This window comes from Dreissena polymorpha, chromosome 4 (genome assembly GCF_020536995.1).
Source record: "Dreissena polymorpha isolate Duluth1 chromosome 4, UMN_Dpol_1.0, whole genome shotgun sequence".
Lineage (NCBI taxonomy): Eukaryota > Metazoa > Mollusca > Bivalvia > Myida > Dreissenidae > Dreissena > Dreissena polymorpha.
In genome coordinates, this window is record NC_068358.1 from 117,956,933 (window position 1) to 118,087,818 (window position 130,886).

Sequence of the window (130,886 nt, forward strand, 5' to 3'; positions counted from 1 at the left end):
CACCTTCCAATGATGGTGAACAAATGTGCTAAATGATTTTAAAATCTCATAACAAACGACACAGTAATGGCCCTGACAATCTCATTTATGGCTATTTTTGACCTTTGAACTTTAAGTGTGACCTTGACTTTGGAGATATCGATGTAATTCTTTCGCATGACACACCGTCCAATGATGGTGAACAAATGTGACAAATGATTTTAAAATCTCACATTAAATGACATAGTTATGGTCCGGACAAACTCAGTATAGCCATTTTTGACCTTTGAACTAAAAGTGTGACCTTGACCTTGGAGATATCGACGTACTTCTTTCGCATGATACACTGTCTCATGATGGTGAACAAATGTACGGAGTCATTTTAAAATCTAACGATAAATGAATTAGTTATGGTTCAGACAAACTTTCAGTTTAAAATGCACTAAGTAACCCCGTGACCTAGTTTTTGACCCGGCATGACCCATATTCAAACTTGACCTAGACATCATCTAGACACAACTTGTGACCAAGTTTGGTGAAGATTGGATGAAATTTTGGGACAAACCGACATACAGATCGACAAAGTGACTCCTATATAGCCCCCATTACTAATGGTAATGGGAGCCCCCATTACTAATGGTAATGGGGTGTAACAATTTGAACCTAACTAGTTGGATTTTAGCCCAAGGCATGCGACTTACATGGATTTTCCGTTATCGATTTTTTTATTCTTAAATTAAAAATGTGGGACAATCAGCAGTTAACCATTGTGTTGTCATTCGCTAATACATGCATATACAACCTACCATAAAGATAAATGTTTACACACCGCTCTTTACTGTGTATTTATATATCCGATCATCTAATATCATCACAACATAAATTTTAACAATAATTCTGGCCTTTTATGACGTTAATTTGTTAAAAAAATTCATATGATTCATCTCTTGAGATCCAAGTCACATTCAATTGCACACTTTGTGGCTATGGAGATCCATATTAAATCTAATGGCCCAATATGTGACTGTGTCTATGACAGAAAAACTCGCTTTAACAGAAGGTTAAGAACGCAATATTTACTTGAATGTAAAATTCATAAAAGAGCTCCTTGGGCAGAGACAAATTCCCGCCAAACAGGGCCTTGACACCCATCATTCAATCCTTTGATGACATCGAACAAAAACCAATTTAACACTTAATGTCCCGTGACTTTGACCTTTGAATTAGTGACACCAGTTTTAATTGGCCAATTCACATTTAAAGTATCAAACCAATTGGTCCATTAGTTGATGAGATATTGATCGGAAACTTTGTTCACACTTATTACGACAGTGATCTTTGACCTAGCGAACCAAATTTCAATAGGGGTCATTTACTGCCCAAGGCCAATGCAACATGGGACGTATCAAGCCAATCAGTCAATGCGTTGACAAGTTATTGATCGGAAACGATTTTCACACATATTGTGACAGTGACCCCAATTTCAGTGGGGGTTATGTACTGTCCTAGGCATTTGCACATGTTAAGTATCAAGCCAATCAGTCAATTCGTATACGAGTTATTGATCGGAAACGAACTCGTCTATCGATAAACCGACCGACATCCAGCAAAACAATATACCCCCGCTTCTTCGAAAGGGAGCATAATTAATACTAGCTACTTAATAAACAACACAATATCAACAATAACAAATTAGAAGTTGAATATTTATTTATTTCGTTAACGATTTGGAAAGACTAGATTTATCGTAATGTAATAGCTACATATAATAAATGATTTATTTCCAATTCAATGCTACAAAAAAGAAACTTTAAAAAGTAATCATTCAGATTAAAATTGTTTGCGTAGAAACTAAATGTCAGGGATATGCATAGAAGTACATGTACTGATTTCATCATTTTGTCTGTAGTCTGCACTTTTTTCCCCCATCGCTTTTAAAAACACAGACGGTATGAAGATGGTCCAGCATCATATCAATATTCTGAGCTATGAATCTCTGGGTATATAGTTGCTTCAACAAATTCAATATATTATTTTTGCAGATTACACATTTGCTAATACTGTGTAACTTCTGAATTTATCATTAATCTGCACTCATTAACACGACACATTAATCCATTCAACACCAGCAAGTTTATAAACGGTGTGATTAAATAAACCAAATATATCTACAATAAGAAAAAACACACGAATTAACAAACATAAAATAAAATGTTTCTATGTAGGAACATATACTAAGATATTAGTTAACAAAATATAAACATAAACCTATTTTCATACAAAAATAAATAACACAAAAATTTACACTTAAACTGAGAATGCACCAATAACGCATACGTATTTTACCCACATCTTGCATAAAAGTTTTTCATGTCAAATGCAGCAAGGGTAGCTCTAAACTACCCTATGCATTTGCCCTGTCTAGTCAGGAGCTACCCAGTCCCCCAATTAGACCATGAAACATTGCTTTACTACAACTGACAGGGTAGCTCCTGACCAGACTGAAGCCAGCATCTCAAGTAAGAAACATTGCTTTACTACAGCTGACAGGGTAGCTCCTGACCAGACTGAAGCCAGCATCTGGAGTAAGAAACATTGCTTTACTACAGCTGACAGGGTAGCTCCTGACTAGACTGAAGCCAGCATCTGGAGTAAGAAACATTGCTTTACTACAACTGACAGGGTAGGTCCTGACCAGACTGAAGCCAGCATCTGCAGGGTAGGTCCTGACCAGACTGAAGCCAGCATCTGGAGTAAGAAACATTGCTTTACTACAGCTGACAGGGTAGGTCCTGACTAGACTGAAGCCAGCATCTGAAGGGTAGGTCCTGACCAGACTGAAGCCAGCATATGGAGTAAGAACTGGGTAGGTCCTGACCAGACTGAAGCCAGCATCTGGAGTAAGAAACATTGCTTTACTACAGCTGACAGGGTAGCTCCTGACCAGACTGAAGCCAGCATCTGCAGGGTAGCTCCTGACCAGACTGAAGCCAGCATCTGGAGGAAGAAACATTGCTTTACTACAGCTGACAGGGTAGGTCCTGACTAGACTGAAGCCAGCATCTCAAGTAAGAAACATTGCTTTACTACAGCTGACAGGGTAGCTCCTGACTAGACTGAAGCCAGCATCTCAAGTAAGAAACATTGCTTTACTACAGCTGACAGGGTAGGTCCTGACTAGACTGAAGCCAGCATCTCAAGTAAGAAACATTGCTTTACAACAGCAGACAGGGTAGCTCCTGACCAGACTGAAGCCAGCATCTGCAGGGTAGGTCCTGACCAGACTGAAGCCAGCATCTGGAGTAAGAAACATTGCTTTACTACAGCTGACAGGGTAGCTCCTGACCAGACTGAAGCCAGCATCTGGAGTAAGAAACATTGCTTTACTTCAACTGACAGGGTAGGTCCTGACCAGACTGAAGCCAGCATCTGCAGGGTAGGTCCTGACCAGACTGAAGCCAGCATCTGGAGGGTAGCTCCTGACCAGACTGAAGCCAGCATCTCAAGTAAGAAACATTGCTTTACTACAGCTGACAGGGTAGGTCCTGACCAGACTGAAGCCAACATCTGGAGTAAGAAACATTGCTTTACTACAGCTGACAGGGTAGGTCCTGACCAGACTGAAGCCAGCATCTGGAATAAGAAACATTGCTTTACTACAGCTGACAGGGTAGGTCCTGACAAGACTGAAGCCAGCATCTCAAGTAAGAAACATTGCTTTACTACAGCTGACAGGGTAGCTCCTGACCAGACTGAAGCCAGCATCTGGAGTAAGAAACATTGCTTTACTACAGCTGACAGGGTAGCTCCTGACTAGACTGAAGCCAGCATCTGGAGTAAGAAACATTGCTTTACTACAACTGACAGGGTAGGTCCTGACCAGACTGAAGCCAGCATCTGCAGGGTAGGTCCTGACCAGACTGAAGCCAGCATCTGGAGTAAGAAACATTGCTTTACTACAGCTGACAGGGTAGGTCCTGACTAGACTGAAGCCAGCATCTGAAGGGTAGGTCCTGACCAGACTGAAGCCAGCATATGGAGTAAGAACTGGGTAGGTCCTGACCAGACTGAAGCCAGCATCTGGAGTAAGAAACATTGCTTTACTACAGCTGACAGGGTAGCTCCTGACCAGACTGAAGCCAGCATCTGCAGGGTAGCTCCTGACCAGACTGAAGCCAGCATCTGGAGGAAGAAACATTGCTTTACTACAGCTGACAGGGTAGGTCCTGACTAGACTGAAGCCAGCATCTCAAGTAAGAAACATTGCTTTACTACAGCTGACAGGGTAGCTCCTGACTAGACTGAAGCCAGCATCTCAAGTAAGAAACATTGCTTTACTACAGCTGACAGGGTAGGTCCTGACTAGACTGAAGCCAGCATCTCAAGTAAGAAACATTGCTTTACAACAGCAGACAGGGTAGCTCCTGACCAGACTGAAGCCAGCATCTGCAGGGTAGGTCCTGACCAGACTGAAGCCAGCATCTGGAGTAAGAAACATTGCTTTACTACAGCTGACAGGGTAGCTCCTGACCAGACTGAAGCCAGCATCTGGAGTAAGAAACATTGCTTTACTTCAACTGACAGGGTAGGTCCTGACCAGACTGAAGCCAGCATCTGCAGGGTAGGTCCTGACCAGACTGAAGCCAGCATCTGGAGGGTAGCTCCTGACCAGACTGAAGCCAGCATCTCAAGTAAGAAACATTGCTTTACTACAGCTGACAGGGTAGGTCCTGACCAGACTGAAGCCAACATCTGGAGTAAGAAACATTGCTTTACTACAGCTGACAGGGTAGGTCCTGACCAGACTGAAGCCAGCATCTGGAATAAGAAACATTGCTTTACTACAGCTGACAGGGTAGGTCCTGACAAGACTGAAGCCAGCATCTCAAGTAAGAAACATTGCTTTACTACAGCTGACAGGGTAGGTCCTGACAAGACTGAAGCCAGCATCTGGAGTAAGAAACATTTTAGCATGTTGTGGCTCATTTAAGAATTAACACAAAACTAGAGCTGTATTCACCAATAATAAACTTAATCTCCAACTCAAACTCAGTGCATTGGTATTACGGCTCCTTAGCTGAGTCTTTCATGTATGTTTCTCCAAAATACAATGAGAACAAGTTCCCCACAAGCTTCCTATGTACTGAATTCCAATACATAGGTCATTTGAGAAAATAAAACCTTGCAGACCCCTAAAAGCCAGATATTTGCATAAGGTCGTAAATTTGAAGAAATTTTGCATTGAAGATCTTGCAAATTACAAAAAAACAATGTTTGATAAGCCAGGAACATTCAAAACTATCAACAAAAGTTTTGTCAGCAACATCCTGCAGTAATACATAACAGAATGATCCTAAAACCATTAGAAATAAGAATAATGTTGCAGTAACAGCACTTTTATAATGTGCTTTCACATTATCAAAATATTTTGCTATACTTCACTTCTTGTTTTGTTGTTTCTAACTTAACGTTACTTTAAAAACAGTTACAGACTTTTGCTATTTTGAGTTATATTTCAATTTTTGTTTAACAAAATAATTTTAAGTAAATTCAGTACACTGATTGTAATTTACTATCATTCTTAATGTTAATGTTAGTTAGTAACAGTTATTGCTATTAAAATTTACAAGGAATTCCGTTTTTAGTGAAATAAGTATTACATCTGCACCTACTTTTATAGTAAAACACAAAGCATATTTGATTACAGGCTTGTTTGAATATCTGCAATCTGTTAATATGGATTTCACAAGTGTTACATGTAATATTATTATGTCTTGTTCCAAAATCGGTTAAAATTACCACAATCAATTGAATGCCTTCTATAAACAAAAATCAAATAAACAGTACCCTAGCCTAAACATAATAATGACGCAAATGCTAATATCACATATTGATCCATGCATAAATACATCATATAATATATATATATATATATATATATATATATCAACAAAGCTATTGTCAAGCAATATGGTCCCCTACTGGCTCCACCATTGTTGGAAATTCCACCATTTTCAGAATTGTTTCATTATTTTTTTTGGTTGTCATAGCAACCACAATTTTTGACGTAGGAACAAAATGAAATGACGTGCATAATGTCCATATTGCCATCTATCCATGTTGCAAGTTTCATGAAAAAATATTAAGAACTTTAAAAGTTATCGCAGGATCCAGAAAAGTGTGTCGGACTGACTGACAGACAGACTGACAGACAGACGGAGTGCAAACCATAAGTTCCCTCCGGTGAAACCGGTAGGGGACAATAAATAAAACACCAGATTGTATGTACATTTGTACAACATTTACATTTAATTTCTAATGTGACTGACTGGAAATCAACAAGTACACTTCAAGACTCAAATGACGTGGGCAGTCTCTGCTTGTACATGTACGCCAGGGCTTTTGCTGCCAAGCACAGAGATTCCCGCCTGCTGACACCAGTGACCCCTAGCTGCCAGTCAGTGTGACCTATGTGTGGACATGCCTCCTCTATCACCTGACCTACTGTCACGCTAAAACCAGACCAGCGCAGCGGGTAGTCTTTATCTGTCTGGTCCTGGATTTTCAGTATGTATTCAGCTGGTATTGGGGCGGGCTGGGAAAATGTCTGTAGATCAATTCTGTGCACGGGGTCTTGAAGAATTAGACAGCTTAACTCGTACCATCTGCAAGACAATTGTACTATTGGTAGTACAAACACATAAATAGTGACAAAGAAGGTGTTATATTTAAAACAAGAGCACCGCATAACGGGTGCCAACGCTCGGCTGCAGGTGCAGTTTTGAATAAATGAAAGCTTGTCAGATTATTTTTTTTTAGAGGTCACAGTGACCTTGACCTTTGACCTAGTGACCCCAAAATGGGTGTTGCATGTAGAACTCATCAAGGTGCATCCACATATAAAGTTTCAAAGTTGTAGGTGGAAGCACTTTGATTGTAGAGACAATTGTCAAGGTTTTAGCACGACGCGGACGGCGAGCTGGCTATGACAATACCTTGGGTTTTCTCCGAAAACAGCCGACCTAATAATAACTGTTCAACCATAATATTTTCATTCAAACAAACACATATTGAAAGTTGACTAAGACATAACATACGTTTGTTAAAAATAATTTATACAAGAGCTTTATCAGAGACAAAACAGCAGTCCCATACCTGGTTCATGGAGTAAGACCAAAAGACATTCATTAACCTATTTGCGCTCATAAGCAAACTTAAAATTGCTATATGGAATCAGCATAAAGTAGAACAGCCTGCGTGCAAATCACAGGTTGTTCAGGCTTTATGCTGTTTACTGATCATCAGTATCTTAGGTTTGGAAATGATGTCTTTTTAACATCAGGCTGGCAGAACGGTCTTTAATATAATTTGATTTTCTTAGGGACACAAAATGCATCAAAATGCCTATCCAAGCGGTAAGGGGGATTTATTTTTGAAATACTTTTTAGTTATAGCAGGATGCAAATGTTAGTTTTCAATTATTTCTGTCACATATTCACCATATGGCCCTCTATACACATACCAAGTTTCATCAACCAAGCTCAGTAATTTTAAATTATTCTGGCAGGATTCTGATTTTAGTTTTATTCTCTGTAACCGTGGCAACCACAAATTCTCATTTTCTGTTGGACGAAAAACTTAGATAACATACCCAATGTGGCTCTCCATCAACATACTGAGCTTCATCAACCAGGGCATATTCATATGGGTGAAAGGGGATGGAGCCAGTCCAAGAATATCTTAACGGGGATTTAATGAATATTTTAATTTACTTTGTTTTTATGCTCCCCCAAAATTTATTTTGGGGGAGCATATAGTCGCCGCTTCGTCTGTCCGTCCTTCTGTGCACAATTTTTGTTCGGGCTATTTCTCAGCAATTAATGACCAGAATTTAATGAAACTTTATGGGAAGCTTCACTACCAAGAGGAGATGTGCATATTATCAGCGGGTTCTGGTCGGATGATTTTTCACAGAGTTATGTCCCTTTGAAATTTTCTATAAACTGTACATATAGTGCAATCCTTGTCCGGGCTATTTCTCAGCAACTAATGACCGGAATTCAATGAAACTTTATGGGAAGCTTCACTACCAAGAGGATATGTGCATATTATCAGCGGTTTCTGGTCGCATGATTTATTCACAGTTATTAGTTTTTATGAAATTTTCTATAAAAAAATTCTTGTCCCCCCAACTTCTGTGCCCTCAAGACGTTTCCTTTTATCTGAATATATAATGCAATATTGTGACAAAAAAACACTTTGGCGAGCATCACCCATCTCCGACGGTTTCTTGTATTAGTTATTTTTTGTTGGATTTTTTGCTTCTTTCAACAGTATTTCAGTCATACCACAGTCATATTTACCACCCAAACTGGGTTAGTTGGTTCACCAGTACTAAGTGTACTGACATAGCCGGCCCTCAGTTCTTTTACATAGATATCCTTATTCCAAATGGATACATGTAATGCTGTAGCAGCATTTAAAAACCTTGTTTTACTGGAATTCAATTTTTTTAAATCATTATTTATTTGATTACCACAGGATCCAGATTTTAAATGTGCTGTTACTCATAAACATGAAGAGACATTTTAGTCATTGAAGAGAAATTTTAGTAATTTAAATTAACTTCAATACAAACACAATAAAAGTGTGTCAAAACATAAGCACAATTTTAAAGAATATCCACTGATTTTTTGTTCAATTGCATATGAGCAACACAAAATTGTTGTGATCGAGGAGCATTTAAAAATTTAATATTCAAAGGCCAATTTAGTTAAAAAATCAATCAACATGAAACATGGCAATGCTATGAAAGCGAGGAAGGAATTCTTCATAAACAAGAGGCTGACTGATGCCATTTTTAAACAATCATATGAATGCAATGTGTAGCTATTGTTTCTTTATCAGCTTTGATGCAAATTAGGCATAAGTACCCCATAATTCATAAACACATGAAATGCTGAGAAATGCTTGTTTATTCTTTAAATCTCACCTGTCAGGAAGCATTTCCACAATGAATCCCTCAAGGGACACAATTGGCTGGTTGTCGGGTATGCTGGCCGACTGGCGAAGGTTCTGTATCCGTTCCTGGGCCCCTTTAACGCCGGAAGTGAAACCCACCGGCTGTGCTGCAGTCGTCGCGGTGCTTGCCTTTGGAAAGGAATAATGAAGTAAAAAAAGAAATATTATTTTTTAACTATATAGTATATGATGTTTTATGAATTTACGAAGTGTGGACACTTTGTATGGGACCTTTAATTGATCTATAGATATCATTTAAGGGAATTAATGTGAATATTCAAGCGAATTTCAATCAGAAGTTAGAAAGTAGTTGAAGTTAGGGACAATTTAAAGCGAGATTATACGATTTCTATATGTTCTGAATTGTAATATATTGATGAAAATATGTTACAATTAACACAAAATAGGCAAGAAAAATTATAAATTGAAGACAAATTTCATAAAATGTAGCAAAGACAAATTAGCTTACAAGCCGATTGTGACAAAGATATTTCGTAAATATTTTCCTACAATAACCGAAGCATTCGTTGTTTGATTAGGATCAGTAAGAGTTCGTGTGTCGTATGAATAGATATCGTTGCTGGAATTAACAGGAGTGCCAAAGTGTCACAAAATACGCCCTTTTGAAGGTTTTTGACATCATCAGGACACAACTTCTGACTAAATTTGGTGAAAATCAGAGGAAAACTACTTCAATTATATATATAGAGAGAGCGGACAACATGCTTAATGCTTGAAATGCACTTGGTGACCTCATTACCTAGTTTTTGACCCTGCATGACCCATATTTGACCTTGACCTAAATATCATGTACACACAACTTCTGACCAAATTTGGTGAAGATCTGATAAAAACTACTTCAATAAGAGAGCAGACACCATGCTAAATCCTTGAAATACACTTAATTACCCTGTGAACTAGTTTTTGACCCGGCATGACCCATATTCGACATGACCTAGAAATGGTCTAGATAAACTTCTGACCAAATTTGGTGAAGATCGGATGAAAACTTCTTCAGTTAGAGAGCGGAAACCATGCTTAATCCTTGAAATGCACTAAGTGTCCCTGTGACCTAGTTTTTGATCCCACATAACCCATATTTGAGCTTGACCTAGATATTGTCTAGATACAACTTCTGACCAAATTTAGTGAAGATCGGATGAAAACTACTTGAATTAGAGAGCGGACACCATGCTTAATCCTTGAAATGCACTTAGCTTCCCCGTGACCTAGTCTTTGACCGGGCATGACTCATATTCCAACTTGACCTAGATATTGTCTAGATACAACTTCTGACCAAATTTGGTGAAGATCGGATGAAAACTTCTTCACTTAGAGAGCGAAACCATGCTTAATCCTTAAAATGCACTAAGTGACCCCGTGACCAAGTTTTTGACCCGACATGACCCATATTCGAACTTGACCTAGATATTGTCTAGATACATCTTCTGACCAAGTTAACTGAAGAATGGATGAAAACTATTTGAATTTGACTGTACAGACATTTTCGATTTCAGAATTAAATATCTTGCTTATTTTGCTTTTTTCCTCTTAACTTTTATTTTAATTTATATTGAAATATATGTTTAATATTTTTTAACACATTTTATATAAATTCATAAACATTTGACAAAATCGCATAATCTCGCTTTAATGTAAAGTGGAAAATTTTTCAAGTGATCATAGTTCTGATAAATCTCGTCTTAGCCCATGCCTTTACAATCATTTTAAATCATTTTGGTCATTCAACAGTTCTCGTTTGCACAAGGTCCACCAAATGCTTTAAGAGGATTTTAAATTACAAATTAGGGACCATTTTTTGTGTGGTGGAAAAATAGAAAAATTTCTCTACACATTAAGGTTATAAAATTGTTAAAGTTTAAGCGTGATCCACTGAAAAATTGAAAGTTGAAAAAAAAGCTTCAGGCAACAATATAATACATAATAGAACAAGAGGGCCTGAAAGGCCCAAAGTTGCTCACCTGAGATAACAAGATATTATTGGGACAAATTTTCTGACCAGTTTCATGAACATTGGACAATAGATGTGGCCTCTAGAGTGTCAACAAGGTTTTACTATAGCCATATAAGAAAAAATGCCACGCCCCCTGGCAGCCATGTTTTTCAACCAACCTGCATCATTCTTGAACTCTTCCAAGATATTATCGGGATGAATCTTCTGACCAAGTTTCATGAAGATCTGACAGTAAATGTGGCCTCTAGAGTGTTAACAAGATTTTACTATAGCCGTATATAGCCATTTAAGGAAAAATGCCCCGCCCCTTGGCAGCCATGTTTTTCAAGCAAAGGTTACCATTTTTGAACTCATTCAAGATATCAGTGGGACAAATCTTCTGAGCAAGTTTCATGAAGATCGGAAAATAAATGTGGCCTCTAGAGTGTTAACAAGGTTTTACTATTGCCATATAAGGAAAAATGCCCTGCACCCTGGCGGCCATGTTTTTCAACCAACCGGCATCATTTTCGAACTCGTCCAAGATATTATTGGGATGAATCTTCTGACCAAGTTTTATGAAGATCAGACAATAACTGTGGCCTCTAGAGTTTTAACAAGATTTTATTATAGCCATATAAGGAAAAATGCCCCGCCCCTTGGCAGCCATTTTTTTCAAGCAAACGTAACCATTTTTGAACTCATCCAAGATATCATTGAAATATCATTCTAACCAAATTTCACGAAGATTGGACAATAAATGTGGCCTCTAGAGAGTTAACAAGGCAAATGTTGAAGCCACACAGCGCACAACGGAAAATGGACAAAAAGCGATCACAAAAGCTCCCATGAGCACGTTGTGCTCAGGTGAGCTAAAAACACACAAAAGGCAAATTTCTTTAACATTAAGGTCATTCAACCATGAAAGTTTGAACATAATCCACCCAATAGTTAAAATGGTATTTAAAAATACATTCTTCAGGATGATCAGATGAAAAAGTACAATACTAAAATTTCAGCGATTATTTTTCCTACTTAATAAAGTACCGGAAAACGGCACTTTCCCAATTAGAAAAAAGTACAAATTTCCCAATTGCTGTCCAAAAAATTCCCAATTAACAGTTTAAAAAAAACACAAGAGCACTGCCTTGCGGATGCAGACCGCTCATCTATTTTTCTTTTTAAAGGTGTAGAGACCTATCTCAATTTCAATCACAAAGGAGGGAGGAATCGAGTGGAGAGGGGTGTATAGTGTGGGGGGTCATTTATTACATTATCTTCCAAAAATGCAAACAAATGCCAAAAAAAATAATTTTTTTGTTTGGGGGGGGGGGGGAATTCTTGGGTGGGATGGTGGGACGGTATTTCAAAAATAAAATAATAAAAATAAATATTTTTGTGTTTTTTAACCATGTTTGAAAAAAACAAGAGATGTGTTTGTCAGAAACACAATGCCCTCTATTGCGCCGCTATGAAAAATTGTTTTTTTTTTTTGTTTTTTTTTAACTTTGACCTTGAACAATGACCTTGACCTTGAACTTCCACCACTCAAAATGTGCAGCTTTATGAGAACGCCGCTTTGAAATATATTTTTTTGACCTTTGACCTTGAAGGATGACCTTGACCTTAAAGGATGACCTAGAGCTTGAACTTCCACCACTCAAAATGTGCAGCTTCATGATAACGCCGCTTTGAAATATTTTTTTTGACCTTTGACCTTGAAGGATGACCTTGAAGAGTGACCTTGACCATGAACTTTCACCACTCAAAATGTGCAGCTTCATGAGAACGCCACTTTGAAATTATTATTTTTTTACCTTGAAGGATGACCTTGACCTTGAACTTCCACCACTCAAAAAGTGCAGCTTCATGAGAACGCCGCTTTGAATTTTTTTTTTTTTTTTTTTTTTACCTTGAAGGATGACCTTGACCTTGAAGAATGACCTTAACCTTGAATTATGACCACTCAAAATGTGCAGCTTCATGAGATACACATGCATGCCAAATATAAAGTTGCTATCTTCAATATTAAACAAGATGTGTTTGTGAAACACAATTTCCCCCTATATGATGTTTGACCTTAAAGGATGACCATGACCTTGTGAAGGATGACCTTGACCTTGACCTTTCACCACTCAAAATGTGCAGCTCCATGAGATACACATGCATGCCAAATATCAAGTTGCTATTTTTAATATTGCAAAAGTATTCATAAAATAAGCGATTTGGGCCACATATATTTGACCTCTGACCTTGAAGGATGACCTTGACCTTTCACCACTCAAAATGTGCAGCTCCATGAGATGCACATGCATGCCAAATATCAAGTTGCTATCTTCAATATTGCAAAAGTATTTATAAAATAAGCGATTTGGGCCACATATATCTGACCTCTGACCTTGAAGGATGACCTTGACCTTTCACCACTCAAAATGTGCAGCTCTATGAGATACACATGCATGCCAAATATCAAGTTGCTATCTTCAATATTGCAAAAGTATTCATAAAATGAGCAATTTTGGCGACATTTATTTGACCTCTGACCTTGAAGGATGACCTTGACCTTTCACCACTCAAAATGTGCAGCTTCATGAGATACACATGCATGCCAAATATGAAGTTGCTATCTTCAATATAGCAAAAGTTATTGCAAAATGTTAAAGTTGGCGCAAACAGACCAACAGACAGACAGGGCAAAAACAATATGTCCTCCACTATTATAGTGGGGGACATAAAAAGTTATGGGCAATGTTAACCGGGGGCATAAAACAATTTTTTTGGGGGTGGGAGGTTATAGTGTGAGGGTGTGGTGGTCATTTATTATATGATCTTTCATTAAAAAAATAAATAAAGGGGGGATTGAGGGGGGGGGGGGGGCGCGTGGGGGATGGTTTGGGTGGAGTCTATTGTGGTATGTCAGGTAAGAGTTGTTTTGTCAAAGTATTAATTGAAACTAATCATAAATAAAGAAGTTATGGCAATTTTAGCAAAATTTAATAATTTGACCATGAGAGTCAAGGTCATTCAAAGGTCAAGGTAAACTTCAACTTGCCAGGTACAGTACAATGAAATGAGTATGATAGCATGAAAGTATTTGAAGTTTAAAAGCAATAGCCTTGATACTTTAGAAGTAAAGTGGAGCTAAACACAAAATGTAACCATACGTTCAAAGTTACTAAGTCAAAAAAGGGCCATAATTCCGTAAAAATGACAACCAGAGTTATGCAACTTGTCCTTTACTGTCCCCTTATGATAGTTTGTGAGTGTTCCAAGTATGAAAGCAATATCTATGATACTAGGGGTAAAGTGGACCAAAACACAAAACTTAACCAAATTTTCAAGTATAAAGGGCCCATAATTCCGTCAAAATGCCAGTCAGAGTTACATAACTTAGCCTGCACAGTCCCCTTACGATAGTTAGCAAGTGTTGTAAGTATGAAAGCAATAGCTTTGATACTTTAGGAAAAAAGTGGACCTTAACACAAAACTTAACCAAATTTTCAATTTTCTAAGTATAAAAAGGGCACATAATTCTGTCAAATTTCCAGTCAGAGTAACATAACTTAGCCTGCACAGTACCATTATGATAGTTAGTAAGTGTTGCAAGTATGAAAGCAATAGCTTTGATACTTAAGGAATAAAATGGACCTAAACACTAAACTTAACCAAAATTTTCAATTTTCTAAGCAGTAAAAGGGAAAAACAGTGTATTATGTGAAGTGGGAATAAGACATCAATCTGAGGATGGCTTTGTTCAGTGAAATAATCTGATTTACAACACAAAATGATTCAAATACATGGCATGGACTCAGTTTTTAATAAGATAAGTACATGTAACTGAGTACATGCATTCAATAGGATAAGAAACTGTGTCCATGCTTGGCATGGGCACAGTTTTCAAAAGGATGAGAAACTGTGTCCATGCTTGGCATGGACACAGTTTTCAATAGGAAGAGAAACTGCGTCCATGCTTGGCATGGACACAGTTTTCAATAGGAAGAGAAACTGTGTCCATGCTTGGCATGGACACAGTTTTCAAAAGGATGAGAAACTGTGTCCATGCTTGGCATGAACACAGTTTTCAATAAGATGGGAAACTGTGTTCAAAAGGATGAGAAACTGTGTCCATGCTTGGCATGGACACAGTTTTCAATAAGATGGGAAACTGTGTTCAAAAGGATGAGAAACTGTTTTCAATTGGATGAGTTTTCAATAAGCTGTTTTTTAGGCCTGGTATGCTGGTTTACATATGTCAAATAGTTGGTCAATGTATAGAGTATGCACTTTGTATTATGCATTCATTGGCTATAAATATAGGTTCTGTAGTACGCTTACGTGCACATAGTTCAATGTCATTACATTGCATGTGTAGCTTTAAACCTGACTGTCATAGAGCAGTTTGCAAAACCGACGGACAGTTTACATTTGATTTCTAATTGCTTCTGTGTTTGCACCAAGGGGTTCATTTAAGATGCAAATCATTAATGCAGTACATATTTTTATTGTCTGTTATAAATAAGTATATTACCATGTTTGACTTTAAATTTAGGAGCTAAATGAATGTTTTGAGAAATAGTTCATATTTAATAAAATATGTAACATGGGATGTAGTCAGTGTTTAAGTATCAAATGATGCCATGTTGAACAAATATAAAATTGTAGTACATAAATGCCTACTCAAAACTGGCATGAATATGTGATATAAGCATTCTATTAAATGTATGGAAATTGAAACATTTATAAAGAAAACAAAGTGAAATTGAAACAAAAAAATTCAATTACAGCATACATAACTGGTTCCCATTTATAAACAACATTCAAATACAAAATGAATTCCCGTATTTACAGTTAAAACAAAAAAAGGGTGTTGCTACGCAATAAAACCCTATTCTCAAGTTATTGAGTTGAATACAGTTTACATATTTTGAAGTAACTTTGAGATTGATCTTGATCCTCATGGTCATAATCAAAGCCTATGTGTGCATGCAAGACACCAACAAGCTTAATTTCAGCTTAATTTTAGAACAATAAATATATGCCCATATTTAAAAACCATTCCCAATATATTGATAATTAACAGTTTGTATATTACAACAAACATCAATATTTATCAACAAAACTGGTCTATAATGAATACAAAGCTGTGAATAACGTAACTGTGAACTTTCTACACACAATATCTTCATCTAAATTCAAGTTACTTTGCATAAATTTTTTTGCTATTGTAAGTAATAGTGGACTTTACCTATAACCAACTGGTGAAAAATTAAATCACATGCTAGTAATCATATACACAAATTTCCGGTCAATAAATCCATCCAAATTGAATTTTTTACCGGATAACAATTTATGTATTTCCAGTTACAGTAACCTTGACCTTATTGGTTCTAAGTGCTTTCACAAGCTTGATATGCGTGTAATGTATATTAACAACAAGATGTGTTTGTGAAACACAATGTCCCCCTATATGACGTTTGACCTTGAAGGATGACCTTGACCTTGACCCTTTGCCACTCAAAATGTGCAGCTCCATGAGATACACATGCATTTCAAACATAAAATTGCTAGCTTCAATATTGCAGAAGTGACATTACATGAGCAATTTTGACCCATATATTTGACCTTGAAGGATGACCTTGCCCTTGACCTTTCACCACTCAAAATGTGCAGCTCCATGAGATACACATGAATGCCAAATATCAAGTTGCTATCTTGAATAATGAAATACTGCAAAAGTGTACATTTAATGAGCATTTTTGACCCATATATTTGACCTTTGACCTTGAAGGATGACCTTGACCTTTCACCACTCAAAATGTGCAGCTCCATGAGATACATATGCATGCCAAATATCAAGTTGCTATCTTCAATATTGCAAAAGTTATTGCAAATGTTAAAGTTGGCGCAAACCAACAGACCAACCAGACAACCAACAGACCAACCAACCAACAGACAGGGCAAAAACAATATGTCCCCCACTACTATAGTGGGGGACATAAAAAAAGTTAATTGTTATACCTCTATTCAGTTTGAAAGTTATTTAGAATGTGCACATACAAATGTAGATAAACACAAGTTTTAAATTTTCTCACATATGTTGAAAAAAAAAAATTGTTAAGCTCAGTACAATAAGTGTGAAAAATTCCCATAACAATAAATAATGAAAAAAGCATTAAATTACATTATTTAAGCTGTTCTTGTTTTGGATGGAAAATGCATTTTCTGTGAATTTCATTTTTTTTTTGCATAATAACATAAAAACAATTATATTGTCATATAGGATTAAAAAAAATACATTTCATTCAAATAATTTTCTTAAAATTAAACGAAACTCAACTAAAAATAAATGTGAATGCCAATCCATAAGCTCATTAAATATAGATATCATTACATAAACATGGTGCATTTGTAAGTTACAGAAAGCAATGCCACTATTACTGCAGTAAACTTGTTAAGAAATTGAACATTAATGAATGTATATAAAATACATGTACAGGTTAGTTTTTTATATAAGATTTCATCATAAACAAAATTTTGGTATTATTTCTCATGCGTATTTAGGTCATAATTGAATCGGTAAAGGCTGTCGCGACCCAATCAATCATTCAAGAAGGAGACATGGTACTCTGCGATGTGGAGCGTTACCATGATGAATGGCCACAAGTTGCACAAGTCTTAAAAATTGACAGAGACGAATACAAGATCCTGTGGTACAAGGGGTCCATGACAGGGGCATGGACACCAGCAACCAGGCGTGTAAAAGGAGCCAAAGGAAAAACAGAGCCATATGAAGACATTGTGAGTCAATCTGAAATATGGTTTTCAGGTTTCAGATTGACTACGGCTGGCAACCTTACAAAAGTCACAAAAGACAAATTAGAATCATACTTTGATTAGATACTTGATAACACAATTCAATGCATGGAAATCTGTAACTGTATGTTAACAATAACGAATCATTTTCTAAATTAAAGGAATTATTACCAGTACTTTCCTTGTAAAAATGATTTGTACTTGCTAAATGATAAATATAAATTATCTCCCTTTAAAGCTTGTTACTTCCCTTGGATTTGTTTTTTTATATCTTAGACCTTGAAAAATGCCCTTGACCATTCACCACTGAAAATGTGCAGCTCGCGTAGATACAAATGCATGCCAAATATCAAGTTGCTATCTTCACTATTGCAAAAGTTATTGCCAATGTGAAAGTTTTCGGACGGACGGACGGACAGACAGTTTAAATGCTATATGCCACCCTACCATGGGCATAAAAATTACAATTTTTTTAATGATGCCATTAATGACCCACTGACTAATTTTTTTCCATCAAATTATGTATAGTTAAGACTATGAAATCAAAATCTTACACAACATGTATCTGAAATTGTTCACCTTAAAAATTTTTGGTCTATACATGTTTATTATATTACTGTGATTGGTCATTTTCACTGCCTGTTAGAGGTGTTGTAATTATCAAATGAACATACATGATATGCATAAAAAAATTATGTGTAACTTATTTGTTCAATTCATACGTATTCTGATTAATTTACTGTTATCATTGTTTGAATACTTGAGTTGAAAATTGATTGTCTATGGTGCTTATTAAATATTACATGTTATGTTAACATTGATTGGTGTATTTAATTTGCACTTTTATAAATTTTTTCAGATTGTATAGAGGTACATACAGATTTTTTTGTTCATGTATATTACACGCATATCAAGCTTGTGAAAGCATTTAGAACCAATAAGGTCAAGGTTACTGAAACTGGAAATACATAAATGGTTATCCGGTAAAAATATTCAATTTGGATTGACCAGAAATGTGTGTATATGATTAACACGCATGTGAGTGAATTTGTTACAGGTTTGTTATAGGTCAAGTACATGGTTACTAACAATAAAAAAGAATGTTTCTGCTTAAAAGCTTGAATTTAAATGGAGATATTGTGTATGGATAGTATTAATCTGATATTAAGCATGTTGGTGTCCTGCATGCAACTCAATAACTTTAGAGCATGGCGTTGCAACGCCCTTGTTAGTTTTAACTGTAAATAGGGATATTTATTTTGTATTTAAATGTTGTTCAGAAATGTGAATTATGTAATTGCATTTTTTTGCAATGTCTTTTTGTGTATTCTTAATAATATAATAGAATGCATCTATCACATTTTCATGTCAGTTATGAGTATGCATGTACTAAAATTTGATATATTTAAACACAACAAAAATTGTTATTGATAAACTGACTTCACAACAATGTTACATTATACTTTATTATATATGAACAATACTTCAAAGCAATATTTATCTCCTAAATTTAATCTTAAACAAAGTAAATATAGGTTAATTACAAAAAATAAAACTCTCAACCGCTTTAATCATTTTTGTCTTGCATGAAACCCTTGGTCCAAAGACAGAAGCAACAAACACTAATGTTATGATACCAAGGTTAATAGCTTCATTGTCTGGTATGGATTGGAATACATATGTGTCAGGGTCTGGAGGCCTATATCACAAATTAACAGAACTTAAACATTGGCAATCTGGTGACAATCAACTACAATGTATGTAGATATGTTACGAATCATGTTAGCATTCTACAGAACATATGTTACTAGCCCATGAGTGCATAATACAACATGCATACTATATACATTGAACAACTATTTGAAATATGTACACCAACCTACCAGGACTAAAACATCTAAGTGAAAACTGTGTCCATGCCAAGCATGGGCACAGTTTCCCATCTTATTGAAAATTGTGTCCATGCTAAGCATGGACACAGTTTTTCATCCTTTTGAAAACTGTGTCCATGCCAAGCATGGACACAGTTTCTCTTCCTATTGAAAACTGTGTCCATGCCAAGCATGGACACAGTTTCTCATCCTTTTGAAAACTGTGTCCATGCCAAGCATGGACACAGTTTCTCATCCTATTGAAAACTGTGTCCATGCCAAGCATGGACACAGTTTCTCATCCTTTTGAAAACTGTGTCCATGCCAAGCATGGACACAGTTTCTCATCCTTTTGAAAACTGTGTCCATGCCAAGCATGGACACAGTTTCTCATCCTTTTGAATGCATGGACACAGTTTCTCATCCTATTGAATGCATGGACACAGTTTCTCATCCTATTGAAAACTGTGTCCATGCCAAGCATGGACACAGTTTCTCATCCTTTTGAAAACTGTGTCCATGCCAAGCATGGACACAGTTTCTCATCCTATTGAATGCATGTACTCAGTTACATGTACTTATCTTATTAAAAACTGTGTCCATGCCATGTATTTAAATCATTTTGTATTGTAAATCAGATTATTTCACTGAACAAAGCCATTCTCAGATTGATGTCTTATTCCCACTTCACATAATACACTGTTGAAAATAATTCTGTCAAAATGCAAGCCAGAGTTATCTAACTTTGCCTGCCAAGTCCCCTCATGATAGGAAGTAAGTATACCAAGTTTGAATGCAATAGAATTGACACTTTATGAGAAAAGTGAACCTAAACGCAAAACTTCACCGGAGGCCGACCCTGACGCCAAGGTGATGACAAAAGCTCATATTTTTTTTCAAAAAATAGTTGAGCTAAAAATAATATATTTTTTAAATAAAACATTTAATAAGTTTCCCTATGAAGCTCTATGGTTCGAACTTACCGTAAGTAAGTATTGACAACTTGACAACCTTTAGTTATAACTTTTAAAGAATTAGGGAGCAAAAAATACACCAATTTCCCAATATGAATAATTCACGACACTAATTTTCCCCTATTTCATGGTTTTTAGCGCACAAATTTCCCAATTGGACTGGTAGTGGTACTTTTCCAAAATGGGTAAAATTAATGCTTTTAAATGCCTCCCTTAAATTGCATTAAATTAGAAAACCCTAATTAGGGTCCAATGATAAAACAAGCAAATTTGTAGGATTGATATCCCACGCCAAATAAAGTTTGTTTACAAAGGGTGCAAATCCCTTTATATTTTGCATAATTGTAAAAATATATTTAATTGTAGGGTAAATATTATTTTTATTCATTGCATGGTATCTGAGATATAGCCCTGAAAAAATACATCATAAAAAGGAACAAAGGGCAATTACTCTTATTTAAGAACGTGTAGGGTTATGGTTCATGTGCATGGCACTTCTCCATTCACCCATAAAGTTTCATGTTGATATCATATATAGTTTCTGATATATAGCTATGAAATGTTTTGTGACAGACAAACAGACAGAATAATAGACTGACAAACAGACGAAGCCAATTCTATATCCATCCGCCTTTGGCAGGGGATAATAATAAGCTGACAGGCAGCCCAAAATTGTATATAAACAAAAGTCAACGGCTGAGGTCCATAAACAGTTTGGGGCTGCCTGGCTGGTCAGGCACGCTCAGTCCATGTAGGCAGCGATTTTTGCTCAATTGGGAGAAGTAGCAGCTCTGACGCAGATTTTTTTGGGGAAAAATCAAGAAGAAAAAGTGAAATTGGGATTATTGGTGTCATGAAATCTCCAATAATTATGAATATTCTTAATTGCTTGGTAGGCTATAGCACAAACCCATTTCCTTCTAAATATCCATTTACAAGCCTTTTGCTGAAAGGGCCATTGCTCATTTTATTTGTTCACTTGCCGATAATGCACTTTTGATACAAAATTGCCCACATTTCTTTCCTTCTAAAAATTGTTCAGAGGGCAATTTAGTATTTTGCAATTTTTCCTTGAATGGCAAAGTGCTTTTTATGGGTTCTTTATAAAGAAAGATAAAAATCGCTGATAAGAAAATAGTGAAAATTCCATATTAACTTGCTATGGAACTTAATCGGTCATATAGAAAATGGATTAAACTTTTACGTGAATATTGTGTGATATTTATCGTGCCATACCTTTCAATCCACAGTAACAATGACTGAGTTTTGTCACAAATGTGTATAAAAATATTCATGCAATTTTTGTCACTTTAAAGCCTTGCCCATGGCTTAGTTCTAGGGCTCATCACTAATACATAAATAGATAACTGCACATTTAAGTTGTGTCATGTACATAATAAATGCGTCACTCGAAGAATGTGGAAGTAGTTGGCATAAACTTAAAAACTTTTATGAATTTTCCATAAAAAATACTACGTTTAAGTGACAATAAAATCTGATGATCCGGTGTATAACTGTGCAGGGAGAGTGGATTGCAAACTACCTGTACCTCTTCGTATTGATTACAAACTTCATGATTTTATGCAATTTATGAGAACAGACCAATCAACAAGGTGACTCCAATAACCTCTTGTAAAACTTTGTTTGCAGGTTGGGTGGGGTTGGGGTATAAATAAGCATGATACTTATTGTAAGATATTTATTGTATGATATTTATACCTTACTATAATCAAGTCACCTTGAATATAAATACTCTTTGATCATGTGCCCTACCTTTCCGTACACAGTGGCCTTGCCAAAGACTGTCTGGAAGGCCTCCCGTACCGCTCCCACCTTGGTCTCAGCTGTTGAGGTCACCACGATACACACGTCTCCCCCAGACTCTGACATGTAATGGAGTAATGAAAATCACAGACATGCAAGATAAAAACTTGCTCTGAACATCTATAAAAGTGAAATATATGAACAATCATGATCAAGATATAAAGGAAAAATAAAGATATAAGGGAATGTTCACAAGTATCTGGGATTAATCCCAGATGCAATGAAATATTCATGGATATATAAGTGAAATAACCTGGATATCATCAAATGATTTCAAGTATTAAATAAGGCACTGCAGAGTGCTACTGTATATGGTACTTTTGCTAAATTCTGAACACTGTATCATTTCAAACTAGAAATGGCGCGGCAGAGGCCGACGCGTATCCCCACGCCGCATGTTTGACCCAGGGGCGCCCCAGGGTTCGTAATGGCGCCATGCATAGTTGAGATTGATCGTATTATCATTAGAGAAGTTCAGTATCAATAAGAAGTGAATCGGTGTAAAAATGCAGAAGTTAAAGTAAAATGCAATTTTGGGTGGGTGTGGCCTATGTGGGCGGGGCGCCCCAGGGTTGGTAATGGGGCCATGCATCGTTGAGATCGACCGTATTTTCATAAGAGAATTTCAGTATCAATTTGAAGTGAATCGGTGTAGAAATGAAGAAATTATAGTACAGTCCAACCCCTACTTCCGGTCACCCCTCATCGCCGGTCGCCCCGTGTAGGCAGCCGGTGTGTGCCGCGACCGTCGATAAACACTATTTAATGCACCCCTCTTAAGCGGTAACCCTGTTTCTCCGGCCAGCGGAAAGCTATTTTGCATCCCAAATGTTAAATTTCCCCCATATGAGTGGTCTCGCGCGAGTAAGTCAGTCATGTACATTGGCAAAATGCGACCGTTTGATCTTTTTGTTTCCGCATGTGCAAATATCACCTATTATTATGGAAACAAGATTATTAATTTATAATTTATTATTTGTAGTTGTTAAATCATACTATTTCAAGCACAAATTATGACAATTATCGGCCAATTAAAAGTAAAAAAGAACAACGAAACTTTTAGCCGAAATCAACTGATCTACATGTTCTCTGTGCTACAAAGTTTTTATCAAAAAATCAATACACGCACGCTTTTCACGTGACATTGTACATTGGTGCATAATTTTCGCGCGCTTTTGTCGGGACAAAGGAAATATATGAGGACTTTTTTGATGCTAGAATTTGTAAACGTCTCGTTAACATAAAACAATAGGGAGTGTGTTTCGGATTACAAATTATTACGGTATTCTCATTTGGGAATAAAACAAAGCATTATTATTTGTTTTTATATTTACAATTATTTCAATATATTAATTTTGATAAAACCCTTTACGCGGCGAAAAAATGTTTTTATAATTTATGCATGAAAAGCACGATTGCCAGGAGGATTACACCCGGTTGCTATAATTAGTCTCTTATGTAACTGGCCACGATTTTATCGTGGAGGTCACTGTCGGGACCAATTCGTGCCGTAGGTATTACAAAGCCATAAAACTGCAATAAACCAATTAAATTATTGATTGATAGTGACACGGGAGTTATTCAGGCATAACTGATTCACAACTGTTCCCATCTTAAGTGCATTGGGACCATACAACGCGCATTGTGTAAACAATGAATCATGAGAATGATTCTTTTTCATTGACTTGATTCTGATGATATTGATGATGATTAGAAAGATGAATTTTATTTTTTTGAATGAAAATTTTGTTTAATAGCTGATTTTAAAAAGGAAGAAATACAATTATTTGAAGTCTATACATTATTTAGTATATGTACACATATTTACCATTTTGTTTATACAAAAATTGAACAGTTGGCCATGCACTCATCAACTCCAGACTCCCTATGACCCAACCCCCTCTTAAGAGGCCACCCCGCTTAAGCAGCCAATTTGGCCGTTCCCCTTGACTGGCTGCTTAAGAGGGGTTGGACTGTATAGGCAATTTTGGATGGGTGTGGTCTGTGTGGGCAGGGCGCCCCAGGGTTGGTAATGGGGCCATGCATAGTTGAGATTGACCGTATTGTCATTATAGAGGTTCAGTATCAATTTGAAGTGAATCGGTGTAGAAATGAAGAAATTATAGTAAAATGCAATTTTAGGTGGGCGTGGCCTATGTGGGTGGGGTGCCCCAGGGTTGGTAATGGGGCCATGCATAGCTGAGATTGACCATATTGTCATAAGAGAAGTTCAGTATCAATTTGAAGTGAATCAGTGTAAAATGAAAAAAATTATAGTAAAAGGCAATTTTGGGTGGGAGTGGCCTATGTTGGCGGGGCGCCCCAGGGTTGGTAATGGGGCCATGCATAGTTGAGATTAACCGTATTGTCATAAGAGAGGTTCAGTATCAATTTGAAGTGAATCGGTGTAGAAATGAAGAAATTATAGTAAAATGCAATTTTAGGTGGGCGTGGCCTATGTGGGTGGGGTGCCCCAGGGTTGGTAATGGGGCCATGCATAGCTGAGATTGACCATATTGTCATAAGAGAAGTTCAGTATCAATTTTAAGTGAATCGGTGTAGAAATGAAGAAATTATAGTAAAATGCAATTTTGGGTGGGCGTGGCCTATGTGGGCAGGGCACCCCAGGATTGGTAATGGGGCCCTGCATAGTTGAGATTGACCGTATTGTCATAAGAGAGGTTTAGTATCAATTTGAAGACAATCGGTGTAGAAATGAAGAAATTATAGTAAAATAACCTTAAAACAAGGGACAAAATTGTCACAAAACCAGGTTTTCATTGTGAAAAAAAAATCTGATAAAGGGAGAAAACTCAAACTGAACTTTTGAAATGACCAAAAAAATTAACCCCCTTTGTAAGTTTTTTTTTTTTTTTATATCTATTTTTAGTCGTGGCGACCTTGACATTGGAGATATTGACGTGATTCTTTCGTGGGACACACCGTCCCATGATGGTGAACAAATGTGCCAAATGATTTTAAAATCTCACAATGAATGACATAGTTATGGCCAGGACAAGCTCATTTATGGCCATTTTTGACCTTTGAACTCAAAGTGTGACCTTGACCTTGGAGATATCGACGTAATTATTTCGCGCGACACACCGTCCAATGATGGTGAACAAATGTGCCAAATGATTTTAAAATCTGACGATGAACGACATAGTTATGGCTCGGACAAGCTCATTTATGGCCATTTTTGACCTTTGAACTCAAAGTGTGACCTTGACCTTGGAGATATCGACGTAATTATTTCGCGCGACACACCGTCCAATGATGGTGAACAAATGTGCCCAATGATTTTAAAATCTGACAATGAACGACATAGTTATGGCCCGGACAAGCTTCTTCCGCCAGCCCGCCAGCCAGCCAGCCAGCCAGCCCGCCCGCATTCGCCAATCTAATAACCAGTTTTTTCCTTCGGAAAACCTGGTTAAAAATGATTAAAAACTCTGACACGGCCTCACCCAAACCCCCATAACTTTTGACCCAGGGGTCAGATCAAAATTCCAAATAGTGCAGGGTCGCTCATATGCTCATAGCTACCATGTGTCTAAGTTTCAAGGTTCTAGTGCTAATAGTGTAGGAGGAGATAGTGGCCAGGACGGACGGACAGACAGACGGACAACCGGACAGACGACGGAGATAACCACAATATCCCCACGCTTTTCAAAAAGCGTGGGGATAATTAGGACCCTTTCATTTGTTAAATTTCCTTCCCTAAATTTACAAAGATTTCAAGTAAAACTAAGTTAAACAAGATGCCCCTTGGAAAGATGTCAAGCCAATAGTGAATAATTCTTGTTATTATTTAACAAGCTGACTAATAAACATGTTTGACCTTTAGCCTTTAGTGTGACCTTCACCTTTCACAAAGATGTGACATACCTAATCATCCTGGTTCACGCAGTTGCTATATGCTTTTTAAAATGGACAATGAATGATAAAATTGCAGTGTGAACATCTGTTATATAGCCAAATTTAAACATTGACCTTATTGTTCGACCTTGATCTTTTAGGTTAGAAGTCAGTTGATACACATAAAACACAGTCTCAACATATTTAACTTTTTTGTGTGTATCATTTTACAAGTGCATAATGAATGATAAAGTTTAAGTTCCGACAGGCTACTTTATGGACTTATTTAACCCTTAATGTTTAAGTTTGAACTTTACCTTTCGAGTTAGGAAGACAATTTTTATATGCAATATATTGTGTTCATATGTTTGACATTTTTGGTTAATTATTAAAAATGAATGACAAGTTGAAGTACAGAAATGTTGTTTTAAGGCCATGTGTGACCTTGACCTAGTGTGACCTTGTCAATTGAGGCAGGGAGACTGGTGTCACACACAACACATCATCTGATACTATTGAACATTTGTGGAAATTTAAATAAACAAGACTATTGCCAAGCCATAAAAGTCCCCTAACTACGCAGGATCCACCATTTTCAGCAATATTTGTAGTTTATTTGTTGCCAAAGCAACCAGAATTCTTGACGTATGAACAAAATGAAATGACATGCATAATCTCCATATTGCCATCTGTGCGTGTTTCAAGTTTCATGAAAAAATATGAAGAACATTTAAAGTTATTGCAGGATCCACAATTTTCATCAATATTTCTAGTCTATTTGTTGCCAAAGCAACCAGAATTCTTGATGTTTGAACAAAATGAAATGACGTGCATAATCTCCATATTGTCATATGTCCATGTTTCATGTTTTATGAAAAAATATGACGAGCTTTTTAAGTTATCGAAGGATCCAGACAAGTGTGAAAGACTGACAGACACACAGAGCGCAAACCATAAGTCCCTCTCCAGTTTCACCGGTAAGGGACTAAAAATGCTAAATGAATGATAATATAAGTCAGGACAACCTTTGAAGCACAGACATCATAGTGTAAGAAAACATGCACTCACACATGCACAAAATTACACTTTACCATTATGGCTGCTATATTGATCTTACTTGGCTCGACCAATACTAATTAAGAATCTATTCAAACACTTTCATTATTATTTATATAATGGCCACATCAAAATTTCCTTTACCTTCTAACAATTTTAAATGTCATAGATTTCTTCTTACTATGTTACATATAACAAGCTTTAATAAATGTTTTTTATTCTACATTACAAATCACTGTCTTTATCTTACAGTTTTGCGTTCAAACATGTTTGACAAAAACAAATGGAATACCATCAATACAAAATATCATAAAACATGAGGTTAAGAGGTTAATTGCTTTCTGAACATTATCTTATGTAAAGTGAATCATGCCCATATAAGACCTTCGACTTTTTAATGTGACTTTGACCTCTGTATTCATTTTACAAGTTTGACCATAACCCACTCTGCCTCAAGGTCATCATTGTCCAGGAAATAAATAAATTTGTAGTTCAGACAAGCTGTACTATACTTGTAATTGAACTTTGATCTGCCTGTATTATACCTTTATCTTTCAGCTGGAGAAAAATTGTTCAAAACAACAGCATATCTAAACTCGGTAAATATTTGTTTTAAGTTCTTTTTAGTTGCCGGATAAATGATGCAGTTACAACATGAACTGTAGGGACACACAAGTGAATTGCTTATTGTTCAAAGTTCTCAAAATTTGTTTTTATCAAGAGACAATTTAAGACAATTACAAGTGTATAGCATCTGTTTCCCCTATAATAAATTACCTTGGCATAACATTATTTGCAACATCTTTTCCACATAGAGTATTGTCATATATTTTAATTTGAAGTACAATCACCACATGTGTACCCAATAATATATCACTATATGACACAAAAATTTGAGTCAGAACTAATAATTAGTAACAATTATTATTGTCAATGTAACTTTGAAGTGTTAAGCACAGCTTTGATTATATATTTTTTTTACAAAACTAATTAATTTCAACTATTAAAAGTAAGCGCATAACCGTTACGAAAGCAAAAACTTGTTTCTTTATATACACACAATTTTGATTTGTCATAAATACATCCTTTAAGAAGCAGAACAAAGTGAATTAAATGTTATATACCTTACAATTAAAACAACAGGGCCATGTGCCCTAAGGCGCTCACCTGAAGCCCAAGGAACTAAACTATTCTGGGAAGGTTGAGTTCAAAATAATAAAAATACTTCATACAGACGGGCGTACATACTTAACTTGCGCTTTTTAGTTCGATTATTTAGTGTAAAATCTTCAAAAGAGGACGAGTGCTGAGCAGACAGGCGGTAGTACAGACTTAGTGTGCTCTATTATTAAAATACATTTTCACTGGTTTTCCATTCAAAGTTATTTAGAACAATGATACTCTGATTTTCAAGTAATACTGCATTTCACATACCATACATGACGTCTGTATATAAAATTAATTAGAATAATGGTATTTCTGACTTTCACATACCGGTAATACTGTATTTCACATATCATCCATGTCGGCCTACATGACTTTTGTATATCAATCTGTATTTATGATTTAAAATGAAATTTCATACTTCATTTAAGAGTTAATTTTTGTTAATTATTCACATTTGTAAGTGTTGTTTGTTAACAATTCCTCTACGCTTCTACTCTTTATTTACAACCAATGCAAAACTAAAATGCATTTTAATTGTGAAATTTATTCTCAAATACAAGCTGCAATTAATATCATAAGTATCGCAAATAGTTGGTTTTAAGTACATTTGCTCTATCTCTTTAATTCTTGAACAAAGTATATCTGTGATATGATATGTGTACATGTAGACATGATAGTTTTTTGTCAATAAATGTTCAACAGTAAAGTTGGAGAATATTTCAATCTATTTTTTATTGATCAATATAATTGAATTTTTACAACAGTTGTTGCCTAAGCTGTAAAGGATATTTTACCATACATATCTTTACTTTTTCTTCTTGATATCCATAATATACACTGAGACTTTGTGATAGTTATAAGTTAAATAATAGCCATATTGAGTAAGTTCAATCAGGCATCACTGTACTTAAAACTAAGAAATATGAAATATCACGTCCATTAAATTTATATATTGTATAAACCTTTCTTGGAAATATATAAGTACATAATTTTGCTATTTCAAGAGCTTGCTTCAATGTTGTAATCTGTTCTTTTTATGCAGTCAGCATGCTGATTTTTATAAGAAAATAAATGCCAGACAGATGTATTTATGTGTTTATCTCTGTATTGATACCACTGTATAACAATTGCTGTTCCATGCTGTTCACTGCAAAGGGCTGTAAAAAAGGGGTTAGGCATCAAGCAACTGTCAGAGATAATGAGGTACCTTCTGTGGCTAATGGTTATTTCATAGGTCTGCGGCAGGTCTAAATTACATGCAACAAAATGTGTGAAAAGTGGCCAGCACAGGAATTTGGGGCCTGACTCTAAACTGTTATATACAGTTGTTTCTCCCCTAAGTAATTTTCTGTGATATCAATATTACTACTTAAATTTTTTTAGATTATTTAATAAAGGGGTTTCAGATGGCAAAAATACGTTTGTTGCACTTCATCCCCAACCAATCATCAACATAATAATCCTCTGTTATTATGGCCATGTTTTTCAAATGTTCACGACTATTTTCAAACTCGTCCGAGGTATCCACATAACCAATGTTTTGACCAAATTTCATGATGATTAGGCAAAAAATGTGACTTCTAGAGTGTTCACAAGCTTTTTTACTACAGTCCACTCTCGTTATCTCGAAGTCGGCGGAAACAAGAAAAAATATCGAGATAACGAGAGTTCGAGATATCCGATTAGGCGTTTTCAAAGAAAAAATAAATACCTGCTAAGTGGTCTAACTAAAGCCGTCACCGTGTGGCATAATACTCTCGACCTGATATACATGTATACGCGTTTTTACGAGGCACGGTTAATTTTGCTATTTAAATGCTTAAAATGACGTTTTAAGTATTACATAATTGCATGAACACATGCGGTTATAATTTTTCTAAACTGTCGAGTAAACATCTGGTAATGTTGCTATTTATAGTTATGATGCAATTGACGTCCAATCAAGACGAGGGTTTACTATCTGAACATGCGTAAATCACGTTCCGGAATACTGAAGTGTACATGTACATTTTGTAGTTTATAATGCAAAGTTCAATCGATTATTAGTACAGGGTCAAATAAAAACAAGGGACAAAATTGTCACAAAACCAGGTTTTCATTGTGAAAAAAAAATCTGATAAAGGGAGAAAAGTCAAACTGAACTTTTGAAATGAACAAACAAAATTAACCCCCTTTGTAATTTTTTTTTTTTTTAAATCTATTTTTAGTCGTGGCGACCTTGACATTGGAGATATTGACGTGATTCTTTCGTGCGACACACCGTCCCATGATGGTGAACAAATGTGCCAAATGATTTTAAAATCTCACAATGAATGACATAGTTATGGCCAGGACAAGCTCATTTATGGCCATTTTTGACCTTTGAACTCAAAGTGTGACCTTGACCTTGGAGATATCGACGTAATTATTTCGCGCGACACACCGTCCAATCAATGATGGTGAACAAATGTGCCAAATGATTTTAAATTCTGACAATGAACGACATAGTTATGGCCCGGACAAGCTTGTTCCGCCCGCCCGCCAGCCAGCCTGCCAGCCCGCCCGCATTCGCCAATCTAATAACCAGTTTTTTCCTTCGGAAAACCTGGTTAATGAAAAGCCATTTTGAGTCTTGACTTTATTATATATTAAAAACAATTAGTCCTTCGGCCTTCCGTCAGGCAGTGTATTAATTGCAGTTAATTCATGTTAAAGTGACAGTTAAAGTTACAGGCCTTACTCAAGTGTTAATGGCTAACGACATTACACACGTGTGATCATTGATGCAATCAACGGATCAATTTCCTACCGCACAGTATCGGGAGCAGCCGGGCGAAGCGAGACGGTGAAGTATCAAAGAAAAAATTTCTCACCTTTTGCCGACACTGGGACAGTTATTCGCACTTCGAGATAAACCACAGTAAATACATGTAAAATTGGGACTCGGGACAAAATTTTATATCGACATATCGAATTATTCGACATAACGAAAATCGAGATATGCGATGTTTATTTATATAGATAAAGAAGGAAAAAAGTTGGGACATTGAGCTTACTTCGACATATCGAGAATATCGAGATATCCAATGTCGACATAACGAGAGTGGACTGTATATAAATATAAGGAAAAAGACCCCCTCCCTGGCAGCCATGTTTTTTTACCGATCTGAACCATTTTCAAACTCAACCGTCGTATCCAGGAAACAAATGTTCTGACCAAATATCATGAAGATTGGACCAAAAATGTGACTTCTAGAGTGTTCAAATGTTTTCACTATATACATATTGAGAAAACTGCCCCGCCCCCTGGCTGCCATGTTTTTTCACCGATCTGGACATTTTCGAACTCATCCGAGATATCAATAAAACCAATGTTTTGACTAAGTTTCATGATGATTGGGCAAAAATGGTGCCTTCTAGAGTTTTCACAAGGCTTTTATATAGCCATATAAGGAATACTGCCCCGCCACCTGGTGGCCATGTTTTTCAACGGACCGGAACAATTTTTGAACTCAACCAACATATCATTAAGACAAACATTTTGGCAAAATTTACATGAAGATTGGGCATCAAATGTGACTTAAACAGTGTTCACAAGGTTTTTCTATTTTGTTACCTAGTGACCTAGTTTTTGAACCAGCATGACCCAGTTTCGAACTCAGTGGAGGTTTCATCGGGGCAAATCTTCTGACCAAGTTTCATGAAGATCTGATAAGAAATATGGCCTCTAGAGTGTTCACAAGGTAAAATGTTGACGACGCACGACAGACGCACGACTAAAGGCGATCCCAAAAGCTCACCATGAGCTATAAAAGCGCTCCATTGAGGATCCTTTTGTTATAACATGCACTTGTACCTAACCAGTATATGTCTTAAAAAGTTACACTGAATTCATTTCATTCATTTACATTTTATGAAGTCAATGAACAAGTTTCTATCAATAAATGATGACACTAACAGTATAAGTAACTATTAGAGAAGAATTTTCTATAAAATGTCTAAACTAATAATAAGAATATATTATTTTATCAGAGATCAGTAAACATAGCAATACAAGAAGCACATATTTTTGGATTTACAACATACACTTCTTGTTATTTTATATTTAAGCTCAGTTCAATTTTTGATCATATGTTGAAAAAAATTATTAACAATATTTGGCTTGGATATGGATTTTTTTAATCCTGTAATATACAACGAAATAATCCACCTACTTATAACTTCTGTCATGCCTGGATCCAGTGTTGTGATCATGGATTCCACTGAAGACTTTGTTTTTTCCATCACCTTGGAGATCATCCTGTTGCCCGAAAGCCAACTGAACAACCCTCGCTCAGCATTGGGTTTCAGGACTGAGATATCAGTCTCAGGCTCGGTTATAACATTTATGGCACTACTGGCCTCAAATGGACTCTGCTGAGGACCTGAAGATATGAGATGTTATGAGCATTATTTGAACAAAAGTAACTTATAGTTACTGTTAATACATATGTACCGGTAATTGCAACAACTACACTCAACCCATGATAATGATCAATTTTTATTTAATTATAATGTAAATTTTTTATTAAACAAAAAGGATTTAAGCATAACTGTTCGAATTATATTTATAAAAAAATAAAACAAAATAAACACAAACAGTGTTCTCCATAAAAATTTGAGTAGCCAGATATATTTTCAAAGTAGCCAGCAACTAAGAACTAACACGGGCATTTTTTGTGCTGTTTTGAATTGATATTTTGGGGAAAAAGAGTCGGCTACAAGATCATTAGTGACCGATGGAATAGCCAGTTGCCGGTGCTTCTGGAAAACACTGCACAAAGAGATTCAGAAGCAGAAAAGAAATTGTATGAAAAAAGGAGGCTCTTTATTTATGGCAAGGAACCAATACAAGTGAGACACAAAAGGAATGTAATAAACAAGACATGCTAGTATACAACAAACACACACAAATGAAATAAACTGCCTATAAAAAGGCTATGAACTATTAATCCAAAGCATAAGTGATTTTATTCAAAGCAGTTGAAAATATACCGGTAAATTAAGTTTATACTGCAAAAACCGAACTAAGTGTACAAGGATTTTAAGATTTCAAGAACAAATTTCAAGTAGGGATAAAACCCAGGAACTCTTGTCTTGTACCTCAGCAGCTTAACATACATTTTAATCAGTCTTCCACTTAGCCTTTAAGCTGCCTAAACCCCAATTTGAATATTTGACAGATCAGTTGAATCTAAAAGCTTTAGAAATAGCATGACAAGTCAATTAAAATGTGAAATCTTAACTTGTAATCAAAGTGAAAATATTTACATCCACACTGTAAAATAAAATTCCTTAATGTCATGTAGTCCAACAAAAATTGATAAAATGACATGGATCTGTGTCTGCTGATTGGAAAAAGTGACCATTTTGTGTACTTTACCAAAAGTAGAAATAGTATTTATTTAAATCAATATACAATTGATCTTTTGGGTCTCCTTGTTTTATATTTATGACACCATTGTGTATATGACTTATATTAACGTCAACTCTTATGAGCATTAACTAATGTTATTAACAACACAACACGTGCTACTGCTAAGACGTTTAATATAGAAGTGCGACATCAGAAAACAGGGTACAGGGTTAACGTTGGCAGGAGCTGTAGTCTGTTTCACAATATAAATAGTGGTGGCTATAGTCTATTTCATAATAGAACATTTCATAATAGAACACTCCTGAACTTTTATTGTCGGTATGGAAAATTGCATATGAGCAGCCTAGTAGGCTAGTGATAATAACAAGAGCACCGCATAACAGGAGCCACGCTCGGCTACGGGCAGAAGGCTAGTGATAATAACAAGAGCACCGCATAACGGGTGCCACGCTCGGCTACGGATAGAAAGCTAGTGATAATAACAAGAGCACTGCATAACAGGAGCCACGCTCGGCTACGGGTAGAAGGCTAGTGATAATAACAAGAGCACCGCATAACAGGAGCCACGCTCGGCTACGGGTAGAAGGCTAGTGATAATAACAAGAGCACCGCATAACAGGAGCCACGCTCAGCTACGGGTAGAAGGCTAGTGATAATAACAAGAGCACCGCATAACAGGAGCCACGCTCGGCTACGGGTAGAAGGCTAGTGATAATAACAAGAGCACCGCATAACGGGTGCCACGCTCGGTTACATATGAGCAGCCTAGAAGGCTAGTGATAATAACAAGAGCACCGCATAACGGGTGCCACGCTCGGCTACGGGTGCAGTTTTGCAGTAAATGAAAGCTTGTCAGAATTTTTTTTTTTTAAGGTCACAGTGACCTTGACCTTTAACCTAGTGACCCCAAAATGGGTGTGGCATGTAGAATTCATCATGGTGCATCTACCTATGAAGTTTCTAAGTTGTAGGTGGAAGCACTTTGATTTTAGAGCCAATGTTAAGATTTTAGCACGATGCGGACGGCGGATGGCAGACGACACGACGAGCTGGCTATGACAATACCTCGTTTTTTCTCCGAAAATGCCGAGCTAAAAATTACCATGGAGATTGATATATGTTGATTTACCTGGAGCTGTAACCTGCTGAAAACTTGCTGAAGACTGCAGGCCCTGGCTGGAAGATGTTGCTTGTCCACCAACAGGCCCTGGACTCCCAGGGCTGTGGGTGGGACCTGCACCAGTGGATGCCATGGTTACATTTACAGACTGTGGGACATTGGTAGGGGTCGTAGGGGGTGGCGACCCAGCTTTCATAGAAGGCAAGTTCCCGGGTGATGTTATAAAACTTGGCAGTGGTGCTGGGGGTGCAAGTTCTCCATTTGTGCCTGAGCAATTCATGTACTCAACATATACACTTTGTTACATGGAAGCATATTTGCAAGGGAGACGGGCATCTCACCCTGCTTTTTAACACATAATTTTATAAACCTTGATACATATACTTAACAGTGTAGATCTATCAAAAGCGCGCCCTTTCGGTTATAGTACAGAAAGAGCAAGAGAATAACCGAAAGCGCACTGGATAAATGTGTTACCTAAACGATATTACTTAGATAAGCTTCTTTCTGTAAATAAGAATTTTTAAAGCCATGCTAAATAGTTTTTTCCAATTGGGAAAGTGCTGTTTTCTGGTACTTAATAAAGAAGGAGAAATATCGCTGATTTAAACTCTCCTAAAACTGTGGTGATGGCTTTGTTGATTATTAAGTTAATTACTAAAGACTATTAAAGTAAAAATACTAAAAATTGCTTGAGCAAATAGGATGTTAGATAATCATGATTGTAACAAAAGTGATAACATTAAAGTGATAATATTTATACAATGTGTATTTCTGCGCACTCATTTTTATGAGCAATCATTACTGTAAGATGCTTAACAAAAAATCAAATAAGCAGACCAATTTAAGTCTCCATGGATTGCCTTTACGCAATGAGAATAAACATTTAATTTATGTTTACTTAAAAACCATTCCTACCCCCCACCCGAATTCTTAAGTTATTATCTCGAGTAAACATAAGAATGGTACAAATTATCAAAACACAAGCCCTATTTGCAACAACAAAGGTGCCCCTTCATTGCTTTATTACTTTGCTGTATACAAATTACTTTATTATTGACACGCATTTTTATTCCGTAATCAATGTGGCGTGTTGTTTGAGTATTCGACAGTGTTAATTGACATTATATAGCCCGTAACAAGGCATTTATACTTTAAAGTTCATGAAACATGAATGTTTACAAAAGTTTTCAGGTTATTGTTCAGCTGGTTAACTGATTTTTTTAGAAATTTGCATTTGACAGTGCGCTTACTAGTGCTGCAACAATATACCGGTATATCAGTATATATCGCAATACGCAATCCGCATATTGTATTGCGATACGATTTTTATCATACCGGTACAAATTTTTTACAAAAATTCATCCACATTTAGTCCAGAAAAGCCATCTGAAATAATGATATCAAGGAAAACAAAACAAATCGGTGTTTAGTAAAAATAAATTGCTACGTAAATATAGCATTCTAACAAGATGTGTTTGTGAAACACAATGTCCCCCTATATGATGTTTGACATTGTAGGATGACCTTGACCTTGTGAAGGATGACCTTGACCTGACCTTTCACCACTCAAAATGTGCAGCTCCATGAGATACACATGCATGCCAAATATCAAGTTGCTATCTTCAATATTGCAAAAGTATTAATAAAATAAGCGATTTGGGCCACATATATTTGACCTCTGACCTTGAAGGATGACCTTGACCTTGACCTTTCACCACTCAAAATGAGCAGCTCCATGAGATGCACATGCATGCCAAATATCAAGTTGCTATCTTCAATATTGCAAAAGTATTCATAAAATGAGCGATTTTGGCCACATATAATTGACCTCTGACCTTGAAGGATGACCTTGACCTTGACCTTTCACCACTCAAAATGTGCAGCTCCATGAGATACACATGCATGCTAAATATCAAGTTGCTATCTTCAATATTGCAAAAGTATTCATAAAATGAGCGATTTTGGCCACATATATTTGACCTCTGACCTTGAAGGATGACCTTGACCTTTCACCACTCAAAATGTGCAGCTTCATGAGATACACATGCATGCCAAATATGAAGTTGCTATCTTCAATATAGCAAAAGTTATTGCAAAATGTTAAAGTTGGCGCAAACAGACAGACAGACCAACAGACCAACAGACAGACAGGGCAAAAACAATATGTCCCCCACTACTATAGTGGGGGACATAAAAAGTCTATTATACAGAGTAGCATTGTTACATGGGAGTCCGCAAGATCTGCTTTTGCAAGCCATACTGTTAAATTAAAGATGAAGCTCATGGAAATATAAAAAAAACAATAGGGCCTGAAAGGCCCAAAGTCACTCACCTGAGATAACAAGGTATTATTGGGACAAATCTTCTGACCAAGTTTCACGAAGATCGGAAAATAGATGTGGCCTCTAGAGTGTTAACAAAGTTTTACTATAGCCACATAAGGAAAAATGCCCCGCACCCTGGCAGCCATGTTTTTCAACCAACCGGCATCATTTTTGAACTCGTCCAAGATATTATCGGGATGAATCTTCTGACCAAGTTTCATTAAGATCAGACAGTAAATGTGGCCTCTAGAGTGTTAACAAGATTTTACTTTAGCCATATAAGGAAAAATGCACCGCCACTTGGAAGCCATTTTTTGTCAAGCAAACATAATTATTTTTGAACTCATCCAAGATATCATTGAGACCAATCTTCTGACCAAATTTCATGAAGATTTGACACCAAATGTGGCCTTTAGAGTATTAACAAGGTTTTACTATAGTCATACATGTATACGGAAAAATGCCCCGCCCCTTGTGGCCATGTTTTTAAAGCAACTAATACCATTTTCGAAATCATCCAAGATATCATTAGGACAAATCTTCTGACCAAGTGTCATGATGATCGGAAAATAAATGTGACCTCTAGAGTGTTAACAAGGTTTTACTATAGCCATACATGTATAAGGAAAATAGCCCTGCAGCCGTGGTGGCCATGTTTTTCAACCAACCGGCATCATTTTTTAACTCATCCAAGATATTATTAGGATAAATCTTCTGACAAAGTTTCATAAAGATCGGACTATAAATGTGGCCTCTAGAGTGTTTACAAGATTTTACTATAGCCTAACTGTATATTGCCATATAAGGAAAAATGCCCCGCCCCTTGTAGGCCATGTTTTTCATGCAAACCTGACCATTTTCGAACTCATCCAAGATATCATTAAGACAAATCTTCTGACCACATTTCATCAAGATTGGACAATAAATGTGGCCTCTAGAGTGTCAACAAGGTTTCACTATAGCCATATTAGGAAAAATTCCACGCCCCCCATGCAGCCATGTTTTTCAACAAACCGGCATCATTTTCGAACTCACCCAAGATATTATTGGGATGAATCTTCTGACCAAGTTTCATTAAGATTGGACAATAAATGTGGCCTCTAGATTGTTAACAAGATTTGACTATAGCCATATATAGCCATATAAGGAAAAATGCCCCGCCCCTTGGCAGCCATGTTTTTCAAGCAAAGGTTACCATTTTTGAACTCATCCAAGATATCAGTGGGACAAATCTTCTGAGCAAGTTTCATGAAGATCGGAAAATAAATGTGGCCTTTAGAGAGTTAACAAGGTTTGACTATAGCCATATAAGGAACAAGGGACAAAATTGTCACAAAACCAGGTTTTCATTGTGAAAAAAAATCTGATTAAGGGAGACAACTCAAACTGAACTTTTGAAACGAACAAACAAAATTAACCCCCTTTGTAAGTTTGTTTCAAAATAAATCTATTTTAAGTTGTGGTGACCTTGACATTGGAGATATTGACGTGATTCTTTTGTGCGACACACCGTCCCATGATGGTGAACAAATGTGCCAAATAATTGTAAAATCTCACAATGAATGACATAGTAATGGCCTAGACAAGCTCATTTATTGCCAATTTTGACCTTTGAACTCAAAGTGTGACCTTGACCTTGGAGATATCGACGTAATTATTTCGCGCGACACACCGTCCAATGATGGTGAACAAATGTGCCAAATGATTTTAAAATATGACAATGAATGACATAGTTATGGCCCGGACAAGCTTGTTCCGCCCGCCCGCCAGCCAGGACGCCAGCCAGCCAGCCAGCCCGCCCGCACGCATTCGCCAATCTAATAACCAGTTTTTTCCTTCGGAAAACCTGGTTGAAAATGCCCCGCCCCCTGGCGGCCATCTTTTTCAACCAACTGGCATCATTTTCAAACTCGTCCAAGATATTATCGGGATGAATCTTCTGACCAAGTTTCATTAAGATCAGACAATAAATGTTGCCTCTAGAGTGTAAACAAGATTTTACTATAGCCATATATAGCCATATAAGGAAAAATGCCCCTCCTCTTTGCAGCCATGTTTTTCAAGCAAACGTAACCATTTTTGAACTCATCCAAGATATAATTGAAACCAATCTTCTGACCAAATTTCATGAAGATTGGACAATAAATGTGGCCTCTAGAGAGTTAACAAGGTAAATGTTGACGCCGCACAACGGGTGACGGACAAAAAGCGATCACAAAAGCTCACCATGAGCCATGAGCACGTTGTGCTCAGGTGAGCCAAAAAGGAGGTCCCTGTGGTGTAATGGACATGGTGTCCGCCTTGCGACTGAGAGGTCATGGGTTCAATCCCCACCATGGCAGAGTTCTTTAGATCTTCCCCAAAGACACCATATAAACAAGTTCATAGTATATATTATTAGTTTAAAACCAGTTTTCGCGCGCCGAAAAACCAAAACTGGTTGGCTCAAAGAAATTTTGGGCCAGCGCTAGCCCTGACTGGGTCTAGGCCCTGGAAACGAACTCGAGAGCGTTTATATAAGCCTTAGGCTTTCGATGCAATCAAGCTAAAATAAATAGATTTAAACTAAGGCGTGCCTCATACCTGAGCCCGTCTGCTGGGCTGTGAACTGTTTCTCAGCAGTGACAGCCTCTTCCTTGTCTACCAGCTCTGCAGACTCGTCAGATGATTCCTCCATCATCTGCAGGAAAACAAGATTTGGTTCACAATTTGGAACATATGCAGCTGAATGTCCTCCACTATCAAACTCATACTTTCGGCAACTCCTATAAATATGAGGTCGATATTCTTGGACTAACTTTCAACATAAAATATTAGATCAACTACAAGTGGGTCTATAGCAAAATATCAGAAAGCTGCCACTATCCTTTACTCTGATAGTATCGATCCTCCTCAAAGAATTGTACCTTTAATGAAAAACCTTAAAGAAGCCCTTGAAAGTGAATGTTTTTTCAATTTTCAGAAGTTGTAATTCATTTGATGTTATCCATGTCTATTACGACGATCATTCTCATGATTTCTGGTGTTTGTTGGAAAGTGGGTCATGCTTTTTCAAGGGTTATGCTATGATTTTTAATTACATAACACAGTATTATGTTAGTTTGTTAATGGATTATTACAGAGATGTAGATATCTACATCTCTGATAAATAGTAGCTTTATCAAATGTTTTATAGGACACTTTATTTTTAATAAAATGTATAAATATTTTTACAACAACATGAGTAATGACAATCATAAAGATAGTGAAATTTTTCCACAATGTTTAGGTTATTCCTCTTTCAGACAAGACAGATCAAGCAAAGGTGGCGGAGTTTTTATCCTTGTCGAAAGTTCCATCATCGCCACAGAGGAAAAACAACTAAAAACAGATTGCGAGATTATATGGGTAAAATTGCTTTTCGAAAATGTAAACCTTTATACATTGCAGCTTATTACAAACCTTAAGAAGCAGACACCATCAGCGCCATGGAATTTTGAAAATCTTTAGATCTTGCAAGTAAATTAAAAGGAAATCTCTGGATCTTAGGTGACTTCAACTGCCCAAAATTCTCATTGAGTACATAACATGTTCCATCTATTAAACCCAATTGTAATTTTGCTAACCTTTATGATGAATTCATTGATTTACTTTCAGATTTTGGACTGACTCAAATGGTTACTGATAGTACAAGAGGTGACAACATTCTTGATCTTTTTCTCACTACAAATCACACACTAATAAATGATATTTCTTGTCTTCCAGGTATCTCAGACCACCAAATTGTTTCCTTTACAGCCAGTGTTAAACCAAAACAAATGTGTCAAAAACCTAGAACAGTACACTTATATAAGAAAGCAGACTGGAATGGTTTCAAAGAATACATGGAGGATGTATCTAATGATATTTTGTCCAATCATTCAACAGCATCAGTGGAAGTCATCTGGGAGAAATTTTCTAGTGCCATATCCACGGGTATTTCAGATTACGTCCCAACAAAAAGAATAGGTCCAAAAGTCTCCCTACCGTGGATAACACAGCCCATCAAACGTTTATTAAGAAAGAGGGAAAAACTCTACATCAAAATGAAGAAAGAGAAAAACAACAAACTTAAATCTACATTTTCAAATCTAAAACACCTTATCAATAAGACCATCAAATTGTCATATAATAATTACATTGAATATATTTTAGGTATAAAAGACCAAAATGGAGAAACAGATGAATAAAGCTCAAAATTTAACATCAAAAACTTTTCAGCCTAATCAAGAGCACCAAACAAGATGCATGCGGTATTTCAACATTACATGATAAAGTTTCAGGTATAACAAAATCCTCAAATAAAGATAAAGCCAATATCCTGAACCAACAATTTAAATCAGTTTTTAGCCCCATGTCCTCTCTAACTCTATCTCAATCTTGCTTTTCAGCCCTGGATAATTCTGATGTTCATTCTTCTTCAAGTAGCAGATACCCCACCATCCCATAAATTACTATCTCAGTTAACGGCGTTCTGAAGCTCCTTTCCAACCTGAAACCCCACAAAGCTGCAGGTCCAGACAACATCAGGTCACTAGTCCTTCAAAATCTTCGTCATCAAATCTCACCTATAATATCTCTTCTCTTTCAGAAATCTCTTGACACAGGTATCTTACCGAAGATTTGAACCACTGCAAATGTCTTTCCTCTGTTCAAAAAAGGAAATAAAGAAGATCCAGTCAACTATAGACCCATCTCACTAACTTGAATTCTTTGCAAAGTTTTAGAGCATTTTGTAACTTCCAACCTCACACCTCATTTTAACAAACATACCATTTTGTATGACCTTCAACATGGTTTCAGGGAACGTCGATCCTGCAAAACTCAACTTGTCCAACTTGTTGACGAACTGGCTCGCAATCTCGTAAATGGTCATCAAACAGATCTCATACTTTAGAAATCAGCAAAGCTTTCGATAAAGTCAGCCACCTTAAATTACTCTTTAACTTACAGCAACATGGAGTTAACAAATCAAGATTCTCTTGGATCAAGTCTTTTCTCATAGATAGATCGAAAACAGCTGTACTGGAAGGAGAATGTTCAACAGAAGTCCCTGTAACATCGGGCGTGCCACAAGGTTCAGTACTTTGTCCCTTACTCTTTCTTTTATACATAAGTGACCTTCCTAACTTTGTCTCCTCTCAAGTTCGTTTGTTTGCAGATGACAACGCTGTATACTTGGCTATTAACAACTTGCAAGACTGCGCCTCCCTTCAAAATGATTTGGACAAACAGGTAGGTTGAGAAAACCTGTGGGACATGGAGTTCAACCCTAGTAAATGTGTTGTCTTATTATCTCTAAGAAAAAGCATAAATTCATCTTCAATTACAGGCTACATGGGCAAATCCTTGAAGTCATAGACAGTGCTAAATACTTAGGTGTTATTTATTTCAGATGATCTTTCTTGGAACAAACTTATTACCTACATTACAACAAATGCTAAGTAATCTCTTGGTTTCATCCACAGGAATATTCAAACTAAAAATGAAAACATCAGAGAAGTAGCCTATAAGACCTTTGTTAGACCCCAGGTAGAATACGCTTCCTCTGTCTGGAGCCCACATACCAAATATCGATAAGGTAGAAAAAGTACAAAGTCGAGCAGTCCGCTGGGTGAAAAACAACTACTCATCCGACAGAAGTGTCACCAGTATGCAGACTGAGCTTGGCTGGCAGACTTTAACTGACTGATGTGACCTCTACCGATTGACCATGTTTTATAAGATTGTGTACGGCCTGGTAGCCATCTCGCCGCGGTCATATCTTGAGAGGCCCACGAGGATGACTCGTCATATGCATCCACTCTCATTCAGACAAGTCCACACATCAGCCAACTACTTTAAATATTCCTTTTTTCCTTACACTGTAGTGCTTTGGAACGGCCTACCTGCCTCAATTGTACAGCAGTCAGACCTAGAGGGATTTGAGTGTTGCCTAAGCCCTACTCTTTTCCCCAGTCATCCCTGAATGCACAAAACAGTGTTTTTAACAACTTTTAACCTATAAATACGTTTCTTCTTGTTTAACACTATCACACTTTTTCTTCACCTCACTTTCATGCTTTGAAGTCTCCCTTTCAATGCTTTTAAACCACTTTCATCTTGCACTGACACGCGCACCTGCCAGTAATACCTGCAAGGGGAGTCCGGCTGTATTTAAAGAAAGATAGATAGTAAGAATTTCGTTTTTCCATTAAGTTACTTTGATTAGTACAAGCACATGCGCATAGTTACAAATCTTAGCAACCAATCAGAAGGGCCGATAATATGAGACAATTGTACATGAAAGAGATTACTACAGGGAGCTAAGTCTCGACAGTATTTTGTCAAAACATTGCCACTTTAAATGCAGTTTTCGTTATTATGTCCAAGAATACACATTTAACTATAGATTGACATTATCACAAGCGTGTTTTTGTATTTGTTTACTTACGAATTTCGTATGTATTCATTTATTAAGAGGGCCGAAACTACAGTACAGACAGACATGCTACATCTACTGTGAGTCGAATAGAATGGAAGAAAAGACAAACATGTGTCAATCAGCATATTACAATTTCTGACTATGGAAAAAAATATGTGAGACGATGAGATTTATAACATCAAACCGAAACAAAATATTTAAATAATGAATTCCCAAGAAACTGTATTATACCATGTTGTGTTTACGTTTCGCGACTGAACGGAACTCCACGTTTTCATAGCCACGTTTTCAGCCTCGATTTCAATTTCAAACAGGGAAATCCCAAACTTTAGATGGTTGCCTTCGAATCAGCGTAAACAACAATTTCTCAGCTAAAGCAATGACAAAGATCAAAATAATTCATCATTAGATATTTAACCAAAACAAACTTTCTTTTTGGTTACAGTCACGTATAAAGGGATTTTTCCATATTCATTACAAACAGTTGATTTTTAATCGAGCACATTTGCTTACCCAGGGACGTACGCAGGAATTTTTTGACTGGGGGGCGAACCGAGGAGGATGCGTCAGGGGTCTTTCCGCCCGATTTTTTTTTATTTGACACTTTCCAATGTGAATTTTAATGCTTAAACAACTTATTTTGTGATATAAATTTATGGAATTTATTAAATGTATCATAAAGTACATGTATGACTGACATATGACCATAATACCATTTTCTCTTTGAATTCACCCCCCCATCTACAGTTTTGAAGTAAATTCCTTAAGAAAAGTTTACCCTCTACTTCGCATTTTTACTTCCACCATCATCAACACAGATACACCGTCACAGAAAACAGTGCCTTGTGGCTTATCTCCACTGGCGAGCGCAAATCCCCTTGTTTATCATGGACAATAAAACACATCTGCTTTTTTTGAGGAAATGTGTGCAGTTGGCCGTTTCATGAGCAAACGATTTGAAAAAGGCCCATTAAACAAATCCTAACTAAACAAATCCTAACTCAACAGCCAGCTGGGGGGGGGGGGGGCGGGTCCGGGCCTCGGTCTGGTTACGGGCCTGTTACCAATTATATTTCTTATCTAGCGGCCTTCTGCTATCTGTCACGGAGATATTGTTACACGTCTCGGGTGGATTTTACGTGCGCAGCGAGTTGGTTTACAATTGCATGACTGTTTGAACGATCGATCAGTCTGCAATCATCGTCCTTCAATTGTTGTTTTTACCAGAACTTATACATATAACGCATTCACTTGAATAGGCATAATGTTTTAATTCGAAATAGAAATTGAAAATCTCAGATAACAACAAGAACAGCATGTTGTATGTAATTGCCCGACTAATTCACCTGTAGACTATTAAAATATTTGTAATTACCACCCAACTGAGCACTTGTGTGTAGTATTAACCCCTTAACCGATAAGCGCCGGCACAAAATATTGTATTTAGAAGGAGTGCTGTCTCAGAAGAAGGGCGCCACACGATGCACGAAAATTGCACGAGTAATTAATACATCTCGGTAACCAGTCTACACTTTGTAACTTTTACAATTCGATAATATTTCATCAGAAAACAACATGGCCTCCATGTGGAAAATTGTAGGTCGCACGAGAATCAAGTTGAGCGAAAACACAACGGTAAGTATATCTTTTATTTGCTTATACATAAGCCAATACATTTATCAAGAGATTCTTTATTACTCGAATTTTCGCCCATTTTAGTGCAAAATAAGGCGTCTATTTGTGTTCATCAAGGACGTCACCAGTTTTCGTAGTTAAATGGCTCTATAAAATGGTTTTATGTAATCCTTTGCTGAAATAATTCGCGTCTAGACAAAAAATGAACAATCAAACCCCGGCCTGTGCAAAACAATAACGAAATATAAACACTTAAATATTACAAAAAAAACAGCGTTCACATGATAATGATATTGAAATTAGTTGTCCGCTAAGTCCAATCTGTCAGTCCAATCCTGTTTTCCTATCAATTTGGCCACTTAAGAATATCATGAACGGTGGATTGTTAATACACAATAAAAGACACATTTATAACACAATATCTTAACATAATGTGCATAACATACAAGTTTTAACACAAACTCCTATCGGAAACGGTTTGGTTAAAAAATTACATTTGACAGTTTTAGGTCAGAATTACTCTGGCGCTATTTGGCAACTCTGATTGTTTGATCGTTGGCATGTGCAGATTGAGTTTCAGTACGGGACATAACTTAATTTACATAAGGCTGTGTTGAGTAAGTGGCTTTGTGTGTGTGTAAATTTTATAATGAATGCAACTAAATTCAGTAACAAAACAATTGACATGACGCCTTATCTATGATCGCTCCGCCCACTAGAATTGATCCACCAATCAGCGATCGATTAATCGGGCGCACTCGTTAGCAACGACCTGTCCGCCATTTTCTAGACAAGCTACATGTTTAGGTTCACTTTTATTCCAACGAGTTTCTTTTGTTTTCCTCTTTAAACAACGATTAAAAATGGTTAAACGGTGTCAATGGGGATTATGTAACTCGGACAATCGATATCCTGAAAGATTAGTTGGTGACATTGAATTTATATCGTTTCCAAAGCCGAAAAGATATCTTGAGAAGTGTAAGAGATGTTTAAATGCATGCGGTTGTCACCACGAACAACTGAACGTCAACACTGTCAAAGACAATTATAATATATTTTTATCGGATATACTAGCAGGTTTAAATAGTTTATGTTATCGATCTGATTATCACATAATATTTCACGTTTTTAAAAATAGTTTTATCAGTTACTAGGTCATTAATATACAGAAGCGAGGTTCATCTGCATTACTTAAAGAGAAATAAAACCCAGCATGAAGCCTAATTCGTGCTGTGTTTTATTACTCTGTTAGTAATGCACTTAATTGACATGATCATCAGACATGTTATTTGAAGGTGACATATGATATATTATCTTATTAACGGTATCTACACATTTGCAGTCATGTGGTGTCACCAATAAACACTTTTAATCCACACTAGGAGCTTGAATGCCTAGGTCTCATTTTTTAAACGAGTTTCGTTTATTTTGTTCAGATTAAAAAACGGAAATGAAATATGGCAAAAACGGTGTAAAAAGGGTTAATGCAACTCTAACATTTGGTATCCAGAAGATAAGTTAGATGAATTTAATTTATACCATTTCCAATGCGGTCTTGACAAGAGCGAGTGGAAGCTTCAAGAATTACCGAGATCACCTTTATAGAACATTAATTTATTTCACAAACTTGAAATGTCATATTAGCAATAGCTAAGCATTATAAAGTATGTATTATGTCACGTGTGCATGTAAAATAATTGAGAATTGTGGTACCCGATTCGTGTAACTTTACGAAATCCCCGTTAACAATCGCGTTTCTGTGTGTGTCAGAAACAAGTGAAAACCATTTTGTTATTATTTTAATAAAGACATATCGATAAATGCTATTGTAAAAGAGTTATTATTACTGATATTAGTTAACCAATAAATGCGGTAACTTCGGGGAAGTCGGTACCTGCGCGAGCGTCTGATATTGGTAGCCTTATTAATTTAAAATAGCCTGACCGTATTCCATTTCGTACAACGCTAATTTATATCAGACAATGTCCAAACTTACTGTGTTGTTTTTGCGCTTTAAATTATAGTGATTGATAAATGTCCCATAAGCAATGTTTAATATGATTAATATCACTTTTACACGCAATAAAATGTGGGATTGAGGTACCCACCCGGCGTCAGAAAGCGCGTAAAACTTCACCGAATTCCCAGTTATAAAGCGCTATTTCGTGTCAAATGCACGGGTAGGGGGGAATGTTTCGGTAATATTTTGTTAATAACACGGGTAAATACCGGTGAAGTGTTAATTTATTGCAAATACCACCATTACACGTAATAACGGATTCGATTTCGGTAAGCGAGCAAGCGTTTGAGAGCGTGTTTAATGTACCGATTTACCCGTTATAAATAGCTGATGTTCTCTTTAATCGTATATTTTTTGCATTTGCAGAATAACTTAATGGCATCAACCCCTTGACAAGTGTAATATGGTGTTAAACAAGTCCATAAAATCATCCGGAATATCGCGTAAATCTATATGCAGTCTATAGGCAAAGAAGCCATTTTGGTGTTAGCTTGTCTAGGTTTTCTTCCCGCTGAGCCACGTGATTAAGTGGGCGGAGCGATCACTGATAAGGCGTCATGTCAATTCTGTATTCACAAAAATAGAAACATATTAAGACGATAAGAAACACCATTTTTAACATTTTTGGAGACCAAATACTAAGAACATTTGAACAATTTAACAATAAAACTAGAAATGGCGCGGCAGAGGCCGACGGGGTATCCCCACACTGCATGTATGACCCAAGGGCGCCCAATGGTTGGTAATGAGTCAATGCATAGTTCAGATTAACCGTATTGTCATTAGAGAAGTTCAGTATCAATTAGAAGTGAATCGTTGTAGAAATGAAGCAACTATAGTAAAAGACAATTTTGGGTGGGTGTCGCCTATTATGGGTGGGGCGCCCCAGGGTTGGTAAGGGGGCCATACATAGTTGAGACTGACCTTATTGTCATAAGAGATGTTCAGTATCAATTTGAAGTAAATAGGTGTAGAAATGAAGAAATTATAGTAAAAGGCAATTTTGGGTGGGCGTGGCCTATGAGGGCGGGGCGCCCCAGGGTTGGTAATGGCGCTATGCATAGTTGAGATTGACTGTATTGTCATAAAAGAGGTTCAGTATCAATTTGAAGTGAATCGGTGTAGAAATGAAGATTTTATAGTAAAAGGCAATTTTGGGTGGGCGTGGCCTATGTGGGCGGGGCGACCCAGGGTTGGTAATGGGGCCATGCATAGTTGAGATTGACCGTATTGTCATAAGAGAAGTTCAGTATCAATTAGAAGTGAATCGGTGTAGAAATGAAGAAATTATAGTAAAAGACAATTTTGGGTGGGTGTGGCCTAATATGGACGGGGCGGCCCAGGGTTGGTAATGGGGCCTTACATAGTTGAGATTGACTGTATTGTCATAATAGATGTCAGTATCAATTAGAAGTAAATCGGTGTAGAAATGAAGAAATTATAGTAAAAGGCAATTTTGTGTGGGCGGGGCGGCCCAGGGTTGGTAATGGCGCCCTGCATAGTTGAGATTGACCGTATTGTCATAAAAGAGGTTCAGTATCAATTTGGAGTGAATCGGTGTAGGAACGAAGAAATTATAGTAAAATGCAATTTTGGGTAGGCGTGGCCTATGAGGCCGGGGCGCCCCAGGGTTGGTAATGGGGCCATGCATAGCTGAGATTGACCCTATTGTCATAAGAGAGATTCAGTATCAATTTGAAGTGAATCGGTGTGGAAATGATGAAATTATAGTAAAAGGCAATTTTGGGTGGGCGTGGCCTATGTGGGCGGGGTGCCCTAGGGTTGGTAATGGGGCCATGCATAGCTCAGATTGACCGTATTGTCATAAGAGAGGTTCTGTATCAATTTGAAGTGAATCGGTGTAGAAATGAAGAAATTATAGTTAAAGGCAATTTTTGGTGGGCGTGGCCTATGTGGCCGGGGCGCCCCAGTGTTGATAATGGGGCCATGCATAGCTCAGATTGACCGTATTGTCATAAGAGAGGTTCTGTATCAATTTGAAGTGAATCGGTGTAGAAATGAAGAAATTATAGTTAAAGGCAATTTTTGGTGGGCGTGGCCTATGTGGCCGGGGCGCCCCAGTGTTGATAATGGGGCCATGCATAGTTTAGATTGACCTTAGTGTCATAAGAGAGGCTCAGTATCAATTTGAAGTAAATTGATGCAGAAATGAAGAAGTTAATGTAAAATAACATTAAAAAAAGAGTGAAAATCTCTGACCAGGCCCGCCCCAACCCCCATAACTTTTGACCCAGGGGTCAGATCAAAATTCCGTCACTGTCACCGTCGCACACATGCTCATAGCTACCATGTACATGTATGTTAGTTTCAAGGTTCTAGTGCTAATAGTGTAGGAGGAGCTGGTGGCCAGGATGGACGGATGAACAGACGCACATCAATACAATATCCCCACTTTTTCTCCGAAAAACGTGGGGATAATAATTCAAGGAAACTTAATTAAGCAAAAATGACTGCAACAGATTTTGTAAGACTCAGCGCAACGCATAACTCTTTTCTCATGAATGCAAAGTTCACCCAATGTCCACAGAAATCACATTGGCCTCAGCTTAGGAGTTCAATGTTGTCATAATTTAAGGCTTGTGGCAGGTGTTGATTGCAAATGCAGCAGACCTCGTCTTCATTCTCAGGCTCCTAATCTTCAAAGATGCCACTGGTTAACGTAAAATTCTATATTGGCAGATTCTTCTTCTATGCTGGCTTCTTTCCTTATCCCGCAGCTTTTACATCAAGTTTTCTTTGTTGAGCTCGACAATTTCGGTCATATATTGATTGCCGATAATTTCGCGACCATTTGGATTGGGTCTCGCTCCTTTTTTATCTGTGGTTCACATAAACAGCACTCGGATGTCACAGACATTTGCGCCACTTTTTTTTTAAGTAGTCCAGTATGGCCTCTTTCTCCCTCGCATTTCATCTGCTTTCTGAAACAGCATCTCGCCTCTAAATGATTCACAATTGAAAAGTTTCTCTGCTGCAATGGGGCATCTGTTGAGGGGGGAAATCCCAGCCTTTTTAAAGTGCAGAAATGATGTTTAAGGGGCTAGCTGCTTTCATATACAGTACAGTCAACGCTGAACAAACGTCTTTGGCGATCCGCGGCGGCAAGGCGAAATGAGTCGATGCTGCGTCAGTGGTTGCAGCCGCGTCACTATGCAACGGCAAGTTGCAAATCGACGCAAAGCTTTGCATCTGTCCACCGAGGCATGCCGGATCCGTGACATGATGCCGAGTCGATGCGCATCATGAAATAAAAAATATTTTTAAAATTATTAGCTATGTGTAGTTAACAAATTTTGAAAGAACAATTATAATAATAATTAAAATCATAATAAATTTATTGTGCGCGGATTGTATTAGCATATACATGTAAGCATAGTTAATGTGTCTGTCCAGCTGAATTAAGTTTGTTTCCCGCCCGTAGTGTATGTATTTCACACATAAACAAGGCTACATAATTATGTTTTCACACATACAAGTGGTCAAGGCTCCAGCATATGGTGGATTTATAAATTAATTGCATTTTGATTTTGCTATTATAATTAAGCTGAGAAAATTAGCAGTTTAAAGCCACATCAATAATCAAGACAGTGAAGATGGGCACGTCTAACGTATTTGTTGTTTTGTTAATTATCAGCTTATTATATCTTTTGTTTGAATATGCGTATATAAACACGATTTATTTTGTTCATATTATACAGTTAATATCGCTACTAATTACCCGATAATCCCGTATATTCCAGTTTTAAAGCAAATGCTGGTAAATATTTACGACCCACAAACATTCTCCATATTTTCTTGTGTATCAAGTACATTTTGGCATTTGTTACTATTTAAAGAGCTGATGAAATAATATCTAATAGGAGCGTTTTTTTATTTCCACTGAACACGCGATTTACGCCTGACGTGATGTTCATGTATTTATACAACACAAAATACACCCACACTTTCCAAACGACGTTCTACATGTCTGCATAATTTTCGAGCGCTTTTTATGAAACAAAGGATATTTTGGCACTGTTTATTTGACGCTAGAATTTGCCAAAGGTCGCATTATGCATTAAAATTCGGAAGTGTGTTTCGGATTACAAATTTAACAATGATAATTTGATAATCGAACGAAACATTAACAGTTGCGCGTAATTAATTCAATGATAATTTGTTAAAGAGCATTACATGTCATATCGCTTATTAAAACGTGATAATAATAATTATGAAACCAGTGTAAATCTTGGTTTCTACGCTACACATACATGTATGCACATGTAGGTGGATATCTTTTCACTCGATCCGCCGCGCACGCATTCGGCGGATTTACTCCGCCAAAGTACGCGAGGTTAATACAGACTCGGCGTCGTTGCGCGGATCGATGCCAAGTGCCACGGCGATACGCCGCATGAACACGCAATTCGGTCGCCGCGTACTTATAATCTGGCCGTGGCGTAGCAGTGGATTGTGTTTGTGCCGCGTTGGCTGTACTGTATGCCTTGAAAGCGATGCTGGCCACCTCATACTTTGTCACAACCTTTCCCATGTGTTTCTGCATCAAGGTTGCACACTCTGCGTAATAGTAGAGCTTAAACGGCCCGAATACTGCAATATGAAGCGGTTGGAGGATGTGCAAAGTGTAGGCAGGCAGCATGAACAAATTAATGTTCCTTCATTTGGCCTAATTGATGATGTCAGGCGATGTATGGGTTGAACGTACATGTATGTCCTTCAAAGATCAACAGCAACAGCTGGCTCATATTGGACAAATTGCAAATGTGTCTGCATGTATTGCACGTAAGCTGTTTTTGTCAGAGTGGATGGTTTCTTTGAAACAATTCTGCAAAAAAACATGAAACCAACATATGCTGACAGACTTGTCCACTGGCTTTCTACCCAAACTGTATGCCATTTAACTGGTATTCTTCTGTATACAGTACACTCCACGCGTTTTCCCCAATTTCCCTCCATACTCCGCGGGTTTCGACCTGGAGGGAGATTAAGAAAATCCCGCTATACGCGGCGTTTGCATGATTTTGGACGCGGCGGTAAACGATCGGCAAAACTGATAAGCCGACGCGGCGGCCCTCGGCGTTGGCAACGCGGGGGAAACTCCGCGTTTTACGAGATAACGATCAATTTATTTTTGTTTGACTTCCTGATTTTCAAATAAAATTACATTTATTACAAGTTCATACATGTACATGTAATATAATATTTACAATTAAAAAAAAAACAAGATAGATCGATCCCGACGTGGTTGTAGAAGTAGTTGTTGTTGTATAGAAAACTCGTTGATTTACGACACACAAAACGTCGTCTTTGAACTAATACTTACCAATTAATATAAACACAGTTTGCAACATTGTTTTTATTTTGATAATTTAATCAAAAGTTTTCATGTTAGCAGCTGATTTTCTATACTGAACATGTATACAAATGACCAAGGACCCTACAAATCTCGCAAATCTGTGTGAATTGACAGTTTGACGTAATCATAGAAAAGCCGCTTCCTGTCTAAAGGCATAACTTACTCAAGTAAACACGTTCAACGAATGCATAAGGAATGGTTTTAATTGTCGGAACAAAGTCAATTCTCTGCTCGCTAATGCATTGATTTTCTCTTTGTTTGTAGGTTATTCCATTGATTGCTAAAAGGTGGTAACTATTGAGTTGATAATTGCATTTAATATTCACAGTTGTCTTCTTGTTGCGTCGACATTCTAAACAATGTTTACCAGTAATTATGGCCCAAATCGGCAGAGTGACATTCACACATGTTAATCCCTTTTGTCAAAACATCGCAGACAGCAGTCTACACAATAGGTCAGTAGACAAGCTTTGCGTGTTTTCATAACGTCAAACACTTAAAATCCAGTTCCGCCCAGATGTCTTCTTTATTCAGTTTACAGTACAATAAGTGTTAAAATAATTACTCTACTAAAATACCGTAACGATGAAGATTCGGCGTGTTCGATTTGAAATTATTTTAGAGGAAATATCAACTTATTCGCGATATAATTTCGTTAATAAATACCAAAGAAACTTTTAACCGAAATCAACAAAATTCAATGTTCTCTGCGCTACAAAGTTTGTATAAAAAAAAATCAATACACGCACGCTTTGCAGGAGTATACATTGTACCTTGACCTTGTACATTGCAGCATAATTTTCGCGCGCTTTTGTCGGGAAATATACGTGGAACTGTATATTGGAAGCATTTGTAAACGTCGTGTTAACAATTAAAAATCGTAGTGTGTTTCGGATTACTAATTATTATTCTCATTTGGAAATTTTACGGAACATTTATTCTTGTGTCAAATATGTTATGATTTAAATATTAATTTGTCAAATGTATTATATTCATTCATATTGTAGACGTACCTGTGAATTAAAAAACATGATTTTTATACGTATTAATTTTCTATACAATTATATTTTTTATACATGTACTACAGTATTTAAACAATTTATTATAACAATGTTTTTATTTTTTGGCATGCCCAGTAGCACACTGCTAACGCGGCGTTGCGCGGCGATCACTGATAAGAACGGAAAGTGTCTGCATTTACCGACAAGCCTAAAGTAATACACGCCGCGGGAATTAGCGAACGCGGCGTAACGCCGAGCGTTTTATCGAGTTCACCTCGCTCTTCCAACGCCGCGTGAACACTCGCTAGCAGAAAAAAACCGCGGAGGGAGCGCGTTTTTTGGGGAAAACGCGTGGAGTGTACTGTAGCTCAGCGTTTGATACTCCGTAGCCCCATCGCGCCATCACCTCAGTAAATTTAACTTGACCTGGCTCTTCTTCTGTGTAGAGGGTTTTCATCCGAAATTTTCAGGGTTGATATCCCCGCTTATCCTGTCACAAAGCATCTGGTATGGTATACAATACTCCAAGGCCTTCTTATGTATAGATTTTTGTTCAACAGAACCTCGGAAAGTGTCTTTAGCGTGGTTTCAAGGGCATACTTTCTGTTCCTATTATGGTTTCTTGATGGATTTGCAGAGCAGAAAAAAGTGTGTGATCATTTTATAACAGGAGAACAATGGATTTTTATTGTGAATACTTATTTTAAGGGGATCACCGAAAATGACAACAAACATAAGTATAGACGGGCCTCAATTTAAGCGCTAGAGAAATAGTGATGAAGTCAGTCAGCCTAACCAAATAGTGAATGAGTGCCTGTTAAATACAACGAAAAATAACAATTTAAGAGTTATGTACAAATGAAATCGAGATTAAATTTGTATAGGTTAATACAAAATTAATGGTTTATACCTGTTTGTGACGAATTTTAGGCTCTTGATGATCAAGAATCAAATGTTGTGATTACTTGCACTGAATTCGGACTCAAGTGAATATGCAGATATCAAGTTTATTACGTCATAAGAAAGTGGTGGAATAGAGGGAGTGGCCAAATACCGATAGATAGGCAGGATCATATTTTTTTCTCCCCTTCGTCTGCTTCTAAGCTGTAATGGAATAGTGTCTATTGCAATTCATTGATTGTTGTTAAGTTTGTGTGTGAGAATGTGAACCAAGTAACTTGAACTTTTGGGAAATGTGAACCATAAACCCTCAAAGATGTCATCATGAAGAATTTGATCTTGATTAAATGCTTCTGAATTATTTACAAGGAGATAGTATTCATTTCAATGCTGTGCATGGAATATTTGATATATGGCTTAAATTAAAATATCAATACAGAAATTCACCATGTATTGCGCGCAAACACATATAACATGCACCTTGTTGTTGTTTTTAAAGCCAAAATGGAGTGAACGAAATATTTCAAGCAAAAAAGCACTAGTTTATTGGACCGAAAATGGCAGCCATTTTACTATTGTGCAATCAAATTATCCCGGTCATTGGAAAGCTTTATTTTATATTTAAAGTAGAAAATTTAAATGCTGAATAAAAACTAGGTTTCCACGTATAGCGCACTCCCGTGTATAGCGCGCAGGCTGTTTTTTAAATGCAAAAATGGAGAAAAAATATTTAAAGACAATAAAACCACCAAATTGGACCGAAAATGGCCGCCATTTCACTATTGCACAATCCAATAATCCGGGGCATTGGAAAGCTTAATTAAGCATTCAAGATAGGAAGCGTCATTATGATTAGGAGCATGGTTTGCAAAGCACTATACTTTTCTGACAATTTTGTAATTTTCAAGCAAAAGATTAACAGTCCACGCGCATTTCGTGAAAAACGTGAGAAAATAAGAATTAGTGTACATCGTGTGATTTTTCCTCGGGGGAAAGCATGGGCATTACCGGTAAATTTGCATTTAATGTCGCATGGGAGACAGGGATACAGTTGTTGAGGTACACCACTGATGAACGTTCAATATTTATACACACAAAATGCAATTGCATATCTTCACGATCTCAAGTGTCAATAAGTGTCTCATATGTCAATTAGCGTCTAAACAAGTCGTGGCACATATTACTCAATAACATCTGCCAATTACGAAGTGCAAAATGACCCCATTTCACACCTACTGTTACCCGCAAAAAGACCTCGTTCGCACCTACCCTTGCCTGCTCTCCAGAATGTCAACAACAATCCCCATCGGAATTCATCAATAAAGAAGTGTAAAAACACAAACAAAGAAATGTCCACAAGTTTATTCAAACAAATTTATTTTTGACCAAAACTTCTTCTACCGCATTCATATCTACCAGTAGCGACTTCTTGTTGTTTCGACAATGGCCCCTCAGTCTGTACGATTATAGGGTGGTAGTTTTCTGGAAAAAAACATGGCGGCCATTTTGATTATTTACGATTACACAACATATTTTTTACCAATTTAGCAGCCAGGATAGCGTTGTATTAATGTATAGCGCGCATCAGCTTTTTAATTTAAATTTTGGAGGTAAAACACTGCGCGCTATACGTGGAAACCTGCGGTAGCACAATGGAGACAACTAACTATAAGAATTTTACTTGATTAAAAAATGGGTAGTGCATATGGCAAAAAAGTGGAAACTTGTTTTTTTGTGCCCATGGTAGGGTGGCATATAGTAGTTGAACTGTCAGTCAGTATGTGTGTATGTCAGTCTGTTCGTCTGTCCGAAAAAACATTTAATGTTGGCCATAATTTTTGCATTGTTGAAGATAGAAACTTGATATTGGGCATGCATGTGTACCTCATGGAGCTGAACATTTTGAGTGGTGAAAGGTAAAGGTCATCTTTCAAGGTCCAATGATAAATATATGGCGTCTGTCGGTCCGAAAACTTTAACATTGGCCATAACTTTTTCAATATTGAAGCTAGCAACTTGATATTTGGCATGCATATGCATCTTGAGGGGTGAAAGATGAAGGTCATGGTCATCCTTCAAGGTCAAATGTCAAATATATGGGGTCTGCCCGTCCGAAAACTTTAACATTGGCCATAACTTTTTCATTATTGAAGATAGCAACTTGATATTTGGCATGCATTGCATGTGTATCTCATGAAGCTGCACATTTTGAGTGGTAAAAGTTCAAGGTCAAGGTCATCCTTCAAGGTCAAAGGTCAATTATTTTTTTTTAATTCAAAGCAGCATTCTCGTGAAGCTACACATTTTGAGCGGTGGAAGTTCAATGTCAAGGTCATCCTTCAAGGTCAAAGGTAAAAAAAACAACATTTTTTTTTACAAAGCGGCACAATAGCGGGCATTGTGTTTCTGACGAACACATCTCTTGTTTTATAAAAACTTTGTAGCACAGGGGAGACAACTAACTGAAAGATCTTTACTTTTGTTTAAAACAAACTTGTGCATTTTGAAAATTGAATTATCTCAGGTTAAAAATCTGTCATTTTTGCTGTATCTGCAGGGCTACAGAGGTCAGTATTGATCTGTTACATGTACAGTTATTGTGTACACTTTCTCAAATAAAAGGCATGTATTTGGTTGCCTGGGCATTGATTGGTTGATGCAACTACTACGAATCGTGTCTGTTACAAGCAATTATAATGCCAAATGTTGTCCAGATAGAACATATTGGCGCATGTTGACTAAGCAACCATGATGTAATTTCAGAATGTGCTTGGACAACATCAGGTTGTGAAACAGCAAGGGCCTTCTGCACATGTGTTACAATGCACAGCCACTAATTATGATACCAGATTGATTCAGGTATTTCAAAATTGTATGTTTTTTATAAGAAATACTTGGAGTGATTAAGCAACAGCGAGTACTGCTTTGTTCTAGAAGTAATGTGAGCACATAAATTTCAGTAATTTCATTTAAGTTTGAAAGTTTAGTGAACCTTAAGATGGTGTTTTTAACCAGGTTTTTCGAAGAAAAAAACTAGTTATTAGATTGGCGAATGTCAGTGGGCGAACTGGCGGGCGGAACAAGCTTGTCCGAACCATAACTCTGTCGTTCATTATCAGATTATAAAATCGTTTGGCACATTTGTTCACCATCATTAGACAGTGTGTTGCGCGAAAGAATTACTTTGATATCTCCAAGGTCAAGGTCACAATTTGAGTTTGAAGCTAAAAATGGCCATAAATGAGCTTGTCTGGGCAAAAGCGTTGTCGTTCATTGTGAGATTTTAAAATCATTTTGCACATTTGTTCACCATTATTAGACGATGTGTCGGGCGAAAGAATTACATCGATATCTCCAAGGTCAAGGTCATAATGTGTGTTTGAAGGTCAAAAATGGCCATAAATGAGCTTGTCTGGGCCATTACTTCGTCATTCAATGTGAGATTTTAAAATCATTTGGCACATTTGTTCACCATCATTAGACGTTGTGTCGCGCGAAAGAATTACGTCGATATCACCAAGGTCAAGGTCACAATTTGAGTTTGAAGGTAAAAAATTGCCATTAATGAGCTTGTCTGGGCCATTACTATGTCATTTATTATGACATTTTAAAATCATTTGGCACATTTGTTCACCATTATTGGACGGTGTGTCGCACGGAAGAATTACGTCAATATCTTCAAGGTCAAGGTCGCCACAACTAAAAATAAATTGATTTTGAAACAACTATGTAACTATGAATAATCAGTAACAATGAAAATTTTGATTTTTAGTTGTCTCTTATTATCAGACTTTTTTATGCCCCCCTTCGAAGAAGAGGGGGTATATTGTTTTGCACATGTCGGTCGGTCTGTCGGTCGGACCGTTGATCTGTCCACCAGATGATTTCCGGATGATAACTCAAGAAAGCTTAGGCCTAGGATCATGAAACTAAATAGATACATTGATCATGACAGGCAGATGACCGCTATTGATTTTCAGGTCACTAGGTCAAAGGTCAAGGTCACAGTGACTTGAAATAGTAAAATGGTTTCCGGATGATAACTCAAGAATGCTTAAGCCTAGGATCATGAAACTTCATAGGTACATTGATCATGACTGGCAGATGACCCCTATTAATTTTCAGGTCACTAGGTCGAAGGTCAAAGTCACAGTGACTTCAAATAGTAAAATGGTTTCCGGATGATAACTCAAGAATGCTTAAGCCTAGGATCATGAAACTTCATAGGAACATTGATCATGACTGGCAGATGACCCCTATTAATTTTCAGGTCACTTGGTCAAAGGTCAAGGTCACAGTGACTCGAAACAGTAAAATGGTTTCCGAATGATAACTCAAAAATTCTTATGTCTAGGATCATGAAACTTCATGGGAACTTTGATCATGACAGGCAGATGACCCCTATTGATTTTCAGCTCACTAGGTCAAAGGTCAAGGACACAGTGACTCAAAACAGTAAAATGGTTTCTGGATGATAACTCAAGAAAGCTTACACCTAGGATCATGAAACTTCATAGGTACATTGATCATGACTGGCAGATGACCTGTATCAATTTTCAGGTCACTAGGTCAAAGGTCAAGGTCACAGTGACTCAAAACAGTAAAATGGTTTCCGTATGATAACTAAAGAATAATTAGGCCTAGGATCATGAAACTTGATAGGTACATTGATCATGACTGGCAGATGACCCCTATTGATTTTCAGGTCACTAGGTCAAAGGTCAAGGTCACAGTGACAAAAAACGTATTCACACAATGGATTCCACTACAACTGACAGACAGCCCATATGGGGGGCATGCATGTTTTACAAACAGCCCTTGTTTTCTAATTGAAATCTAGGTCAATTTTACACAAGGGGTTAACAATACACATTTTGAAATGTCTCCCTTTATCAGACTTTTTTCAACTGAAAACCTGGTTTTGTGACAATTTTGTCCCTTGTTTCATTAATACAATAACAAAAGTTAAAGCATTCATTGACAAATGGCATGATTTTTAGCTTGGCTGTTTTCATAGCAAGCTCGTCGTGTCCGTCGTCGTGTTGTCCGCGTTGTGCTAAAACCTTAACAGTTTGTTAAGGTTTTTAATATTGGCTCTAAAATCAAAGTGCTTTTACCTACAACTTTGAAACTAAACACATAGCTGCATTTTGATGAGTTCTACACGCCACACCCATTTTGGGGTCTCTAGGTCAAAGAAAGATCAAGGTCACTGTGACCTCTAAAAAAAAAAAAAATCTGACACGCTTTTGCAGCCGAGCGTGGCACCTGTAATGCGGTGCTCTTGTTTAGGTTTATAGTTATTATGCCCCCTTTCGAAGAAGAGGGGGTATATTGCTTTGCTCATGTCGGTCGGTCTGTCGGTCGGTCTGTCCGTCCACCAGGTGGTTGTCATACGATAACTCAAGAACGCTTGGGCCTAGGATCATGAAACTTCATAGGTACATTGATCATGACTCGCAGATGACCCCTATTGATTTTGAGGTCACTAGGTCAAAGGTCAAGGTCACGGTGACTCGAAATAGTAAAGTGGTTTTTTGAATGATAATTCAAGAATGCATACGCGGCCAACAGGGCACACTCTGAACAATATTACTAAAGCAACTGGTCTGTCATCCTAAATCTATAATTATCAGTCCAATGAAACATCATCCTTTTAGTAAAATACAGTGGATCAGTAAAAATATTATCAGAATATGAGATTTTTTGTATATTTTGTATATTAAATATTGTGTTAATGTTTAATTTTGTTGATTAATATAAATATAAGCAGGATAGGGGAGGTAATACATTACAGGGGAAACAAATGCAATAAGTTTAGATTTATTGTTACAGATTTGCCTCCCTTGTAATATATTTAAATTTTACCAAATGTAAGGCTAACTGCATTTTGTTATGCATACTACTACTACGACTACTACTACTACTACGACTACTACTACTACTGCTACTACTGCTGCTGCTGCTGCTGCTGTCTGCTGCTAACTAACTACTACTAATACTACTGTCTACTACTACTACTACTACTACTACTAACTACTACTTACTAATACTACTTCTACGGCTACTAACATACTACTATTACTACTACTTACTACTACTCTACTACACTACTAACTAACTACTACTACTACTACTACTACTACGTACTAACTACTACTACTACTACTACTACTACTACTTACGTAAACTACTCTCTACTTCTGACTACTAGCTACTACGACTACTACTATCTACTACTACTACTAACGACTACGAAATACTACTTAAAACTTCTACTACTACTCTACTATACTACTACTACTACTAACTACTACTACTACTACTACTACTTACTACTTAACTACTTCTACTACTACTACTACTACTACTACTACTACTACTACTACTACTACTACTACTCTACTATTTCTTCTACCACCACCACCACCGTTAATGTTTAATTTTGTTGATTAATATAAAATATAAAGCAGGATAGGGGAGGTAATACACTACAGGGGAAACAATGTGATAAGTTTAGATTTATTGTTACAGATTTGCCTCCCTTGTAATATATTTAAATTTTACCAAATGTAAGGCTAACTGCATTTTTTGTAATGCATACTACTACTACTACTACTACTACTTCTACTACTACTGCTATTACTGCTGCTGCTGCTGCTGCTGCTGCTGCTGCTGCTACTACTACTACTACTACTACTACTACTACTACTACTACTTCTACTGCTACTATACTACTACTACTACTACTACTACTACTACTACTACTACTACTCTACTACTACTACTACTACTACTACTACTACTACTACTACTACTACTACTACTTCTACTACTGCTCTACTACTACTACTACTACTACTACTACTACTACTACTACTACTACTACTACTACTACTATTTTTTCTGCTACCACCACCACCACCTACTACTACTACTACTCTATTACTACTACTACTACTACTACTACTACTACTACTACTACTACTACTACTACTACAACTACTACTACTACTACTACCACCACCACCACCACCACCACCACCACCACCTCCACCACCACCACCACCACCACCACCACCACCACCACCACCATTCACAGTGACAAAAAACGTATTCACACAATGGCTGCTACTACAACTTATAGCCCATATAGGGGGGCATGCATGTTTTACAAACAGCCCTTGTTTAATTTTTAGGTCACCAATTGATTTATTGACAATAAAAAAGTTCTCACTGTGACATGTAATGTAATAAACATATTGTTTACTTGTACTTTTGAATTTCAGAAACGCCAGTACTCTGATGGAAGGAAAGGATTCTTCCAGTCTATTTTCGACAATATGAAAGAAGGATTTGCTAAGGATAAGAAATTAAATGTGAGGAATTAATTGTGGCAAAGGCTCTAAAAGTTAAACAAGATCAACAAGTGATCATCCATAAAGCCATTGTTATACAAATTTTAATGTCTTGCATATTTAAAAAACATAAAACAAGTTTGTTGAATTAATATAATAATTAAATTGTTTTTGTTTTTTTATACCAAACATACACATATAAATTAAATAAATGTTATGTTTTCTCAAAATGTTAAAACGGAAACTGTTATATGTTTTTATTTAGGAAAACATTAAAAAGTTCCAAGAGGAAAAGAAGAAATTGGACAGTTCTGATGCTATCAAGGCTGCTAGACAGAAATTTGTAAGTGAAGATAACACACTAATTAGTTAAAGTGTTTAATTTTCCAGTTTGTGCTCAATGCTGTTTACATTTTGTATACTCCCTTTTAAAGAACTGGGCACGTCATTTTAACATCTTTAGCGGACAGCATCCTAGAGTTTACTTGGTATCATCAGGCAACCTGGTAGTGTTTTAGGACATTCTACTGTATCTATTCCAAGTTATATAACCAATCAGATTACTTGGTGCACCTCTGAATTATGATACACTTTACATGCTGTATATACAGCATTGTTAAATTAGAATTGATGGCTACACTGTACTTGCTGTATATACATTACAACATTGTTAGCATTGTTTGCTCTCTAACTTGCTTCATTGACTTGACTGCTTTGACTCAATCTTATAATCATCAAACTTTAAATATTTCATCCAGACAGTACAATGGGCATATTTAGTGACAAGTTGGCACTCTTGTTCTTATATATTTGTCATTACATTGTTTTACCAGCAATTGTTATATATGTTAAAATCTAAAAAAGAGGACAGTGTTTATTCAATATACCACTTAAGGCAGTAAACTTCTTAGCAACAAGAATTATGGTAAATTGTCTTTATTTATAAGAATATTCAATTTAAGTCATTGATGTAAAGACTTGGTCTACATATCCTGCATATTGCTCATTGAAGTTATTTTTTTGTAGGAGAATATTGAGTCGGAAACGTTGAAAGGGTCAGATGCCTTAAAGAAGAAGCTGTCTGAGGTAATATTTATACATTAATGAATGTTTATTTACAGTAGAACATGTACTGTTTCACATACATGTAGTTGATTTTACTGATGAAGTGTTACACAAATTTACAAACTAAAGAAACATAAAATAAATGTTAGGTCAGGCATCTAGAACCAGTACTTCATTTGGAATCTTTTGTCTGGTTTGTTCAAATTCTTGTGGACATGTACAACTGTATCAATAACATTATTTACGCTACCTGATGTCAATAAGTTTTCTGTATATAATCAATATCAATGAAAAATAAAGTTTCTGACAAGATCTGCAAATATTTTTTTTTACAAATCAAGCAATGTTTTTTAATAAACAAACGAAACAAAAAAGCATCTCAATGATGTGATTTTTTCATCGAATGATAGTGTTTTAAATGTTTTCATTATTCATGTATTGATTGCACTGACTCGGTTGCAGACCTATGAGGAGTTGTCCAAATCTGAGTATGTGAAGAAGAGCATAGAGATCACGAGTGACATTGGTAAGACTGCTGGCAAGGCAGGGGAGGCCATCCTGGAACAGGGCAGGAAAATAGGGGAAAGTGCACCAATGAAAACTGTCTCTCAGGTGAGTCACTTTGTAGCTGTGAAAATTACCTCCCTTTATTTCATTTGTGATTTGTAGTTACAAAATGATTAAAGGCATTATATAAGAATTGATAGAACACATTATTTTACAAGTTGAATTTTCTGGTAAATGTATTTAATATAAACCAGCACATTTGTTGAATGATATCCCCTGCCAAATGAAGTTTGTTTATGGATGAGTGCAAATCCCTTGATATATGGTATAATCCTAAAAATTTTAGTGTAGGTTAATTGTTTGTATGCATTGGAATTCTCCTTTTTATCCCCCGCCATAGCGGAGGGATATTGTTTGGCGTTGTCCGTCCGTCCTTCCGTCCGTCTTTCCGTCTGTCCAGAGCCATATCTTGAAAGTGCTTTGGTGGATTTCATTGAAACTTGGTATGAATATGTATAGGGATAAGAAGATGATGCACGCCAAATGGCATTGTACACCATCCGTTAATAACAGAGTTATGGCCCTTTGTATCTTGAAAAAAATGCTTTTTGTGTGTGTCCGGAGCCATATCTTGGAAGTGCTTTGGCGGATTTCATTGAAACTTGGTATGAGTATATATATGGATAAGACGATGACGCACGCCAAATGGCATTGTACACCATCTGTTAATAACGGAGTTATGGCCCTTTGTATTTTGAAAAAATGCTTTTTTGAGTGTCAAATATAATACTTTTGTGTCCAGAACCATATTGGCGATGGATATCAATTCAACAAATTTGCTTGTTGATATCTATACTCCCATCAAGCCATGCAGTTTCATATTGAAATCATGTAAAATATCTGATATATAGCCCTGAATAGTTACACAATTCAAAAACAACAAAGGGCAATGACTGTAATTTAAGAAAGTGTAGGGTTATGGTTCTTGTGCATCTCATCATTGATATCAATACACCCATGAAGTGTCATTTTAAAGTCTTGTATTGTTTCTGAGATATAGATCTGAAAAGTTACGTCATAAAAAATGAAATGGCAATAACTCTTATTTAAGAAAGTTTATGGTTATGGCTCATGTGCATGGCATTTCTCTTCATTAATATTTAATTTAATATCTTTACACCCATGAAGTTTCGTGTTGATAACTTATATAGTTTTTGAGATACATGTATAGACATGAACAGTTTTGTGACAGATGGATGGACGGACAAACGGACGGACAAAGGCAATTCTGTTTCCCTCTGGGTTTGGCGGGGGATAATATGCTGGTTAAATAAATCTCTGTTGTTAAGGTTGTTTGAGAGCATCAGAGGACATTTGACAGAATGTGTCATATAATTTTTTTAATGGACAAGTTAAGAATGTGTTTTCAAATACGATAATAAACAATGAAAACTAATAATGATATTAAGCTTGTTGATATTATTTAGACAAATTGGGAATGTATTTAATGATAACATAATATGGATACAGTTTGTGTATAGGCAGTGATAGCATCTGTGCCTTAAATATTATAATGGCTCATTTTAGTGTAAAAAGATTGTTAAATGTTGTGTGGATATTTCAGGGAGTTAGTAGGGTGAGGGAGGGAATAGATGGCGCCATAGCTGTAAGGGACCGACCCTATAAGGCACCTGGTAAGCAATCAAACAACCACTCACAGCCATTAGATACATGTACCTCTGTCAAAAAGTAGGGCACTACATCAAGTTGAAAAAAGCGCTCTTAAAGGACTCAAATATGAGTATATTAACAAACAACATTACACATTGTGAAATATATTATGAAATTCAGTTTAAACATTAAAAAAAAAGAAACTTAAGATACTCAAATATTTCTCTAAATGCTATTTTACACATTGACAAGTTTGATGATTGATACTCTCCATTAGAAACATGGCATCAAAGGGCTGCAGTATCCTTAAAGCGAGATTATACGATTTTTGTCAAATATGTATTCATTTATATCAAATGTGTACAAATCTTATTAAACTTATATTTCAATATAAATTAAAATGAAAGTTAAGAAGAACATATGTCGAAAAATGCAAAATAAGCCAGATATTTAATTATGAAATTGAAAATGTCTGTACAGTCAAATTCGCCAGCATGTATATCATGCATGTACGATGTGAATCTAAATTTAGTTAAACGGTTCATTTTGAATTTCTGCAACGATATCTATTCATACGACACACGAACACTAACTAAAAAGACGAATGCTTCGGTTATTGTAGGAAAATATTTACGAAATATTTTCGTCACAATTGGCTCGGGGCGCTTATTGTCTTTGTTGCATTTTATGAAATTCGTCTTCAATGTATAATTTTTATGCTCCCGGTAGGGTGGCATATAGCAGTTGAACTGTCCATCAGTATGTTAGTCCGTCCGAACACTTTGATGGTCATAACTTTTTCAATATTTAACATAGCAACTTGATATTTGGCATGCATTAGCATCTCATTGAGCTGTACATTTTGAGTGGTGAAAGGTGAAGGTCAAGGTCATCCATCAAGGTCAAATGTCTAATATATGGCGTCTGTCTGTCCGTCCGAAAACTTTAACATTGGCCATAACTTTTTCACTATTGATGATAGCAACTTTATATTTGGCATGCAAGTGTATCTCCTGGAGCTGAACATATTGAGTGGTGAAAGGTCAAGGTCATCCTTCAAGGTCAAATGTCTAATATATGGCGTCTGTCCGTCTGTCCAAAAACTTTTACATTCGCCATAACTTTTTAACTATTGATGATAGCAACTTGATATTTGGCATGCATGTGTATCTCCTGGTGCTGAACATTTTTAGTGGTGAAAGGTGAAGGTGAAGGTCATTCTTCAAGGTCAAATGTCAAATATTCGGTCTGTCCGAAAACTTTAACATTGACCATAACTTTTTAAATACAGTCCACTCTCGTTATCTCGAAGTCGGCGGGAACAAGAAAAAATATCGAGATAACGAGGGTTCGAGATATCCGATTATCCGATTCAAAGAAAACATGAGACGAAAATTTACCTTGTTTTTAACACCGAAATACCTGCTAAGTGGTCTAATTAAAGCTGTCACCGTGTGGCATAATACTCTCTACCTGATATATACGCATTTTTACGAGGTACGATTAATTTTGCTATTCAAATGCTTAAAATGACGTTTTAAGTTTTACATAATTGCATGAACACATGCGGTTATAATTTTTCTAAACTGTCGAGTAAACATCCGGTAATGTTGCTATTTAAAGTTATGATGCAATTGACGTCCAAACAAGACGAGGGTTTTTCATCTGAACATGCGTAAATCACGTTCCGGAATACTGAACTGTACATGCACATTTTGTTGTTTGAAATGCTAAGTTCAATCGATTATTAGTACAGGATCAAATAAAAATGAAAAGCCATTTTGAGTCTTGTCTTTATTATCTTTATTAATCAACATCCCCAGATCTACATACAGGCTGTGTATTAATTGCAGTTAACTGATGTTAAAATGACAGTTTAAAATGACAGGCCTTACTCAAGTGTTAAGGGCTAACGACATTACACACGTGTGATCATTGATGCAATTAACGGATCAATTTCCTACCGCACAGTATCTTGAGCAGCCGGGCGAAGCGGGGCGGTGAAGAATCAAAGAAATTTGTTCTCACCTTTTGCCGACACTGGAACAGTTATTCGCACTTCGAGATAAACCACAGTAAATACATGTAAAATCGGGACTCGGGACAAAATTTTATATCGAGATATCAAATTATTCGACATAACGAAAATCAAGATATGCGATGTTTATTTATATAGATAAAGAAGGAAAAAAGTTGGGACATTGAACTTACTTCGACATATCGAGAATATCGAGATATCCGATGTCGAGATAACGAGAGTGGACTGTATTGAAGATAGCAACTTGATATTTGTCGTGCATGTGTATCTCCTGGAGCTGAACATTTTGAGTGGTGAAAGATGAAAATCAAGGTCATTCTTCAAGGTCAAATGTCAAATATTCGGTCTGTCCAAAAACTTTAACATTGGCCATAATTTTTTATGTCCCCCACTATAGTAATGGGGGCCATATTGTTTTTGCCCTGTCTGTCTGTTGGTCTGTCTGTCTGTTTGCGCCAACTTTAACATTTTGCAATAACTTTTGCTATATTGAAGATAGCAACTTCATATTTGGCATGCATGTGTATCTCATGAAGCTGCACATTTTGAGTGGTGAAAGGTCAAGGTCAAGGTCATCCTTCAAGGTCAGAGGTCAATTATATGTGGCCAAAATCGCTCATTTTATGAATACTTTTGCAATATTGAAGATAGCAACTTGATATTTGGCATGCATGTGTATCTCATGGAGCTGCACATTTTGAGTGGTGAAAGGTCAAGGTCATCCTTCAAGGTCAGAGGTCAATTATATGTGGCCAAAATCGCTCATTTTATGAATACTTTTGCAATATTGAAGATAGCAACTAGATATTTGGCATGCATGTGTATCTCATGGAGCTGCACATTTTGAGTGGTGAAAGGTCAAGGTCAAGGTCATCCTTCACAAGGTCAAGGTCATCCTACAATGTCAAACATCATATAGGGGGACATTGTGTTTCACAAACACATCTTGTTTAATATTGAAGATAGCAACTTGATATTTGGCATGCATGTGTATGTCATGGAGCTGCACATTTTGAGTGGTGAAAAGTCAAGGTCATCCTTCAAGGTCAAGGTCAAAGATCAAATTTTGCAATATTGAAGATAGCAACTAGATATTTAAAATGCATGCGTATCTCATGGAGCTGCACATTTTTGAGTGGTGAAAGGTCAAGGTCATCCTTCAAGGTCAAAGGTTGAATAGATGGCTTCAAAGCGGCGCAATAGGGGGCATTGTGTTTCCGACAAACACAACTCTTGTTCTTGCCTATTTTGTGTTATTGTTACATATTTTATCAATATATTACAATTTAACACATAAAAAATCGTATAATCTCGCTTTAAGATTTCATGTCACATTTACCATTTGTAATATGCTGATTAATATGAAAACTATTTAATGTGTCTTTTAGTCGTTTGCTGTTAATGCTTCAAAGCTTTTACAATTGAAACCCTCTAAACTGTATCAACTGTATCCTCTCTAAACAGGAAGCGTCTTTAAACAGGCGTTTGTTTGGTCCTGTTTATTTCCCAGCATAAAACAAACTGTAAACATCACCTTAAAACCGGACTACCTTATATTCAGATTACTGGTCATACTTTTTATTAAAATTGGCCTAATTGGGTCATGTAAAGCATAAACGAACCCCTCAAAACCTATTTTAATTACACCCTAGATATTGTGCAAAAAACTTGAATTGTTGATTAAAGATGGATGCAAGTTACATGGTGCTCAAAATTGCACTAAGTGTAAAATTGCAGATTGTTTTCAGAAGCAATTTATGCTTTTGACATATACCCATTTATAGATGTGCCTATTCTGATTATATATATCACATAACAATCAAACACTTCTTTAACTTTTGTTAATGGAACCAGTATGAGATATTTACTTTATTTTATTTTACATTTCTTTGATTTTATGTATTTGCTTTAAGATTAAGAAAAAAACTGTATGCTGATATAAATAAATATGCCATAATGTAAACTAATAGATAATTGTTTTTCTTGTAGAGAAGCTTTGGCTGAGAACAGAAAAGATTGAAGGAGATAATATCAAAATCCTTCAACCAGATAAGTAAGAGCATGCTGGTTAAAGGTGTATTTAATACAAAAATTGATGCTTAGACAAAAGTGATAAGCTTTAAAATCATTCCCCTCTCATCTGCAACAATAGGCTCATAAGTGATGTGATAACAAAGATGGGAAATGTTTATATTAATTTGCAAACTTATTATACTTCACTTGCGTCACAAAATGTATCCCTGTTGTATAGAAAAACACAGTCACAAATTTTATTTAAAAAAATGTAATTTCACAAAAAAAACACAAATCTGTCATAGTTTTTGCTAATTTGCCAAATAATCAAGAATTTGCGGCCTCACTGAAGCACTATAATCAGATTTTATCATAATTATACCCCCATTACCATTGGTACTGGGGGCTATATAGGAGTCACTTTGTTGGTGTGTCGGTGGGTCTGTCCCAAAAATTTCATCTGATCTTCACCAAACTTTGTCAGAAGTTGTATCTAGATGATGTCTAGGTCTTGTTTGAATATGGGTCATGCCGGGTCAAAAACTAGGTTACGGGGTCACTAAGTGTGTTTTAAATCGAAAGTTTGTCCGAGCATAACTATGTCATTTATCGTTAGATTTTAAAATGACTTGCTACATTTGTTCACCATCATGGAACCGTGTGTCATGCAAAAAAGTATGTCAATATCTCCAAGGTGAAGGTCATTTTTCGAGTTCAAAGGTCAACAGCTTGTCCGGGCCATATCTTTGTCATTTATTGTGAGACTTTAAAATAATTTGGCATATTTGTTCACCATCATTGGACCGTGTGTCATGCGAAAGAATTATGTAGATATCTCCAAGGTCAAGGTCACACTTTGAGTTTAAAGGTAAAAAATGGCTATAAATGAGCTTGTATGTGCCATAACTATGTCATTCATTGTGAGATTTTAAAATCATTTGGCACATTTGTTCACCATCATTAGACAGTGTGTCATGTGAACGAATGATGTTGATATCTCTAAGGTCAAGGTCACACTTTGAGTTCAAAGGTCAAATATGGCCATAAATGAGCTTGTCGGGGCATAACTTTGTCGTTCATTGTGAGATTTTTAAAATCATTTGGCACATTTGTTTACCATCATTGGACAGTGTGTCATGCGAAAGAATTATGTTCAAAGGTCAAAAATACCCATTAAATGATCTTGTCAAGACCATAAATTTGTCATTTGTTGTGAGATTTTGAAATGACTCTGTACATTAATTTTGTTCACAGTCATTGGAAGGTGTGTCATAAGAAAGAATTCAAGAGTTGAAAGGTCAAAATGGCCATAAATGATAATGAAATATTAATTTTTTTAAATCGCCATAAATTAGCTTCTCTTGTTTTGTAAACCACAGAGCTCTTGTTGGTATGCGCGTCTACCTATATGTCCTACATTTGAAGTGTGAAATTTGTTTCGGTCCATAGATGTTTGGCTTAGTTATTGGCCCTGGCCTTGAATTTTGGATTATGACCTTTTTGGAAAAAAAATCATGCAAAGCTTTCAGATATTGACTTTGTTATTGGTATTTGAGTTTACCCACATGACTTACAGATAAAGTGTGAGCTTCGTTTTGGTCCATTGATTTTGTGCTTACTTATGGGCCTTGTTTTCTCTTAAATAGCTGCTGTGGGACTTCAAAGCGCAGTAGGGGGCATTGTGTTTCACAAACAAAGATCTTGTTCTTTTACAATTTCAGTGAAACTATTGGGATCACACTTCACAAAGACTCTAAATGGAAGAGCAGCTGGCAGGATTTCAAAGACAACAATGAATATGTTAACAGTGAGTTTTACCATGAAAATGATATTTTTCTTGTGGTTTAAAAAAATATTTGTACAAAAAACCATGAAATTACTTTCGTATGTTTTCCATTATGATAGGAATGAGGTTGTCATTCTCTTTTAAAATTTATTAAACTTTAACAACTGTACAGTGTGTATGAATGTTATGTATGAATGATGCCAATTCTTTTCAAGCACACTTGAGAAAACTCAAATGCATTGCAACTTGTGAGTACTGCAAGTTTTCATTAATTCTAGAATGACTTCCTTGAAATGACCACTGTCATAAGTTGACGTGTTGCTTTTAAAACTACTTTTTACCTTAAAGGGTAAGTTAAGACTTGAATTTTCAAAGATGATTTAAATGTTGCCATAAAACTGCTTGTCTGGACTGTAACTTTGTCATTACGTAAGCAAAACTAACAATTGCCACAGATTACCCCCATGAAAAATTGGCATGTTGAATGTGGTAACCATCTCCATTTCTCAAAGATAAAGGTCACACGAAGAGGTGGAATGGAACATTTTGCTTAAAAGAACAGCTTGTCTTGTAATGTCTCCCCTACTGGGAACTATATGGTTTGCGCTCTGTGCATCAGTCTGTATGTCTGTCACACTTTTCTGGATCCTGCGATAACATTAAAGGTCTTTCATATTTTTTCATGAAACTTCAAACATGGACAGATGGCAATATAGACATTATGCATGCCATTTTATTGTGTTCCTACCTCAAGAATTTTGGTTGCTATGGCAAGAAATAGACTAGAAGTATTGCTGAAAATGGTGGATCCTGCAATAACTTTCATATTTTTTCATGAAACTTGAAATATGGCAATATGGAGAGGTAAGTTTCTTTTAATGCTTGGCAATAGTCTTGTTAATTATGCAATTTGAATAAGTTACCAGCAATGTTTACCATGAAAAGAATGGAACACCTTTAATATCTGTCAGCTTACCTCAAAGGTTAAGTTCCAACTTAAGGTCAAAGGTTAAAACTAGCCAGAAAACATCTTTTCTGGCCCCAAAATAAAAATAAAAATCTTGCAATTTAAAAATATTTATCACAAATCCTCACCATTTGGAGGTGTGTCACCCATTGGGCAAAGGTCAAGGTCTCACTAAAGGTCAAAGATGTGCATGTTTCGGCTTGTTAGATAATTACAAGCATTATTTACAATCAGTCCTCCCAAAAATTATAATTTATTGGCGGCCATGAGGTCCTATAATCATGCAGCCATTTCCGGCCCAGACTGATTATTTCAGGCCCAAAAAGTAAAAAATGACGACGAAAGACAAAGATGACATTTTTAACAATATTTAATATTATCAGATTAATTAAATGCCCTGCTTGCTTACGAATAGTGATGACGTAGTGTGTAATTGACATTGACGACGCAGCAAAAATCTTCGGATACCGTATATGCACGTACGTTATTTAAGAAATGCAACCAATGAAAAAATGTTTTACATGATTGGAGTATTCATAAATAACTCAGTAAATTCCCACTTTTGCCTTGAAACTTTTCTGGAAATAGCTTATGGAATTCCAAATTTCGCCATAATTTTATAACCGGACACGAGGTCTGGTAATATAAGAATCATTTCCGAATTGTCCAAATTATTATCGGAAAAATCCGAGGACCGACGGTATTTCGGAAAGACTGTACAATTGCCTCACAGTTTGCCAACAGGAAACTATTTTAAGGGGTGTTGCTGCAGTTTTGCTGATTTTTTTCCATTTAATAACTTTTACTCAAAATTTTTATTCAAGTACTACATACAAATACTATATGAAAAATGAAATCAAAACATAGGGTCACCGGACTTGTTTTGATTTTATTCACCATTATATAACATGTACTTTTTCATTAAAACTGAAAAATCTCTAATTGCATAAAAATGATTAATAACCTATGAAATTGGCAACATGTAGATATTATATAAGCTAATATATATCATATAACATTTAATTAAACCACAAACAACCAAAAAAATGGAGAACACAAGTTAAATTTGAAGTAATTATATTTTTATAATTTTTATGTCACCCAAAAAAACATCAGTTTTTTACTATTTCAACCACAAAAATGGAATTTAAAAAAGTTCTATCTAATAACTTTTTGCGAAACTGCTCAAATATGTTCATCTACGTATTGTTATCATAAGACAAAAATAAAAAAAGGGGGTCACCGTACTTTTAACAGAGATTTTTTTGTTTAACTATCCCTACTGTCTGTGTCAGATTTCATACAATACAGCAATAAGGCGAAACCCAAGTACCGGTACATAGACTGTAAGAGATATGCAAAAAATTATATATTGTTTACAATCTTAATTGGGATCACAACGGCTTACTAAAAAACAACAACACTAATACAATATTTAATCACAAACATAAGACCATACAGTATCAAACTCGACCTTAATCATCAATAACAGGGACTTGTTGACAGATTTCGGCATGTTTTAAAGTTTCTGATTAAATACTTGATTAATGTAAACAATAGGACTAAAGAGCTCAAGGAAAAATACTAGAATGAAATAAAAGAAAGAAAAAAAGAATTAAAAAAAGTTAACCGCACCTGGGATCGAACCACTGAGTACCTATTATGAACCTACTCGGTCATTAATTTGTGATGATTCTGGTAACAAAACTATTGGGTTGTGATAATAGCATCGGTGTTGCTATAAATATATCCTCGGTTAAATAAACTGCCGCAACACCCCTTAAAATGAATTGCCATGTGCATGATACCTCCAGACGTGTTTTTGAAGGTGAACCATAATTGGTTAAAATATTTGAATATAATTGAAAAAAAACTGTTCAATAATTTTCGGAAAATAATGATAACAAATATACAAATGTACTTACATTCATAAGAAATCTCGAGACATTTTCCATGGTATTGTTTTGAAAAGGAATCTCTTTCTAGTGTCATTTGTATATGCTTTTTCAGAAATATTCGACTTGAAGGCTAAATATGACGAGAGTGACAATGCTGTCATTAGGGGAACTCGCTTTTTCACGGATAAAATCTCCAGTATATTTGGTAATGATAAGTATTTTTACACTAACATTTCTGTTTAACATACTCTGTTAATTTTACTAATTTATGGATTATTAATATAATAGTGAAATATGTTCATCTGTTATTTATGAACTCAGACGGTTTAAGAGACGTGTACTTAACTTCATAGATGTTGCTATAGATATGTGTTCTTGTGTTTCTTCATTTCGCAATTTGACAAGCATGCTGTTACACAAGTATGTTTTTAAAACTCAAGTGCCTATTTATTTTCTCTGACATTTTAAGATCATTGGTTGATATTCATTTGGTAAGCAGTTTTATCTAGGATTGTTGCATGTTGAGAATGTCGTTTCCAAAATGAGAAATCAGTGTTCACGATGCCTTTTTCAGGTGGTATGTTTTCCAGTACTGAGATGTCTGATGTCTTAACAGAAATCAACAAAATGGACCCCACATTTGAAATAAGTGAATTCGTACAATGGTGCCAGTATTTTGTTATACCAAATATTTTAGAGGTAATTATCAAATGTTCACCCCTCTAATAATTCATCAGTGGTGTGATTTTTCCGCGGATCCGCAGATTTCCGCGGATCGGGTTGTCCCGGATGTCACTTCTGAGATTTGCGTAAATTCGTTTTAAAACATGAGGGGGAGAGGGGCTTCCACCGATTCCGCGGACGTATTTCATAAGCGGCCCGAAATATCCGCGTCCCGCGAAATCTCTCCGCATTTTACACTGGTAGATTCTGCCTAAGCATTTTTAAAACGAGTCATATAATTGGCTGTCGTTTCCCAATCTTCCAATTAAAATCGTGTTCTTAAAATGCGCTCTGTGATTTGTTTGCAAATGGCGCCGTTGTGAAAAGAAAATTAAGATTATTGAAATAACAAATAGCAATCGAATAAACGACTGACATCACCTAGTCTGATAGGAATAATGAAATGTGCTTGTCAAAAAAAAAGACTATGTTTTAGATACAAGCAACACATATTTTGTTAAGAAATGTGTCCACTGAATTTGTGTCACGGAAACCAGTGTTTGCAAATTGGAGTTTAGTCTACTCGCGAAGTAAACCAATTTAGAAGAGTATCGTTCGAACATGGAAATAGACAAACATGATTTGATTTTTATATGTCTGTGGGTCTGTGTATAATCAGATGCATATGCATATTCTGCTTTATTATGTTTGTCACGCTGTTCAGTCAACTGAAATAGCGTTGAACTGAGTGAAGATGTGAAATGCAACATATTGAAAGGTAAACAAATTAAATATATTCATTTAACTCAGTTAATACATCATTAACACCAGAAGAACACTCAAGTGTGTTTGTTTATATTTAGTCTATTAACTATAATTCAATACATTGAAAAACTGCTGCTATTGATAACAATAAATACTTAACTGTTTACTTTGCATCCTCAGTATGTTAAATGTGAAGTTTAACAGGTTTTTATAAAGAAATATTGTTATGAAGTTCAAAAAGTTGTTTATTTTAATGTCTGTTTTTATGTTTGTCATTGCGTTATGCGCGCCATTCGCGTAGTCAAAATCAGTCAACAGAATTTTCCTCCCCTCTGACTTTGCCTCAATCACACCCCTGTTCATTTGATTGTATCATTCAAACAATGACCTCTTATCGGATCTGTGGTTGTTTCTTGTGTTTATTTTAAGATTATTGCAGATTTTTTTACCATGAAAGAATTATTTTGAGATGTTCTGTAATTTTTAAAATAATTTTAGACAATGTTCAGTGTGTTTTTAGCTCTGCGTTTTCGGAGAGAACCCGAGGTATTGTCATAGCCAGCTCGTCGTGTCGTCTGCAGTCCGCGTCGTTTTAAAACCATAACATTGGCTCTAAAATCAAAGTGCTTCCACCTACAACTTTGAAACTTCATATGTAGATGCACCATGATGAGTTCTACACGCCACACCCATTTTGGGGTCACTAGGTCAAAGGTCAAGGTCACTGTGACCTCTAAAAAGGAAAAAAATATTCTGACAAGCTTTCATTTATTCAAAACTGCACCCGTAGCCGAGCGTTGCACCCGTTATGCGGTGCTCTTGTTTATATTTCAATATTATGTGTTACGTGTTGTTCACCAAGAAGACTATGTTTTCAAACCCTTGTTAATGCTTGGATGGATAGCATGTAGGTTTCACAGCTGAATGCTCAAGGTTTTGTAGATGATCTGAAACAAAGCATTTTTGGCTACAACATGTTTTGACAGAATAATGGTCCTTTGTTAAATTGTATGCCCCCTTTGGAAAAGGGAGCATAAAACAGTCACGCTGAGCTTCTGCTCATTTTTGCAAATATTTCTGTCCCCACTATCATGAGATGACGTTTCCCAAGAAAAATCTGTCTCCATTTCTCAAAGGTGAAGGTTAAACAAAGAGGTCATTTGTCAAATGTGAAAAGCAAAAAGCTACACAATGCCAGCATAAGCTATAACTTTGCCACAAATTAATGGATTTTGAAATAATTAGGCACAAATGTAAGCCATCATAAGACAAAGTTTGGCATTTGACACCTGTATCCATACCTGTATCCCTACCTCTAGGGTCAAAATCACGCTTAGAGGATAAATGTCAATTTTGGCCATAAAACATTGTGGCTATGCTTATTTTCTTTTTTTGTTGCATTAAATTTTATTTACTTAAACAGCTTTAAGAGACTAAACACATTATTAATTTGTACAAATGATTCAATTTTACAAATGATTATATTGTACAATATTGTTTATATACAGATGATTTCATTATACAAATGATTCTATAAATCAATGATTATGTAATGCAAATGATTATATCATACAAATGATTCTGTCATACAAATGATTCTATCATAAAAATAGTTCTATCATACAAATGGTTCTATCATACAAATGATTCTGTCATGCATATGATTGTATCATACAAATGTGATACAAATGATTATCATACAAATGATTCTATCATACAAATGATTCTGTCATACAAATGATTGTATTATACAAATGATTCTATCATATAAAATTCTGTAGTACAAACCTTCTATCATACAAAAGATTCTGTAATACAAATAATTATAAAATCATACAAAAGATTCTGCCATACAAATGATTCTATCATACAAATGATTCTGTCATACAAATGATTCTATCATACAAATGATTCTGTAATACAAATGATTATACAAATGATTCTGTAATACAAATGATTCTGTAATTCAAATGATTCTATCATACAAATGATTCTATCATACAAATGATTATATCATACAAATGATTCTATCATACAAATGATTCTGTAATACAAACGATCATGTAATACAAATGATTATGTAATACAAATGATCCTGTAATACACATGATACTGTTTAACAAATGATCCTGTAATACAAATGATTCTGTAATACAAATGATTCTGTAATACAAATGATTTTGTAATGCAAATGATTGTGTTGTACAAATGATCCTGTAATACAAATTATTCTGTAAAATACAAATGATCCTGTAATATGATTATTCCGTCATACAAATGATTCTGTCATTCAAATTATTATGTCATACAAATGATTCTGTCATACAAATGAGTATGTAATACAAATGATTGTTATAAAAATGATTATATAATACAAATGATCATGTAATACAAATGATTCTATCATACACATGATTCTGTCATACAAATGATTCTGTCATACAAATGATTCTGTCATACAAATTATTCTGTCATAAAGATGATTATGTCATACAAATGATTATGTCATACAAATGATTATGTAATACAAATGATTTTATCATACAAATGATTCTGTTATACAAATGATTATATCATACAAATGATTCTATCATAAAAATGATTATATCATACAAATGATTCTGTCATACAAATGATTCTGTAATACAAATGATTCTTATCATACAATCCAATCTGTGATACAAATGATTCTGTAATACAAATGATCCTATCATACAAATGATCCTGTAATACAAATGATTCTGTAATACATATGATTATGTAATACAAATGATCCTGTAATACAAATGATGCTGTAATACAAATGATCCTGTAATACAAATGATGTCATACAAATGATTCTGTCATACAAATGATTTTTTCATACAAATGATTCTGTCATACAAATGATTCTGTCAAACAAATGATTCTGTCATACACATGATTCTATCATACAAATGATTATGTAATACAAATGATTCTGTAATACAAATGATTTTGTAATACAAATGATTCGGTAATACAAATGATTCTATCATCCAAATGATTCTGTCATACTAATGATTCTGTCATACAAATGATTCTGTAATACAAATGATTCTGTAATACAAATGATCATGTACTACAAATGATTCTGTAATACAAATGATTCTATCATACAAATGATCCTGTAATACAATTGATTCTATCATACAATTGATTCTATCATACAAATGATTTTGTAATACAAATGATTCTGTAATACAAATGATTCTATCATACAAATGATTCTGTAATACAAATGATTCTATCATACAAATGATTCTGTAATACAAATGATTCTATCATACAAATGATTCTGTAATACAAATGATTCTGTAATACAAATGATTCTGTCAAACAACTGATTCTTTTACAGGCCTTAAGCAGAGGAGAGGATACAATATTAAAAGACTGGTGTTATGAAGCAGTAAGCAGATAATTTCCATAATACATTTAAAACTTAATTTAGTTCTCTATGTTGTGTTTAAGCATACATATACTCACTAAGAATTTAAATACACTCACAATTACATTGAGTGTTGTTGTATAACATTTGTTATTATAACATGGTCAGTGTCTTCTATAGATAAAGTTGTTTGCTTAGTTGAATTAAAACAATTTGAAAATGTGCCTTTGTAGCTTTATGTAGACAAAGTTTGCAACCGAATACACCAACATGCTCTGGTTCTAACGGGCGACTGACAGTTTGCAACCTCATACATTGACATGCTCTGGTTCTAATGGGCGACTGAGTTTGCAACCAAATAGATTGACATGCTCTGGTTCTAATGGGTGACTGACAGTTTGCAACCTAATACATTGACAAGCTCTGGTTCTAATGGGCGACTGATAGTTTTCAATCTAATACATTGACATGCTCTGGTTCTATTGGGCGACTGATAGTTTGCAACCTAAAACATTAACATGCTCTGGTTCTAACGGGTGACTGACAGTTTGCAACCTAAAACATTGACATTCTCTGGTTCTAATGGGCGACTGACAGTTTGCGACCGAATACATTGACATGCTCTGGTTCTTATGGGCTACTGAAAATTTGCAACTGAATAGATTGACATGCTCTGGTTCTACATGTAATGGGCGACTGATAATTTGCCAACTAATATTCTGACATGCTCTGGTTCTAATGGGCGACTGATAGTTTGCAACCTAATACATTGACATGCTCTGATTGTAATGGGCGACTGATAGTTTTCAACCTAATACATTGACATGCTCTGGTTCTAATGGGTGACTAATAGTTTGCAACCTTATACATTGACATGCTCTTGTTCTTATGGGCGACTGATAGTTTTCAATCTAATACATTGATATGCTCTGGTTCTAATGGGCGACTGATAGTTTGCAACCTCTTACATTGACATGCTCTGGTTCTAATGGGCCTTTGACATGCTCTGGTTCTAATAGGCCTTTGCTATTTCAGCCCTTCAATCAGCTTATGCATCCCATTAAAGAGGGGAAGAAGATAGGATTGCGGTTGGAGAGTCAGATATTAGACATCAGCGGGGTTGATGTGAGCTGAATGCCATTTGGCCATTTTAATTTTTCTTCCCCCCTTCCTTTAATTCAATTTCTGACTTAATCTTGATAAAACTTAGCCAACATTTTACACTTTATCTTAAAAACATTACGGCCATGTTTAAATCTGCTTCTAGTGGTGTCAACAATTTTGGAACTTCGGTAATTTGTTTGACAATTGGTGTATCTTGAATTCAGGTGAGCGCTACAGGGCCATCATGGCCTCAACTATTTGCAACAAAGAGAAAGATCAAATGAAAATAGATATTGCCATTTTTCACTCCATAATTCATTCATGTTCAGGTGGCTGCAGCCAAGATCATGGAGCAAGGTCCAGTGTTGGTGATCTCGTTCGTAGCCCAGCAGATCCTGGTTGAACGCAATACAAAAGGGGAGGTTGTGGCTGGAGATCCAGTAAGTGGGCCATAGAAATGTTACATTTTTCTTTGTGGTCATCTTTTATTAAATTAAACTTATTTAGGTGTGTTTTTTATGCCCCCGGATCGAATGATTGGGGGTATATTGTTTTTGGCCTGTCTGTCTGTCATTGTATGTGTCTTGTCGGTCATTGTATGTCTGTCCCAACTCTTTAACCTTGGTCATAACTTTTGCAATATTGATGATAGCAACTTGATATTTGGCATGCATGTGTATCTCATGGAGCTGCACATTTTGAATGGTGAAAGGTCAAGGTCATCCTTCAAGGTCAAAGATATGGCTTCAAAGCGGCGCAGTAGGGGGCATTGTGTTTCACAAACACAGCTCTTGTTTACATTAACTTTGTTATTCAGGTTTTAACTATGTTAAAATCCTTTTAGAGGGATGGTATGCTTTGCAGACAGGCGGCATCAAACAGGTGTTTTCCAGTCAATTACTTTAGACCTAGCTTGGGATTGTATTTATGGCATGTTTTGTCGAGGTCAATGTCACTGCTTCTTAAAATAGAAAAAGCAAATTTCTCTCAATAACAGAAATTTTAATAAAGATATAGTGATAAGGTAACTGAGATGAAGACCTAGTTTGGGATTGCATTTGGGGACAGTTTGGTTCAAGTTCTCTGTTTCTGAAAGTTAAAAAAAACAAGAACAGGTGGTTTCTGTTCATTTATTCAAATTATTTTTTCATTTACTAGTCTGGATGAAACTTTTGATATACTAGTAGCAAGCTTGCATTCGCAGGTTTTTTTTTGGGTTGTGGAGCCCTTACGTGGGGGATCTTGTACGCGCGATATTCCACTTTGTTGGAAAAATTGTGCGCGTTTTTTCCTTTATGGGGGAAAATGTTAAGAGTCTTTCTTTTACTGTTAAATGGGTTTAAAAAGAGACTGTTATTTTCCCTATAGATCAATGTTTCTGGTTAATTTACATTTAATAAGACAATTTTACAGAGGAATATCCCTGTTTTTCTTCCCGTTAAACATGTCCACTAATGCTTCCATGTCCTCTCTGGGCAAAATTTAGGTATATTAGACAAGGACCATTATTACATTTTTATGTCCCCCACTATAGAAGTGGGGGACATATTGTTTTTGCCCTGTCCGTTGGTTGGTCTGTTGGTCTGTTGGTTGGTCTGTTTGCGCCAACTTTAACATTTTGCAATAACTTTTGCTATATTGAATATAGCAACTTGATATTTGGCATGCATGTGTATCTCATGGAGCTGCACATTTTGAGTGGTGAAAGGTCAAGGTCATCCTTCAAGGTCAGAGGTCAAATATATGTGGCCAAAATCGCTCATTTTATGAATACTTTTGCAATATTGAAGATTGCAACTTGATATTTGGCATGCATTTGTATCTCATGGAGCTGCACATTTTGAGTGGTGAAAGGTCAAGGTCATCCTTCAAGGTCAGAGGTCAAATATATGTGGCCCAAATCGCTTATTTTATGAATACTTTTGCAATATTGAAGATAGCAACTTGATATTTGGCATGCATGTGTATCTCATGGAGCTGCACATTTTGAGTGGTGAAAGGTCAAGGTCATCCTTCACAAGGTCAAGGCCATCCTTCAAGGTCAAACGTCATATAGGGGGACATTGTGTTTCACAAACGCATCTTGTTGTTCTGTAGAAAAGTACTAGTACCGATATTGTAAACCTATCATTAAGATTGCTCTGTCATTTCTCCACAGAATAAAGTGATGCGAACAACATATGTTTGGGCGATGTGTCGTGACACAGAGGAGTTGAACCCCCGAGCAGCATGGCGCCTCCTGGACTTCTCGGCTCAGTCCACAGAACAGTTATTCTAAAGGGTTAACGCCGGTATTCGCTACCTATCATCCAGGGCAGAAGTACAGAGGTCACCTTGGATTTTATATTCCTACTATGTATGAAGGCATTTTGTGTTGACCAGCTGAGATAAACTGTTACTAAACCAATGGCTGTGGTGAAGCCTAATGACTTGAGAGCATGTCATTATCTAGTGGTTAGCTAGTATTTCTCAGGCATATATGGTTGTTCTAGGATTACTTCCTTAATACAAGTGAATGTTAGCATAACAGTTGTTTGATGTGCTCACGAGTATGTACAAGGCCCCCATGGGGTCAGGCATTCAATGGAGGCCATTTTACACTGTACAGGTGTATTTTCCATACATTTAGATATTTTAGTAAATTGAAACAAATCAGAGTTCAAATGATACTTTTCTTAACTAAAACGTTAAAATGACGTAAATGTATTTATTATAAGGTGTAATTTTGTCTTGTTCAGCATTTATAGAGCTACAATTTGTTTCCAATGTCAGTGTATAGTTGAATATTGATGTTAAAGGGAGTAAATCCATACAGTGAATTTATAATTGTAAATCAGATTTGTTTGCCTTCAATTGACACATTAACCAGGTACACTTTTCAATTAATTTAGATATCTGTATACAACAAATTGTGTCGAGTTGTAAATGTAAAAAATAAGAGTTTTTAAATAAATTATTCAGGTCAATCACATTACTTTCTGGTTAATGAGATTTTAGGGGGGGGGGGAGGGGGGGGGGAATGACATCTGTCTGATGAATTGTTGCATATGACAAAAAAATGTCAAAAACAGGTTGGGCTTCATGCAGGGACTTCTTTTGCGTGCTATTAATATCCCCGTACAGAAGTCACATTTTAAATTGTCGAATTTTATAAACATATTAATATGTCAGAGATAAAACTTGCCTTTTTACGAACTGCTGCTGTCAACTTCCAGAACACAAGTATCTGCTAATACCAGTACGTGACAAAGCATATTGCGTTAAAGGGATCTTTTCACGCTTTGGTAAATTGACAAAATTGAAAAAAGTTGTTTCAGATTCGCAAATTTTCGTTTTGGTTATGATATTTGTGAGGAAACAGTAATACTGAACATTTACCATGCTCTAATATAGCCATTATATGCATCTTTTGACGATTTTAAAACCTAAAAATTATAAAGCGTTGCAACGCGAAACGATTGAATAATTTGGAGAGTTCTGTTTTTGTCGTTAAATTTTGTGAAACTACGAAGATTGCTTATATAAGGTATAAAATATGTCTAGCATGTGTACCCGGCGGAATAGCTCAGTAGGTTAAAGCGTTTTTACTTCAGGACTCTGGCAGGACTCCAGGGGTCACTGGTTCGAAACCTGCTCCGGGCAATGTTCTTTTCCGTTTTTTAATTTTATTCTTGATTTTTTACTGGAGCTTTTACGATCCAATGTTTACATTTATCAATATAAAGCATTTAATGAATAAGTTAAAAAAATGCCAAAATCTGTGAAAAGGCCCCTTTAAAGGGTTACAATTAAATAAGTAAATACAATGTGTAAAAAATACTAATGTCAAGGAAATAATTAATAATTATGAAAAAGCTTGAGAAATTTTGATGTCATTTTGTATTATTAAACGTACATGACTTTGACATGCAATAAGACATACTTATATTACTCTTAAACTTTCTTAATTGGAAAAAATCTCTCTTAATAGTAGTTATATAAAAGTTATATGTTAATGCTATGGCACAAATACTTTTAATTTCACTGTACAAATTTACAAAATACCAATTATATGGCTTAAATAATTTTAATTTCACATTACATTTTTTCAAAATATCTTTTTATGTTTTAACACAGGTTTGCTTACGTGGGTTTATTGCCATATAATTATCTCACTCGCATAATATAGCAGTTGAACTGTCCGTCTGTCTGAAAACTTTAACATTGCCCATAACTTTTGCAATATTGAAGATAGCACTTGATATTTGGCATGCATGTGTATCTCATGGAGCTGCACATTTTGAGTGGTGAAAGGTCAAGGTCATCCTTCAAGGTCAAATATATGGCTTCAAAGCGGCGCAGTAAGGGGCAGTGTGTTTCTGACAAACACATCTCTTGTTTTAGTATCAACTTGATATATATGGGCCAAGCTGTGTGAAAAGGGGTTTAATGCAGGTGCGTAAAATTTCGTCCCAGGTTAGCCTGTGCAGTCAGGCTAATCAGGGACGACACTTTCCGCCTAAGCTCAATTTTTTGCTAAGAGACTTTTTAAACTAAAACTAATCTGGGACGACACTTAACGCACATGCATACAACACTCTTTTCACAGAGCACGGCCCGTATGAATATAACAACGTATAGGGTCAGGAAATTTTGTCACTGTTGTGCAAAGCCTTGTTCCACTAAATTCAGACAAATATCTTGCTCATAGCATCACAAGCTTATATTTTATATTTTAATGCATTGTTATGCTTGTGAACATGAAATGCTTAACTTTGTTGATCATGTTTATATTTGAATGCCTCATCTTAATAAAATTATAAAATCTTAGGCTTTTCTTCCAACATGGATTTCAATCCTTGCTAGCTCATTTAGTATATCACTGGACTACCAATCTTTGGATAGAGGGTTCAATGCCAGGCTCGGTCACATTATTTGTGTGGATATTGGTAATAAAATCCCTTTTATAGCCATTCTCGCCTTCCTCTGATTGAAATATACTGGTATGCTGGCTATCCAAGGAAAAATGTAAGTTGGTAAACCAACTGTGTGATATGATAGAAATACTGTTGAAAAGGGCAGAAATGGACACACAAAACAAACAAAAATCTGAGCTGGAGGACTTATGATGCCGTACGGTGAAAGCCAGTGTCAACTGAAGCCATCAGGCGGAAGACCATCATTTCCACCAGGACCACAACCACCATTGGTAAATGGAATGTCCAAAACATGTTAAAGACCTGGAAGACAGAACAAGTGGTCGCACAGCTGAGATAGCTCAATCTAGCCATCCTAGGGATCAGTGAATCAAGATGGACTGGCTCTGGGCAGAAGCAACTGACTTCTGGTGAGTTACTGTTGTTCTCGAGGCATGAGCAGGAGGATGCAGCACACACCCAGGGAGTAGCCTTGATGCTTTCCAAGTCGGCACAGAGAGCGCTCATCGTGTGGGAGGCACATGGACCAAGGATCATGACAGCCTCTTTCCTTACAAAGAAGAAGATCAACATGGACATAATCCAATGCTATGCCCTAACGAAAGACAGTAAAGAGGATGAGAACAACTTTTGCAATAGACTGTCAACCATCATACTAGACAGACCAAAGAGAAACATCATCATCCTAATGGGTGACTTCAACGCCAAAATCGGCAGTGACAACTTAGGATATGAGGAAGCAAGGGTTAGGCGAGATGATCGACAACGGGGAGAGATTAGCTGACCTGTGCACCACAAGTAGCCTTGTCATCGTAGGAAGTGTTTTCCATCACAGAAGGATACATAAGGCAATCATCAGACCTGTAAATAGAGAAACAGATTGGCCAGCTGTGCATCGCAAGGAAGTTTTGTCGCTCTCTTCAGGATTTAGCAAGGAGCAGACATGGCTTTTGACCATCATCTTGTTGCCCGATTTAAACCGAAGAAGAGTTAGACAGGGGGTCCAGCCAACGCCAACGTTACAACACTGATACACTGAAAGACACCTGGAAGCAAGAAGAGTTCAAGGTCACTCTCCTACAAGTGCCAGGTCCTAGAGGAGCTGCTTGAAGTATAGAGACGATAGAGCAGAAGTGGCAGAACGTGAAAGAAGCAGTGACTTCAACATGCCAAGAAGTACTGGGCCTCAAGTCTTACACCCATAAGGAGTGGATATCAGCAGAGACGCTTCAGAAAGTTGTGGAAAGACGAGAAAAGAAGGCAAGTGTCAACAACAGCAGAACACGAGCTGCATAAGTGAAAGCACAAGCATAGTACACTGAAGCAAATACAAGCTTAATTGAAGTATTAGAGCACACAATCAGAACTACCTAGAGACGCTTGCAACAGAGGCAGAAGAGGCAGCCTATCAAAACAGAACTAAAGAACTGTACTCCATCACCAGGAGATTAACAGGAAAGTTTGCAAAGCCAGAGGCCAGTTATGGATAAAAATGGAGGAGTAATAACATAAAACTAAGGGTAGATGAAAAGTTAGATGAGGCACTTCCAGGAGCTACTCAACAGGCCAGCTCCTGTAAACCCACCGGAGATTCCGCCACCTATAAGAGATCTGCTAATCAAGTGCTGCACTCCCACAAAGGAAAAGATCAGCAGCGCAATCATGCAATAGAAGAACGGCAAATATGCAGGACATGACAGCATAACTGCAGAAGCGCTTATGGCTGACGTGGAGATCAGTGTGGAGCTACTACACGCGCTCTTTAGAAAGATAAAGAAGAAATTCCAACAGAGTGGAAAGAGGGTTATCTCATCAATTTTTTCAAGAAAGGCGACCTCAGTTCCAGCACCAACCAAGGAATCACACTGTTGTCCACCTCGGGAAAGGTTTCTAATCGCATCCTGCAGAACCAAATGAAAGACGCAGTAGACCCGCATCTCAATGACCAACAAGCAGAGTTTTCAAAGGAGAGATCATGCACAGATCAGATCAAGTCCCTGTGCATTATTCTAGAACAATCCCTGGAGTGGAATTCGCAGTTGTATGCCAACTTCATTGACTATGAAAAGGCATTTGACAGCGTTGATCTGGTGTCCCTCTGAGACTTCTGAGATACTACGGAGTGCCAGGAAAGATCACTATCATCAGGAAGTATAATAAAGGAATGATCTGCAGAATCGTTCATGGCAGACAGCTCATGGACGCCTTTGAAGTGAGAACCAGTGTGAGGCAAGGCTGCTTACTCTCACTTTCCTGTTCCTGTTGGCCATAGACTGGGTAATGAAGACATTGACGGAGCAGAAGCAGAATGGAATTCAGTGGACACCCTGGAAACAGTTGGACTTTGCCGATGATCTGGCTCTTCTCTCCAACACCCAACAACAGATTCAGGAAAAGACAAACATGGTAGCGGAAAACTCAGCTAGACTGGGCCTCATCTTCAACAAAGAGAAGAGCAAGGTGTTTAGAACCAACACATCTAACAATACACCCATCACAGTCCAAGGTGTGGCGCTGGAGGAGGTGAACAGCTTCACCTATCTCGGCAGAATCCTGGACAACCAGGGAGGATTGGATGCAGGGATGTCAGAACCAGCGTCAGCATCCTTCCATCAGCTGTAGAACATCTGCGGATCCAGCGAAATTGGCATCAACACCAAGATTAGGCTGTTCAATACCATCGTGAAGCCACTACTCCACTATGGAACAGAGACCTGGAGAACCACTGTATCCACCATAATGAAAATACAGGTATATATCAACACCTGCCACTGGAAGATCCTCAAGATCCGCTGGCCAGACAAGATTTCAAACAAAGAATTATGGAGAAGAACGAAGCAGCGGCCAGTTGAAGACATCCTTTATATACATTGGCAGTGGATAGGCCACACCCATTGCAAGCCTGCATCCAATATGACAAGACAATCTCTCACATGGAACCCCCAAAGGGAAAAAGAAGAAAGGACGACCTAGAAACACCTGGTGCCGGGACCTGGATGCAGATGCTAAGCAGATGGGCCAGACATGGGGGCAGCTGGAGAGACATACCCAGAACCGAGATGACTGGAGGAAGCTGGTTTGCAATCCCAGATGGGATCACAGGTAAAGATGAGATGAAATGACGACATATCTCAATAAATGCACTCACTGAAATAATCTCTTGAACCTTCAGGCATGACATAGGGTACTGAAATAAGGTCACTTGCCTACTACTAATAGTTACCTGCAAGGCAGCACATTTGTGTCTCTGTGTAGAGGAACATGCAATGTCTAACAGATGCTACATGTCACACTTTTGAAGATATATTTTTCATAGCTACCACTAAATGTTGCAACCAATTTTACATGTCACAAAACCCACATATGGTTTACTGATGTGTCCACTAAATATCACGAACAAAGTACTGTTTCTAAATATCACAACATTAATGCGAAATGCCTGCAAGGTAATTTGCCTTTAAAGAATGATTCCTGGACAAATGATCTAGTTCACTCAGTAAAGGCCACATAGAAAAGAAGGCTCAAGCATTGTACTTTTCTGTGCATCGGATCGCATGGATGCATGAACAAGTGTTAAGACCTAAGAAAATGTTCAATCCTTGCTACAGATTTTGTGTTAACTCAACTCCTTTTTAACTGCTGTAAGGATTTCATTCAAGCCGTAATTTCTGAATGACCTTAATTCCCAGAAACTTGTGTTAAAACTTAAAAGCCCCATAAAATCAACAAATATTTTGTAAAACCCCATAAAAATTCACTGTTCCTTATAGCAAAAGCAATAATTTCAACGCCTAGATGTGGTATGGTAACATCGATTAAATGAGATACAAAATGCGCGTTTTTTGTTCTTTTGCGACAAAATATTCCATGTGAATTTCCTGCGCGGATATCCTAACATTTATGGGCAAACTCGAGATTGGCTTAGGGCAGCGTTTGAAATACAATGTAGTTCTGAGCTGCCAGAAGCCAAACATAAGGATTTTAAAAAGCACATTTGGTAACTGTTGATGATAAATGTTCTGATCAAAAAGACGTCCAAGGTTGCATATTCGCAAAATGGCTAGTTGCAGATCCTGAAAGATACACTAACCAGAACATTTCAAGCCCCCTGCCAACTGTAATTTTGACATTGAAGCGCCTGCGAAGGGTCTTTATAATGGCCTGTGGAAAGCACTGCAAATAATATAAATGATATATTTAAGACCCATTTTCCCAAAATGCTGCTCATAAATTGCAATAAGCCAAATTCGTTAATCCCCTGTGGAGTAAACATAACTACATGACAATTTCCTCTAGATGAAAATTATTGCTCTAGAATTTGTAATTATTGCCTGCTTTTGCAATTTCATTGTTCTACAAAAATGATGTTTAAAAGGTGTGGTACATAAACAGTTCATAATGCAACAAATGTCACCAGTACAATTCTTTGCAACATTTTGAGTTTCAGAAACATCAAAGGACGTTTTGCAACATTCAGCATTGGTTACAACATTCAGCATTGATTGCACCATTCAGCGTCACTGGAACATGTAAACTGCTAAATGGTGCAAAATAAATAAAAATGTCATCTAAGGTCAAACATCTACTGAATGTTTGAAAAGAAGAGGACCATGATGACACTTAATGTTGGAGACTTGCACAAGTAATGTGATCTAGTTTCTGAACACACTTACCCAGGCTCGAGCATGGTATTCATATTGCCAAAATAAAAATTCTGAGCAAGTTTCATCAAGATTATGTAATAAATGCCTCAAGAACAATACAGACTAAGATTTGTCTTGGTAACCTAATGTTTGAAAGCAAATGACCCAGATTCTAACTGGGCCTCCACTTTGTCCAGATGAACAAACTAACCAAATTTCAAGATAGAATCAAAAATGTAACCTCTAAACAAGAGATGTGTTTGTAAGCAACAAAATGCCCCCTACTGCGCCGCTTTGAAATAAAACAAGAGGGCAAAGATGGCCCTAGTTCGCTCACCTGAGAGGAGTCGGTTCATTCAATCTTTACCTAATGTCAAACTTGACCTAGATATTGTCCAGACAAACATCCTGGTCAAGTTTCATCATTATTTCATCTGCAAGTCATGATCAATGTACCTATGAAGTTTCATTATCCTAGGCGTAAGCATTCTTGAGTTATCATCCAGTTGAGTCACCATGACCTTGACAGCCATTGTGTGAATACGTTTTTTGGCACTGTGACCTTGACCTTTGACCTAGTGACATGATAATCAATAGGGGTCATCTTCGAGTCATGATCAATATACCTATGAAGTTTCATGAACCTAGGCATAAGCGTTCTTGAGTTATCATCCAGAAACCATTTTACTATTTCAGGTCACCGTGACCTTGACCTTTGACCTAGTGACCTGAAAATCAATAGGGGTCATCTGTGAGTCATGATCATTGTACCTATGAAGTTTCATGATCCTAGGCATAAGCGTTCTTGAGTTATCATCCAGAAACCATTTGACTATTTCAGGTCACCGTGACCTTGACTTAGTGACCTGAAAATCAATAGGGGTCATCTTCGAGTCATGATCAATGTACCTTTGAAGTTTCATGATCCTAGGCATAAGCGTTCTTGAGTTATCATCTGGAAACCATTTTACTATTTCGGGTCATCGTGACCTTGACCTTTGACCTAGTGACCTGAAAATCAATAGGGGTTATCTGCGAGTCATGATCAATGTATCTATGAAGTTTCATGATCCTAGGCATAAGCGTTCTTGAGTTATCATCCGGAAACTATTTTACTATTTCAGGTCATCTTGACCTTTGACCTAGTGACCTGAAAATCAATAGGGGTCATCTGTGAGTCATGAGTCAATGTACCTATGAAGTTTCATGATCCTTGGCATAAGCGCTCTTGAGTTATCATCCGGAAACCAACTGGTGGACTGACAGACCGACATGAGCAAAACAATATAACCCCTTTTTTTCGAAAGGGGGGAGGGGAGGGGCATAATGAGAAAACTGCCACCCTCCCAGCAGCCATGTTATTCAACTGACCGGAACCATTTTTGAACTCAACTATCGTAACAAGGAAACAAATGTTCTGAGCAAATTTCATGAAAATTGGGCCAAAAATGTGACTTTTACTGTGTTCACATGTTTTCACTTTATACATATAGAGAAAAATGCCCTGCACACTGGCGGCCATGTTTTTTCACCGATCCCGACCATTTTCAAACTTGTCCGAGATATTAATAAAACCAAAGGTCTGACCAACTTTCATGATGATTGGGCTAAAAATGTGTCTTCTAGAGTGTTTACAAGGTTTCTCTATAGCCAAATAGGGAAAACTGCCACTATATACATATAGAGAAAAATGTCCCGCCCACTGGCGGCCATGTTTTTTCACCGATCTCGACCATTTTTTAACTCGTCCGAAACATCAATTGAACCAATGTTTTGACCAACTTTCATGATGATTGGGCAAAAATTGTGACTTCTAGAGTGTTTACAAGGTTTCTCTATAGCCAAATAAGGAAAACTGCCCCGCCCACTGGCGGCCATGTTTTTCAACGGATCGGAACCACTTTTGAACTCAACCAAGATATCATTAAGAGAAACATTTTGACAAAGTTACATGAAGATTGGGCATGAAATGTGACTTCTACAGTGTTTACAAGGTTTTTCTTTTTTTTGACCTAGTGACCTAGTTTTTGACCTGGCACAACCCAGTTTTGAACTCGGCCGAGATTTCATTGGGACAAAGCTTCTGACCAAGTTTCATTTAGATGGAACAAGAAATGTGGCCTAAAGAGTGTTTACGAGCAAATGTTTACGTACGGATGGACGGACGGACAAAGACCGGTCACAAAAGCTCACCTAAAAATAAATAATTATTATATCCCTTTAATAAATATTACTTCCCTTGTGAAAATTATCTGTACCTGCCAAATGATATAAAATAGAAATAATCTCTCTTTACAGCTTGTTACTTCCCTTGGATTTAGTTTTTTGACCTTTGACCTTGAAGGATGACCTTGACATTACACCACTCAAAATGTGCAGCTCCATGAGATACACATGCTTGCCAAATATCAAGTTGCTATCTTCAATATTGCAAAAGTTATGGCAAATGTTAAATTTTTCGGACGGACGCACAGACAGATGGACTGACATATGCTATATGCCACCCTACCAGGGGCATAAAGAGCATCAAGCTCCAAGTTGAGGACATACAACACAATGACGGACTTGCAGTCACAATAGGTCTGCTTGAGTACTTTGAGCTCAGGTGAGCTAAAAATTGAACACCTTCGCCTTAAAATTGCATTTACCTATTTAATGCTACATACTTTTGCAAAACTGTGTTGCTTTTGCATTTTCTCAACATCCATAATATTCTGACCTGTAAAGGCATTTGCTTTATTTATTGCAAATAAAGTTTGTATCAATTTAATTTGATGTTTATAATTATAAAAAAAACACCTAAAACAAGGGACAAAATTGTCACAAAACCAGGTTTTCATTGCGAAAAAAAAATCTGATAAAGGGAGAAAACTCAAACTGAACTTTTGAAATGACCAAAAAAAATTAACCCCCTTTGTAAGTTTTTTTTTTTTTTTAAATCTATTTTTAGTCGTGGCGACCTTAACATTGGAGATATTGATGTGATTCTTTCGTGGGACACACCGTCCCATGATGGTGAACAAATGTGCCAAATGATTTTAAAATCTCACAATGAATGACATAGTTATGGCCAGGACAAGCTCATTTATGGCCATTTTTGACCTTTGAACTCAAAGTGTGACCTTGACCTTGGAGATATCGACGTAATTATTTCGCGCGACACACCGTCCAATGATGGTGAACAAATGTGCCAAATGATTTTAAAATCTGACGATGAACGACATAGTTATGGCTCGGACAAGCTCATTTATGGCCATTTTTGACCTTTGAACTCAAAGTGTGACCTTGACCTTGGAGATATCGACGTAATTATTTCGCGCGACACACCGTCCAATGATGGTGAACAAATGTGCCAAATGATTTTAAAATCTGACAATGAACGACATAGTTATGGCCCGGACAAGCTTATTCCGCCAGCCAGCCAGCCAGCCCGCCAGCCCGCCCGCATTCGCCAATCTAATAACCAGTTTTTTCCTTCGGAAAACCTGGTTAAAAACCTTAATGTAAACTTTTGCAGTAAAATTAATGATAAATTGTCATGTTAACAAATATTGCAATTGTATTTATGTGTTTCAAAGAGATTTAAAATAACGCAGGTTGACATAAGAACTTCTTTCTTTGAATGCAACATGACTTGTGGATCACTCAACACAGAAAATTTAGGTTATTTGGATATTTTATTTAATTCCAATAAATTAAGTTTGTCTTTTAAAACCCTTCGTTAAATTTACATAATCTTTTAAAAGGTACCGATGTATTCATATTTATGATGTAGATTAAAAACATATGAATGAAATAACTATTGTATCCGACATCACCTGCATTATAAACATCTACAGTAAAACTTCACTATGAAAACCACAAGAGGGACTTCTTAACATTGGTCTTAATAGTGAGGTGGTCTTAATGCCGAGTTTTCATTTATTTTTATGGAAAGATTACCGGTAAACAAATGGTAAATATTAAAAACTTTAATCTGCTTGCATGCAATATAACATTAATCAATCAATACATTGTACAAAGATACATGTAGTATTTCAAGCTTTCAAAAAAGAACTGAAACATCATTATACCTTTTGGTAATCTCATAATGTGTTGCAACGTTGTCAATAGGTTATCAGCTGCATAAAAATTTAATAAAGCAGACAAATAATGTTCAACTATAAAATGACAGAAGGGAGCCGCACAAATGACATTCTGGAGGAATAGAAAAATTTAACAAGAGCACCGCATAACGGGCGCCCCGCTCGGCTGCGAAAGCTTGTCAGAATGTTTTTTTATCCCCCGCCAGAGGCGGAGGGATATTGTTTTGGCGTTGTCCGTCCGTCCGGCACTTTTGTGTCCGGAGCCATATCTTGGAAGTGCTTTTGCGGATTTCATTGAAAGTTCGTATGAGTATATATATGCATAAGAGGATGATGCATGCCAAATGGCATTGTACACCATCTGTTAAAAACAGAGTTATGGCCCTTTGTATCTTGAAAAAATGCTTTTTACTATAGGCACTTTTGTGTCTGGAGCCATATCTTGGAAGTGCTTTGGCGGATTTCATTGAAACTTGGTATGAGTATATATATGCATAAGGGGATGATGCACGCCAAATGGCATTGTACACCATCTGTTAAAAACAGAGTTATCGCCCTTTGTATCTTGAAAAATGCTTTTTACTATAGGCACTTTTGTGTCCGGAGCCATATCTTGGAAGTGCTTTGGCGGATTTCATTTAAACTTGATATGAGTATATATATGCATAAGAGGATAATGCACCCCAAATGGCATTGTATACAATCTGTTAAAAACAGAGTTATGGCCCTTTGTATCTTGAAAAAATGCTTTTTACTATAGGCACTTTTGTGTCCGGAGCCATATCTTGGAAGTGCTTTGGCGGATTTCATAGAAACTTGGTATGAGTATATATCCCGTGCCAGAGGCGGAGGGATATTGTTTTGGCGTTGTCCGGCTGTCCGTCCGTCTGTCACTTTTGTGTCCAGAGCCATATCTTGGAAGTGCTTTGGCGGATTGCATTGAAACTTCGTATGAGTATATATATAGATAAGAGGATAATGCACGCAAAATGGCATTGTACACCATCTGTTAATAACGGAGTTATGGCCCTTTGTATCTTGAAAAAATGCTTGTTTTTTTTAAGATCATCTCACAAATGACCACCACACCCTCACACTATACCCCCCCCCCCCCACCCCTCCCCATCCCCCTCCCAATTTTATACCCCGCCAGAGGCGGAGGGATATTGTTTTGGCGTTGTCCGTCCGTCCGTCCGGCACTTTTGTGTCCGGAGCCATATCTTGGAAGTTCTTTGGTGGATTTCATTTAAACTTGGTATGAGTATATATATGCATAAGAGGATGATGCACACCAAATGGCATTGTACACCATCTGTTAAAAACAGACTTATGGCCCTTTGTATCTTGAAAAAATGCTTTTTAGTGTCCGGAGCCATATCTTGGAAGTGCTTTGGCGGATTTCATTGAAACTTGATGAGTATATATATGCATAAGAGGATGATGCACGCCAAATGGCATTGTACACCATCTATTAAAAACAGACTTATGGCCCTTTGTATCTTGAAAAAATGCTTTTTACTATAGGAACTTTTGTGTCCGGAGCCATATCTTGGAAGTGCTTTGGCGGATTTCATTTAAACTTGGTATGAGTATATATATGCATAAGAGGATGATGCACGCCAAATGGCATTGTACACCATCTGTTAAAAACAGACTTATGGCCCTTTTTATCTTGAAAAAATGCTTTTAACTATAGGCATTTTTGTGTCCGGAGCCATATCTTGGAAGTTCTTTGGTGGATTTCATTTAAACTTGGTATGAGTATATATATGCATAAGAGGATGATGCACGCCAAATGGCATTGTACACCATCTGTTAAAAACAGACTTATGGCCCTTTGTATCTTGAAAAAATGCTTTTTAGTGTCCGGAGCCATATCCTGGAAGTTCTTTGGCGGATTTCATTGAAACTTGGTATGAGTATATATATGCATAAGAGGATGATGCACGCCAAATGGCATTGTACACCATCTGTTAAAAACAGACTTATGGCCCTTTGTATCTTGAAAAAATGCTTTTTACTATAGGCACTTTTGTGTCCGGAGCCATATCTTGGAAGTGCTTTGGCGGATTTCATTAAAACTTGGTATGAGTATATATATGCATAATTGGATGATGCACGCCAAATGGCATTGTACACCATCTGTTAAAAACAGACTTATGGCCCTTTGTATCTTGAAAAAATGCTTTTTACTATAGGCATTTTTGTGTCCGGAGCCATATCTTGGAAGTGCTTTGGCGGATTTTTTAAAGTGAATACATGTGACTAATCATGTTTCCAAAATAACACCAATGATTCCCGTACCCAATGATAAATGATTAACCATCAAAACATTTCAAGGTATGTCATGGCAGATGTTGTGTTCACTCTGCAACACTCTGAAAATTGAGCGTATGTAAACGTTGAATGTTTTTGTGGAAAACGCACGACTTGATAATTCACCTAAATAAATTGTGAAGGCTTAAGAACCTTCCTTTGTCTTAGTTTTGTGTTATTGTCCTCCGTCCGTCCATCTATCATTATGTTCATCCGTCCAATTTGCACCCATCCTCAAACAAAGCATATGTTGCGGGGGATACCTTGGGCCTTTCAGGCCCTCTTGTCTTTTTGTTTTTTTAAGAGGTCACAGTGACCATGACCTTTGACCTAGTGACCCAACAAGAGGTGTTTGTCAGAAACACAATGCCCCCTACTGCGCCACATTGAAATAACATTTATATTTTTCATTTGGCAGGTATAGAAATCATCTCCCTTTAAAGGTCATTACTTCCCTTGAATTTTGTCCAATCTAATCCGGGGGGTGGGGAGGTTCTCATAGTCAATTATGACCATGTCAGACATCACTGACAACCAAGGCCTGTTGTTTAAAAGAGATCATAGCCAGAGTTTTTTTCTTTTTCATAGCCAGAGTTGATCATGACATAAGTCCACAGGTATGTATGTATGTATGTAATAATTATATCATTAAAAAAAAACTTTGACAATCATTTGGGTTATAAATAATCAAAATAATAAATCTGTACAGTAACTGTGAAAAGAACTTCAATTCTTGGTAAGGAAATATATAATATGAGATATATAATTATATATATTACTTCCCTTGAAAATAATTGTCTATAACAAATCTCTATTTTTAGTAGCAAATAATTAAAAGCCACTACCGTGACTGTAGATTCATCACTCAAAATGTGCAGCTCCATGAGATACACATGCATGCCAAATATATAAAGTGGCTATGTTAAATATTGAATAATTTTCTCCCTTTTTAAAGCTTATTACTTCCCTTAAATCTGTATTTTTTACCATAGACCGTAAAGGATGACCTTGACCTTGTACCACAATGTATTTGTCAGAAACACAATGCCGCCTACTGCGCCGCTTTGATTTATTTAACAAAAATATATATGTGGACAGGTAAGATAACTATTTTCATTTAAAGCTTATTACTTCCCTTGACTTTGTTTTTTCGATCCTAGACCTTGAAGGATGATGTTCACCTTGAAATTTTACCACTCAAAATGTGCAGCTCCATGAGATACACATGCATGCCAAATATCAAGGTGCTATTTTCAATATTTATAAAGTAATGGCCAATGTTAAGGTTTTAGCACGACGCCTATGGCGGAAGGCGGAGGTCGGACGACGAGCTGGCTATGACAATAGCACGGGTTTTCTCTGAAAACAGCCTCGCTAAAAATTAACACACCTGCATCTTTCCAATGCCGAATTTATGGGTAAATTGCTGTTTAGATTTCCCATCACTCACGTTGAATAAATCAATCTTTTTCTTATAAACACAACTTTTAGTTTCTGCATATCCATTTTGAATAACGATATAGCATACAGGTTGGTTTTTATATCCAACACAAACAATACCATCGTACTTGATTATCCTAACTGTTAAATTCATTGCAGTTTTCAATCTTTGAAGTGTGTACCTAACAACTTATTTTAATCATCAAAGATCATATTAAGTATTTATCAATCAGGGATCAATAGTTAAAAAGAAAACAAGAGGGCCATGATAGCCCTGAATCGCTCACCTGACTCATTAAGATCAGATGAAAACTATGACCTCTATTGTCTACACAATGTTTTTCTATGATTTGACCTAGTGACCTAGTTCCTGACTCTAGATGACCCAAATACAATCCCAATCCAGATTTCATCAAGATAAACATTCTGACCACAGTTCATAAATATTGGATGAAAACTGTGACCTCTATTGTCAACACAAGGTTTTTCTATTTATTTGACCTAGATTTTTACCCCAGATGACCCAAATACAATCCCACCGAGATTTCATCAAGAATTCTGACCAAATTTCATAAAGGTTGGATGAAAACTGTGATCTCTAATGTCTACATAAGGTTTTTCTATTATTTGACCTAGTGACCTAGTTTTTGACCCCAGATGACCCAAATAAAATCCCAACCCAGATTTCATCAAGATAAACATTCTGACCAAATTTCATAAAGATTGGATGAAAACTGTGACCTCTATTGTCTACAGAAGGTTGTTCTATTATTTGACCTAGTGACCTTGTTTTTGACCCCAGATGACCCAAATACAATCCCAAACCGGATTTCATCAAGATAAACATTTTGACCAAATTTCATCAAGATTGGATGCAAACTGTGACCTCTACTGTCTACACAAACAAATTGTTGACGGACGGACGCACGGACACACGCAGGCACGCACAACGGACGCCGGACATCACACGATCACATAAGCTCACTGTGTCACTTCATGACAGGTGACCTAAAAATATGTGTCAGAGATAAACATGAACAGTTGTGGTTAAAATCCTATAATAACAAGGGCTGTTTGTAAAACATGCATGCCCCCCTATATGGGCTATAAGTTGTAGTAGCAGCCATTGTGTGAATACGTTTTTTGTCACTGTGAATGGTGGTGGTGGTGGTGGTGGTGGTGGTGGTGGTGGTGGTGGTGGTGTAGTAGTAGTAGTAGTAGTAGTAGTAGTAGTAGTAGTAGTAGTAGTAGTAGTAGTAGTATAGTAGTTGTAGTAGTAGTAGTAGTAGTAGTAGTAGTAGTAGTAGAAGAAGTAGTAGAAGTAGTAGTAGTAGAAGTAGTAGTAGAAGTAGTAGTAGTAGTAGTAGTGGTAGTAGTAGTAGTAGTAGTAGTAGTAGTAGTAGTAGTAGTAGTAGTAGTGGTAAAAGTAGTAGTAGTAGTGGCAGTAGTAATAGAAGTAGTAATAGTAGACGTGGTGGTGGTGGTGGTGGTGGTAGTAGTACTAGTAGTAGTAGTACTAGTAGTAGTAGTAGTAGTAGTAGTAGTAGTAGTAGTAGTAGTAGTAGTAGTAGTAGTAGTAGTAGTAGTGGTAGTAGTAGTAGTAGTAGTAGTAGTAGTAGTAGTAGTAGTAGTAGTAGTAGTAGTAGTAGTAGTAGTAGTAGTAGTAGTAGTAGCAGTAGCAGTTGCAGTAGCAGCATTACAAGACCAATACTTAAGAATGATCAAATGGGAAAAGGTAACATAGCACCAGCAGTAAATATGGGGCTCATTTACAGGTCAGATTTGGAATCTCTGCTGTAAAATGAGATTTTGAATGAATTAAAGGGAGGCAAATCTGTAATAAAAAGAACATGCATAAACCGTAGTTGTTTCCTTTGTTTGAACCATGCTAAATCCTTACAAGTTTGGAAAGAATTGGATGAAAAAATTGGATTTTATTGCATAAACACCATTTTCTCAATTCAAGGGGAGGTAATTCTGTACTTCATGGACCAATAATGCTCATTTTTTGTAGGGTTTGTGTCCTCATTGATATAAAGACACTGTGCAAATTTGGAAAGGATCGGACAAAAAATGTGGAAGATTTTTGAAAGTTTTCACAAAATAGGCAAAAACGAATAAACATGCAAAGTTCAACGAGCTCCTGCGGCCATGTTTTTTGACGAATCAAATTTCTTTGAACAACTTTTTCAGGGGAGCCCTCAAAGGTCATCCCTGTGAAATGTTTTGAAAATCTGATGAGCGGTTTCTGACAAGAAGATTTTTTAAGGTTTTTACCATATATGGTCATGGCGGCCATCTTGGTTATGTGATCAAATTTTTTTTAACAATTCTTTTGTCCCATGACCTAGGGATGCTCCACATGAAATTTAGTTGAAATTGGCTCAATGGTTTAGTAGAAGAAGATGTTTACAAATTTGTATACGGACGGACGGACGGACGCCGGACGCTGAGTGATCACAATAGCTCACCTCGAGCTATCGCTCAGGTGAGCTAAAAACAAGGGCCCCAAATCTTACATCTTGCAGTATATGCAAAATACTGTTTTCTTTAATTGGGTAACAATGAGTTTGTTTGAAAACCAAAAAGAAACACAAACACGAAAACCCAATAGAAACACAAACACCAAAATAGTAAGGTGTTAAATTTACTGGTCATTTGGAGGTGTGCAGTAGAGAAATTTCTTTTATTAATACCGATTTAAGTGGTAGAAATGGCATCAAGCAGGTTGGTCGGACAGATGAGTGTAACAACCATGGAAATAAAGAAGGACAAATCAGGACTAAACAAGAGGGCCTGAAATGTCCAAAGTCGCTCACCTGAGATACAAAGGAACAGATCTGTTCTGTGCAGCCCAAGATATCATTAGAACAAATGTTCTGACCAAGTTTCATGAACTATAAATGTAACTTTTTTGGGTTGCTAACAAGGTTTTACTATAGCCATATAAGGATAAATTTACTATAGCCATATACGGATATATTCCCAGCCCCCTAATTTCATGAAGATCAGGCAATAAATGTGGCCTCTGAAGTGTAAACAAGGCAAATGTTGACAAGGCACAACGGACAAAAGGCGATCACAAAAGCTCACCATGAGCTCATTGTGCTCAGGTGAGCTAATAATGGTGCTTGTCACAGTGAATTGGTTGTAATGACGGGGTTGTCGTGAAGAGTTTTTACTGTGTACTGTACATGTTTTTTGTTTTCAAATTGCTAATAGATTCATTCAGAAGACCAAGAAACAAAACTTTCTGGTAAATTAGAACAATATTGCCAAACAAGCAAACATTACTTCAACTCTGTACAGCTCTTCCTGAAGAATTACACAGCTTGAGCAAGCTCCCTCGACATTTTTGCATGACCGATTGCAAGTACTTGTAAACATTCTATAGATTGCAATTCAACATTTTATAAAAACTCCATAATTTGTAGTTTACAGATATTTACAGTAAACTGTTATACAGCTTAAATCATAATTATTAACACTGTCCAGGTTCTAAAATGTTCATTTTCCGCATATCATTATTGGTCTCAGATATGTCAACCTTCAAGTGCATGTCAAGTGAATCAGACTGACATGTACCAGCATCCAAATCTCTATTAGTCTCCATCACTCGCTGTTCCACTCTGTCGGAAAGACCCCCAGATTTGATGCTAGTTTCACCACAACCTGAATCCTCACTGTTGTCTAAGTCCTCACTGTTGTCTGAATCCCCGTTGCTGTCTGAATCCTCATTGTTGTCACTCTCATCTTTGCTGCTTGCTGGAAGCTTATTGAAGGCATCTGTATCAGATAGCAAGCCTTTTTCCTGGTTTCTAAGGAATGTTCCTGTCAATCAAAGCAATTAAATGTAAACAGTTAATGCATTAATTATCAATTAAGTATTGATTTTGTTCCCAAATGTACAAAAAACAACTTCCTGTTACAATGTATTTGTACCCCACAACTATTCAGTTTCATGTCACATACTATTAAGAAATATGATACATTAGTATGACAAGTGAAGTAGCATCTTTTACGGACAGATAATTTAGTATGACTGTATCACCAAGGTAACTTACATTATCTCTAAAAGAAACATGTAACAACACGGGCTACATACTGCGTTTTCTTTCTGGCAGTTGTTCAAGTTCAAACTGCAAATCTCTGTCATCAGAAGCAGCCTCTGCAGGTGACTTGCTAGGTCTGAAACAGCAAGCTATAGTTCAGCTACCAGTACTAGACATCAAGACTTGCTAGGTCTGAAACAGCAAGCTATAGTTCAGTTACTAGTACTAGACATCAAGACTTGCTAGGTCTGAAACAGTAAGCTATAGTTCAGCTACCAGTACAAGACATCAAGACTTGCTAGGTCTGAAACAGCAAGCTATAGTTCAGCTACTAGTACTAGACATCAAGACTTGCTAGGTCTGAAACAGCAAGCTATAGTTCAGCTACTAGTACTAGACATCAAGACTTGCTAGGTCTGAAACAGTAAGCTATAGTTCAGCTACTAGTACTAGACATCAAGACTTGCTAAGTCTGAAACAGCAAGCTATAGTTCAGCTACTAGTACTAGACATCAAGACTTGCTAGGTCTGAAACAGCAAGCTATAGTTCAGATACTAGTACTAGACATCAAGACTTGCTAGGTCTGAAACAGTACGCTATAGTTCAGCTACCAGTACTAGACATCAAGACTTGCTAGGTCTGAAACAGCAAGCTATAGTTCAGCTACTAGTACCAGACATTCAGACTTGAAAGGTCTGAAACAGCAAGCTATAGTTCAGCTACCAGTACCAGACATTCAGACTTGATAGGTCTGAAACAGCAAGCAATAGTTCAGCTACCAGTACCAGACATTCAGACTTGATAGGTCTGAAACAGCAAGCTATATTTTAGCTACCAGTACCAGACAATGAGACATGCTCAGTCTGAAACATCAAGCTATAGTTCAGCTACTTAAGTACTAGTACCAGACTACAAGACTTGCTAGCTCTGAAAAAGCAAGCTATAGTTCATCTACTAGTACCAGACATCAATATTCTATATTCAAAGTTACTAAGTCAAAAAAGGGCCATAATTCCGTAAAAATGACAACCAGAGTTATGCTACTTGTCCTTTTACTGTACCCTCATGATAGTTTGCGAGTGTTCCAAGTATGAAAGAAATATCTATGATACTTTAGGGGTAAAGTGGACCAAAACACAAAACTTAACCAAATTTTCAATTTTCTAAGTATATAGGGCACATAATTCAGTCCAAATGCCAGTCAGAGTTACATAACTTTGCCTGCACAGTCCCCTTATGATAGTTAATAAGTGTTTCAAGTATGAAAGCAATAGCTTTGAAACTGTAGGAATAAAGTGGACCGAAACACAAAACTTAACCAAATTTTCAATTTTCTAAGTATAAAAAGGGCACATAATACTGTCAAAATGCACGCCAGAGTTATCTAACTTTGTATGCCCAGTCCCCTCATGATAGTAAGTAAGTGTACCAAGTTTGAATGCAATAGCATTGATACTTTCTGAGAAAAGTGGACCTAAACGCAAAACTTAACCGGACGCCGACGCCAACGCCGACGCCAACGCCGACGCCAAGGTGATGACAATAGCTCATAATTTTTTTTCAAAAATAGATGAGCTAAAAAAACTCCAAAAAAACATTATAAAGAAAACTTATAAGTCCAAGGCCCATAACTTTGCCAAAAAACAAAGGACTGGAATGAAACTCACGCTTTATCTGTAGTTGATGAAGGTACTCACTTACCAACAAGAGATGTGTTCGTCAGAAACACAATGCCCCCTAATGCGCCGCTTTAAAGTAAAATTTCAATTTATCATTTGGCAGGTATAGAAATCATCTCCCTTTAAAGCTTATTACTTCCCTTGGATTTTGTCCAATCCAACCAGGGGGGGGGGTCTGTAGACAGCAAAGGCCTGTGGTTTATCAAAGAGATCATAGCCAGAGTTTATCATGTATCTATGGACATTCGTCCACAGGTATGTAATGAACCCTATCATTCACAAATTAGTACAGGAAAGAAATGATAATCAAATCATTTAAAAAAAAACGTTGACAAATCAATCATTTGAGTTATAAATAATCAAAATATAAAATCAGTACAGTAACTGTGAAAAGAACTTAAATTCTTGGTAAGGAAATATATAATCTGAGATTCATAATAATATAAATTACTTCCCTTGAAAATAATTGTCTCTAACAAATCTTTATTTTTAGTAGCAAATAATTAAAAGTCACTACCGTAACTGTAGATTCACCACTTAAAATGTGCAGCTCCATGAGATACACATACATGCCAAATATAAAGTTGCTATGTTCAATATTGAATAATTATCTCCCTTTAAAGCTTATTACTTCGCTTGGATTTGTATTTTTGACCATAGACCTTAAAGGATGACCTTGACCTTTTACCACAATGTGTTTGACAGAAACACAATGCTGCCTACTGCGCCACTTTGATTTATTTAACAAAAATATATAATTTGGCAGGTCAGATAATTATGTCCATTTACAACACAATGTAAAGCTTATTATTTCCTGTGGATTTGTTTTTTCGACCCCTTGACCAAGTTTTTGACCCGGCATGACCCATATTTGAACTTGACCTAGATATTGTCTAGATACAACTTCTGGCCAAGTTTCGTTAAGATCAGATGAAAACTATTTGAAATAGAGAGCGGACACGAAAAGTGTAACAGACTTACGGACAGTGCGAAATTTATATACCCCCTTTTCTTGAAAGTGGGCATAAAAATCAGCTCAATATCTGAAAGACCTCCGGAAAACGGACTGCCGGATGGACAGTCCAATTGCTATACGCCATATACCGGGGAGCATAATAATGTTTTATCATTTCACACTCTTGGTTTTCTTAACTTAACTACTTGTTTAAATTTGGGTGAATAATCTTATCAGTTATATTGTCAATGTAAACTTTTGAATTTTACACAAGCAAAAACAAAACATACAAAAGCATCATAAGATTCAAGTAACAGTAAAAATGTATTATAGTCATTACTGCAGAAACTGATGCACTATCTTTTATCACCAATCTCATAATTATATTTCTATGATTTTTCACTGAAATCAACACAATTGAGTAATCTTTATTAATTGATTTCGTATTCTAATGCAAATGTAAAATTCAATGTCTAAGAGTATCTGTTACTTACTTTTGAACTATATCTGTACTCTCACCACATTTTGCACACTTGCCAGACACAGCGCTACATGACTGACAATACACCAGGTAGGCCTTCTTAACTGTCTTCTGTCTGCATGTTGCACTAAAATATCAGCAACTGGGCAATCATGGGTTTACTTGTACTGAGCCGATATTCATAATTGATACAGGACTTAACATATAAATTATAATAAGTGACTTTCTATGATTAATATTGTGCTTTCCACAGTGATTTTTTTCGGATGGCCCAAGACCTTAACCCATTTATGCCTAGTGGACTCTCCCATCCTGCTAAATTGGATCAATTTATTTCTCAAATTAGGGATGTCTAGTATATTTATTTCTATTTTTAGAATATTTCTTACAGAAATTCCTATAAGCAAACAGCGCAGACCCTGATGAGACGCCGCATCATGCGGTGTCTCATCTTGGTCTACGCTGTTTGCTAAGGCCTTTTTTCTAGACGCTAGGCATAAATGGGTTAATAGAGTTGGGTTCAGGAGGAGACCCCACCCCCCTCCCTACATTAATTTCATTTTAAATTTAAAGCATGGAAGGGCTTTATTATGAGTCTTAGAGAAAAAAACACAGTCATAAAGTCTTTGATAGGTATAATCCTCACTCGATTGATTCCCAAATAAATGCGTATACAACCAACTCTAACTATTAGTGCATAATTACATGTACTACTTTCTCTATCTCTATACATTACATGATTATCGGGTATAGTACAGTATATTAACGAAGGGCTATAGATAACAAGCGTATTTGTGTTATTACGCAATAAAAATAACCAACAAGGGACAAAATTGTCACAAAACCAGGTTTTCATTGTGAAAAAAAAATCTGATAAAGGGAGAAAACTCAAACTGAACTTTTGAAATGACCAAAAAAAATTAACCCCCTTTGTAAGTTTTTTTTTTTTTTTAAATCTATTTTTAGTCGTGGCGACCTTGACATTGGAGATATTGACGTGATTCTTTCGTGGGACACACCGTCCCATGATGGTGAACAAATGTGCCAAATGATTTTAAAATCTCACAATGAATGACATAGTTATGGCCAGGACAAGCTCATTTATGGCCATTTTTGACCTTTGAACTCAAAGTGTGACCTTGACCTTGGAGATATCGACGTAATTATTTCGCGCGACACACCGTCCAATGATGGTGAACAAATGTGCCAAATGATTTTAAAATCTGACGATGAACAACATAGTTATGGCTCGGACAAGCTCATTTATGGCCATTTTTGACCTTTGAACTCAAAGTGTGACCTTGACCTTGGAGATATCGACGTAATTATTTCGCGCGACACACCGTCCAATGATGGTGAACAAATGTGCCAAATGATTTTAAAATCTGACAATGAACGACATAGTTATGGCCCGGACAAGCTTATTCTGCCAGCCCGCCAGCCCGCAAGCCAGCCAGCCCGCCAGCCAGCCCGCCCGCATTCGCCAATCTAATAACCAGTTTTTTCCTTCGGAAAACCTGGTTAAAAACATAATTAAATTCAAAATAAAGCGCACAAAAACACAAATATAAATTTAATAACATAATTCCGTAAAAAAAAAAACTTGCGTCACTAAACGCGATTCTTACAAACACCTGGCGTATTTATAAGACATGTTACTTTTCGTACAAAAATGTACCTGATAGTTTATATGCAGTCCTATGAACAAAAGAAGGCAGTCTTTCCAGCGATTATCAATATTTAGGGTATTATTGTAATTATTCGTAGACCCGTCTGATTTCTAATTTCATTTTTAAGGTATTCAACTCAAAATAACCTGAAAACAGGGTGCATCACTTTGAACATCCATAACTTAATCAATTATGCAGCGATTTTCTCGAACTCGGTCTTATTAAATGCAAAAATGAAAGAACTTTGATCAGAAATTCAGTAATTGTTTGTTGTGTTATGTACAGGTACATTTTTCAATGCCATTTGTATAAATAATATAGTAACCTTAGTAGATTCTTATTATATTACATGTATATATGTCATTCCCTAAATTACCCAATTGAGTTAAAAAACCGGGGTTGAAAAACACAATTAAGCTCATAACTAGGTGGGTGAATTTTTTTGCTAAAACTCTATTGAATTTACAAAAACCCTATTGTTGTCAAAAATAGGGGGTGAATTACCCAATATACCCCAAAAGTTATCTATAGCCCTGTTAACAAATTCCATTTTAAAAAGCAAAGTCTGGGCAAATTTTGACAATAATTTTATAAACACACACACTATCACACAGTTCAATTGGCATATGTGACTATTTAAAGATTTTCTGAAATAGATGTCAAATCTTGACCAGGTTTTTCACACTGAAAATGCGTAAATCACCTGACTTGACGTGTGCATGTCATGTACTGTTCATATTCTATTAAAATGACAACCGACAACTACAAGTAAATTTAGATGTTGTGAGCATGAGAGAAGGGATTATACATATCTATGCAACATGTAGCTCTACAAGTGATTTTCTGAAAATCTGCAAAAAAATGAAATCAAATTTCTTGAAAATAAAGTAACATTTGTTTTTATGTTAATGATGAAAATTGTTTATCTTTTGTGTCATTTTTGTAAGTTGGCTTGGTTTTCATTAGTTTTTTTTTTGTTTTTAATTCTTGTAATTATACATATTGTTATTTCCATTGTTTCCAACAAGTCTTGTTTCCAGGATAATCTTTATTATTTTAATGTGTATGCTTCTTCAATATATTTATTGGCCTACACAATCATTAGTTGCAATAATCCAACTCCCAGCTATTGACCTTCCGGGTCACTTAGAGTTGAAACTGGTTACATGTCAAATTTCATGTCAAGTATCCCGGAATATGGGCGGTACTTTAATCGGTAATATTAGCAACATAAACTATTTTCTGGCATAAATAAACACAGACACAGCATATATATATATATGTATATCACCAATGCGCACAGGGCCAAAAAACCTTTCTTTGAAGAAGCCGAATATCGGCCGCTTCCCCAACCGAAGTAACTACTTTTTTCCCCTAATTTGACCAAAATTTTCCCCAATGCTGGAAAAATTTCCCCCCAAATAATATCTAAACTTCGTATAAAAGTGAAAATGGGGGGTATTCGTATTGGTTGAATATGCCTTTCATTACCTCCCGTATTACTCTCCTAGAGGCGGTATGCGTGTTGATCGATTTAGTTGTGCTTACATCGCGAAGTATGATGTTATTCGTGACCAATCCATTTGTTACAGTTTACAGTTATATGATGAATGAAATCAGATAGAATTATTAAATGCAAATATTGAAATTTAAAACACCTATTTTGTTTCTTTTTCCCAATGAGCCGAATTCAAAAGCTATACATAGATTACATTAAAAGGCTATTACGACTTAAAATATGTTCAGTCATGTGGAAGTCATCAGGACCTGCTTCCCACGGGTTGCCAAGTTGTACGAGTTGGCCCTACTTATTCCGCAGTCCACCGCAGTTGTTTAGAGAGGGTTTTCTGTCATTAATGACACATGTACCATATTGAGAACCAGCATGAGCCATAGAAGCCTTGATGAGGATTTACTTATTGAGTGGCACCGTTGAGTCTTGCACCGTTGAGTCTTTCACAGATGGAAATTTTCACGCACTAATTGATGAGTTTAAAGGGAAACAATCTTAATTAAATTAACTTCAGGCACAGTAAAATCCTCTGTTATACAGTTTCATTATGAATGAAATAGTTACAGTTATATGATGGATGAAATTAGTTACAGTTATATGATGGATGAAATCTGTTACAGTTATATGATGAATGAAATCAGTAACAGTTATATGATGAATGAAATCAGATAGAATTATTAAAAGCAAATACACTTCAACACCGATATTACGAAGTCCTCGGGACCGTTAAAAAAACTTCGTATTAATGATAACTTGAAATAAACATATGACAGAAGACTTCTTTGATTCTCTAAAAATAAAACGCTATGGACTTGGCATGGTTTGGTTACACGCTACTATCAATAATTGTTTCTCTTAAAAACGTAAACTAGTCAGATAGCAATAGATTGCTACTAACGGAGGAATAAAACGATTATTTTTCTTCTTTTTTATTTTCCTCTAATTACAGAACAAATAAAATATAATCAATAGCACAAAGTATCAGAACCTTGTTAGAGCCATGTTGACAGTGTGTTTGCGGGAACACCAAATTCATCTGCTATTTGCTACGCGCAGACGACAAAGTGTAATTATCTGCTTAATACAAAGGTGTGAACTTACGCTTAGTGTTTTGCAGTTTTGACTTCGGATTAAAGATTGATAATTAGGTGCGAATTTTATTGTTGGGACCGACAGAATCACTTCGAATTAAGGATTTCTTCGGTTTAATAAAGTTTGGATTAACAATGAAATTTTACATTTAACAAAGAAGAACCAAAATCGGGACCCGAAAAATACTTCGAAATAACGGTGACTTCGGATTATTGGTGTTCGAAAAAACGGTGTTGAAGTGTATTGAGATCTAAAACACCTTTTTTTTTTGCCCAATTATTTAACGTTCCGAACTTTGTGGCTACCCAATATTATTTATTTCATGTATCAAATCCATTATCCAAATGAAATACAAATTTCTTATTTTCCCCAAATAAGAAAAAAATTGCACTATTTTTTCCCTAAAAAAAGGCTGAGGCCCCTTCCCCAAAAAGGGTGTTTTGGCCCTGGAGCAAATTAAAACAACTTGCGTGATGTGATATGCTCATGATAATAATCTTAAGTTTCAAACACGTCAATGGTTCATGTAAATGTGTAATATAAGTTTTTGCAATGGAAAAAGCCCGGTATTTCGTATTCGAAAATAAGCTATTGATTATCTTCGAAATCATCAGCGAGATAAATCTTGTGTCTAATCAACCAATCATAATAAACCGACTTTCTAAGGAACCTCCTTTTATCAACTTTTTGTTTTGAGAATTCATCAACAAAGAACACTCAAATTAATATCAATGGTAACAGGTTTTGTGTTTGTTATGTTGTATTAGGTCGATTTAATTCGATTTTATATAGACAAACTTGAGACTTATTATTGTTTAATCAGGAAGAACGCTGAACTGTACGTATGTAACCATAAGAGAATTCAAGAAGATCTAACACAATCATTGACAGATGACATGTTCTTATATATCTAAATGTTGATTGTTTTTCTACACAGAGCATGGAATTTTTGTGGCTTGATTGGGTAATAAAATCAATACACATTATCAGGCAAATCAGTGAGTACAAAATAAAGAAGGCATGGAGTACTCAAAACTGTATTGATTTGGTAAATTTGTATAATATGATCCCGAAATAAGACAACTTGTGAAAACAAGCGCACCGGGTATTTCATGGCCTACAGTAAGAAATGATTGTTTGTATATAAAAAAATGGTTTAAAGACGAACCAGTGTTGTGTAATTTCGAGGGATTTTACATCGATAATTACCACGTTTTGGCTTGTGACAACGGCTTGTACTTCTTATACTTTATTTTCCAGTCAATGACATCTTTGCATCTTTTACAAACCCCAGCCACTTCGGTATTTACGATCTTCTGTGTCTGCTTGCTAGTGTCATGATAAACATTTTTGAAACCATGTCGATTTTGGTATTTGGGTGGGCCATTTTTTTTCGTGTTTCCTTTTTGCGTACTCATTGTTTAAACCAGTGAAGTTATTGACATTTAATTGTTAATTCACGTGTTTTCGATATTGTTTATGACAACAAATTTATTTTACAAAAGGGTTACACTACACCAATTGAGAACGGCTGATCTATATGCTAGTTTGGTACCCGAAGGACGGGCCGCGGGAGCTTCAATGCACGCCTGACACCAACAAAAATAATGTCGGACACGATGTCATTTCAACAAAACAGGCGTTCAACAATACAAAACTCATTGATAAATGAATTTTACGTGAATTTCTATAGAGCGAAGCTTGTGTGCAACGAGCGACATTGTAATGTTTAACTTGATGAGACCATAAATTAAGTGTATTCCGGACATGATAATCCTGTACAATTTTGTATATATCCTTGTTTTGCATAGATATGTTTTGCCAAACTGTGCAAGCACATGTAAAGTGGAAAAATTATGTTATATTTAATATTATAATTTTTAAACGAATATGACTTATGTTACCAAAAGAAATACAAGAACAGCATAACTTCTTGACGACAACAACAACTTATTGACAACAAGAACAATAACGCATTCGACGTGAACAGCAACTTCGATGGGCCCTGGGCAACGCCTGACGTCACCTCCATACAACAAATTCGATTATCCACGTGAAGCTCATGACGTCACAGCCAAATACCAACTTCGATGTTCTATGCACAACGCCTGACGTTCTAGCAGACATTGGATAAATGTCATTGGACCTTTGATGTGATTCCACGTGTCTTTCTTTTATTGAAAATTACATAACGTGAATTGTATTTTAAAATTATGTGCATACCACTCTAAGCATTTTATAGCCATCACGTTATTGTTGTATCAACGATAACATTTGTTAGTTAAGAAATTCTTTGTTTTTATAGATTTGTAATATCATAAAATATAAAAAAAATCTTTCTTGATGAGAAAAAGGTTTGTGTAACTTAATTATAAGAATTTAAGATATGTAGGACAGTATCAAATAACCATAAGTAAAAGTCAGCAGAACGCTATCAATTGGGAATTTAACTGTAAAAGACCTAAATCAACAATTAAACCGTCCATGTTGCATAAATAAGCCTCTCATGGTAGATAAAGTCAGTTGTTTTGGTTTTGACTTGGATTAAAGAACGGTATAAAATTTATAAATTAAATATGGAAACCATCTTTTAAAGCCACCGAAACATTCAGTCATTAACAACAAGTGACGACACTTTTCATGTAATTATATATAAATGACTAGGAAATCGACATGGGTTTTATTTAATAAGATATTATTCATATGGTGTGGATACCTAAGTATTATATTTAGTAGAAACGTTTGGTTTGTGTCTTTTTGAATATAAAAAAGAGCAATACTGTATGTGCAAAAAGAGTCCAGCTCGAATTAAACTAGCATATACATCGGATTAATTTAAATTGTGAATCGCGGGGCAGGCCCGTAAGGGTCTTGCAACCCGTCGTATTTTTTATTATTTTACTTCAATATTTTACGATCTCGAAGGTTAATGAATGTATAGAGTGTGAACCTTGTTAATTATCAGAAAATAAATATCGATGAACACTTTGAACAACGGACATGTGTATGAATTGCCATGCCATCGGACTATGCTAAATTATAAAGGCTTGATTATCAAACGTTGTGATAAGTACATTTTTTAAAATTACAAACCCGTTTCGTTGAATAAAACGTTATCATTATCTCGCAATATTTAAGGTTGCGAATAAGCTCGTTGTACATAATGAACGTATTCGTTTATTTAAAATGAACACTGTTTAAATTAGTGCAATGATTCTTCTTCTGTCCATAGTATTGGTAAAAATGTCCATCAGTACATAAACAAGCAAAGATGTAAGCACGAAAAGGAAGCTTGCTGATATTGTTTAAATATGCATAATTCGTAAGCTGAAGCTATATACTTTAAACATACCTTATTCTCTGAGTGCGTTGACATAGCCTAGAATATTCAAATTGTATTTAAGTGACACAAAGAACAGGCATATAATTTACAATGGCAAAACGGGAAATACCCAGCCATGCAAATTGCTAACGAGTCGCTAATCAGACACATATACGTTTAGTAGTTGCATACATGAACGTACGTGGAAAAATATTTTAACAGTAATATCTTCACAATATAAGTTTGTTTTAATGCAGTTCTACTAAATTAACTCTTTATTATGGATGCAAAGAAATTTAAACTCGCAAGGGCGGGAGGGGGTGTATCGAAAAGGTGCATGGGGAACTGTTACGTCATTAAACCGTCTAATCATCAACTTAGTCCTTTGTAACATGGCCAAAGAAATCATTTTGGGTATTTCTGTATTTACAAGACCTTTGACAAGTGAGAAAATGACAAAACAAGGGTCATAATTCAATTTGATTGGTCATAATAATTGAAGGGTGTCACTTATTTTAAAGGAGTTTGGCATAACATTGTAAGTGCCCCTCTGCTATGCTGTTAAAAATGGTCTTCGAATAGAACATCCATTCCAATCATAAAATGATAACATCCACATCAACAACCCCTAACAGAACATTTTACTACGAAGGATTGGGTAAAGAAATCTGATAGCGAGGCTTTTGTAACAACATCGTCTATCTGGCTTTTCCGTACGTATGCGTGGATGTAAATCCCCTACCATATCAATAATAACAACGAAGTTTCGCACCTTGTACGCATGCGCCGTTGACGGCACTGGTTCCTTTCTTGCACACACAGACCATGTCAAACACTCGGCATTGCTGTCTCCGGGGCACAGGTTCATCATGGGGCAAGAACACATACCATTTAGCTGACCGTCTGTTGAAAAGTGTTACACGGTTTTAATGAAATCTTCTGTGTGCATTGTCACCCAATGTTCAAATTATGTATCGATGAATTTTATTTACGAATCTGTTTGAAAATACCAGTATGATTGTTATAATGTGTTTCGTAACAATTATAGTGAAAGTCTTCACTTTGATAAAACTTTGATCAGGTCCCAATTGAGGAATTATTCAAAGAAATCCTGCAAATTAAACAGAAAGGATAAAGAAATGGTGCATTACTTGCTCTGCAAATCCCCCCGATTCTGCTGAACCCACCTTTGCACACGCATACTGTATATGGTGGACGCATTGAGCGTTGGCGTCATTGGGGCAGCTGTCCACACACGATCCACCGACCTTACCTTATGAAAGGTCAACACGTTATTTTGTCCACGACTTGTGCACGTAGGCTTTAAAACGGTACTCGTCATAGTTTTTAACATAATGTTTCGTAGAAATCGAATCATCATATATAGACAGTTATAGGAACACGTATGAAATACAGTTCCTCAATATGTAGATCTTGTATGGCCTTTTACATTATCATGAGTTGGTCTTGGATCATTTACAATTCTTGGCATCAATATTTTGTTAAACATATTGTATTTCAGTACATTTTCTATGACAACTTACTTTGTACGCACATTCCCGCGACTCTTGAGAATCGTCGATCGCGACATGTGCATCCTGAGCTAAGGCAGTCTGCATTGCAGTCCAAGGGACAATTTCCCTGAACACAGGCGGCTCCAGCCGAGCCAACTGAAACAGTTAAATCGTGAGATGAAACATTTCACCAAATCGTCCTGTATATCTCACCTTCTTTTCAACATGCTATCAACAATTATAATTATATAAGCGAGGCATTAAAAACTTTGGATGAATTTTTGTCTTGACTGATTATGAATAACAACGAAGGAATATATGTAGTTATTTTCAGTAGACCAACAAATAGTATTCCTTTTATTATTGCGTAACAAATCCTTATTTCATCACGACTTTGAGTTTTTAAAAGTTAAACAAAAGTTTTATGAAGTTTAAGAAATTGAAATAATGCACAATTGTCTCGTAAGTTTGTTCTCGTGAGAATAATTTTCAAAAATTGGTCGACAATCAGGTCCCAATGAGAAAGTTTTCAAAGAAATACGCCTAAATCAATAGTGTATTACATGGTCTGCAAAACCCCCCGACCCGTTCGAAGCCAGGTTTGCACATGCACATCTTGTTGACGCAATGCGCGTTGATGTCATTGGCGCAGGCTTTGTTCACACACATTCAGCCGTCCGTACCGTCTAAAATGTCATCACAAAATTTGTGAAACCACATCAAATTTTGATATTAAAAATGCTATTCTTAATCATCGTATTTCATAGCAAAATGAAATGTAGCTTAATATATCGTAGATGTCAATTGAAATAGAAGTAAATGCATATTGTTGGTTTTGAAAAGCTGTTGACCATACATTTGTAAACGAAGTATTTGTATCACAATCGACACACCGCATAATACATTAGTTAAAAAAATAGTATTGGCTTTTAAAAGCGGCTTTCGTCATACAACTGTAGATACAATTTACTCGACACAGAGTGTCATAATAAGCGTTTACTTCGAAAATGCCGCTTTCATCATACAACTGTAGACAATACGATGCATTGAACTCGAACAACATATCATGATAAGTTATAACATAGCACTGACTTTTTAAAAAAGCGGCTTTGAACATACACATACGACAAGGTCCGTGAGTTCTATCTCACGCACCATGCACCACTAAGTTATAACTTAGCGTTGGCCTTGGACAGTGGCCTTGCCCATACAACTTTAAAAAAGGTCAGTGCATCACGCTCGAGACGCGGTATTTTCAATTAAATTAAATAAAAAAAAGTAGTAGTAGAAGTAGTAGAAGTAGTAGTAGTAGTAGTAGTAGTAGTAGTAGCTGTAGTAGTAGCAGTAGTAGTAGTAATAGAAGTAGTTGTAGTAGTAGTAGTAGTAGTAGTAGAGTAGTAGTAGTAGTCGTAGTAGTAGTAGTTAGTAGTAGAGTAGTAGTGTAGTAGTAGTAGTAGTAGTAGTAGTAGAAAAAGTAGTATAGTAGTAGTTGTTGTTTGTTGTTGTTTGTAGTCTAGTAGTTGTTGTTTTTTGTTAGTAGTAGAAGTCTTTGTAGTAGTAGTTCTTGTTGCTGTTGTAGTTGTAGTAGTAATAGTAGTAGTAGTAGTAGTAGTAGTAGTAGTAGTAGTAGTAGTAGTAGTGTAGTAGTAGTAGTAGTCGTCGTAGTCGTAGTAGTAGAAGAAGTCGTCGAAGTAGTCGAAGTCGGGCGTAGTCGTCTAGTAGTCGTAGTCGTCGTCGTAGTAGTAGTAGTCGTCGTCGTCGTCGTCGTAGTCGTCGTAGTCGTCGTCGTAGTCTTGTGTTGTCGTCGTCCCTTCGTTGTCTAGTAGTCGTCTCGTCGTCGTCGTCCCCGCCGTCGTCGCCCCCGTCGTCGCTGTCGTCGTCGTCGTCGTCGTCGTCGTCGTCGTCGTGTCGTCGTCGTCGTCGTCGTGTCGCCGTCGTCGTGGTTGTCGTCGTCGTCTCGTCGCCGTCGTCGTCGTCGCCGTCGCCGTCGTCGTCGTCGTCGTCGTCTCGTCGTCGTCGTCGTCGCCGTCGTTGTTGTTGTTGTTTTGTTGTCGTCTTCGTTGTTGTTTTTGTGTCTCGCCGTAGTTGTTCGTCGTCGTTCTTGTTGCTGTTGTCCGTTGTCGTCGTCTCGTCGTCCTCGTCTTCGTTCTCGTCGTCGTCTTCGTCGTCGTCGTCGTCGTCGTCGTCGTCGTCGTCGTCGTCTCGTCGTCGTCGTCGTCGTCGTCGCCCCGTCGTCGCCGTCGTCGCCGTCGTCGTCTTGTCGTGTCTAGTCCTCGTCGCTCGTCGTCTCGTCGTCGCCGTCGTCGCGTCGTCGTCTCTCGTAGTCGTGTCGTCGTCGTCGTAGTCGTCGTCGTCGTCGACCGTCGTCGTCTTCTCTCGTCGTCGTCGTGCCGTCGTCGTCGTCCTCGCCGTCAGTCCGTCGTCGTCGTCGTCGTCTCGTCGTCGTCGTCGTCGCCGTCTCGTCGTCGTCGTCGTCTCTTTGTTGTTGTTGTTGTCGTCGTCCCCGTCGTTGTCGTCGTCGTCGTAGTCGTCGTCGTAGTCGTGTCGTCGTCGTCGTCGTCGCCGCCGTCGTCGCGCCGTCGTCGCTTTCGTCGTCGTGTCGTGTCGTCTCGTCGTCGTCGTCTCGTCGTCTCGTCGTCGTCGTCGTCTCCCGTCGTCTCGTCGTCGTCGTGTCGTCGTGTCGTCGTCGTCGTCGTAGTCGTCGTCGTCGTCGTCTCCCCGTCGTCGTCGTCGTCGTCGCCGTCGCCGTCCTCCCGTCGTTGTCGTCTCGTCGTCTCGTCGTCGTCGTCGTCGTCGTCGTCGTAGTCGCGTCGTCGGTCGCGTCGTCGTCGTCCGTCCGTCTCGTCGTGGTCGTCGTCGTCGTCGTCGTCGCCGTCGTCGTCGTCGTTGTTGTTGTTGTCGTCGTCGTCGTTTGTTGTTGTTTTTCTTGTTTTTGTCGTAGTCGCGTCGTTGTCGTTGTCGTTCTTGTTGCTGTTGTCGTTGTCGTCGTCGTCTCGTCGTCGTCGTCGTTGTCGCGTCGTCGTCGTCGTCGTCGTCGTCGTCGTCGTCGTCTCGTCGTCGTTGTTGTCGTCGCCGCCGCCGTCGTCGCCGTCGTAGTCGTCTCCAGTCGTCGTCGTCGTCGTCTTCGTCGTCGTCCTGCGTCGTCGTCGTCGTCGTCGTCGTCGTCGTACGTCTCGTCGTCGTCCGTCGTCGTCGTCGTCGTCGTAGCCGTCGTCGTCGTCTTCGTCTTGTTGTTGTCGTCGCCCCGTCGTTGTCGTCGTCGTAGTCGTCTTTGTCGTCGTCGTCGTCGTCCCCGCCGCCGTCGTCGCCGTCGTCGTCGTCGTCTCGTCCGTCGTCGTCGTCGTCTCTTCCTCGTCGTCCGTCGTCGTCTCGTCGTCCCGTCCTCGTCGTCGTCGTCGTCGTCGTCGTCGTCGTCCTCGTCGTCTTCGTCGTCGTCGTCGTCGTCGTCGTCGTCGTCGTCGTCGTCGTGTCGTCGTTCGTCGTCCTCGTCGTCTTCGTCGTCGTCGTCGTCCCCGTCGTCCGCCGTCGTCGTTCTCGTCGCGTCTCTTGCCGTCGTCGTCTCGTCGTCGTCGTCTCGTCGTCCGTCGTGTCGTCGTCTCGTCGTCGTCGTCTCGTCGTCGGTGTCGTCGTCGTCGTCGTCGTCGTCGTCGTCGTGTCCGTCGTCGTTCGTCCTGTGTCGTCGTCGTCGGTAGGTCGTCGTCGTCCGTCGTCGTCGTCGTCGTCGTCGTCGCCGTCGTCGTTGCCGTCGTCGTCGTCGTCCGCCGTCGTCGTCGTCGTCTCGTCGTCGTCGTCTCGTCGTCGTCGTCTTCGTCGTCGTCGTCGTCGTCGTCTCGTCTCGTCGTCGTGTCGTCGTCGTCGTGTTGTGTCGTCGTTGTCGTCGTCGTTGTCGTCGCCGTCGTCGTTTCGTCGCCGTCGTCTTGCCGTCGTCGTCGCCGTCGTCGTCTCGTCGTCGTCGTCGTCGTCGTCGTCGTCGTCGTCGTCTCGTCGTCGTCGTCGTCGTCCCGTCGTCGTCGTCGTCGTCTTCGTCGTCGTCGTCGTCGTCGTCGTCTCGTCGTCGTCGTCGTCGTGTAGTTGTGTCGTCGTCGTCGTCGTCGTCGTCGTCGCCGTCGTCGTCGTGTCGTCGTCCTCGCCGTCGTCGTTGTCGTCGTTGTCGTCGTCGTTCGTTCGTCGTCGCCGTCGTCGTCGTCGTCGTCGTCGTCGTCGTCTCGTCGTCGTCGTCGTCTCGTCGCCCAAGTCGTCGTCGTCGTCTCGTCGTCGTCGTCGTCGTCTCGCCGTCGTCGTCGTCGTCCGTCGTCGTCGCCGTCGTCGTCGTCGTCGTCGTCGTCGTCGTCGTCGTCGTCGTCGTCGTCGTCGTCGTCGTCGTCGTCGTCGTCGTCGTCGTAGTCGTCCGGCTCGTCGTAGTGGTCGTCGTCGTCGTCTTCGTCGTCGTCGTCGTCGTCGTCGTGTCGTCGTCGTCGTCGTCGTCGCCGTCGTCGTCCTCGTCGTCGCCGTCGTCGTCGCCTTCGTCGTCGTCGTCGTCGTCGTCGTCGTCTCGTCGTCGTAGTAGTAGTCGTCGTCGTCGTCTCGTCGTCGTCGTCGTTGTCGTCGTCGTAGTCGCCGTCGCGTCGTCGTAGTCGTCTCGTCGTCGTCGTCGTCGTCGTCGTCGTCGTCGTCGTGTCGTCGTAGTCGTCGTCGTCGTACGTCGTCGTCTCGCCGTCGTCGGCGTTCTCGTCGTCGTCGCCGTCGTCGTCGTCGTCGTCGTAGTCTCGTCGTCGTCTTCGTCGTCTCGTCGTCGTCCGTCGTCGTCGTCGTCTTCGTAGTCTCGTCGTCGTCGTCGTCGTCCGGCGTCTGTCTGGTCGGTCGTCTCGTCGTCCGTCGCCGTCGTCGTCGTTGTTTTGTGTCCGTCGTCTAGTGTGTTTGGTTGTTTTTGTTTGTTGTTGTTGTAGTAGTAGAAGAGTTGTAGGTGTAGTTCTTGTTGCTGTTGGTTGAGTAGGAGTAGTAGTAGTAGTAGTAGTAGTAGTAGTAGTAGTCGTCAGTAGTATAGTAGTAGAGTAGTAGTCGTAGCAGTAGTAGTAATAGAGTAGAAGTAGTAGTAGTAATAGTAGTAGTACTAGTAGTAGTAGTAGTAGTAGTCTAGTAGTAGTAGTAGTAGTAGTAGTAGTAGTAGTTGTAGTAGTAGTAGTAGTAGTATTAGTAGTAGTAGTATTGTTGTAGTAGTAGTAGTAGTAGTAGTCGTAGTAGAAGAAGAGTAGTAGAAGTCGTCGTAGTGTAGTCGTAGTAGTAATAATAGTAGTAGTAGTAGTAGTAGTAGTAGTAATAGTATAGGTAGTAGTAGTAGTTGTTGTAGTAGTAGTAGTCGTGTCGTAGTAGTAATAGTCTAGTCGGAGTAGTCGTGTAGTAATAGTCGTCGTCGTCGTCGTCGTAGTCGTAGTAGTATAGTCGTAGTCGAGTCGTCGTAGTCGTCGTTAGTAGTCGTAGTAGTAGCCGTCGTCGTCCGTAGTCGTAGTCGTAGTAGTAGTCGTCGTAGTAGTAACTCGTAGTAGTAGTCGTAGTAGTCGTCGTCGTAGTAGTCGTAGTCGTAGTAGTCGTCGTCGTAGTAGTCGTAGTAGTAGTCGAGAAGAGTCGTCGAAGTAGTAGTAGTAGTCTAGAAGTAGTCGTCGTAGTAGTCGTAGTAGTAGTAGAGTCTAGTCGAGTAGTAGTATAGTAGTAGTAGTAGAAGTCGTAGAAGTCGTAGTAGTGGTAGTCGTAGTAGTCTAGTAGTAGTAGTAGTAGTAGTAGTCGTTAGTGTAGTCGTGTAGTAGTCTAGTAGTATTCGTAGTAGTCGTAGTAGTCGTAAGTAGTCGCCGTCGTAGAATTCGTAGTTATAGTCAAGTAGTAGTTGAAGTAGTAGTAGTAGTATAGTAGTCGTAGTCGTAGTAGTAGTAGTAGTAAGAAGTTGTTGTATAGTAGTAGTCAGTCGTAGTAGAGTCGTAGTAGTAGTAGTCGTCGAAGTAGTAGTTTTAGAAGTAGTAGTTGAAGTAGTGTAGTAGTCTAGTAGTAGTAGTAGTCGTCTAGTAGTCGTAGTATTAGTAGTATAGAGTAGTAGTATTAGTAGTAGTAGTAGTCGTAGTAGTAGTAGTAGTATAGTCGTAGTAGTAGTAGTCGTAGTGTTTGTAGTCCTCGAAGTAGTAGTTGTAGTAGTTGTTATAGTAGTAGTAGTGGTAGCAGTAGTTTATAGTAGAAGTATTCGTTGAAGTATAGTAGTGTAGTAGTAGTAGTCCTATTAGTAGTAGTAGAGTAGTCGTAGTAGTAGTAGTAGTAGTAGTAGTAGTAGTAGTGTAGTAGTAGTAGTAGTAGAAGTAGTAGTAAGGAGTAGTCGTAGCAGCAGTAAGTCGTATATAGTAGTAGTAGTAGTCGTAGTAGTAGTTAGTAGTAGTAGTAGTAGTAGTAGTCGTAGTAGTAGTAGTAGTCGTATAGTAGTAGTAGTAGAAGTCTAGTAGAGGAGTAGTAGTAGTAGTAGTAGTAGTAGTAGTAGTAGTAGTAGTAGTAGTAGCACAGCTTAGTAGTAGTAGCAGTAGTAGTAGTAGTAGTCAACAGTAGTGTAGTAGTAGTAGTAGTAGTAGTAGTAGTAGTAGTAGTAGTAGTAGTAGTAGTAGTAGTAGTCGTATAGTAGTAGTAGTCGTAGTAGTAGTAGAAGTAGTAGTAGTAGTAGTAGTAGTAGTCGTAGTAGTAGTAGTAGTAGTCGTAGTAGTCGTAGTAGCCGTCGTCGTAGTAGTAGTCGTCGTAGTAGTAGTCGTAGTAGTAGTAGTCGTAGTCGTAGTTGTAGCAGAAGAAGTAGAAGTAGTGGTAGTAGTAGTAGTAGTAGTAGTGTAGTAGTAGTAGTAGTAGTAGTAGTAGTAGTAGTAGTAGTAGTAGTAGTAGAAGTAGTAGTAGTAGTAGTAGTAGTAGTAGTAGTTGTAGTAGTTGTAGTAGTTCTGCATTATGTATTTTATAAAAGGATGGAAATGTAAGTGCTTCGTTTTATAGTCGTTATTCAAATCTTATCGCGCTAATTTTCATGCCGTTGAACGAACAAAACCATGAGATTGTGCATTGTCATTTAAAGAGACCTTTGTTTGCATGTATTTAACTTTGTCATTAGATTCTTTTAATTTGATAAATGTTAACATTGGAACTAAGGAGCTCCAGTAAAACAAGAATATTATTTAAAAAAGAAATACAAGTAGCCCATAACTGGGCTCGAACCACTGACCCATGGAGTTAAAGTATAGCATTTAAACCACTCGGCCATCCGAACTCATATCGTGAGAGACGTATTTTATACTTATATAAGCAATCCTAGTCTTGTAAAACATATATAACGATTACTTAAAGGGATCTTTTCACGCTTTGGTAAATTGACAAAATTGAAAAAAGTTGTTTCAGATTAGCAATTTTTCGTTTTGGTTATGATATTTGTGAGGAAACAGTAATACTGAACATTTACCATGCTCTAATATAGCCATTATATGCATCTTTTGACGATTTTAAAACCTAAAAATTATAAAGCGTTGCAACGCGAAACGATTGAATAATTTGGAGAGTTCTGTTTTTGTCGTTATATTTTGTGAAACTACGAAGATTGATTATATAACGTATAAAATACGTATAGTATGTGTACTAGGCGGAATAGCTCAGTAGGGGAGGCGATAAACTACAACGGGCAAGGCATGGTCAGGGGTGATAGCCCCCAAAAAGGGTTAGGGTAAGAGTTAGGGTTAGGGGTCGGGTAAGGGTTAGGGTTGGGTTTAGGCTAACCAAAACCCTAACCCGACCCCTAACACTAACCCTAACCCTAACCATAACCCTCTAACCCCCCCCCCCTTGCGCAATACCAAACCATGCCTCGCCCGTTGTAGTTTTCCGCCTCCCAGCTCAGTAGGCTAAAGCGTTTTTACTTCAGGACTCTGGCAGGACTCCAGGGGACACTGGTTCGAAACCTGCTCAGGGCCATGTTCTTTTCCTTTTTTTAATTTTATTCTTGATTTTTTACTGGAGCTTTTACGATCCAATGTTTACATTTATCAATATAAAGCATTTAATGAATAAGTTAAAAAATGCCAAAATCTGTGAAAAGGCCCCTTTAAGAGCTCTCCAAGTTATTCAATTGTTTCGTGTTTGTAATTTTTAAAACGTCAAAAGATGCATATATTTGATTTTTTTAGAACATAGTTAAGTATTTCTGTTTCCTCGCAAATATCTTAAATACAACGAATAAGTTTCCTTTTGAGTGGGTATGCACGATTTTGCAAAATATGTATGAATTTATTTAAAATGTTAAAAAAAAGATCAACTTATTATACATATTTTTCAATATAAATTAAAATAAATCTTAAGAAGAACATGTATCGAAAAATGCGAAATAATCCAGGTATTAAATTCTGAAATCAAAATCTCTATACAGTCCAATTTGCCAGCATGTATATCATGCATATACGAAGTGAATCTAAATTTAGTTTGAGTGCAGATTCGTTCATACGACACAAAGACTCAATTTTGTTTTACGGATCATTTTAATCTCCTGCAACGATATTTATTCATACGACACACGAATACTAACTCCGATCCTAATAAAAGACGAATGCTTCGGTTTTTGTAGGAAAATATGTACGAAATATCTTCGTCACAGTCGGCTCGAGGCGCTAATTTGTCTTTGCTGCATTTTATGAAAATCGTCTTCAATGTATCATTTTTCTTGCCTATTTGGTCTTATTGTAGCATATTTTCATCACTATATTACAATTTATTACATATAAAAATCGTGCATACCCACTTTAAATAAAAATAACAACAATTATTCTGTCAATAGGCAAATATTCATTTTATACAAGTTGATATATTAGTACAAGAGGTTAGTACATAGGGATTAGTTGAGTCCAGATGAAAAACTTGATACTAATATAAGTTATCATTCTACTTAATGCTGTACTCCAAACGTTAGTATAAGCAGCAGTACTGTGTGTACTTACTTGTTACGCAATCTCCATTTATTACTTCTGTTTGTAGTTACTTGCAACGCATTCTCCATTTATAAGTACTGTGAGTACTTACTTGCAACGCAATCTCCATTTATTAGTACTAAGTGTATTTACTTGCAACGCAATCTCCATTTATTAGTACTGTGTGTACTTACTTGCAACGCAATCTCCATTTATAAGTACTGTGTGTACTTTCTTGCAATGCAATCTCCATTTATTAGTACTGTGTGTACTTTCTTGCAATGCAATCTCCATTTATTAGTATTGTGTGTACTTACTTGCAACGCAATCTCAATTAAAAAGTACTGTGTGTACTTACTTGCAACGCAATCTCAATTTAGTTGATGAAAGCCTTCCCTACACACACAGAAACCCGAGTTTGTGAAGAAACCTGAGCTGCTCGAGTTGGAACTGCATTCAGAATTCTTGCTCACGCAGTTGTTATTCTGACAGCGACCACAAACGGTACCAATTAAATGTATCAATCTTAAATTAAACGTTTACTATAAAGCAAAACATTACAAGATGCCTATAATGCACCATACTGCACATATCGTGCTGATAATGTTATTTGTATATATTACAAATCTCTGGGAACTGCACTTGATGTGTCACATGTTTAACATTAAATTATTATACACGATCATCAGATAGATATTGATGGATTTCGACATCGTGAAAAAGTATGGTCCAATTATAAAACAATCATAGCAAGATCACCCAGAACATCCTACATATAGCTAAAATTACGTGGTTTGCACTTTGCAATCAAGTGCGATGTAATCAGAACAGGTACAAATGTTATCGTCTTTATTGCATTTTGAATTAGCATCTAGGCTCGGGCAGGCGGTAGGGTCATTATTGCATCTCCTCACACCAACCACACCTGCATAAAGAAATAAGAACACTATCAAGGTTACAAATATGTAGCTTTTTTGTTAAAGGGTGTGAACATTTCATAACATTGCCATTCGAGTGAGTATTAAAGTATTGTATATACCCGGTAATTATGAATTTAGACTTTGCTATACCACATATAATTATGATCAGCGTAAAAAAAGTTTGTTATGAAAAAAATAAATCGGATTCAAAATGTGTCATCTTAAGGTCAGATAATTCAGATTTTGGGTGGTTAGAAGCACAACAAATACATTGATACGAATTTCCCTTACACAATCTTTGTCTGACAATACAAATGTTACAACATATGTACATATTTCCCATATGGCTTTCTATCAATCATATCAATTTTCATCAATGTAACTTTTTGACTTATCGCATGACCCAGATGATTTAGAGCGAACAAATACACAGACGAAAGGAAGGAGGAGCGCCTAAAATTCCGGTTGAGGACTAACAGGTAATTATTTTCCTCAAAACTATTTCTTCCAAGCGGAATGGGAAGTAGTACTAAAATGGCGATGGTCAAAACACACGTATTCCATAATGAAACACATATGTGAATGAAAATGGTAAAGAAATACCTACCAACTCTTTATCAAAACAGGCTATTATGGTCATAATTTATATCCGCGTTGAAAGATGTATTGTTTAAATATCGTATTTTCGATTATTTAATAGTAAAAATTTGATTGACTTTTGTAATAATTCAATCTTAAAGGCTTTCGTAAAAAAACAATTATGAAGAGTTGATTGCCAACATTCCTGATAAATACATAATACATTAAAAGCTATATCAAACTCTAAGGCTATTATGAACATAATCTTCAAAAGAACATGTTTTATTAATAATAATGAAATGAATCGACATTCTTTCTAGAAATGTTCAATTGAAGTTTCATTTTTGAAACGAAAAAAGACAACGTTGATCATAAGGAAGACGTTATTTGTCAATTTCAAATACGTTGACAATATCAACGTTAAGTGGCACAAAACTTTCTTCCGACAACGACATAATATTACGTTTAAGTGAAAACACATTTAAATACATTTTAAATTCAGCGTTAGCAAAAAATATTACCGTTGTACTACTAATTTAGTACTACTTATTTATAAATTGTTTAATGTTAACTTACTGTTAAAATGACAGAAAAGTTTCTAGTGAAAAGTACCCTTCAAGCAAACAACTGTTTGACCCAATGCACGATCGTCGTGGACATTATAGATGTGTTTCCGAACAGACTCATCAATAAAAGAATACTAATATTCAGACATCATTTGTTGGGTTTTTGTTCGAAATGTGTTTTGTGCCATTCATTCACGTGGGTTTATGCAGTTATTTTCTTCAATTATAAAAATGACATGCACGATACAAGTCTGTTTGCAGAACATACGTACCCAGACATTTGCATCCGAAATTGCCGATAATAAAATTAATAAAGTAGCACCCAACGCCAAACTCGCTATCGAAACAGTTATCATCGTTAGCTGGATTGCTTACATCTCCAGTAGCAACTTAAATTATAAAATGTACAGGAAGCTAACATGTATGCAAAACAATTCGTGGATATCATAAATTGATGTTATAGCACGACAGCCAATGTGTCTAGTCTAAAACTTTACACCAATTAGTTCATTTCGATATTAAAGTAATCAAATGAGTCGCGATCTGAGAAAACTGGGCATAATGCATTTGCGTAAAGTGCCGTCTCATATTAGCCTGTGCAGTCCGCACAGGCTACTCAGGGACGACACTTTCCACCTTAATTTGATTTTTGCTAAGAAGAGACTCCATTGTAACGAAAAATGTCATAAAAGCGGAAAGTGTCGTCCCTGATTAGCCTGTGCGGACACAGGCTAATCTGGGACGACACTTTAGGCAAATTCATTATGTCAAGTTTTCTCAGAACACGACTCAAATTTCAAACAAGACTATCACTTGTGAAGAGATGAAACTGATTATAACAAAGATTACTTCGTCATAGATATATTACAGAACGATTCCATATTTACATCCGCGTTTAAAAAGAAGACAATACAGGTAATGGAAACACTTTCATGTGTTTACTTACCAACGCTTAAATTAACCCGGTTCAATTTAGCACACAATGAAACTCTAGACCCTAAATCAGCAGAGACATTCTTGTTCGTATGCACAACTTAAAAAACAGATGATGATGATGATGACGACGATGATGATGATGATGATGATGATAATGATGATGGCGATGATGATGATGGTGGTGGTGGTGGTGATGATGATGATGAGTATAACAAAGATTACTTCGTCATAGATATATTACAGAACAATTCCATATTTACATCCGCGTTTAAAAAGAAGACAATGCAGGCAAAGGAAACACTTTCATGTGTTCACTTACCAACGCTTAAATTAACAAGGTTCAATTAAGCACACAATGAAACTCTAGACCCTTAATCAGCAGAGACATTCTTGTTCGTACGCTCAACTTAAAAAACAGATGATGATGATGATGATGATGACGACAATGACGACGATGATGATGATGATGATGATGATGATGATGATGATGATGATGATGATGATGATGATGATGATGATGCTGCTGCTGCTGCTGATGATGATGATGATGATGATGATGGTGGTGGTGGTGGTGGTGATGATGATGATGATGATGATGATGATGATGATGATGATGATGATGATGATGATGATGATGATGATGATGATGATGATGATGATGATGATGATGATTAAACTAGAAATAATTTGCCTATAAACAAAACATAGTGAAGATTCTTGTCAATTGCTATCTTTTAGGAGAGAATTTTAATTGAATATATGTTCACATACAGATTATCACATTACTTCGCTGTAAAAGAACACACTATTCTGTGAATGTGATTAACTGATATGATGCTTCATTCTGTGAACTCTAGTGTTTTTGTTCACGTTTTACTGTCTTATACATACTTGCCATGTTTTATCTGAGCAACAATATCGAAACTATTCACAAAGTTTAAAAATCGTTTTATATAAATAATTACCTTTAATCACAAAATGATTTAACGCTTGCAATTATTTAAAACGAAAGCTTATTGCGACTTTACTGTTATTTCAGCTGCGGAATAAGTTCAACATTTTTTTACAATTGTTTTCTGTCTGTGCGACCAGTACTGTCTATAAAGAACATTCCACATAAGCGGATCAAAATAAGCAAAATGAATATTTTCATAACTACGTTTTATTAAAGCTTGAAAAATCTACGCACCATACAATAATGTGTTTATCCGCTATGTAATGATTCTACGAAAAAAATCCCTATGAAATCAGATACAGTGCAACTCGCCAATAATGGTGCAACTATGGGTGAAATACAACAGATGTCTCGACAGTGTGTTGGACGAGACATTGTGTTTAAACCCATTTATGCCTAGCGTCTAGAAAAAAGGACTTGGCAAACAGCGTAGACCCAGATGAGACGCCGCATCATGCATCGTCTCATCTGGGTCTGCGCTGTTTGCTTGAAGGAATTTCCATAAGAAATATTCTAAATATAGAAATAAATATACTAGACATCCCTAATTTTGGAAATAAATTGATCCAATTTAGATGGATGGGAGAGTCCACTACGCATACATGGGTTAATTATATTTGGAGTTCAACTTCTACGATGTTAAATCAGAATCAAGCAGTCCGCACATGCTATTCAGGGACGACACGTTCCGCCTAAACTAGATATTTGCTAAGAAGGGACTTTCTTTAAAAGAAACATATCATAAAAGCGAACAATGTCATCCTGATTAGCATGTACGGACTACACAGGCTAATCTGGGACCGCACTTTAATAATATGCATTAAACCCCATTTTCTCAGAGCGAGGCTCACAGTAAACGCACCTGTATACGTGGGATCAATATTATTAATTTTTATCAGTCGAATGTAATGACCACGTGTTCAATATCAAACATGAATTACCTAGGTGTCTGTTTTTAGGAACACACTTTTTTATGTGAAGTGTCTTCACTCTCAAAATTTGTCATAGATCTTTGAGCATTTTTTTATTTTACGTTGCAGTCTATTTAATTCAACGTTGTCTTGTATTTGCCAAAATACATTATGTGTTTTCAATTTCACATGCAAATCGCCAGCTCTCATCTTGATGCATTTAATAAACGCAGAACAGCCTACGCAATCGATTATGAAAACAGCAAAAGTTTACAAAATGTATCTGATCGAATCGCCTGTTCATAAACACACATTTTCAACAATCATAACTAATCAATGTTAGAGTCAGTTGTACAGAATCATTACGTTGCTACAAAACCAAAGGTTAATCGTTTTTTTAAGGAAAACTATTTTAAGTTTGTATCGAAGTGAACTAGCGAGATTATATGAGCCGCGTTCTGAGAAAACTGGGCTAAATGCATGTGCGTAAAGCGTCGTCGGAGATTAGCCTGTGCAGTCCGCACAGGCTAATCAGAGACGACAGTTTCCGACTTAACTTTATTTTCGGTAAGGAGGGACTTTCTTGAAACTAAAAATACTATAAAAACTGTGTGGACTGCACAGGCTAATCTGGGACGACACTTTACGCACATGCATTATGCCCAGTTTTCTCATAACGCGACACATGTAATACCTTATTCTGATGCATTCGTGCCTTTGTGAAAGAAAAACGTGCTTTTGGTTGTCGCCAAGCTACATTTCCACTCACCTACTGTTGATTTTTAGGATGTTTAATTTGTTAAAAACAAAAACATTCTTAAAACTTCTGATGTTGAATGTATGTTCAATGATTAGTTCCAGCGACCCGGATGGTCTACAGCTGGGAGTTGGATTATTGCAACTAGTTCAATGATCGAGTCTTTGTCGGATGTATTTTCTCAAGACAGTTTAGGTTTGTGTGGTCATGTTTTTCGCTACCATGTAAATCGCAACATTCAATAGGTTATACACTGTAATTTTGGTTACCGTATACACTCAAACATCGTACCAATGCATAAATAATACGTTGATTCACAAAAAAGTTTCATCATAAGCACATACAATTTCAAAATAAATCCTTTGCACGCGGGATGAACGGTAAATATTTAATGTCCTCAAAGTTCAACGTCTGTATTCAAAATGGAGGCGAAATGTCATTTCAATGTACTTTATTTGTAAATAAGTTATTACAGTTCAGTTTATAGGCATACGGCGCTTAAATACATGGGCTCAGCTTTATTTGCATATATAAAACATTGTATATGTGTTTTTACATTTTGAGAACACTTCGACACAAAATATATGAGTCGCGTTCTGAGAAAACTTGGCAAAATGCATGTGAGTAAAGTGTCGTCCCAGATTAGCCTGTGCAGTCCGCCTGCACAGGCTAATCTGGGACGACACTTTACGCCGAAATTGGATTTTCGCTAAGAAGAGACTTCATTTAAACGAAGAAATGACATAAAGCGGAAAGTGTCGTCCCTGATTAGCCTGTGCGGATTACACATGCTAATCTGGGACGACACTTTACGCACATACATAGTGCCCAGTTTTCTCAGAACACGACACATATTATTAAGAAGAAATCTTCAGTAGACATCATACAACCATTGCATTTTTAGTCAAATAAGCCGTAAAATGTTGATATAAAACCACCCGTTGATTAGAGGTTCCATTTTGAATAGATATTTTTCAAAACCTGTACAATTTTTGTCAGATATCTTCATTTAAAAATTGAAATATGAAACGGTCAACGTAATTGGTTTGCTCGAAATATAAAATTTATTTTATGTCCGACGTGTAAAAAGTCATCCCTTACGGACATCGAGATGAAGACGCCAGGAGTTTCAGATGGGTTCAACTTTTATGTAACACGGTGCCTGTACCACGTGACTTTTTCGGATCTGTGTTGGGAGAATAAAGCGCGACCCAGTTAACAATTTTAAGGATCTCTTTTTAAATATTTCACCATTTTTAATGGGATCGAGTGGAGAAATATTGAAACAGACATTATTAAAAATGTTAACTGGGTCGCGCTTTATTCTCCCAACACAGATCTTAAAAAGTCAATTGGTATAGGCACCGTGATGTAAGCTGTGTGAGGGTTATTTATGATATTATTGTTATTTTTAACGTGTACTACTTTATTGGAATAACTTAACAGGGCTTTATATTTATAATCTGGAATCGGGATAAATAGACTCTAAATAAATAAAAATGCTTTTTAAGAATTATGATTCAATATATGAGTTAGTTAAATTGTAACTGTACCGCGTTTAATTGTTATGTCGACACCTATTGTTTTATGATATTTATTTTGTAAGATAATACAAGCGAAGCATATTCAAACCCCATATTTAGATTTTCATATATTAAATTAAAGATAGTCCTTCTAAATACCGACTGAACCAGCATATATTGCATTTGTAATACATTTTAAAACCATATTTCAAAACATAAATTAAAGATAGTCCTTCTAAACACCGACTGAACCAGTACCACTATTGCTGCCCCTTTGGATTGGGCAGCATAAACAAACAAAAAATAGTGTACTACTTTTTTTACATTTTTGTGCACACTGGGATAAGTACAAATAATTATATAACGTGTTTGTCTATGAACTTCTTATTTGAATAACATTTCCGTCTAAACGTGTCATGCTCTGAACATTTAAAGTAACCCGCATTTAATCATGTTTGAAAACAATTCTTACCAACTATATTAAGTAAAAACTGAAGTCAGATAAGTATAGTTGATTTGGTGTGTGAAAGGAATTTAAATTTGTCAGTTAAATTAGTACACACAGATACATAAATGTTTGGCCAAATTCTAGAAAAGTATGGACAAGTATAGTACAATTTTGTATTGAACCAGTATGCATTGCTGCAATTGCAACAGTTCACTCAGACCTTTCACTGTCAGCTGATGGTAAGAGAAGAGTTAAGCAAACTGTGGATACTGTTTATATTGTTAATAATTAATAAGTGACCGTCATACCGAGTTGAATAGACAATGAAAAGACCCGGCATACCTACTTATTAAATGGCCTTAAAATAAAAACTTAATTTCCATCAAAGTCCTCGGCATGAAATCTGTTTTTATAGATACGTCTTTATACATTGAACATAATTCACAAGAGGTTTCATGGGACAGTGTATGCTTATTTGAGTATAATTATCATACATATAAAGTAAATGTTCTCTTTAGGCGCGACTAAATTATATAAAATAACCACTCAAGGCATTTACTGTATTAACGTCACGTGGCATGTTAATGTTATCAATACGTATGAGTTACTTGGCTTAATTTGATTGGATAGTTGAAAATAGTAATTGCCGTAAGACAAAACAGCGTTGAAAACACCACTCATTTGATATCGGAATGATGACG

The 130,886-nt window shown here is 37.0% G+C and overlaps 4 protein-coding genes across 7 annotated transcripts; 1 reads left to right on the forward strand and 3 right to left on the reverse strand.

Annotated features, from left to right (window-relative positions):
* Positions 1-1,671: 1,671 nt before the first annotated feature.
* On the reverse strand, positions 1,672-4,177 carry LOC127879639 (uncharacterized). Of its 2 annotated transcripts, XM_052426617.1 has the most exons (3): positions 3,954-4,177; positions 3,720-3,851; positions 1,672-2,768 (listed from the first exon to the last, which is right to left on the reverse strand). In XM_052426617.1, exons 1-3 carry the CDS (start codon positions 4,175-4,177, stop codon positions 2,495-2,497), a joined length of 630 nt encoding a protein of 209 aa, XP_052282577.1. In that variant the 3' UTR covers positions 1,672-2,494. The 2 variants fall into 2 exon arrangements, with proteins under 2 accessions (XP_052282577.1, XP_052282576.1); XM_052426616.1 differs by having other exon boundaries at positions 3,720-4,177.
* On the reverse strand, positions 1,672-44,283 carry LOC127879632 (protein PRRC1-A-like). Of its 2 annotated transcripts, none has more exons than XM_052426602.1 (7): positions 44,033-44,283; positions 39,943-40,039; positions 35,042-35,299; positions 32,711-32,920; positions 22,386-22,495; positions 8,972-9,129; positions 1,672-6,644 (listed from the first exon to the last, which is right to left on the reverse strand). In XM_052426602.1, the coding sequence occupies exons 1-7, from the start codon at positions 44,033-44,035 to the stop codon at positions 6,329-6,331; spliced, it is 1,152 nt and encodes a 383-aa protein (XP_052282562.1). In that variant the 5' UTR covers positions 44,036-44,283; the 3' UTR covers positions 1,672-6,328. The 2 variants fall into 2 exon arrangements, with proteins under 2 accessions (XP_052282562.1, XP_052282564.1); XM_052426604.1 differs by lacking the exon at positions 44,033-44,283 and adding an exon at positions 43,811-43,869.
* A 1,040-nt stretch (positions 44,284-45,323) lies between these two features.
* Positions 45,324-84,784, forward strand: LOC127879625 (mitochondrial import inner membrane translocase subunit TIM44-like). Of its 2 annotated transcripts, XM_052426589.1 has the most exons (15): positions 45,324-45,436; positions 57,498-57,593; positions 62,024-62,113; positions 62,358-62,435; positions 63,119-63,178; positions 63,620-63,769; positions 65,289-65,358; positions 69,363-69,426; positions 71,108-71,193; positions 74,150-74,242; positions 74,612-74,736; positions 78,842-78,892; positions 79,907-79,996; positions 80,305-80,415; positions 82,134-84,784. In XM_052426589.1, the coding sequence occupies exons 1-15, from the start codon at positions 45,377-45,379 to the stop codon at positions 82,251-82,253; spliced, it is 1,344 nt and encodes a 447-aa protein (XP_052282549.1). In that variant the 5' UTR covers positions 45,324-45,376; the 3' UTR covers positions 82,254-84,784. The 2 variants fall into 2 exon arrangements, with proteins under 2 accessions (XP_052282549.1, XP_052282551.1); XM_052426591.1 differs by lacking the exon at positions 57,498-57,593 and having other exon boundaries at positions 45,365-45,436.
* Positions 84,785-100,006: 15,222 nt separating this feature from the next.
* Positions 100,007-110,316, reverse strand: LOC127879636 (uncharacterized protein C9orf85 homolog). The gene is made up of 4 exons (XM_052426610.1): positions 110,028-110,316; positions 104,557-104,670; positions 101,481-101,563; positions 100,007-101,206 (listed from the first exon to the last, which is right to left on the reverse strand). The coding sequence occupies exons 1-4, from the start codon at positions 110,234-110,236 to the stop codon at positions 100,857-100,859; spliced, it is 756 nt and encodes a 251-aa protein (XP_052282570.1). The 5' UTR covers positions 110,237-110,316; the 3' UTR covers positions 100,007-100,856.
* Between the last annotated feature and the right edge of the window lie 20,570 nt (positions 110,317-130,886).

What these genes read in the sequence shown, in the direction of transcription:
- LOC127879639 (XM_052426616.1), bottom strand. Translation starts at nt 4,177, where the DNA reads ATGTTTCTTCCTCCAGATGCTGGCTTCAGTCTGGTCAGGAGCTACCCT. An exon ending in GGCTTCAGTCTGGTCAGGAG is followed by an intron (nt 2,769 to 3,719) that starts CTACCCTGTCAG and finishes TCTAGTCAGGAC; the next exon opens with CTACCCTGTCAGCTGTAGTA.
- LOC127879632 (XM_052426602.1), bottom strand. An exon ending in AGCCCAGCAGACGGGCTCAG is followed by an intron (nt 35,300 to 39,942) that starts GTATGAGGCACG and finishes TGAATTGCTCAG; the next exon opens with GCACAAATGGAGAACTTGCA. An exon ending in GTGGAAATGCTTCCTGACAG is followed by an intron (nt 6,645 to 8,971) that starts GTGAGATTTAAA and finishes ATTGTCTTGCAG; the next exon opens with ATGGTACGAGTTAAGCTGTC.
- LOC127879636 (XM_052426610.1), bottom strand. Translation starts at nt 110,236, where the DNA reads ATGAGTACGCAAAAAGGAAACACGAAAAAAAATGGCCCACCCAAATAC. An exon ending in TTGTCACAAGCCAAAACGTG is followed by an intron (nt 104,671 to 110,027) that starts GTAATTATCGAT and finishes CTGATATTTTAG; the next exon opens with TGCAACATGCAGACAGAAGA. An exon ending in AGTACAGATATAGTTCAAAA is followed by an intron (nt 101,564 to 104,556) that starts GTAAGTAACAGA and finishes TTGCTGTTTCAG; the next exon opens with ACCTAGCAAGTCACCTGCAG.
- LOC127879625 (XM_052426589.1), top strand. Translation starts at nt 45,377, where the DNA reads ATGGCCTCCATGTGGAAAATTGTAGGTCGCACGAGAATCAAGTTGAGC. An exon ending in CTAAGGATAAGAAATTAAAT is followed by an intron (nt 62,114 to 62,357) that starts GTGAGGAATTAA and finishes GTTTTTATTTAG; the next exon opens with GAAAACATTAAAAAGTTCCA. An exon ending in CAACAATGAATATGTTAACA is followed by an intron (nt 71,194 to 74,149) that starts GTGAGTTTTACC and finishes ATGCTTTTTCAG; the next exon opens with AAATATTCGACTTGAAGGCT.